The sequence below is a fragment of the Hibiscus syriacus genome, unplaced genomic scaffold, assembly GCF_006381635.1.
Source record: "Hibiscus syriacus cultivar Baekdansim isolate YM2019G1 unplaced genomic scaffold, ASM638163v2 tig00111303_pilon, whole genome shotgun sequence".
In the NCBI taxonomy this organism is placed as follows: Eukaryota; Viridiplantae; Streptophyta; class Magnoliopsida; order Malvales; family Malvaceae; genus Hibiscus; species Hibiscus syriacus.
The window spans coordinates 188,790-306,183 of NW_024063049.1; the positions used below are offsets into that span (position 1 = coordinate 188,790).

Genomic DNA, 117,394 nt, shown 5'->3' on the forward strand with positions numbered 1-117,394 from the left:
GGAAGCACCCACCCCATTCACCCGAATGCGTGGGATGTGAGTAATCTTATGCCAATCCTCACCAATGTCCTTCCGACATCTTTCCGCCAACCGGGGACCACCTCGTATACTTAAGAATTCCAAATTTGTGAGCAAAGAAAGCCAGCTCGGAATCTTGGCATTGCCCCTCCATCCAAAGAAAGAGAGACGCTTCAGATTAGGAGGGGGCTGGAGGTCTTCAAGTGACTTCTCTTCATCATCTGTAGTGTAGCCCCAATCTAAAACCAATGATTCCAAATGTTGCTTCTCTTTCAAATTAGCAGCCCTGAACTCCTCTTTTGCATTTTTCACCAATCCCAAGTTTGTTATCCTTAACTGTCCCCTCAAATTGTTAAGCCCACCCAATTCCCTTAGATCTGCAGCATAACCACCACCACCACGGGAACCACGTTCATCCACCACAAACATGCTTAACCTCTGAAGCGAAGTCAGCTTCCCTATTCCACGTGGCATATGAGTTAAGCTCCGACAATCAAGACATGAAAGATGGGTAAGATTCACCAATTTTTCAATCTTCCCTGGCAATTCTTTAAGTATAACACAATGGTCAAGTTTCAGCACTTGCAAATTTAGCAACTTGCAAATACTCTTCGGGAGGATCTGAAGATTGAAATTCATAGAGAGTTCAAGGTGCCTCAAATGTTTCAACTTATGAATGGAGCGTGGAACTATATCAAGATCTAAATGATCCAATTCTAATACACGCACACCTACAGTTTGAAATTATTAAATTCCAAATCGTCTCACTCCTATTTCTATTTTTCTGGTAAGGAAAGGGCAACAAAGTTCGTAACTTCCTTCCCTTGAACGAAGGAAATATTTGAAAATCAATTGTTATATGACGACATATTTCATCAACCTCACTTGTATTCGAATTTGAGTCTAAAATTCTACTCTCTCTCCCTGCTACTGATTCAGCAAGATCATGCATTAAATCATGCATTTTACATCTCATTCCCCAATAATCATGTTCTTCCATCTCTTGAAAGAAACTTCTTTCCGCTAGGTCTTTAAAATAATCCAACCCAATCTCTTGGAGAGATTGATTCGGATCTGATTGCTTTACAAAACCTTGTGCAATCCAAAGTTGAACAAGTGTTTGTATATTAATTTTATGATCTTTTGGGTACAGTCTGCAATAAGCAAAGCAATGCTTCAAATGGGCTGGAAGATGGTCATAACTCAGCTTGAGTGTAGGCAAAATTTCACCATCTTTTCGAGATATTCTAGCAAGTTCATTATCTTTGAAAGAACGCCACTCTCTTTCAGTTTCTTTAATGAATAACGTACTAGCTATAGTCCTTATGACTAAGGGAACCCCACCGCACCTTTCCAAAATCTGCGTTCCTATTTCCAAAAAGACTGGATTTGTTGAGTCCGCATCTCTTTGCTCAAATGCTATTTTTTTGAACAAAGACCAAGCGTCATCATCAGACAAACCTTCCAAAACATAGGATTGACATTTACTAGTAACCTTTGCTACTCTATGAGAGCGAGTAGTTACTATTATTCTACTTCCTCTAGCCCCACCCATCAGTAACTTCTTTAAGCTAAACCATTGTTCTCCCTCCTCGTTCCAAATATCATCCAAAACAAACAAGTATTTTTTCCCATCAATTTTATCTCGAAGCTGTGTTTGCAATTGATCCGTCTCGAGATTTTGATTGGGTGCTTGATTAGTCGCAGACTTGATAATATTCGCTACTATTGTTTTCACATCAAAAATATCGGAAACACAAACCCACATCTTCAACTCAAAATGATCTTTAACCTTTCATAATTATAGACAAACTGCGCCAACGCAGTCTTCCCCAACCCTCCAATCCCCACGATTCGAACCATAATAACATTCTCTTCACTTTGAAACTCTTTTTCTAGCAAGAGTTCTAGAAGAGCTGCTTTATCACCGTCCCTTCCTATTATTTCTTCTTTATCCACAAAAGAGTGCGTCTGCCGCCTCCTTTTGTCCGTGAAAGGAGTTTCCACGGGAAGATTACGCTCTACCAACTTTAACTCACTGGTCTGACCTTGAATGGAAGCAAATCTGGCCTTAATGGCCTTGATTTTACCACCCATTTTGAGACCATAAGCAAACTGGTTTGAGCTTTGTCTCAACCGTCTTTCGGTTAGGCCTCGGAATTGGGCTTCGACTTAGGAAAATGGATTAGGAGTCGCCACCGATCATTTATTTTAAAGCAAATGGGTTGATCGGACACCTTATTTCTTACCTGATCTGCGTCTTACCAAAGATGTGTCGGATTCGGGAGTCGGTTATAGTCAAGGAAGGGTTAACACCCTTGAACTGCCCTTTTGGTACTACGTAATTTCCAATTGTCTTTGATTAAGAAAATTGTAAGTTAAATTAAAAGATAAAATGACGATCCAAATTATTCACCTCTAAGGTTTGAAAAACGAACCCTTAAATAATCAAGAAAAGTGTTAGAAAAACAAACACGATGAAGATAAATTGAAAATAAAGAAAATGAAATAAAGAAGAGATAAACAAAAAAAAATACTAACAAATATGGACGAAAAGTAAACAACACAGTTGATATGAAGATTATGAAAATAAAATGAATATATAAAAAAATAAAGACAATGGAATAAGATAAATAAATAAATAAAATAGAAAAATGAATCAATGAATAAAGAAAATAAAAATAAAATAAATAAACAAAACGAAGGAAAAAAGGTAAAAAAGGAAATACATTCATATTAGCTTGTAAACTAAAAAATATATAAAGAAAAATATTAAGAAATAACGTAAAAATATATATATATATATAATATAACATATAAATAAAATAAGTAAATAATAAAATAATAATGATACATGTATATACATAACAACAAAAGGAAATAAATAATAATAATATACAGCAGTAATATCAAATATATACTATAATGTAATATTAAATAAAATAAGAAGAAAATTGAAATTCAAATCTAGAAAACAGACTAGAATGTAAAAATAGAAAATCGAATGACAAATTTTGGAGCACTTTGAGGATGAATTGGGATTTCAAGGTGGAAATTAAATCCTTTATAAACGAGGGGACCAAGAGTGAGATTACCCCTTTTTCACACCCATTCCGAAAATCAAAGTATTTTCTCAAGAAAAGAAGCCTCGGGGGCTAGATCTATAAAAATAGATCCCGAATAAATGCCCCTATTCATCGGCAAAAAATCGTTTTCTTTGGTGTTTTTCGAATAGAAAATGTAACGACACACAAGCATGCAAGCGTAAACTCGAAAAAGGTACTATATTTACCTTGTATTTTTCTTCGAAAACTTGCAGGAAAAAAAACTCTGATTTCGCTCTAAGATTGCTCGTAATTTCTGCTTCTATTTCGTATCTCCATTCGTGTGTTACAAATGATATGGATTACATGTATTTATAATGGAAAAAGCAGACTATTTTTAGAATCCTATACAAAATAGACTTCTAACGCTCTTTGGTTGCTATGAAAATTGGATGCAGGAGGAGTCTTCGGGGAGGAGACATGTGGCATTGGAAAATTAGTGTCTACAGCTGCCCCTATTTGTCCTTTTTCGTGGAACGAAAAATAGGGCAAAGATAAAAGACACAAATTTTCGTTCATATTGAATATCCTCTATCGCAGAGTTGAAATTCGATATTTGATTGGTTTGCCAAATTGAACTGAAATATGGAATGACTCCCTCGTCGTGAGGTCGAGTTGAACTAGAAGCTTCTGAGCACGATATCTTTCGTCGTGAAGTTGAAATCAAACTCAAAGCTTTTGGCGAGTGCCCTTTGAATCGTCTTCTGGATCAAGATACTTTGTCGTGAAGGTGAAACTTGTCCTGAAGACTTCGGTGTTGCTGCGTTACAGATGACTCCTTCGTCGTGAAGTTGGGTCAATCTATTTGTGAAGTTGGAATCGAATATGGCCCCTTCGTCCTGAAGTTGAGCCTTGGATTTGGATATCATTCGTCGTGAAGCTGAAATCCAATGTAAGTTGCGTTGTTTCGAGGCCAATATCCTTCGCTGTGAAGTTGAAATTGACTCTGAAACTGAAAAGTGTGTTGACAGACGCTCCTTCTTTGAGTTGGATATCCTTCGTCGTGAAGTTGAAATCCAATCTAGAGATGGATGTTGCTTGTGTGCACGATTCCCTTTGTTGTGAAGTTGAAACCATTGGTGACCCCTTCGTCGTAAAGTTGAGTTTGGAATTGGATACCCTTCGTCGTGAAGTTGAAATCCAAGTAGGTTGTATTGTTCCGAGTCCAATATCATCCGCCGTGAAGTTGAAATTGGTTCTGGAACTGGGAAATTGGTTGTTGACAATCAGCCGTCCCTTCATTGTGAAGTTGAACTTGTGTTGTCTCGAGTCCAATATCCTTCGCTGTGAAGTTGAAATTGGTTCTGAAATTGGGAAATTGTTTGTTGACAACCAGCCGTCCCTGAACTTGTGCTGTCTCGAGTCCAATGCCCTTCGCTGTGAAGTTGAAATTGGCTCTGAAATTGGGAAATTATTTGTTGACAACCAGTCGTCCCTTCGTTGTGAAGTTGAACTTGTGTTGTCTTGAGTCCAATATCCTTCGGTGTGAAGTTGAAATTGGCTCTGAAATTGGGAAGTTGTTTGTTGACAACCAGTGGTCCATTCGTTGTGAAGTTGAACTTGTGTTGTCTTGAGTCCAATATCCTTCGCTGTGAAGTTGAAATTGGCTCTGAAATTAGGAAGTTGTTTGTTGACAACCAGTCGTCCCTTCGTTGTGAAGTTGAACTTGTGTTGTCTCGGGTGGCGCGATATCCTCCGTTGTGGAGTTAAAATCGTGGATGTGTGGGAACGATATCCTCCGTCGTGGAGTTGAAATCGTGGATGACCCCTTCGTCGTGAAGTTGAGCCTTGACTTGAATATCCTTCGTCGTGAAGTTGAAATCCAAGTATTGTGAAGTTTGGCTTCGAGCTAGATATCCTCCGTCGCGAAGTTTAAATCTACTCTCGAGTTGATTGTGTAGCTTTGAGCTCAATATCCTTCGCTACGAAGTTGAAATTGACTCTAGCTAAAACCTGAAAAAGTTATGCATATATGTGATGAGATTGATGCAATGCTCTTAGGTATGCCTAAAATGATGCAACATATGTTATTTTTGGGCTCAAGAGAGAAATCTCGATCTCCGGTTGCTTTTCTAGAATCTTAGTTCTGGAATCTTCAAGTTCTAATCCCTGATCTTGAATTCTTCAAATGTTCAAATCTGATGTGCACATTCTTTTTTTTTATTTGAGAAATGCTTTCGACCATCCTAAGTATGTGCCTGAGCTGAGTATAACGGTTTAGATGATGCTTCAAGAGAAATTGCCTCGAAAGAGACATAATTCGTTTCAAGGGAAACGATCTCAAAGATATCTGTTGTTTCATGAGAAACGGTCTCAAGGGAGACAAAATTTTGTTTTAAGAAAAACTGTCTCAAGAGAGACAAAACTTAGTTCCAAAAGAAATTGTCTCACGGGGAGATGAAATTAGTTCCAAGGAAAACATATTCAAAGATTTTGTTTCAAGGGAAACTGTCTCAAGAGAGACAAAATTCATTTCAAGGGAAATGTTTTCAATGTTTATGTTTCAAAGGTTTTTGTGTTTCAAGAGAAACAATTTCAAAGGTTTTTTTCCAAGGGAAACTATCTCAAGAGAGACAATGGTGAGCACGATTCCCTTTTTCGTGAAGTTGAAACCGTGGGTGGCCCCTTCGCCGTGAAGTTGAGCCAGGAATTGGATATCCTTCGTCGTGAAATTGAAATCCAACTTGAAAATGCGAACTGGATCGGTTCTGAATTAGCTCTCGAACTCGTCTGAAGTTGATTCTAAGATCTGTCGATCTTTCAATATATCAATTATAGCTCCTTGCTACTGAGTTAAACAACCACTATCGATTTTTACAAACTCTTTTGATTCAGGTATCTTTCGCATTGAAGTTGAAACTTGACTCTAAAGCTGCAAAAATTATGTATGATAAAAATGATAAATGTGATGCTCTCAAGTATGTCTAAGATGCATGCAACATGAATTAATGTCATTTATCTCTTGGATAGAACCTCATTTTTGCCTGCTTGTTCCTGCATGTGGAGGAAATGCCTTCAGAGGGTTTGATAATTCGCATTAGGATGTTGAATCCTCAAAGATGCCCCAATATCCAAAAATGCCCCAATATTTGATGTTGAATCTTCAAAGATGCCCCAAATGTTCCTCATTTCTTGCTTCAGCATTGATTCTGAGCACGAGCTTTGTGTCTAAGAGTCACATGTCATTTACCAAGATCCACTCTAGAGAGACTATTTTGTTTGAAAAAAAATGTTTTTCTTTCTCTTTTATTTTCAAAGTTATGAAAATATCAATTAAAAGAGTTTCGAAAAATGTTTAACCAAAAGTTTTGAAAATATTGTCACTTTCATGGTTTTATAATTGAGGCGAATCATAAAACTAGAGTTCATCGGATATCAAAGAATTAATTACAATGTTAATCCTTCAATAAATTATAGCTATTTGACAAGTGTCAAGATCAAAGCTATCTTTGGGAAATGGTTAAGTAAGGAACGGATAACAAAAGTCTCAGATTATCGTGTTTGGTCAAAGGTTTGGCATTTTATGCTCAAAGGATTGATGGGGTAGCTTGCATGTTTCTCTGCTGGAAGTGTTCTCTGACTCCCAACCTTCGTTGTCACACTCGGATTGTGCGATGCCTTATCAAGGAATTTGTGCGATCGCCTCAGTTGCACAATTTTTATATTCGAGCCTCCTTTTCAGGTTTTCAACTCGAACCCTCCTTTGGTTTCAAAACGTTATTCACGATTTACGTCTTGAACCCCCCTTTGTCATTTTTCTCTACCATGCATTAATTACATTATTTTTTTGCAAATTAATCCTGATGGGCGGGATGAAATCTGAAGATAGTCTCTTCTGTTTAGAAATCCATGTATGATTAGAAGAGACTTTTAAGGCACGTAATGTAGGCCAATGCTCATGGTTATGAAAGAAAATGATAAATAGGCTCAAATAAGTGTTTCAGGGTATTGAACCAATGATCAATTCATTCTGATGCCCTCGATCTTGTCTTGCTCAAAATGTCTCTTTCTCCTGATGCTCTATGATCTTCGAGTGAAGTGATTCAGTGATTCAAGAATGATTTTGCGCTATCGATCTCATAGTTTGAAGCTTGATGTGCCATTTGTCTTTAGGGAATCTTTGCATGTGCTTTTTGTCCCTTTTCCTTTTGATTTTTGCTTCTTTCTTTTCTGTTCTTGTTTTTTCTTTTTTGCTTCTTTTCTTTTTTGTTCTTGATTGAATCTTCGCACTTGGTATTTGGTCCACCTTTTGGTATTTCCTTTGGATTGATGTATTCACTCATGTGAACAGATTTTTTCCACATTGCCCCCTAGTGTGGAGGGTGATCCTTGGTTAGGGTTGAATCAGAAGAAAAATACTATAGGCTCAAAAGGAGACACAAGGGATATATTTTTTCTCCTGTTGTGAAGGGATAAAGAAAGAAAGCCGTTCATCATTTCATACATGGAAGTCCTCACAGAAGAGGTATCCCCAAGGGGATAGATTTTCAAGATTAATTCTATTTATATGAAAACAGTGTAATTAATGCATGATAGAATTATTTCGGATGAATTCTTCTTCTTTTTTCCCCCAGATGTCTTAATGTTCAAGCTCCCTACGAGATGCCCCAAGTTATGTCTTAGAAGAATGCTCATGTTCAAATGAACAACTCGATGTTGTGGGCTTTAATGGTGTAAAAATATCAATTTTGAGTCTAAAAAGACAATGGTGTGATCTTATTGACTCAAAGAAAGGTGTGGGTGTATCAAAAAGATAAAGGTAATGTTCAAGAATTTCAAAGGGAGGTAATGTCAAAATTTAGTCTTTTTGGTAATGACCATGAGTTATTTTGGGTAAAGAATCAAGGTATTTTGTTTTGGGGTTTGAGACAGGATAAGAAAGGTCTAACATTGCCATATGTCAAAAATCTATAATTCTTGAAGAATTAAAAGAATCCTTAATTCATTTAATATTCGAAGAACTAAATATTAGAATTTGTTCAATTGCTCCACCTTAGAAAGTAGCATAAATTCAATCCTTTAAAAGATTAAGCAAACGATGAAAGATTAGAGACGTGTTTAAACAAAACAATCCTCTAAGTATAAATGGTATATGTCATGCCCCCTTTTTCGGCCGTTTATACCCCTGAATCCATCAGGTTTTGGATCTTGCGCTTCAGCGCCTTATAGTTCTCAGAGGAATATTTAGGGCTTCTTATGTGGTAATAGCTAACAGCTTCAACATCGTAGTCCTTAGGATATGGGAATTCTTTTCTTAGATCATCCTGGCCGGCTTTGTCCTACAATCAGCTGATCAGGCTCTTTAATGTTACAATCTTACTTCAATGTGGTTAAATCCACTTCATCGAGTCCTTCATGACTTAATTTCATGTTTGTGAAAATGCTTAAAAATGTAGATGAAGATGCAAAAAGGCAAAAATGCAAAATGCAAGAATGCATGAAATGTTCGAGGCATTGATCCAGAAAAGTGTCCATTATTATAAATAATCTTTACTTAGACAAAAATGTTTTATCTTGTAAGAGACATAAAAACGATCAAAGGTACATTCGAACTAAATCCTCTAGACCCCGAACAGCTTCTAGTAGGTTGACAAGTCTTCTGTCTTCATCTGTCACTAGTTGTATGCCTTGTCGGACCATTCCAGCTTCCCTTGCCAGGCCGTGTAGATGACGAGCTACCTTATGTACTTGATCCAGGAAGTCTCGGATGACTGCGTCTCTGGCCTTCAGCCTTTGTTGTGCTTGCTCCCAATGGAAACGCCACTGTAAACCTCCGTCGAAGAGCACTATCTGAAGTCACTCACTTTCTTCTTGAACCCATCTACAATAGCTTCTAACTCAGCTATTATTTTTCCATCTCTCTCATGTTGTTTCTCTAGATCAGCCATCTGGATTCTCAAGCATTGGTTTTGATGCTGACTGTCTGCTAAGCGCCTCTGGACAGTCTTCATCTGTTCCTTCCAAGCTCTCTCATCAGGCCCTTCAAACTTTCTTTTCAGGCTATGAGCTTCGTCTTTCCAGTATTCAGAAGCCACTTTCACCTTGGAGTTATCCTTGACTTTATCTTGATACCCATTTCTCAAGTCTTTGAGCTCAAAACAGACTTTTTTATGTTCTTTTTCAAGTTTGTCTGCTCGATCTTTCTGAGGGTCGACATCTAGCTTCCACTGATAGCGCTCAGCTTCAAGCTCCTTTACCCTCTACTTCAGCTCGTTATTCATAGCTTCAAACTCTGTCTTGGCTATGTCAAGTTCAGAAAAGACGGGCCTGAGATGTTCTTCCAGGGTTCGGATGTCCTCACAGTCTGGCACCGAGATATTGTCATTTTTTCTCAATCTTCGCCACTCCACATAGTCCGGAGTAAGCATGTTTCTGGTAGCTACAACATCCATCCGGAATACTTTCTTCCATGAATCGACTGCTTCCTTGATCATCTTTTTATAGTTGTCACCGTGATACTCAAACTCTGATCTGGCTAGTCCGCATGTTGCTGGGACAAACTGACGTGCCCCATACTGTCTAAGTGCTAACAACGGAGTATACCCAACTGCACCCCAAAGTCCAAGTAAGGTCATAGTGTCAGAGTCCCCACATCGAAAAAGAACGTCACTGAGAAACAACCAGGGGGCTCTCCAGGTAATATCCTGATCTTGGAGATGAGTGAAGACTTTCATCCACTTCTCTTTTGAAGCGCCTTCATGCCATTTCATGGTGATGAACTCTCTCAAAGGTGAATACGTAGTGCTAAATCGGCAGTAGGCAACCCCATTAGTTTTCTAGAAGTGGCTGTGAATCCAGACTTGAAGGAACTGAACACACCCAATGAATCTACCTCCGCCAACTCTTTGGCAATGGTTGAGAGACCGAAAGGTCTCGGCTAAGATGGTCGGTTCTGGGTTGACTCGTTTCGAAAGTTGCTCAAACAGTTCTACCACGGCTGCGTCAATGTACCCCAAAGTCTTCGGGAATATAATCAGGCCATACAGACCCAGTGCAAACAGGTCTATTGCCTTCCACTCATCGGGATGGTCCTTCATTAGTTGCTTGATATGAAGCCAGGCAATTCCTTCCCCACTGCCTTTACATCGAGCTTGGTCTGTTACCCACCTTTCGTCAACCCCAACAACCTTGGCTAGTGCACTCTTGAAAGGCTGACTTTTGATGTGTTTAATATAAGCTCGCTCCAGTCTGATATTTTCACAGTGCAACAGTGTAGTGTACTCTTCAATGGTGGGCACCATGTCCTCCTGATTAAAAGTGAAGCAATTGTATCCCGGGTTCTAGAACTGAACCAAGGCTCTGATCAAGGGCTTATAAGTCTTGATTTGAAGCAATAATGCAATGTCACCGTACCGTTGGCTGAACTTCTGTTTCTGATCATTCTTCCAACTGCCCCAGATGTCCCGAAGCTCTTGCACGTCGTTCTGCTTTAGGCTGATAGAGGTGTAGCTAACCAGCTCTGACACATAGCTTCCTTGAAGACTATCTCCATTTTCCTTCTGAGTCTTCTCGGACCATAGTTGTACCTCGGGGTTTTTAATCTCTTGTATTATAACACCTTTATCCATTAATTCAGATTATTTTGTGTAACAAACACATTTTTAGGGATCAGTGACCTCTTGTTATGATGCAAATGCTTTAAAAACAAACACAAAGGCAAACAATTAGTAAAATTAAAATATAAAAAAAAGAATAAAAAAATAAATGGCAAGAAAAAAACATAAGAGAAACAAACATGGTTAGGAAAGAAATGTCCTAGGTTTTGGAATGTGGTTTTGGGGTATGCTCTATTTCTTCAAATTCTCCCGGTTTATGTTCTAAAAAATGGTACCCAAGTTCTCCTTGTTGGTGCCCCCTTGGGCTTACCAGACCCTTAGTCCTAAACCCATCACAGGCTTGTGTGGACTAAGTTAAACTCGAGAGGACACATTCTCTTATGTCTATGCGGAGACATAAGGTATATGAATCCCGAAGGCTACTTGCTTGGCATATACGGTGAATAAATTCACACGAATGCGTCGCTTTCACCCCCACTTAAAACGGGTTCAGAGCTCGGGTTTAGAGCCTTGAATGAAAAAGTTTGGAAAGCTGAAATCACTAGAAAACGGTCAGTTCAACTATTTACTCGAAAAAATATAATCAAAGGTAAGTAATAAGGATCGAAATGTTATCTTAAAATTTAAACTTACCCTTTTCGTTAAAAAGACAACTGTAAATTACCTTAGCTTGACTCACTTACCTATGTCCCCAGCGGAGTCGCCAAGCTGTCGCAACCGTCTTTCGGTTGGGCCCCGGAATTGGGCTTCGACTTAGGAAAATGTGGATTGGAGTCGCCACCGATCTTTTATTTTAAGATAAATAGGTAGATCGGATACCTTATTTCTTACCTGATCTGCGTCTTACCAAAGATGTGTCGGATTCGGGAGTCGGTTACAGTCAAGGAAGGGTTAGCACCCTTGAACTGCCTTTTCGGTTCTATGTAATTTTCAGTTGTCTTAAATTAAAAAATATATATAAGTTAAAATTAAAAGGTAACAATACGATCCCAATTACTTACCTTAGATTGATTTGAAAATATCCTTAAAAATCGAGAAATGTGTTAAATAAAGCAGGTAAAAAAACAAATAAGATAAAGAAAATAAAATAAAAGGTAAAAAATAAAATAAATAAATAAGATAAGGAAAAATAATAATAAAGTAATAATTATATATAGTAATTGCGACAAGCTTGAGAAGAAAACACGTACCTCTTTCGTCAGCTATTTCCCACTCATCAGGTCCTTCCGCAAGGCTTCAGTCTGGACATCATCCAGCAAGTCTTCCGCATCATACAATGCATCTTTCAGCTCATGAAGCCAAACTTTGACAACATCGCTGCTCACCGATCGCTCTTCTGCGTCAAGCAGCACAGCTTGGATTCTGGCGATGGTGCGTTTAAGATCGTCTAGGTCATCTTTGAAATTCCACCACAGTCCGATTTGAGAGAGAGCATGGGAGCCCAATTTGGTAATGAGCCCTGCGGCGATATCGAAAGCAATTGCTTCTGCCATTGGTGGTTGAAACAGAAACGAAGGCAAAAGTGTTAGGTTGTTTGCAAGAGGAGATGAAATGAAATGCAGGTGTTGATACATGTGGAGTCTGCAGTATTTTATAGAGGTAGATTACACCACCCCAAGCACTTGTAATTTTTTCATGTGCAACGATTCGGACTGTAGCTGAAACGTGGGTTTTTGTATCATCTAATTGCTCCATTTAATACTTATATATATAACTCTTTCCGATGTCAATATATATATGTATATATATAACCCTTCCCCTCGTTATAATTCTCTTCATGAGCGCTCCATTGCTCGTAAACATAAACACATGGAAAGCACCCAAAATTTCTAGCTGAACACATTATTAAAATCAACAACTGATAGGTTGGAGTGTTTGGAAGATTGACCTGTTGGCGGTGTATTGACTCTCGGATTCAGCACCAGACTGGCGAAAGATTTATTTTTAATATTTGTTACAACGAAGTAGGCTTTCAATGGTTCAAGTGAAGTCCTCCTTTAGGCCCTTTGGCCTCAAATGTCAAAAATTAGGCCTTTTTTATTTATTTATTTATTTAAAAGCTCAAAACCATTCCAAGAAGTTTCTTATCATCTGCAATTGAAATGTTCTTTTGTGTTGAAATCAACTCGTATCTTTCAAAATAATATGACAACAAATTCGAGTTCCGATAAAGATGATATCAACACTATTCAATTGGATGAGTCTAAGGGATACGGCTGAACCTTAGCACCACGGTGTCAAATCATACCTAATATTGCTTGGGTTAGTGCAACTCCATTATTTTCCCTCATTGATGGGTGAACAAGAAAGCTTGTGGGAGATGGTACGTTTTTATGTTGCTCTCAACCTTCATTTTTCTTCAAGTATATGTATACAATGCCCGTATTCGACATATAGCCAGACAACGGTATGGGATGCCGGATCATCGAACCAAACTCTTGTAAAGGATTATATTCTTCCCCAATGCAACCAAATATGCTTGTAATTGTCGAATTAAAATCCATTATTGTGAGTACATATGTATAATGTACAATATTATTATAAAATATAATATAAACTTTTCCTCTGAAATGGACTTGAAACAATGTATTATTGACTATCAAATTACAGACAAAGAAAAAGACAATTCCAAAAATACACCATAAAAGAAAACTTCTTGGTGAGTAATTTGATGTTTCTCAAGCTCATTAACAACTTCCCTTTAAGAAGATTTGATGTTCTAAACGCATGAACTTCATGGAGGATTGCGGCTTCTCAAATAAAGCCGGTAAGCACCATCAATTTCGTATGTGCAACAACAACGAACCTGCAAGTTATAAATGTCAATGTAAACATGTTAAAATTTATGTCTTTTAAATAGATATGTGAAAATTCCGTTCCTGGCTTCCTGCCTTGATTTTCTTGGTTCTCCTTTCCAGGTGATCAAGTTCCTGCCTTGATTTTCTTGGTGCTCCTTTCCAGGTGATCAAGTTCCTGCCTTGATTTTCTTGGCGCTCCTTTTCAAGTGATCGAGTTCCTGCCTTGATTTTTTTTATTTGCAATTTTTAACCTCTAACGTTTCATTTTGGATTAAAATAGTTCTATTTTATATAAAAGTTGTTAGTTGACTAACCGTCAAAATATTTTACTAATTAGATGAATCTACATAAATTAAAATATTGATGTGGTACGTCTACACGAGAGTCGAATGAATTGCTAAATGCTTGAGAAATGATCACCCTTAGCACTATGGCACTTAAATTTAAGAGTGTATCGATTTTACTACTGAATTTTTAAATAGTTAATTTTTTTAGTACAATACTTTCTGCCCTCCGCCGACAGTCAATCCATGCTTGTTACCGATTATATTTCATAGCAAGATCGATATCAAAACGTTTACATTTCACTCATCTTTCTTCTCCTAGGATTAGTTTTCCACGAAATCAACTCAAAATCGACGAAAATCTATTTAAAAGTTCAACGTATTAATAATGCGATCTCTTTCAATGACCATCCGATAAAGCTACTTTTGAGGTATGTTGTTCGTCTTCTTGAAAAAATGCTTCTCATCATTCAGATTTTCGAACAAACACCCCAATTCCCGTGAATCTAAGAAAATCTCCAAACATCTAAAAAAATAGATTTTTGTTTAATTTTGTCGATTTTGAGTGAGTTTTATGGAAAACTAATCCCAGGAGAAGAATGAGGAGTGAAATGTAAACGTTTTGATACCAGTTTTACAACAAAAGACAATGGGTGAAGGGTAGTGATTGGCTACCAGTAGTGATTGAAAAGTGTTGTGCCAAAAAAGTAAAATGTTTGAAAGTTTAGTGAAAAAATTGACACGGTCCTAAAGCTCAATGTCTAAAACGATTTTGTTTTAGGCATCACAATAGTTGCACCAAAACGACATCGTTCTAGTGAAACAGATCACGTGAACAACTTTTAGCCACATCATCATCTCGTTAGTGATTTAATGACGGAGTCATAATTGAATGCAAAACTAAAGTTCAATGCTATACTTGAGAAAATTGTAAGTTCAGTGGTATAAATGAGTCAACGGGTAAAGTTCTGTGATATCTGATGTAGTTTACTCTAAAAAAAAAAAGAGACAAAAATGGAGGCAAGATTAAATTAGTTCCATTTGACAATGAATGCTCATATACCCCTGCGGAAGCGTGTTTGAACCCAGAATCTTTAGATATAACAATCATCTTTTTAACTATTGAAGTTGTGTGGTTCATGTTTGTTTTAACGTTTAATAATTAAACAATGGAAAATTTACATCGAAGAATGAATGAAAAATAAAAGAAACAAATAAGAAATAAGAGGATCATTTGGTATTAACAATATATTGTATAGTATGTGTGAATGCTGCTACCTAACGATCCATTATCTCTCCTTTCTATAATAGTCATGGCTCCAATCATTTAAGAAAAATATTAGAGAAGACTTAGAGAAGGATCTTTCTTTATTAAAGTTCTCGATATCAAATTTTTCCACGCTAATTATTATAATGCAAACTTCCAAAACAAATGCAAACATTTTTTGTATAGATATTTTTTAAATCTCTTTACTTTTTACAAGCGATCAAATAAACAAGGACAACTAAAAAGGGTGTTAATTATTCATATTAATACATGACATATTTTGAACTAAAATGGATTGAATTTTAATTTCTTTTATTTTATACACTTTTATATGATAAATACTTTAACAATCTGATAATTATTTTTATAAAAAAGACGCATAAAATAATATAAACATAATTTATTGCATGTTCTATCTTAATATGAATTTTGAGTAAATAAATAAAATCTAACACATTATATAATATGATTTGTGTAGCTGTTCAATACATTTTTATTATGCTCCATTTAATACTTATATATATAACTCCTTCCGATGTCAATATATATATATAACCCCTTCCCCTCATTATAATTTTCTTCATGAGCGCTCCATTGCTCGTAAACATAAACACATGGAAAGCACCCAAAATTGCTGGCTGAACCCATTATTAAAATCAACAACTGATAGGTTGGGGGGTTTGACAGATTGATCTGTTGGTATATTGACTCTTGGACCACTCAGCACTAGACTGGCAAACGATTGTGGGAAATCTCGGATTTTGATTTCATATTTATTATGATTTAGTTCTTTCAACGATACTAAAGTTTATGATTTTATAAACGGGAAACCAAATAAAAATGGTTTAACCTAGAAAATGCAATTTAAGTTTCTTATCATTTACTATGGAATGTTCTTTTGTTTTGAAATCAACCCGTATTCTTTCAAAATAATATGACATACTGAATTCGGATTCGGATAAAGATAAAATCAACACTTCGGATAAAGATCAAATCAACACTATTCCAATACTTGAGTCTAATGGCTATGGCTTAACCTTAGCAACATGGTGTCAAACAAAGATGCACAAACTTTAAAACCAGACATCTAATGGAAAATGTTTTAGACAAGAAGATGACATATGTTTCGAACAAATGTGTATGTCTTCTTTTGGCTCTTCCATTGAACATTTAATAATTAAACAATGGGAAATTTACATCAAAGAATGAATGAAAAATAAAAGAAACTAATAATAAATAAGAAGGGTTAACAATATATTGTATATTATGTGTGAATGATGCTACCTAACGATCCCTAATCTCTCTTTCTTTTATAATAGTCATGGCTCGAATGATTTAAGAAAAATATTAGAGAAGACTTAGGGAAGGGTCTTTCTTTATAAAAGTTGTCAATATCTTTTTTTTAACAATGGGTATTTTTTTTGTATGAATATTTTGTTGAAAGTTAGTGCAACTTGCACCGAAAGTTGCAAGTATTAATGCACCGAAAGGTGCAATTCAATAATCAAGCTTGATTTTGTTGACATTTAGAAAGGGTAAAATACAAACTTTAGTCATTCAAATTTAGGGTATTTACAAACTAGTCCTTAAACTTCAACTATAAATACCCTAGCTCATTTAGCTTCAAAATCATCCCAAAGCATTCTAGCTTTCTTCCAATACTAGAGAGAATAATAGAGAGTTTCTTGAGAGTTGTTTTCTCCTTTTTATCAAGAGAGAATTATCATTGTTTTCTCCTTGGTCGATCGAGAGAAGTTGTAATTCCTATTTTCTCATAGTGAACTTCTTCTACCGTTGCCAGTGGTTTTTACCCTATATTATTTAGGGGGTTTCCACGTAAAATTTGTGTCTTCTTTATTTTCATTTTTATTTTCTCAAATTATCAGTTGCGCTTTTGCTCTATCTAATAGTCGTCTTCCACAACAATTGGTATCAGAGCCAGATTAGAGTGTGTAATATTTGTTTATTGTCTTTGTGGTTGCCACCAAAAGGTGGATCCTCCAACATAAAAAAGTAAGAAGTTATTACCCATTCTTTCAAAGGTTCCAGAGAACTATTCACGATAGTGAAATAGTGGGAGCTATCCGTAAAAGAAGCTATGGCAACGAAATTTGATATTAAAAAATTCAATGGGAGAAATTTCTCATTGTGGAAATTGAAGATGAAGGTCATCCTGAGGAAAGACGGTTGTCTAGCAGCTATCAGTGAAAGGCCGGTAGATTTCACAGATGAAAAAAATAGAACGAGATGGACGGGAATGCTATGGCAAACTTTCATCTAGCATTAGCAGATGAAGTATTGTCAAACATCGAGGAGAAGAAGACGGCTAAGGAGATATGAGATCATCTCACCAAATTGTACGAAGCCACATCGTTGCACAATAAAATTTTCCTTAAGAGGAAATTGTATACTCTCCGGATGTCAGAATCTACTTCAGTGACGGAGCACTTAAACACATTGAACACATTATTTTCTCAGCTTACATCCTTAAGATGTACAATAGGAGAACAAGAACGTGTTGAACTTCTACTTCAAAGTATATCTGATTCGTATGATCAACTCATCATCAACTTGACAAACAGTAATGTCACCAGTCTAGTCTTCGATGATGTTGCAGCTGCTGTTCTACAAGAAGAAAATTGGCACAAGAACAAGGAAGACAGACAAGTAAATCTGCAACAAGCAGAAGCGTTGACAACGATGAGAGGGAGATCAACAGAACGTGACCAAAGCAGCAGTCACAAACATGGTAGATCGAAGTCGAGAAGCAAAAAGAATTTAAAGTGCTACAACTGTGGAAAGAAGGGTCACTTGAAGAATGATTGTTGGAGTCTCAATAAAAACTCCAATCCACAAGGCAATACCGCAAACACTTCAGATGATGGAGATGCTCTATGTTGTGAAGCTTCAACCACCATGGAATGTAGAAAGATATTTACAGATATATGGCTCATTGATTCGGGAGCAACATATCACATGACCTTAAGAAGAGAATGGTTTCATCATTATGAATCTGTCTTAGGAGGATCTGTGTATAGTTGCAATGATCATGCCTTAGAGATCGTTGGCGTTGGAACCATCAAATTGAAGATGTATGATGGAACAATTAAAGTTGTTCGAGATGTGCGGCACGCGAAAGGCCTGAAGAAAAATTTATTATCCTACGGATTGTTGGATAATAATGCAAGCAAGATTGAAACACAGAATAAAATCAAGAAGGTGTTATGTGGAGCGCTTGTGGTGTTGAAAGGCGAAAAGATAACATCAAGCTTGTACATACTGAAGAGGGAGACTTTGCTAGAAGCAAAAGCCTCTGTTGCCTCATGTAGTTCAGATTCTGCAATGCTATGGCGTCAGAAACTTGGACACATGTCAGATCAAGGAATGAAAGTCCTTATGGAGCAAAAGCTACTTCCAGGCTTAATAAAGGTATCACTTCCTTTGTGTGAGCATTACATAACAAGTAAGCAACACCGGTTGAAATTCAACACATCAAATTATAGAGACAAAGGTCTTCTAGAATTGGTTCACTCTGACGTATGGCAAGCACCAGTTATATCCCTAGGCGGAGCAAAATACTTTGTCTCATTTATTGATGACTACTCCAGGAGATGTTGGGTGTACCCTATTAAGAAGAAGTCAGATGTGTTTTCAACTTTCAAAAACTTCAAAGCACGGGTGGAACTAGATTCTGGAAATAAGATCAAGTGTTTTAGAACAGATAATGGAGGAGAATACACAAGTGAAGAATTTGATGACTTTTGCAAGAAAGAAGGCATCAAAAGACAGTTCACAGTGGCAAACACTCCTCAACAAAATGGAGTGGCAGAGCGGATGAACAGAACCTTGTTAGAAAGAACAAGAGCAATATTGAGGGATACAGGCCTAGAAAAATCATTCTAGGCAGAAGTAGTCAATACCGCATGTTATTTGGTGAATCGAGCTCCATCAACTGCAATAGAGCTTAAGACACCAATGGAGATGTGGACTGGTAAACCAACTAATTATTCAAACCTCCATGTATTTGGAAGTATAGTGTACGTGATGTACAACTCCCAAGAAATTTCAAAGCTAGATCCAAAATCCAGGAAATGCAAATTCTTTGGATATATTGATGGAGTAAAGGGGTATCGCTTGTGGGCTCCCACTACCCGTAAAGTGATCATTAGCATGGATGTTATCTTTGTAGAAGATAAACTACAAAGAAAAGAAGACGATGATAGCACTGAAAAGTCAGAGACTACACAAATACATGTGGACAAGGAGATTCTTTTAAAGTAGAACCAGCGCATGATGAACAAGAACCAGAGAGTTCTGAAGCTCCAACAACTCGTCAATCAGATCGTGTGAGAAGACGTCCCAATTGGCACTCAGATTATGTTATAGAATGAAATATTGCATACTGTCTTTTAACAGAGGATGGTGAGCCATCAACATACGAGGAGGCAATAAACAGCTCAGATGTTTCACTGTGGATGATGGCGATGCAAGAAGAAATTGAAGCCCTTCATAAAAATAATACATGGGACCTTGTGCCACTACCACAAGGAAGGAAGCCAATTGGTAACAAATGGATCTTCAAAATCAAGCGAAATGGTGATGATCAAGTGGAGAGATATCATGCAAGACTGGTGGTCAAAAGATATGCTCAAAAAGAAGGTATTGATTTTAATGAAATCTTTTCTCCTGTGGTTTGACTAACAATAGTTCGAGTAGTCTTGGCAATGTGTGCTACATTGAATTTACATATAGAGCAACTAGATGTTAAAACATCTTTTCTTCATGGAAATCTTGAAGAAGAAATTTACATGCTCCAGCCCGAAGGTTTTGAAGAAAAAGAAAAGAAGAACTTAGTTTGCAAGTTGAACAAATCTTTGTACGGTCTAAAGCAGGCGCCGAGGTGTTGGTATAAGATATTTGATTCCTTCATTATGTGCCTTGGATATAACAGACTTAATGCAGACCCTTGTGCGTATTTCAAGAGGTCTGTTGATAACGATTTTGTTATATTGTTGTTATATGTGGATGACATGTTGGTTGCAGGACCCAACAAAGATCATATTGAAGAATTGAAGCTAGAACTGGCTAGGGAATTTGAAATGAAGGACTTTGGATCAGCAAACAAGATTCTAGGGATGCAAATTCACCGAGACAAAAGTAATAGGAAGATTTGGCTTTCACAAAAGAATTACTTAAAGAAGATCTTGTAACGATTTAACATGCAAGATTGTAAGCCAATTTCTACCCCTCTTCCTATTAACTTCAAATTATCCTCTAGTATGAGTCCTATCAGTGAAGAAGAGAGTATGGAGATGTCTCGAGTACCGTATGCATCAGCAGTGGGAAGTTTAATGTTCGCTATGATATGCACAAGACCAGACATTGCACAAGCAGTAGGAGTGGTTAGTCGGTACATGGTGAATCCAGGCAAAGAGCATTGGAATACAGTAAAGAGGATCCTGAAATATATCAAAGAAAAACCTCAAATGTTGCATTATGTTGCGGAGGATCAAACTTACTAATCAATGGTATGTATATTCTGATTATGCATGGGATTTGGATAAAAGCAAATCTACTATAGGATATGTGTTCAAAATTGCTGGTGGAGTTGTAATCTGGGTTTCAAAATTACAGTCAGTTGTGGCTACGTCCACAACAGAGGTAGAATATGTAGCAGCTACATAAGCCAGTAAAGAAGAAATTTGGTTGAAGATGTTATTAGAGGAGCGTGGGCACAATCAAGAGTATGTCTCTCTGTTTTGTGACAGTCAAAGCACCTTTCATTTAGCAAGAAATCCAGCATTTCATTCAAGGACAAAGCACATACGAGTTCAATACCATTTCATTCGTGAAAAGGTGGAAGAAGGGACAGTATATATGCAGAAGATCCATACCAAAGACAACATAACAGATTTTATGACGAAGGCGATCAACGCTGATAAATTTACTTGGTGTCGATCCTCTTGTGGCCTGTCAGAGACGTAAGCAACATGATGGTACAAGGTAGAAAGAATGGTGTGAAGATATGATTGTTCCAATAAAATCTTCAAGTGGGAGATTGTTGAAAGTTTGTGCAACTTGCACCTAAAGTTGTAAGTATTAATGCACCGAAAGGTGCAATTCAATAATCAAGCTTGATTTTGTTGACATTTAGAAATGGCAAAATACAAACTTTTAGTCATTCAAATTTAGGGTATTTACAAATTAGTCCTTAAACTTCAACTATAAATACCCTAGCTCATTTAGCTTCAAAATCATCCCAAAGTATTCTAGCTTTCTTCCAATACTAGAGATAATATTAGAGAGTTTCTTGAGAGTTGTTTTCTCCTTTTTATCAAGAGAGAGTTATCATTGTTTTCTCCTTGGTCGATCGAGAGAAGTTGTAATTCCTATTTTCTCATAGTAAAATTCTTCTACCGTTGCCCGTGGTTTTTACCCTATATTATTTAGGGGTTTTCCACATAAAATTTGTGTCTTCTTTATTTTCATTTTTATTTTCTCAAATTATCAGTTGCAATTTTGCTCTATCCGATAGCCTTCTTCCGCAACATATTTTTTAAATCTCTTTACTTTTAACAAGTGATTAAGTAAACAATGACAACTAAGAAGGGTGTTAATTATTCATATTAATACATGACATATTTTGAACTAAAATGGATTGATTAAGTAAACAAGGACAACTAAGAAGGGTGTTAATTATGTCGGTTTTATTGGATCAACTGAAAATTAAAAGGAGATTTATGTCATTTTTACATGATCAATTGAAAATTAGGGCATGGAGTAGAAGCATGTTAGTCCTGTCCACATCACCTTAGTTACATCATAAGAAAGCCTTGTTAGTTTGGTTGTAAAGAAAATGCGATAATAATGGTGAAATGATTGTTTTTGGATTATTTTGAACTCGGGTAGTAAAGAATTGGGTGTTATTGATTACCTTCTGGAATAAATCTATTTGGTATCAAGTGGAATGGATCAGCTGTTGAAAAAACTAATGCTGACAAAAAGGGACATTCATTATCAGACAACTGTAATTCTGAGATTCTATATATGATATAAAAGCTTAAAATAATTACGTAATTAGAACCTCTTTTCCGAATTTATATTCTTGAAATACTCTTGTAGACACCCAATTTTGTCTGTGCCAGAAATATTATTATTAATTATTATTATTATTATTATTATTATTAATTAGTTGTATTACATATGATTACAGGCCAAATATAACCAGCAGACCAATTACAAAACAATCCGCAATAGCCCAGCAGAATCCAAAACCCGATTGGAGCCCAGTAATATAATCCAACAGACCCAGATCAACAATAGTACAAAACCCAACCCGGAGGTGACTCGAACCCGACCCAGTCCAGGCCTCGCACCTAAACGTTAGGGTTTTTCCTCTTTAATTGCCAGTACCCCAAATACCATCTGTTGGATCTGGACCCAAATCAACGGTCCAGATCCAAAGCCATTTAAGGTTTCTTCAACAGCCAGTAGCCGTTGCCATCGATGTTTTAGTTTCCCAGCCGCGCGTGTGAGCCATCGACGAGCTATTGTCGAGCCATAGAGCCACCATCGATCAACGTCGTCATCACCTACGTCAACAGCCATCAATAATAACCAAAGTCAAAAACCCTACCCTACCACTACATCGAAAAGCAACCAAAATCAAAATAAATCCAACCTAATCCCTAAAATTTCGAGGGATGAACTCACCTACCCCCGAATCATTCAATCTCCATAAATCAAGGAAGCATTCAGTGATTTAGGAAAAAAAGGGAAACCCATTCGAAAAGAGGGGGAAAAGGAAAAAAGAGAGAGAGATTCGAAAAGATAAACCCAAAAAGATAATCAAAATAAAAGAAAAGAAATGAAGGAAAAACGTAAGAAAAATTTATATTTTTCTTTAGATCAACTTCGATCTAGCCACTGTCTTGAAAATCCAACTCTGGATTCGGGCTAAGGAGGAAGAAATGAATCGGGTAGTGAATTCCTCTCTCCTCCGCCGTCGACGGATGACGGTCGACGTCGATCAGTGATGGCCGGCGCTGTGGTAACTCACTGGGTTATGGAAATCTTTGGAACTCTGAAGGGAGCTCTTAAGATTTCTCTCAATTTTCTCTCTTTCAAAGAACCAAGGAAAGGAAACAAATGAAGCTAGGCTAGTTTTAGTTGGGATCTCACCCTTATATATGCGACACCAAACGACGTCGTTTAAGGGGTACCCATGGAGCATTTTGCGCAGGGTTTATTTGCAAATCAGGTCCTCTGTAGTTGTAATTTTATCATTTTGGTCATTAATGGAACTTTTAATTTCTTTTGTTTTGGTCTCATATGTTGTTTTATGTCGTAAATTTGTCCCTATTTAACTTTAAATAGTTTTACGGTTTTATTTAAATAGGGACCATTACACTTTAATTTATTTATACTTAAGAAATATATGTTTTTATTAGTCCATTTTAGTCATTGATTCTGTATGTTATGTATTTTGGCTGATGTTCAAATTTGGTCTTCAGATTTGTGCATCTTTTGTTTTGGTCACTGATTTGGTCATGAATGTATATGTTTAATTATTGTTTGATCCTCTATGTTTCTAGTTTACTTTATTTCAGTCCCTAATGATATTTATGGGTTATTTACATTTCTGGTGCCTGTATTATTTAACATTTGTGATTTGGTCTCTGATTTATTTTGTAATTACTATTTAGCTCTTTTAGTTTCAGTTTTATCTATTTTAGTCCTTTAAATGTTAGTATTTGTTATTTTAGTCCTTTAACCTTCTATTTTTGTTATTTAGACCCTTTAACATTCTGTTTTGGTATTTAGTCCCTTAGGCTTCTGTTTTTACCATTTAGTTCTTTAAATTCTTGTTTGTACTATTTTGGTCCTTTCAGTTCCCGTTTTTGCTATTTTGGTTCTTGTAATTACCAAATACTATTTTTTGTTCGGTTTGTAATATTTAGATGTATTCATTTTATTCCCTTATTTATGTGCACGTTGGTATTTTTTATATATGAAAAAAATGATAAATTTTCATTGTGAGGAAAATATACGAATACGTCTCCCAAATATAAGGGAAAGTGCCTTTTCAAGGATTTGTCTCATAAATGTTTATTTTATATTCGATAATTTTATTTGTTCCATGATTATTTATGTCGAATATTTTTCACTGTTTTTCACTTTTATTTTATTTTATTTTAGCTTTACGAAAATTAAGAAATAATATATGTTGTGAGGGGAATCTATGGGAAAATCTCCTAACTACAAAGGAAGTGTTTTCCTGAAGATTGTTCATACAAAAGGGTATTAATCATCTGAAATTTGACACTTTTTAAATAAAATCAAATGAATAAAAGGATCGTAATTTAAATGTATTTTCGAGTTTGTAATTCCTAATATTTGAACACTGTATAATCGTTTAGGTACCAAAATTTGGGCGTTGTGGGGGTGCTAATCCTTCCCCACTTGAAAACGACCCTCGAATCCATTTAGTCGAATCTTTGGTGAGGCAGACTAGCTTTTTGTCTTAAAAATGATTTTTATTAAAATTGTTTTTTAAAATATGTTTTTAGGTATTCAACCTACCTAATCCAAAGGTTGATAGCGACTCTATCCAATTTAATTCAAAATCTCTAATTTTACCAAAATTAAAATCATAATCGTTTTTAAATAATAAATAATTATTTCACCTAAAAAATGGTTATGACAGCTTGGCGACTCCGTTGGGGATTTCGAGAGTCAGACCATGAACGATTATACGTTGTTTTATATTTGGGAATTACAAACTTAAATTGTATTTAATTTTCGATCCTTTTATTTATTGTGGGTTTCGACATATCATGCCTTATCCTACTTTTAACTAATTGTTTTTTTTTCAGTGGTCTTCAGATTTAGATAGATTTTTGGAACTAGTGAAAGTATTATCTTTTGTTGTGTTTTTAAAGGTTTGTAAGTTTCTCCTCACACACAACACGAGCATTTGCATAACATAAGCTCACTTACGAGCTTTGTCCTTTTTAAGTTGAGGTGAAAGCTTAGCCTACGTGAGATAAATTGCTTCTCCATATGGGTTTTAGCAAGTAATCTTTGGAGTTCATAAAAACCTTATGTCTACCTCAAATAAATTATTTCTCCGTATGGACATAAGGAAATGTATCATCTCGAATTGAACTCGATCCGCACGAGCCTGTAATGGGCCAGGATTGAGGGTTTGGTAGAGCCCAAGGGGGCATCGACTGTCTTAATAGAGACCTTTTGATCCTTAAATAATTGTCGTAGATTGGAGGGAAGTCGATTCAGAGGCTGCACTCAATTACTCACTGTCTGGATTCAGAGTCTTTTATGGAAAGAGGAGAAAGTTATTGGGGTCATGACTGAGATCATGGAGCTAAAGAAAAGGGCCAAATCATATTCGTAGATTGATATCTCTTGTAAAGATGAAAGCTCTTTTGGAGAAATGAAACTCTTTCTAAGAATGGTTACTTTTGGAAATCGATACCTTTTGCATTTACATTCTGCATTGTATTCATTCAAGCATTTTTGCATACATCATTTATAAAAACACATGTAATTAATCTGTGGAGGATTCGATGAAGTGGTCCTAACCACGTGATACCATATGGAAGCAAGAAGCTAAAATTAGTACAGGTGGAGCTTGTTCAGCTGGTTGTAAGACTAAGCCTTCCCGAATGATCTAAGAAAATAATCCTCATATCCCGAGGGCTACGATGTTAATCTCGTGTCCAATTACCACATAGGAAGCTCATGACATTCCTCCGAGAACTATAAGGCACTGAAGCGTAAAATCCAGAACCTGATGGATTCAGGGGCATGGACAATCGAAGAAAGATGGGGGCATTGCATCTACCATTTGCATTGAGAGCATTGTTTTGTTTGAAATCGTTTTTGTTATGTCTTTTATATTTTTTTAATCTTTTAAACTATTCAACTTATGCTACCTTCTAAGGTTGAATAATTGAGTGATTTTTAAATCTTTAGTTCTTTGAATATCAAATGAATTACGGATTCTTTTAATTTTTCAAGAATTATGGATTTTTGACATATGGTAAGATTAGACTTTTCTTATCCTTTCTAAAACAAAAAAAATCTCTTGATTCTTTACCCGAAATAATTCATGGTCACTACTGAATGACCAAATTTTGACATTATTTTTCTTTGAGATTTTGAAACATTGTTTTTATCCTTTTTATGACATAAGAAGTCATACACATACCATTCTTTGAGCCAATAAAATCACACCAACATTTTTTCTACTAATAAAACCTAAAGGCATTGAGTACAATATGTTCACTTGAACATAAACCTTCCTACCAGAATAAACCTCCTAAGGCATTTTCGCATCAATCCAGTACCAATGACGTATAAGGAATTGCTCCCAACGCTAGTTGAAAAGAGCCTTATAACTCCAGTTCAATCCAAACCAAGAGATGCCCCATATCCTAAAGGCCATGTTATTAACGCCATATACAGCTATCGTATTGGGAGCTCAGGGCACATCACTGAGAACTGTGGAACATTGAAGCGTAATGTCTAAGATCTAATCGATTTAGGGGCATTAATGTTCAAAGTGTAATGGGGCATTCTAATCGAGAGTTGGCCGGGGCATCCATCAGGAAGTTTTTGTTGCATTCTCATGCATATCATCTTGTTTGAACTTGTTTTTCTATCTATGCATGAATGTTTGTAAGTCACTTGACATTCAAACATTTTCAATAAAATGCTTCATTCTTAGGAAATGAACAATGAGCAAATTTCAATCTTGAAATTATTTGAATATCAATTTTATTAAAAGCTTTTTAATAATTGAGGTTGTAAATCTTTGACAAATGATAAGATTGAACCTTGCAAAACATGAACCCCTTGATCCTACTCCAGAGATACACCAAAATATATACCATTCTCTTGCACGGACCAAGCTAGTTTTCTCTTCATATGAAGAGTCAATCAAGGGTTTGGCATTCAGTATGTGTCAGGAGCAGACAAAATGAGCAACTGACATATGAGATTACAAAACTAATTGGTTTCTACTTCTGTTGATGACATTTAATGATGATCATGATATTCTCAGATGGAATGGTTGAGTGGGTGAATCTAGTTTAGGTCAGTTGGTTGGGAATTGAACTCTAACGATGAGATTTTCTGACCTTCAACAAACACCTAGACTATAACATGTCCTCCTCAATGAGCTTAAGAAATGGAATCTGTTTACCCAACAAAAAATATATATATAATATATATATACAATAAAGATGAGCTATTCCGCTAAAACAATTGGTTATAGAGAAAACTCGAAAGCCCTGGCTTTATGAATAGGTTACATTCAAACCATGACATTAATCGGGTACTTGGCAATTCGGTGTATGCTCCACTGTGATTGTCAAGTAGAAGACTTTGTGACGACACGAATCCTTTAGCTAGCCTGATAAAGGTGATTATAAGATATATGTACAATAAAGCTTGAGTTGTCCCTCCAAAGTAATTGGTTAAACGTCTCGGCTTTATGGATAGGATTCAGCTAGCCAAACAATGGCAAACTAAATCAAATATACTAAATAAGGAGTTTTGGTGAATATGGACTAAGGGAGTTAAGGAACACCTGTTATAGTCGACTTCACACGAGCACTCATAAATCTCATTTTTAGACTGATACTTCTATACTACCTTGACTAAAGGAGTCTACGGAGCTTGAAAAATGGAAGATTTCATAGAACTAAAACAAAAGTATTCTGAAAGGTCCAACAATTGACTATGCTAGTTGTGTCATTGTGTCTACCTCCAATCAAAATGTCAAACCAAGAAAGAGGGGCATGCCATAATCTTCAAGATGACTGAATCAATGAAACAAATCCTAGAGTTTAGGTAGCCAACTTCTAAACCAACCTTTCGATCTTGATATTTGTCAAAGATTTGCAGTTATCAAAGATTAAAAGAGCAGTTGATTCTTTTGATATTCAATGACTCCTATTTATGATTTAGAAGTATGCAATATTTTTTCAAAACCCTTTTGATATTTTTCAAAATTTTCAAAATCCAAAGGAAGAAAAACATTTTCAAACAAGATAAGTTCTTTGAAAGCATATCTTGGAATTCAACAAATATTTCTCCGAAGCTCAAGATCGAAGTTGGGGAAAAGGGAGCCAATTTTTTGGACAATAATTCAAAATAATTATATCATGCATTAATTATATTTTTTTCATGTAAATAGAATTAATCTTGAATATCTATCCCCCTGGGGATACATCTTTTGAGAGGATTTCTGTGTATGAAATGATGAAAGACTTTCTTTCTTTATCCCTTCACAAAAGGAGAAAATATATCCCTTGTGTCCTTATTTTAGCCTAAATCATGTTTTTTCTGATTCAACCCTAACCAAGGATCATCATCCACCTCGGGGGTCAAGGTAGAGGAAATCTGCTCGCATGAGTGAAGACATCAAATCAGAAGAGATACCGAAAGGTGAACCAAATGCCAAGTGCAAAGATCAAATCAAAGCAGAGAGAAAAACAAAGAACAAAAATAAAAAATAAAATAATGAAAGAGAAAATAAACAAAGAAAAGGGGACAAGAAGCACATGCAAAGATTCCCTAAAGTCAAATGGTGCATCAAGCATAAAACTACGAGATAGATCAAGAACAATCATTCCAGAATCACTCCACTCAAATATCATAGAGCATCAAGAGAAAGACATACGAGCAAATTCAAGTTGAGCAAGACAAAATCGAAGACATCGAAATGAATTGATCCTTGGTTCAATACCCAAAAACACTTGGATGGGCCTATGTATCATTTTCTTTCATAACCGTGAACCATGGCCTATATTATGTGCCTTAAAAGTCCCTTCTAATCATACATGAATTTCTAAACATAAGAGACTATCTTCAGATTTCATCCTGCACATCAGGATTAATCTTTATTTGCAAAAGGTTTTCTAAAATCTTTAATGTATGATAGAGAAAAATAATAAAGGTGGTTCAAGACATAAATTCTAAATAACGTCTTGAAACCAAAGGAAGATTTGAGTAGAAAAACTGAAAAGGCGGCTCGAATATACAAATTCCTTGATAAGGCCTCGCACAATCCGAGTGTGACCATGAGAGCTGGGAGTCGGAGAACTCTTCCAGTAAACGAACATACAAGCTATCCCATTAAATCAGTGAGCATCAAATAAACAAGAAGGCCAAACCATTGACCAAAAACAACAACCTGAAACATTTTACCCTTTCTTTGCTTAACCATTCCCCAGAGATAGCTTTAATATTGACACTTGTCAAATAGCTATAATTTATTGAAGGATTAACAATGTAATTAATTCTTTGATATCCAATGAACTCTAGTTTTATGATTTGTCTAAATTGTAAAACATAGAAAGGGGCAATATTTTCAAAATATTTGATTAAATATTTTTCAAAACTCTTCTAATTGATATTTTCAGACTTTTGAAAATAAAAGAAGAAGAAAAACACTTTTCAAATAAGACAATCTCTCTAGAGTAGATCTTTGTAAATGACATGTGGCTCTCAGACACAAAGCTCATGCTTAGAATCAGCGCTGAAGCAAGCAATGAGGAACAATGGAGGCATCTTCAAATATTCAATAGCAAATGTTTGGGCATCTTTGGGGATTTAACATCCTGATGCAAACTATTAGATCTTCTGAAGGCATTTCCTCCACTAGCAGGAACAAGCAGACTATCAGTATCTTTTGATGTTGTTTCTCTCGAAACAAAATGTTATCTCGCTTAAGACAATTTTCTTTCAAAACAAATTTTGTCTCATTTGAGACATAAAGAATCTTTGAGTTTGTTTCTTAGGAAACAAAATTTTGTCTCTTTTGAGATAACTTCTTTTGAAGTATTATCTCTGAATCGGTTTCTTTTGAAACCAAAATTCTTTGGCCAAGACTGATTGCATATGAGCAGTGTCAACCCTAGATAACCAAAACTTATCACAGTATGAGCAGTGTTATCACCCTTCTGAGATGGCCAAGACTTATCATAGTATGAGCAGTGTCATCCCCTGACCAGATCTCCTCATCACGTAGGAGCCGTGTCAACCCTAGATAACCAAGACTTATCATAGTATGAGCAGTGTTATCACCCTTCCTAGATGGCCAAGACTTATCATAGTATGAGCAGTGTCATCCCCTGACCAGATCTCCTCATCACGTAGGAGCCGTGTCAACCCTAGATAACCAAGACTTATCATAGTATGAGCAGTGTTATCACCCTTCCTAGATAACAAAGACTTATCATAGTATGAGCATTGTTATCACCCTTCCTAGGTGGCCAAGACTTATCATAGTATGAGTAGTGTCATTAACCGACCTGACCTCCTCATCGCGTAGGAGTCGTGCCACCCTCGAGATGCGTTTTCTTGGTTTCAATTGAAGAGATCTCAACCTTCGTTTCGATATCTCCATACCGTTGTTACGGTTGAGAACCTTCCATCCGTCACGACCATTCTCGAATGAAGCCGAACTCCTGCACACAACTCTCACTTGCAAATTGAACGTATCTTATCAGTGAGTCCTCGTTGATGGACCATGATTTGTTGCAAGCTACAGAATCGGCATCCATTGCTATTGGAAGGTAGCTAAAACTAGCTAGGCCTCTTTTAATTTTTTTACTCATAAGAACTAAAGTAGGAATATATATATACCAACAACTGATTACAAGGGTATGGTGAAGAGAACAAAATAATTAGTGGAAGAGGGGGAGTTATGATGATTGAGGCACATGCGATGCTAGAAGAAGCTCCATGATTGAAACTGCACATGGATTGTTGGGAACTTTAGGAAAAATCCAACAGAGAATAAAGCCATGGAAGCACTAATTAATTTTTTTTTTCAGTCGACTAAATGGGTTTCATGGTGGTAATGCATTATCCTTAATTTAATCCCATCACAACCAACAATTTGTTCACTTTTACCTACTATATTATCCTCCATTTGTTTAATAAAACAATGGTCTAATAAAACAATTTTTTTCCAACCTTCATATTTAATCTAGAAAAAACATAACCCCTAAATTGGGGTGTTACAATTCTCCCCTCCTTGAAAGAATTTCGTCCTCGAAATTCATTCATGTCACAGAATTGCAAAAATGAAACTTCCATCACTTCTTTCATATCTTCTAGTAGCTTTTACAGAAGTACGGATCCTCCACTAATCCTTAACCAGTTGAGTATACATTCTTATCAGAACTCTTCCTCATTCCAATAAAAGAATCAGAATGGAAAATATCATTGTGAATTCAATTCAACTTTTGCTACGCGATTATGTTCATAGAACAATAATATATCAAAATTTCATTTCTGGAGTTGGATCGGAATTTCTCAGATGAGTAACTCTCATATGGCCCGTGAGGTATTTTACAAAATTTAGATAGATGTTACTGATATTCCTTTAAGCAAAGGTAGAGCCCTAACGGATAGAAAACTTAGGTTAGCTCGTTACAGAGAGGGTCTCGACCTTGGAGTTTCAGCTCAGAGAGGTACAATTGTAGTCTAGGGGCATATACTGATCAGACATCCTTTTGACATTCGACCGGCCGGTATATCTTCAAAATTTTTTACTCAAACCAAAGCTCTGATACCACTAAATGTAACACCCCAAACCGATGCGGGTAGCCCGATCCGATTCGGGAAGTCACATTAGGGTCACCGGAGCGACCCACCGTAAAAATAGCGGAAATTTTAAAACTTTTTATCAGAACATGTAAACTTATAAAATCATTTATCACTATTTAAAAATAAAACAGATTTCCAAACTCGTATATAAATCAAAATACAATTACATGCCCCCTAATCATAAATACCATACTCTGCAACCACGCCGGAAGAACTCCCTTACTGAAGTCGATAGATGCACTGGTACAATTGTTTTAACCTGAAAAGGTGAGTAATAGAGTGAGCTTTGGAAAGCTCAGTAATACAGAACTACCAGATGATGCTACATGACATGTAGATAAATAGAAAGCCATATAATTTCCTTATTGAATCATATGTATACCAGCTTGTAGAATAATTTGGGGTTCCCTTAGAAGTTCATCGAGTAGAAGCCATGAATCTCAGTTCATAAGAAACCTTTCAAAGTATGACATTTTCAGGAGATCGAATAGGATGTCTAGTGTGTTCCAACAGTATAATAAAATCATAATAGGTACAAATCATAGTCCAGTAAATATCACAATTTCGTAAAAGAGTTTAACTTTTGAAAATCATAGTTTAAACCCTTTTCTGGTACACCATCAGTAGTTGCCAAAATTATTTTCCATATAGCTTACTTTATGCACATAGCAAAAAGAAAGCCGACTTAAGGATAGGCTCTGAAGCTTGTATCCTTAAGCCCAAGTCAATAAGTCCATATAGCTTACCCTAAGCACACAGCAAAGGAAAGCCGACCTAATGAAACATCTTGGGGCCCTCAAGAGTCACATTAGGCCCATTTAGCTTGATCAGAGCTATTCCATCATAATTCAATTCCAAAATTCAATTGCACCGTGACATAAATTCCATAAATCCAAAAACATGGTAATCATATACCATTTCAAAACACAAATTAGATAGCAACCATATACCATAAATTGTCACATTAAATTGGTGCATCCATAAAACAATAACCAATGAATTCGGTGTACCACATATTAAAACCAATAAAACAGTTCAGTAATAAGTAGGGAACACACTAGAGAATCCAAGTATTTTCAGAGGCCATTGTAGTTATCATTTTGGATAACATGAAACTTATGAAATTTGATCGAATTCTAGGAATAAGGTCCTATTGAGGAGAATCGATTACTAACCGATCTAGCCAGACATTTAAGGTTGATACATTAGAATCCCACTATATTTTCGTGTGCATTAGGAAAACGTTCAAGAACCTTTATACATAATAATTCTAAATTCATATTTACTGCGAGTGATTCCATTACCCAAACAATCAGGGGTATTCAGGAATATACTTTGAATTCATAGGATTTCAGCCCAATTGAACCAAATGAGATATTCAGAACTGCGTTACTTGTTTTTTTTTTCAAACATGACCGAAGTGATTTTAGATGAAATATAGAATCGAAGATTCAAGTCATTTACAATCTACGACTATCGATCATATTATCAAACAACTCGAGTTACACAACTCTCAAACTGATGCATGTCAACAATTCAATTCATTATCCTTCCAGTGTATTCACTCTTTAATACCATAATGCAGATCCATAGATCATCCCCATAATCATCACTGAATAAATCTTCCAACGGTCTTTATTTCATTTCCACGTTTCAACAATGTCAGGAAATACTGACGTACTTGATCCATGGCTCATAACCCATAATGACAATTCATAATGTAAGTTCAACAGTATTTCCAAACTCATCAAATCACCTATTTAATCCTTAGTCATTGATGTTACTTAGTTCGTTTGGTAAGCAAGTCTATCCCGATTACTTTAAAGTTTTCCAGAATAATTCAGACGTTTCTGAATTTCAAATACACGTTGTACTTCATTTCAGTTTAATTTATTCATATAATAAAGTCCTTCTGGTATTCGTGGTTGATTTGACTCATGAATACCCACTTATTAGTACTGTATGCGCTCTAGAGTTGAGTTGAGCCAAGTACTTCCAGAATTATCATCGATCCAAATTTGAGAAGATGAACAAACATTCAAGTGGTACTTATATCATTCAGGTAATGATATAACACTAACGTTGGTTGATCACTTAAACTGCATTCCATAACTTTTACTGGTAGCACAACATCCATGTTTATTTGGATTTCTTAATTAATCCAAGACATTTACTTATTCTAGGTCATAAGGGCATTTTAGTCATTTTGGTGCTCAACATTTTTCTATTCATTTCAAAGCTTGAGTATATCCATTCATTCCTGAGCTTGGTGACATTCTTGAGTCATTTCCATTCCAGGGGTAATTTGGTCATTTTATAATTCTAGAATATTTCAATCATTTCCTTCCATCCGGTCTTATTATTTAATTTAATCTTATCATTACTTCGGTCCTTTCGAACAATTCTGTCAGCAGAATACCTCGATAAATTACTCTTCAAGTATTTACTCCTTATTCGAATATTTTCGGGTCAAGTGTCTTCTCAGATTTTACAAACGGAATATTATAAATTTTTCTGTACAAAGACAGGATCTTAACAATTAAATTCGTACTTAATCGAGTTAAGTACAAATCCTCAAAGTACTCTCTCATTCAGGGTCAATTCAGACTATTTTATCTCTCAAGGGCATTTTCGTTATTTCTTAACCATATAATTTCAATAATAGCTCTTAACGAAAATAATTATAATTTAGAGATCCTATGATCAATTGCTTTCCCAAACATTCTCTTATATTGAAATAATTCCTTAATAGAATTCTAATATCTTGCACAAACCCTCTTGGTTTTAAAAACCGGTTATTCGCATTTCCTATACAAAACTAGCATTTCTTATGCACATAAGTAGTTTTATCAGATCAATATGTCTTTTCAGATTTACTAATCAACTTCCAGGGATAATTCTTATCATTTTCCAATATAAGGGTAATTTCGTAAATTTACCATATCGGAGTATTCTCATAATTTTCCATCAGAGTACCTTTAACATTTAACCCTTGATGATATAAAATATAAGTTACAAATCCAAAGCTGATTTCTTTATCACCAATCACAAACTTGTAATTTAATTCTAACAATTATAAATCTCTTATCTTAGTCACTCGATCCGTATTCAGTTGCAGAATTTCTACCACATTTATATCAAGTGTATAAATTATTCAACTCTACAAAAGTGATCAACATTATCTTATTCATGCATTTACCGATATCAACATGTTCCATAAAGCATAAAGAGGTAGTAAAGTATTACCTCGATTTTCGTGCCATCCTGATCGACCATTAATTTCCATTCGAAAGTCCTCGATCCTTAATTCAACTTCCAATAATTCCTCAGATGCATATCAACAGAAATTACATAAAAAAAACATAGCTTAATTCTGAAAAACGGATCGAATCGGGTGATAAATTAGTGAAAAACATCTTACCGGGTTTGAATTTGGCGAAACAGGCCTCAAAAATCGGAACATCAACAAAACCCAAAATACTAGTCTTAAATTCCAGCTCACCAACTTGATTTCTAGCTTCCAGTCTTTTTCTAACGAACACGGATAATTTATCGTACAAATACGACTTCCAATAATTTTCCTTGTCATAAAAAAAATAACTTATTAGAATCTAATTAATAATTTGAAAACCCAATTTGCATAACTAAAAACTTGAAGAGCCAGTAACATTTAATTACCAACATCATGGACTAAATTGATCTTATTTAAACCTTTATGTCATAATCATATCAATATGAAAACTAAGAGACAAGGTTGAGCTTTTAACAACTTGGATGGCTTACCTTGAAATTTTGCCTTCTCACTTTAATAACAACCCCCCAAAATCACGTGCCTTGTTTCATTCCACCATTTCTTTTTCATTCCTTTACTTAATCTTTAAAGCTTCAAGCCATATTTTGCAGATGAACAAGGAAGCCTCGTTGATAGGTAGTTGAACGCCGACGACCACCGTATCAACTGTCGTCACTAATCGTCATCCGAGAACCAATATACATGGTTTGAATCGCATCAAACTCTTCATCACGAATTCGACCTCCGAATACTTTGCTTCTTACATACAATATTCCATGTTCGTCATTTTAGCTCAAGCAACGGAGTATTTTTGGCTCAAAACGTTGGTTGTTTGGGGATTTGAGATGAGCTTCAGAAACAGTAAAGAGAATCGAGATGCGTTTTCTTGGTTTCAATTGAAGAGATCTCAACCTTCGTTTCGATATCTCCATACCGTTGTTACGGTTGAGAACCTTCCATCCGTCACGACCATTCTCGGATGAAGCCGAACTCCTGCACACAACTCTCACTTGCAAATTGAACGTATCTTATCAGTGAGTCCTCGTTGATGGACCATGATTTGTTGCAAGCTACAGAATCGGCATCCATTGCTATTGGAAGGTAGCTAAAACTAGCTAGGCCTCTTTTAATTTTTTTACTCATAAGAACTAAAGTAGGAATATATATACCAACAACTGATTACAAGGGTATGGTGAAGAGAACAAAATAATTAGTGGAAGAGGGGGAGTTATGATGATTGAGGCACATGCGATGCTAGAAGAAGCTCCATGATTGAAACTGCACATGGATTGTTGGGAACTTTAGGAAAAATCCAACAGAGAATAAAGCCATGGAAGCACTAATTAATTTTTTTTTTCAGTCGACTAAATGGGTTTCATGGTGGTAATGCATTATCCTTAATTTAATCCCATCACAACCAACAATTGTTCACTTCTACCTACTATATTATCCTCCATTTGTTTAATAAAACAATGGTCTAATAAAACAATTTTTTTCCAACCTTCATATTTAATCTAGAAAAAACATAACCCTAAATTGGGGTGTTACAATTCTCCCCTCCTTGAAAGAATTTCGTCCTCGAAATTCATTCATGTCACAGAATTGCAAAAATGAAACTTCCATCACTTCTTTCATATCTTCTAGTAGCTTTACAGAAGTACGGATCCTCCACTAATCCTTAACCAGTTGAGTATACATTCTTATCAGAACTCTTCCTCATTCCAATAAAAGAATCAGAATGGAAATATCATTGTGAATTCAATTCAACTTTTGCTACGCGATTATGTTCATAGAACAATAATATATCAAAATTTCATTTCTGGAGTTGGATCGGAATTTCTCAGATGAGTAACTCTCATATGGCCCGTGAGGTATTTTACAAAATTTAGATAGATGTTACTGATATTCCTTTAAGCAAAGGTAGAGCCCTAACGGATAGAAAACTTAGGTTAGCTCGTTACAGAGAGGGTCTCGACCTTGGAGTTTCAGCTCAGAGAGGTACAATTGTAGTCTAGGGGCATATACTGATCAGACATCCTTTTGACATTCGACCGGCCGGTATATCTTCAAAATTTTTTACTCAAACCAAAGCTCTGATACCACTAAATGTAACACCCCAAACCGATGCGGGTAGCCCGATCCGATTCGGGAAGTCACATTAGGGTCACCGGAGCGACCCACCGTAAAAATAGCGGAAATTTTAAAACTTTTTATCAGAACATGTAAACTTATAAAATCATTTATCACTATTTAAAAATAAAACAGATTTCCAAACTCGTATATAAATCAAAATACAATTACATGCCCCCTAATCATAAATACCATACTCTGCAACCACGCCGGAAGAACTCCCTTACTGAAGTCGATAGATGCACTGGTACAATTGTTTTAACCTGAAAAGGTGAGTAATAGAGTGAGCTTTGGAAAGCTCAGTAATACAGAACTACCAGATGATGCTACATGACATGTAGATAAATAGAAAGCCATATAATTTCCTTATTGAATCATATGTATACCAGCTTGTAGAATAATTTGGGGTTCCCTTAGAAGTTCATCGAGTAGAAGCCATGAATCTCAGTTCATAAGAAACCTTTCAAAGTATGACATTTTCAGGAGATCGAATAGGATGTCTAGTGTGTTCCAACAGTATAATAATCATAATAGGTACAAATCATAGTCCAGTAAATATCACAATTTCGTAAAAGAGTTTAACTTTTGAAAATCATAGTTTAAACCCTTTCTGGTACACCATCAGTAGTTGCCAAAATTATTTTCCATATAGCTTACTTTATGCACATAGCAAAAAGAAAGCCGACTTAAGGATAGGCTCTGAAGCTTGTATCCTTAAGCCCAAGTCAATAAGTCCATATAGCTTACCCTAAGCACACAGCAAAGGAAAGCCGACCTAATGAAACATCTTGGGGCCCTCAAGAGTCACATTAGGCCCATTTAGCTTGATCAGAGCTATTCCATCATAATTCAATTCCAAAATTCAATTGCACCGTGACATAAATTCCATAAATCCAAAAACATGGTAATCATATACCATTTCAAAACACAAATTAGATAGCAACCATATACCATAAATTGTCACATTAAATTGGTGCATCCATAAAACAATAACCAATGAATTCGGTGTACCACATATTAAAACCAATAAAACAGTTCAGTAATAAGTAGGGAACACACTAGAGAATCCAAGTATTTTCAGAGGCCATTGTAGTTATCATTTTGGATAACATGAAACTTATGAAATTTGATCGAATTCTAGGAATAAGGTCCTATTGAGGAGAATCGATTACTAACCGATCTAGCCAGACATTTAAGGTTGATACATTAGAATCCCACTATATTTTCGTGTGCATTAGGAAAACGTTCAAGAACCTTTATACATAATAATTCTAAATTCATATTTACTGCGAGTGATTCCATTACCCAAACAATCAGGGGTATTCAGGAATATACTTTGAATTCATAGGATTTCAGCCCAATTGAACCAAATGAGATATTCAGAACTGCGTTACTTGTTTTTTTTTTCAAACATGACCGAAGTGATTTTAGATGAAATATAGAATCGAAGATTCAAGTCATTTACAATCTACGACTATCGATCATATTATCAAACAACTCGAGTTACACAACTCTCAAACTGATGCATGTCAACAATTCAATTCATTATCCTTCCAGTGTATTCACTCTTTAATACCATAATGCAGATCCATAGATCATCCCCATAATCATCACTGAATAAATCTTCCAACGGTCTTTATTTCATTTCCACGTTTCAACAATGTCAGGAAATACTGACGTACTTGATCCATGGCTCATAACCCATAATGACAATTCATAATGTAAGTTCAACAGTATTTCCAAACTCATCAAATCACCTATTTAATCCTTAGTCATTGATGTTACTTAGTTCGTTTGGTAAGCAAGTCTATCCCGATTACTTTAAAGTTTTCCAGAATAATTCAGACGTTTCTGAATTTCAAATACACGTTGTACTTCATTTCAGTTTAATTTATTCATATAATAAAGTCCTTCTGGTATTCGTGGTTGATTTGACTCATGAATACCCACTTATTAGTACTGTATGCGCTCTAGAGTTGAGTTGAGCCAAGTACTTCCAGAATTATCATCGATCCAAATTTGAGAAGATGAACAAACATTCAAGTGGTACTTATATCATTCAGGTAATGATATAACACTAACGTTGGTTGATCACTTAAACTGCATTCCATAACTTTTACTGGTAGCACAACATCCATGTTTATTTGGATTTCTTAATTAATCCAAGACATTTACTTATTCTAGGTCATAAGGGCATTTTAGTCATTTTGGTGCTCAACATTTTTCTATTCATTTCAAAGCTTGAGTATATCCATTCATTCCTGAGCTTGGTGACATTCTTGAGTCATTTCCATTCCAGGGGTAATTTGGTCATTTTATAATTCTAGAATATTTCAATCATTTCCTTCCATCCGGTCTTATTATTTAATTTAATCTTATCATTTACTTCGGTCCTTTCGAACAATTCTGTCAGCAGAATACCTCCGATAAATTACTCTTCAAGTATTTACTCCTTATTCGAATATTTTCGGGTCAAGTGTCTTCTCAGATTTTACAAACGGAATATTATAAATTTTTCTGTACAAAGACAGGATCTTAACAATTAAATTCGTACTTAATCGAGTTAAGTACAAATCCTCAAAGTACTCTCTCATTCAGGGTCAATTCAGACTATTTTATCTCTCAAGGGCATTTTCGTTATTTCTTAACCATATAATTTCAATAATAGCTCTTAACGAAAATAATTATAATTTAGAGATCCTATGATCAATTGCTTTCCCAAACATTCTCTTATATTGAAATAATTCCTTAATAGAATTCTAATATCTTGCACAAACCCTCTTGGTTTTAAAAACCGGTTATTCGCATTTCCTATACAAAACTAGCATTTCTTATGCACATAAGTAGTTTTATCAGATCAATATGTCTTTTCAGATTTACTAATCAACTTCCAGGGATAATTCTTATCATTTTCCAATATAAGGGTAATTTCGTAAATTTACCATATCGGAGTATTCTCATAATTTTCCATCAGAGTACCTTTAACATTTAACCCTTGATGATATAAAATATAAGTTACAAATCCAAAGCTGATTTCTTTATCACCAATCACAAACTTGTAATTTAATTCTAACAATTATAAATCTCTTATCTTAGTCACTCGATCCGTATTCAGTTGCAGAATTTCTACCACATTATATCAAGTGTATAAATTATTCAACTCTACAAAAGTGATCAACATTATCTTATTCATGCATTTACCGATATCAACATGTTCCATAAAGCATAAAGAGGTAGTAAAGTATTACCTCGATTTTCGTGCCATCCTGATCGACCATTAATTTCCATTCGAAAGTCCTCGATCCTTAATTCAACTTCCAATAATTCCTCAGATGCATATCAACAGAAATTACATAAAAAAACATAGCTTAATTCTGAAAAACGGATCGAATCGGGTGATAAATTAGTGAAAAACATCTTACCGGGTTTGAATTTGGCGAAACAGGCCTCAAAAATCGGAACATCAACAAAACCCAAAATACTAGTCTTAAATTCCAGCTCACCAACTTGATTTCTAGCTTCCAGTCTTTTTCTAACGAACACGGATAATTTATCGTACAAATACGACTTCCAATAATTTTCCTTGTCATAAAAAAATAACTTATTAGAATCTAATTAATATTTGAAAACCCAATTTGCATAACTAAAAACTTGAAGAGCCAGTAACATTTAATTACCAACATCATGGACTAAATTGATCTTATTTAAACCTTTATGTCATAATCATATCAATATGAAAACTAAGAGACAAGGTTGAGCTTTTAACAACTTGGATGGCTTACCTTGAAATTTTGCCTTCTCACTTTAATAACAACCCCCCAAAATCACGTGCCTTGTTTCATTCCACCATTTCTTTTTCATTCCTTTACTTAATCTTTAAAGCTTCAAGCCATATTTTGCAGATGAACAAGGAAGCCTCGTTGATAGGTAGTTGAACGCCGACGACCACCGTATCAACTGTCGTCACTAATCGTCATCCGAGAACCAATATACATGGTTTGAATCGCATCAAACTCTTCATCACGAATTCGACCTCCGAATACTTTGCTTCTTACATACAATATTCCATGTTCGTCATTTTAGCTCAAGCAACGGAGTATTTTTGGCTCAAAACGTTGGTTGTTTGGGGATTTGAGATGAGCTTCAGAAACAGTAAAGAGAATCGAGATGCGTTTTCTTGGTTTCAATTGAAGAGATCTCAACCTTCGTTTCGATATCTCCATACCGTTGTTACGGTTGAGAACCTTCCATCCGTCACGACCATTCTCGGATGAAGCCGAACTCCTGCACACAACTCTCACTTGCAAATTGAACGTATCTTATCAGTGAGTCCTCGTTGATGGACCATGATTTGTTGCAAGCTACAGAATCGGCATCCATTGCTATTGGAAGGTAGCTAAAACTAGCTAGGCCTCTTTTAATTTTTTTACTCATAAGAACTAAAGTAGGAATATATATATACCAACAACTGATTACAAGGGTATGGTGAAGAGAACAAAATAATTAGTGGAAGAGGGGGAGTTATGATGATTGAGGCACATGCGATGCTAGAAGAAGCTCCATGATTGAAACTGCACATGGATTGTTGGGAACTTTAGGAAAAATCCAACAGAGAATAAAGCCATGGAAGCACTAATTAATTTTTTTTTTCAGTCGACTAAATGGGTTTCATGGTGGTAATGCATTATCCTTAATTTAATCCCATCACAACCAACAATTTGTTCACTTCTACCTACTATATTATCCTCCATTTGTTTAATAAAACAATGGTCTAATAAAACAATTTTTTTCCAACCTTCATATTTAATCTAGAAAAAACATAACCCCTAAATTGGGGTGTTACATTAGTTGTATTACATATGATTGCAGTCCAAATATAACCACCAACCCAATTACAAAACAAGCCCCAATAGCCCAGCAGAATCCCAAACCCGATTGGAGCCCAGTAATACAATCCAACAGACCCAGATCAACAACAATACCAAACCCGACCCATAGGTGATTCGAATCCGACCCGGTCCAGGCCTTGCACCCAAATGCTAGGGTTTCTTTTCTTCAGCTGACAGTTTCCCAAATGCCATCTGTTAGATCTGGACCCAAATTAACATTCCAGATCTAAAGCCATTTAGGGTTTCTTTAACAGCCAGTAATTGCGCCACTGATGTTTTAGTTTCCCAACCGTACGTGTGAGCCAACGACAAGCTGCTGCCGAGCGATAGAGCCACCATCGATCAACGTCGTCGTCACCTACGTCAACAACCATCAATAATAACCAAAGTCAAAACCCTACCCTACCACTACACCGAAAAGCAACCAAAATCAAAATAAATCCAACCTAATCCCTAAACTTTTAGGGATAAACTCACCTACCCCAAATCATTCAATCACCATAAATCAAGGAAGCATTCGTTGATTTAGGGAAAAAAATGGAAACCCATTCGAAAAGAAGGGGAAAAAGGAAAAAAGAGAGAGAGATTCGAAAAGATAAACCCAAAAAGAAAATCGAAATAAAAGAAAAGAAATAAAGGAAAATGCAAGAAAAATTTATCTTTTTCTTTAGATCTACTTCGATCTAGCCACTGTCTTGAAAATCCGACTCTGGATTCGGGCTGAGGAGGAAGAAACGAATCGGGTAGTGACTTCCTCTCTCTCCTCTGCCGCAGACGGTCGACGCCTATCAGTGGTGGCCTGCGCGGTGGTAGCTCATCGTGTTCTGGAAATCTTTGGAACTCCGGTGGGAGCTCTTAAGATTTCTCTTAATTTTCTCTCTTTCAAAGAACCAAGGAAAGGAAACAAATGAAGCAGGGTCGGTTTTAGCTGGGATCTCACCCTTATATGTGCGACACCAAACGTCGCCGTTTAAGGGGTACCCAGGGAGCATTTTCACTCATGGTTTATTTTCAAATCAGGTCCTCTGTAGTTGTAATTTTATCAGTTTGGTCATTAATGGAACTTTTAATTTCTTTTGTTTCGGTCTCCTATGTTGTTTTATGTCGCAAATTTGTCCCTATTCAACTTTAAATAGTTTTATGGTTTTATTTAAGTAGGGGTCATTACACTTTAATTTATTTATACTTAAGAAATATATGTTTTTATTAGTCTATTTTAGTCATTGATTCTGTATGTTATGTATTTTGGCTGATGTTCGAATTTGGTCTTCAAATTTGTGCATCTTTCGTTTTGGTCACTGATTTGGTCATGAATGTATAGGTTTAATTATTGTTTGATCCTCCATGTTTCTAGTTTACTTTATTTCAGTCCCTAATATTATTTATGGGTTATTTACATTTCTAGTGCCTGTATTATTTAACATTTGTGATTTGGTCTCTGATTTATTTTGTAATTACTATTTTGCTCTTTTAGTTTCTGTTTTATCTATTTTAGTCCTTTAAATGTTTGTATTCGTTATTTTAGTCCTATAACCTTCTGTTTTTGCTATTTAGACCCTTTAACTTTCTGTTTTGGTATTTAGTCCTTTAGGCTTCTATTTTTGCCATTTAGTTCTTTAAATTCCTGTTTGTACTATTTTGGTCCTTTCAGTTTCCGTTTTTGCTATTTTGGTTCTTGTAATTACCAAATACTATTTTTTGTTCGATTTGTAATATTTAGATGTATTCATTTTATTCCCTTATTTATGTGCACATTGGTATTTTTTATATATGAAAAAAATGATAAATTTTCATTGTGAGGGATATAAACGAAGACATCTCCCAAATACAAGGGAAAGTGCCTTTTCGAGGATTTGTCTCATAAAAGTTTTTTTTATATTCAATAATTTTATTTGTTCCACGATTATTTATGTCGAATATTTTTCACTGTTTTCACTTTTATTTTGTTTTATTTTACCTTTGCAAGAATTAAGAAATAATATCTATTGTGAGAGGAATCTATGGGAAAATCTCCTAACTGCAAAGGAAATGTTTTCCTGAAGATTGTTCATACAAAAGGCTATTAATCATATGAAATTTGACACTTTTTAAATAAAATCAAATGAATAAAAGGATCATAATTTAAATGTATTTTCGAGTTTGCAATTCCTAATATTTGAACAGTGTATAATCGTTTAGGTACCAAAATTTGGGTTTTGTGGGGTATTAATCCTTCCCCACTCGTAACCGACTCCCGAATCTATTTAGTCGAATCTTTGGTGACGCAAAACAGCTTTTTGTCTTAAAGACGATTTTTCTTAAAATTGTTTTTTAAAAGATGTTTTTAGGTATTCAACCTACCTAATCCAAAGGTTGATGGCGACTCTATCCAATTTAATTCAAAATCACCAATTTTACCAAAATTAAAATCATAAACGTTTTTAAACAATAAATAATTGTTTCACCTAAAAAATGGTTATGACAACTCCAATGCCCTACTTTAGGTCTTGCACATAATACTGAAGATAGAAAACAAGTAAACATTACAGAAGATATAAAACAAGTAAGCATTATTAACATGTTGGCAACAGAAAAGACGATATATTGTTGTAAAAGTGGATAAATGGAAAGGGTAGGAAGCACCAACCTCCCCAGCCAGCCAAATGCGTGGGATGTGAGCAATCTTATGCCAATCAGCACCAACTGTAATTGAAGGATTACAGATATGCCAATTCCACATAAACGGCATGCATGTTGGGTAATAAGCATACAAGCTATTTATAAAGTTTTATGATTAACGTAGTTCTACATCAAAGAATCAATGGCAAACTCCTTTGTGATGGTAGCCATAACTAGACTGAGCTTTTGCATGACAGTTGGGTCCGTTTAGCTACTGGATGCTTGCATTTGTGATGATTGGTTATTTGGTTGGGATTAGAGCATATTGTTATAATTTTTTTGTATTCCTAGGCTTAGCCCCATTGATGGTAATCCATATATATATATATATTAAATTTTTTATTGAAGTGACCTGACCTTAAATTTTATAATTCATCCTCTATATTTTAAGGCTACTTCTACTTTTTATTCTTCAATAGCCTATTCTTTTGCAGCTTGTAAGGGGATATAATTCCTCTTGACCTTGGGAATTGGAAGTGGGTTTATCTAGCTGGAGAAGCGGCAAAACCTTGCTTATTGAATCCATGTTAACACTTCGAAATAAAATCAATTTTTTCTTGTTGATTGATTTCTTTTTTGCTTTGAAAAGATAAATCTATTTATTACCACAAGTTTGGTGAGCATTTTTAAGTTTAACTAAATATTTCATGTGTTTGAATTTGTGGAAACTTTTTTTTATCTCTGGAGTTTCACTTCACCTTTTGTCCATGCACATTAGATTTTCAGTAGATGCGATAGATGATGTGGGTGTGCAAGCCACCATATACCAAAAGACCATCCAAGTATAATGAACCAAATTTATCTAGTATGAATATAAGCCACCATATGCCAACAGACTATGTATATTCTGTAATTATTAGAGATAATTTTTTCATCAGTTATTTCTAGTTTCTAATACCTGGCATTAGTAATGCTTTCATCCTGACCTCATTACAAATATTTTTATTAGAGGATGGAGCCAACTCTTTCGGGATGGTTAACTTTAGCATGACCCAAGCTGTTAACGGATGTTATATGCATATGCAAACATGATTTGATTTTAAGATGTTTGGTAAAATAGCTGTTGCATTACGCTGAATGCTTTTTGTATTTTTCCTGTCTGGTATATGAAGTACCACCACTGGATGTACCAGAGCTGTTAACAGTTTTGTTCAGGCAGTCTGGACCTTTTCTGGATCAACTTGGCATCAGAAGAAGTAAGTAGTTGTATCTCTCTTATTCTTCTGTTTGGTATGTACTAGGAATCTAGGATGAAGAGCTTATCGTTCATTGAGTTTAAATTTTCCACCACCAATCACCTTTCGGTTTTATCTATTTATTGTGAACGGGACTATATTTACTTGAAGGGTTCTGTTCTCTTCTTTTTGCTTTCTGTTATGATTTCCTTTGTAGGCCATTGTAGTTTGTATTTCAGTTCATGTCCTTTCTATTAGTAATTTTTAAGAAAGCTTCATCTGACCAATTTAACCAGGAGCTTTTCTTCTGGATTAAATTGGGAAAGCATCTTTAATCTAATTTCTGTGGAACAGTCATGAAATTTCGATGCTTGAGATAATCCAAAACGTTGCTTTATCTTCTGGGAGTAGTTAAGCTGAATAATTAAGTCTCCTGTTCACCTTTCTATGACAGTTCATTCTAGGAGCAAGTTGTTTTTACTGTTTTCTTAAATCCGATTTCAGATATATGTGACAAGATAGTTGAAAGCTTGTGTAGCAAGCGGAAAAACCAACTTGTTTTGCGCTCCCTCACTGCAGGAGAACCCCCTTCTGTCGACCCTGATAAGATTAATGATGAACTGAATTTAAAGATAGCCAGTGTTATTCAAAGTACAGGGCATTGCAGCGAGGGTGTTGGCTCCTGGACAGACTTAATGAAGCCTGATGTTACAGATAGGAAAAGGCATGTTGCCATTGTTACAACTGCCAGCCTTCCATGGATGACAGGAACTGCAGTAAACCCACTTTTTCGGGCAGCATACTTGGCAAAATGGGCAAAACAAAAAGTCACATTCTTGGTTCCCTGGCTTTGCTGTTTATCCCAACAATCTCACTTTCGGTTCACCAGAAGAGCATGAGAATTATATACGTTACTGGCTTGAAGAAAGGGTTGATTTCAAGGCTGATTTTAGAATCTCCTTTCCTGGAAAGGTAACCTTTGATGTACTACATTATGTTCCACTTTATCACTCATTACACATATTTTATCAATGACAATCTTTTTTCAAATTGTTTCTTAGTTTTCGAGAGAAAGGCGAAGCATAATACCTGCCGGAGATACTTCTCAGTTTATCCCATCAAAAGATGCTGACATTGCCATTTTGGAAGAACCAGAACACCTGAACTGGTATCATCATGGTAAACGCTGGACTGACAAATTCAACCATGTTGTTGGTATTGTCCACACAAATTACTTGGAATATATTGACTTTCTTGATTTAGTTTGAACCATAAGATCAGGTTCAAGTTCATAATTAGACCCAAAAAAATTAAGTGAATTAAACATCGATACCAAATTCATGTAACTAATTAAATATAAAAGAATTAACAAAAATACCAAATTAAATCCCGAGGTCAAATTCAGATACTATTATATTTATCGAATTTTAATTGATATTTAAGTAAATAAATTCTACTTTATCTATATGGTTGATTTTAATTTTTTTATCTTGTCTCCAATAATCATAAACACGACTCTCTTTCTAAAATAAAAAGATATGAAATATCATACACGATCAATGATAAATTTCTTCCATAAAGTAACATTATGTGTTCACACATTGCAAAACTGTGTCTCTATTCTCCATTCATGTCCATCCCAATGCTAAAGAATAAGAACAAAGCAAATTGCTTGCAATATGAAGAGTGCATAACTATTGGCATCTCTTGCAAACTACACATATGACGGAAGAAAATGGGTAAAAAAAGAAATGAATTAAATGCTAAATAGTCACGAACTCAACCAATCTAAATCACAAATGCTGCCCTAAATATACCAAGAACGAAAAATACTAATTTGTTGGAACAGGGAAATCTTTGAGCTTTAGAAACACAGGTCCTAAAATTTTCTGTCTTCCTCATGGAACAATCGCCGGAATATTTTGCTTGAAAATTTAACTCTACACTTCTATAGGATCAACATCCAGCAGCTTTTATAAAGTTATCGTATGGTGTTGAGGCTGGTAAACTGAATGAGGGGGATGGTTATGCTACTCATTTGCACACGGCATCGGAAGAGTGCCGAGCGGTTGTTTGAATGGATTGGTACTGTCAATTTGCTCAAAGACTGGACTCACCTGCGTTTTAAGTTTGGTTGCGAATGTTAGATTCTTTTTCAAGCCATCTGTGTTCTTAGGGCCTCACAAAGCACGTACTTTTCTTGCGTAGAACATAAGGCATGTTCGCGTTGCATACATGTATGAAAATCAATGCTGACATGGGAAATGGGGTTTACCTGTTTTGTCATGTTATCTGGATGTTGAAAAGATAAGCTAATCAAGCTTCCTTGTCTCCGTCGGGTGCTCATCAAAGAAGACATCTTTGTTGCTTCCCTGTTACGAGTGCCTCGCAATGATGGGCTATTTCCTTGTAAGACAAGTCCGATCCAGATGAGATGGGACTTCTTCCAAACTGATATGTCGTCTCCAGTACCTGCACAGATAAAGAAAATAATTATGCTGTTCTATATCAAGAAAATAATCGATGCCTATCATCAATTCCCCTTATCATTATTCCGAATATATGAGTTATTCTGTTCTAGGTGTTGCTAGTGTATCCGGACAGAGTAAAAACGAATGTCATAGCTAACATACTGATTCTAGGAGTTGATTGACATCCGCAAGTCCTGGAATTTCTCCAGAAAACTCCGAACTATCCTTGGTTTGGCCTTCAAATGGTTCCAAAAAAGCATCATCGTCGTCTTCGTCATCATTGATTAACAAAACCGAAGCTCCCTGCAAAAGAAATCACTTGTGTTCCAAGAATTTTGGTAGATAAAATTCAGAAGGTGATGCGAGGGATATTTACCTCAATAGATTTATTGTCTTCAGCACCAGCTTGATATACTTTATGAGGAGCATCCATAGAAAACTGGCAACCTAGTGGACACACATCGTCGGGCAAGAATTCATTCAGCAGCTGTTCCCGTTTGGTGGACAAATCAGGCTGCCATATAGTCACCAAATATTAGCATAAGGTTATTACAATAGAAAATATTAGTTCTTTGATGATGCATCAGGGTCAAAGATTCTCGAAATTTTGGATAAAAAGCTTTACCTTCCCAAAGTTTTCATGATTTCAGAAGCAAGAGTTTCCCTACTTTGAGAGTCTTTAAAGCCACAGCATCATCTTCTTTAGATCCTTAAACATATGTTGGATAGTCAGGCACAGTGTTAACTGCCTGTAACTTACGATCGTCCAGAAAGCGCAAAAATGGATCATCCTATGGATCATAGAACCATGGCACATCAAAACAAGATATAGTAAACCAGAATAACCAGTCAGATGAAACAATGATATTAGTTACTTCCTTCCATTACACATTACAAATTCTTGAAGCAAAAAAGGATTGATATTTGCAATAGAAAAGATAGAAACTTCAACCTTGTTCCAGAAGGAAAAGCAAGTATGGTTTCATGAATGAGAAGTTTCATACCATTATCTGTAAGTGCAACCATGTCAGAATCGATGATAGGGCGAATATTAAATGCTTTTGATGAGAAAAGGATCAATGAAGTCACCAAGGTGAAAAGAGATCTACGACGTGACGGAAGTACAATTGATTTCTGATTTGATAACAAGATATAGTAAACTCCCATAACTAATACTTGGAGGTAACCTACACAAAGATAACATGTGCTTGCCCGCTTTTTGCACCATTGATCTCTAGTTTGATATGTCTTAAATTTTACATGGTATCAGAGTCAGTACTACCGCAAGTTGTTATCCTCTTGAAAATGATTTTATTATCTGCACATATAAAGTTTATAATACATGTTTGTTCCTACACTTGAGGGGGAGTATCGTAGTGAATTACTTAATTTAAGTATTCTTTTATTATTTAATCCAATTTTTGTTTGTTGAGAGGGGGTCATGAAAGTTAAAGGCAAGTGAAAGCAGACACTGTAAAAATCATTCGATTCCAAAAGACAATTACAACTTTGGGTGCTTACCTCCTTCATCGAGAGAGATGCTTCTCAGTGACAAAGCTAGCTGAAAACTACGAATAAGAGCCTCGTGACTAGAATTCTGCATTACATAAACACAAACATACAAAAATTAAACTCAGAAATTGAATGAATGTCAGTTTGATGCTATGGGTAACCACCAGAAGAAAGTTTTCTTTCCAGTAAGCAGCTTAGACAATCAACTACACAATACATGGATTTAATAAGATCTCCCCATAGGATACAATCAAATAACTTAAAACATTGAAGATCTTAGGTTCATCTATACATATTTCTATAAAACAAAGTTTACAGTCTGTATTTTTTGTTCCTACACGATAAAGAAACCTCTAACTCATGCCAAAAAAGTGCCATGCTGGTAGAGCATCAATTGAGAAATTTACCTTGGCTCGAAAGAAGAGCAACACAAGGCTGTATGTGTGAGCGATTGCTTCATAGTTCTATGATGTATTTTGAGGAGAGATAGACTATGCCCAAATTGATGAAAGCAAGAGACTAATCTGGGTGCTACTAAGCCGTAGGAATTGGCCTCCTGAGGTTTGACAAATAAAAAAACTTCATGAAAAAGATCACAAATTTGACAAGTATCAAACAAATCATGGGGTTTATCGTTTGAAACATTCATTTTACAAGAAGCTTTAGGCATATAGGTAAAGATCAAGTCACTGCTGTCTGAATCAGGTCTTGTACTTCCTTACTATGTTAGTCAAACTCAGATGAGAATGTCTGACACTGGTACGTGTCCGACTCCGACATGTGTATTTTCATTTTTATTCAGAATTTTCCTTTATTTGGAGGATCCTTGGAAGATCATATCCATATTCTTATGTTTGGATTTGTATTAGCCATGAATGAATAGTTGAGAAAATTTAGAGAGGAAATTGTGAAATACTCACAGATTCTGTTTTGAATTGCGCGGAGGATTTTCATCTGTTGCCAAAGATACCTGCGGACTTATTATAGTGTATGCTCTTGTGTAAGATGACGTTAATCTATTCAGAATCCCATTTTGAATGTTTTCTAGTTGCTCCTCACTAGCAACAGTTTCTTTATTCTCTAGACAAGCATTCTCCCTTGAGAAGGATTTCTCTTTCTTTAGCTTCTTGAAAAGGGCAGCTGAAGAAGAAAAGATGGAGACGGTTCTCGAAAGCGTTCTTGGAATACCTGAGCCTTTCTTTGTTCCTCCAGTAACAGAGGATGGTTGAGGGCAAACTGAAGCTGGAACAAGAACAACAGAAAAGATACGGTGGGCTCCGATCCGTATCTCATGGTCAGGGTGGACCATAGCCGGGAGTAATTGATGGAACAAAGCCTCGGGAAGTGCCTATGTGAACGAAGGAACTCCAAATAAAAAGGGTAAACTAAAAAAATGAGGGTATGATTTGGATAGGATGAATCCATAATATGATCATTACCTTGTTTAGATAGGATGGATTTGGAATTGAGGCTATGATCTGAGCTGTGCAATAAATAACACGGATTGTAGTTCTTCCTATAACTGTAATATTTGGGATATTCTCCAACATCACAGCCATAGCATCAAGAATTGGACCTGCATCACCAACCTGTTCACAAGAACAAAAAATATGGGGAAAAAAAACTAAGTAATTAGCTTAGATGATCTAACCCGAGTTTTAATAACACATCTACTCAAGAATGACAAAAGGGTCTCACCGTATGTGATAACTGTACTAGACAATCATCCACTGCTTCTTTGAAGCTCTTGTTCCAATTTATTATTTCAGTTCCCATAGTTGCATCGTCAAGCGAGCAATGTATGCTCCTTCGTAAATGCCTCATAACATCACTAACTGCACTGATTATTGCTACAGAAGCCTCAACTTTTGAATCTCTAGCAAGGGATGTTATAACTTATACGTTGAGGTTGCACGTCAGGTTGTTTGAGGACACTTTTGTGATCAAGATGCTTAACTAGTACGGACAGCAGAAGGTGTGCATTCTGTCCTGCAAACGCGGGGAAACAGATAGTATCACTTTTCTCACCGTCTAAAGGTCATATAATTTTTTAGGAAAAGCAGAAGAACAGAACATTAATCAGAAATAGATAATAGGAGGGGGACAGAAGAAAAAAAGAGCATGAGTACCAGAACTATATGTTAAAATCTGCATTTCCCTTAAGACCGGCAAGGCAAGACCATTTTCAGCGGACCATAACTTTTCCTTATCGAAGTAACGAAACAAAGACTCATGAACGCGTCGTGTTGTTGTAGCTTCCTTTTCTAGTTATCAAATTCTGCCGAAATGTGAGAATGTTCACCCATTAACCAAACCTGCACCAGAAGATAAAAAATTAAACGTGCACTAGAGTAGTTATATATACAATTTGGACAGAGAAAAACGTGAACTGCAAGGAAGAAAAGAATAATTGTGAAAGGGAAAACCGTTGCCTTGGCTCTTATCATCTACAACTAAAATGTTCTTTTGTCTTGAAATCAACCCGTATCTTTCAAAATAATATGACAACAAATTCGGGTTCGGATAAAGAAAGATTGTGGGAGATGGTACGTTTTTATGTTGGATAAAGAAAGATTGTGGGAGATGGTACGTTTTTATGTTGCTCTCAACCTTCAATTTTCTTCAAGTTTATGTATCCCGATGCCCGTATCCGACATATGGCCAGACAACGGTACGGGGTGCCGGATCATCGAACCAAACTCTTGTAAAGGATTATATTCCTCCCCAATGCAATCAGACATGCTTTGTAATTGTTAGATTAAAATCCATAATTTTGGGCACATTGTATATATAATATACAATGTTATCATAAAGTATGACATAAAATTAAGTAACCGATTATTTTACGTGCCATAGGTATTGAAGTGTCATTAAATTAACATAAATTGTATTTATGATTTGATGAAGGACAAAATTATAAATACTTTAAAGACTAACCTAATATTCAGTCTATATAAAAAGATAATGGTCCCCAAGAAATACGGTGTTTTTAGGCCTACACGAACAAGGGTATTTTAATATTTGTTCGTTTAAATTTAACCGAAAAAACAAACGAACACGAACAACTAAACAAATAAAAAATTTTGTTCGTGTTAATTCATTAAGGAATGTAACTTGTTCCTAAACGATCCATTATCTCTCTCTTTTTTATAATAGTCATGGCTCCAATGTTTTAAGAAAAATATTAGAGAAGACTTAGGGAAGGGTCTTTCTTTATAACAACAACAACAACAACAAAACCCAATTCCCATATGTATGGGGTAAGGGGGAGGTAGGGTAGTAGGCTGCCCCCAACGCCGGGTCGAGAATAGCTTCCGTGGAAGACCTCCGGCAGTCAGAAAATTAAAAATATAGATAAAATGCAATGCATGTATAAATAATTACATAAATACATAGCTAAACAGTATTCATATGCAGTCATTAATATCATATGTGCTTCTGTAATGGGGAGTAATCCCTGCAAAATAATCCCTGCGAAAGAATCTCTGCATATAGACAGAAACCTAAGACCCGGCTAAATTTAATAGAGGAAACATGATGAGAATGATACACATGAGACAACGATAGCAAGCCCAGTTCTAATCTTTCATAAATACCAATAACAGAAAAGTATAAAAAGTAAAAGTCATGGAAATTACTACAAATGCATTTAAAAGAAGACAAAGATGATACACCCTATAAATGTGACCCACACTACTCGACTACTCTAGTCTTAAGCCTCCATAATTTCCTATCATAGGTCATGTCTTCGGTAAGGCCTAAATCCATCAAATCAGATCTCAAGCAGTCATCCCACTTCCGCCTTGGTCGTCCTTTCCTTCTGGCACCGTCGACTGCAATCGACTCTACCCTCCTGACCGCATCCGACGGTAGTCGCCTAAGGACGTGCCCAAACCACCGTAGTCTTCCCTCCCTCATTTTTTCGGAAACAGACACCACCCCTAAGGACATCCTAATAGCAGAGTTTGTCGTCATATCCCACAGAGTCCTACCACATGTCCATCGAAGCATTCTCATTTCTGCGGCCTCTATCCTCCTTACGTGATCCTTCTTGGGTGCCCAACATTCTGATCCATACAACAGCGCTGGTCTTATTGTCATTCTATAAAATTTTCCCTTAAGTTTTAGAGGCACCTTCTTGTCACACAAAACTCCAGTAGCGGCCCTCCACTTTAGTCATCCCGCCTTTATACGGTGTGTAACGTCATCATCTACACCCCCATCTTTATGTATCATAGACCCTAAGTACTTGAAACAATCCTTTGAGGGAAGAACGTGTCCTTCTATGCATATTTCTACATCTTCATCATTTTGGTTCCCATTGAAGTTTGAACATAAATACTCTGTCTTTTCAATATTGATTCTTAAACTTTTTTCTTCCAAAGCAGTCTTCCAGGTAGCCAGTCTACTATTCAACTCAGATTTTGTTTCAGCCACTAAGACAATGTCGTCAGCGAAAAGCATACACCAAGGTACACCGTCTGGTGTCGCACAATAGATGTCGTCCATAATCAAGGCGAAGATGTAAGGGCTAAGAGCCGACCCCTGGTGGAGTCCGATTTCCACCGGGAATGCCTCGGTGTCGCCAACTGTAGTCCTGACGTAAGTAGTAGATCTACAGTACATATCACGAATCGCCCGGATATAAGCAGTTGGTATCCGTCTCGTTTCCAAAGTCTTCCAGATCGTATCGCGAGGAACGCTATCATAAGCCTTCTCAAGGTCAATGAACGCCATGTGAAGATCTCTAGACTTTTCCCTATACTTCTCCATAAGCCGTCGAAGTAGATGAATCGCCTCCGTGGTAGACCTGTTTGGCATAAAGCCAAATTGGTTTTCCGAAACCCTAGTGACTTGTCTCAACCTAGCCTCTATCACCCTTTCCCATAGCTTCATGGTATGGCTGAGTAGTTTAATACCTCTGTAGTTACCACAACGTTGGGGATCTCCTTTATTTTTATAGATTGGTATCACCGTAAACTCTCTCCACTCCTCTGGCATCTTGGCAGTCTCTAAAATAATATTAAAGATGTTGGTCAACCACATAACTCCCTCATCTCCTAGGGCTAACCACACAGTGATAGGAATTTGATCAGGACCGACAGCTTTCTCCCTTCCCATCTTTCTAAGAGCCATTTTGACTTCCTCAAACCCAATCCTACTTGTAGGGCAGTCATTGGCCGTAGTATGATGGTCGGCTGACCCAACAACGATATTATCTCTACATGGAGAGGCACCGTCATTAAATAAGCCAAAGAAGTAACTACCTCAAACCCTCTTAATATCATGATCTTTCGTTAAAAGAACACCATTGTTGTCCTTAATATCTCTTTTTTTCCACTGTAATTATTATAATGCAAACATTTTTCGTATAAATATTTTTTTAAATCTCTTTACTTTTCACAAGCGATTAAGTAAACAAGGACAGCTAAGAAGGGTGTTAATTATTCATATTAATACATGACATATTTTAAACTAAAATTGATTGATTAAGTAAACAAGGACAACTAAGAAGGGTGTTAATTATGTCAGTTTTATTGGATCAATCTAAAATTAAAAGAAAATTTATGTCATTTTTACATGATCAATTGAAAAGCAGAGCATGGAGTAGAAGCATGTTGAAAACAAGTAATCCGCAAGACAAGCATTGCAAGCTTCTTAGTCCTGTCCACATCACCTTAGTTACATCATAAGAAATCCTTGTCAGTTTTGCTGCAAAGAGAATGCGATAATAATGGCAAAATGATTAGTGATACTTGTTTTTGGATTATTTTGAACTCGGGTAGTAAAGAATTGGGTGATATTGATTACCTTCCGGAATAAATTTATTTGGTATCAAGTGGAATGGATCAGCTCTTGAAGAAACTCATGCTGACAAAAAGGGACATTCATTATCAGACAACTGCAATTCTGAGATTCTATATACGATATAAAAGCCTAAAGCAATTACGTAATTACTACCTCTTTTTCTGCATATATATTCTTGAAATACTCCAATGCCCTAATATAGGAATTGCACAAAATCCTGAAGATAGAAAACAAGTAAGCATTATTAACATGTTGGCAACAGAAAAGACGATATATTGTTGTAAAAGTGGATAAACGGAAAGGGTAGGAAGCACTCACCCCATTCACCCAAATGCGTGGGATGTGAGCAATCTTATGCCAATCCTCACCAATGTCCTTCCGACATCTTTCCGTCAAATGGGGACTTCGATATATACATAAGAATTTCAAATTTGTGAGCAAAGAAAGCCAGCTCGGAATCTTGGCATTGCCCCTCCATCCAAAGAAAGAGAGACGCTTCAGATTAGGAGGGGGCTGGAGGTCTTCAAGTGACTTCTCTTCATCATCTGTAGTGTAGCCCCAATCTAAAACCAATGATTCCAAATGTTGCTTCTCTTTCAAATTAGCAGCCCTGAACTCCTCTTTTGCATTTTTCACCAATCCCAAATTTGATATCCATAGTATTCCCCTCAAATTGTTAAGCCCACCCAATTCACTTAGATCTGCAGCAGCAGCACGGGAACCACATTTATCCACCACAAACGGTCTTAACGTCTGAAGCGAAGTCAGCTTTCCTATTCCACGTGGCATATGAGTTAAGCTATCACAATTATGACATGAAAGATGGGTAAGATTCACCAATTTTTCAATCTTCTCTGGCAATTCTTTAAGCTCCAGACAACAGTCAAGTTTCAGCACTTGCAAATTTAGTAACTTGCAAATACTCTTTGGAAGGATCTTAAGATCTTCATTCCAAGAGAGATCAAGGTACCTCAGATGTTTCAACTTATGAATGGAGCGATGAACTATATCAAGATTTAAATTATCTAATTCCAACACACGCAAACACCTACAGTTTGAAATTATTAAATTCCAGATCGTCTCAGTCCTATTCCGATTTTTCTGGTTAGGAAAGGGCAACAAAGTTCGTAACTTCCTTCCTTTGAACGAAGGAATTATTGAAAAATCAACCGATGCATGAAGACATATTTCATCGACCTCACTTGTATTGAATTTGAGTCTAAAATTCTACTCTCTTTCCCTGCTACTGATTCAGCAAGATCATGCATTTTACATCTCATTCCCGTTTCTTCATATTCTATGATCTCTTGAAAGAAACTTCTTTCCGCTAAGTCTTTAAAATAATCCAACCCAATCTCTTGGAGAGATTGATTCGGCTCTGATTGCTTTACAAAACCTTGTGCAATCCAAAGTTGAACAAGTGTTTGTACATCAATTTCATGATCTTTTGGGTACAGTCTGCAATAAGCAAAACAATGCTTCAAATGGGCTGGAAGATGATCGTAACTCAGCTTGAGTGTAGGTAAAATTTCACCATCTTTTTGAGATATTCTAGCAAGTTCATTATCTTTGAAAGAACACCACTCTCTTTCAGTTTCTTTAATGGATAACGTACTAGCTATAGTTCTTATGACTAAGGGAACCCCACCGCACCTTTCCAAAATCTGCGTTCCTATTTCCAAAAAGACAGGATTTGTTGAGTCCGCATCTCTTTGCTCAAATGCTATTTGTTTGAACAAAGACCAAGCGTCATCATCAGACAAGCCTTTCAAAACATAGGGTTGACATTTACTAGTAACCTTTGCTACTCTATGAGAGCGAGTAGTTACTATTATTCTGCTTCCTCTAGCCCCACCCATCAGTAACTTCTTTAAGCTGAACCATTGTTCTCCCTCCTCGTTCCAAATATCATCCAAAACAAGCAAGTATTTTTTCCCATCAATTTTATCTCGAAGCTGTTTTTGCAATTGGTCCAGCTCGAGAGTTTGATTGGGTGCTTGATCAGTCGCAGATTTGATAATATTCGCCACTATTGTTTTCACATCAAAAACATCGGAAACACAAACCCACATCCTCAACTCAAAATGATCTTTGACCCTTTCATGATTATAGACAAACTGCGCCAACGCAGTCTTGCCTAAGCCTCCAATCCCCACGATTGGAACCACAATGACATTCTCTTCACTTTGAAACTCTTTTTCTAGCAAGAGTTTTAGAAGAGCTGCTTTATCACCGTCCCTCCCTATTATCTCATCTTTACCCACAAAAGAGTGTGTCTGCTGCCTCCTTTTGGCCATGAAAGGAGTTTCCACAGGAAGGTCACGCTCTACCAACTTTAACTCACTGGTCCGACCTTGAATGGAAGCAAATCTGGCCTTAATGGCCTTGATTTTACCACCCAATTTGCGACCATAAGCAAACTGGTTTGAGCTTGAGAAGAAAACACGTACCTCTTTCGACAGCTTGTTCCCACTCATCAGGTCCTTCCGCATGGCTTCAGTCTGGACATCATCCAGCAAGTCTTCCGCATCAAACAGTGCATCTTTCAGCTCATGAAGCCAAACTTTGACAAGATTGCTGGTCACCGATCGCTCCTCCGCGTCAAGCAGCACAGCTTGGATTCTGGTGACGGTGCGTTTGAGCTCTTCGAGATCATCTTTGAAATCCCACCACAGTCCGATTTGAGAGAGAGCACGGTAGCCCAATTTGGTAATGATCCCCGCCGCAATGTCGAAAGCAATTGCTTCGGCCATTTGGTAGTTGAAACAGAAATGAAGGCAAAAGTGTTAGGTTGTTTGCAAGAGGAGATGAAATGAAATGCAGGTATTGATAATACATTATTATATTATAGATTTTTGGTTGGAGTGCATGACCCACCAGCTAGGGAAGGTGTGGTGTTTCTTTCTCCCACTAGTAAATTGTTACAGCAAAGTAGGCCCTTTGGCCTCGGAAGACGACATAGAAGCTTTCAATGGTGCAAGCCAAGTCGTCCTCGTAGTCTCCATGATTAAAGCAAAGCAGGGCCCTTTGGCCTCAAATGTCAGAAGTTACGCGTTTTTTAAAGGATCATGACCATTCCAATAAATTTCCTATCATTTATCATGAAATGTTGTTTTGTTTTAAAATCAACCCGTATTCTTTCAAAATAATGACATACAAAGATTATGACTCAACCTTAGCACCATGGTGTCAAACAAAGATGCCTCGCTGGTATTTTGATTTTTCTGGTTAGCAAATTGTAATAACGATGATAGTGTATTAATTTATAATTGTCGGAAATAAATTAAATTGATGAAATATGTTAAAATTTAATTAGTTTAGTCAACCAAATTATCTTAATAGTTAAAGAATAATTATTATTCTAGAAGTCTCATATTTGAATACTAGAGATTGTAAAAGTATTTAAATTTTTATTGACAATAGATTGTGAATCTTTAAAGTAAATATTATCTTGTAATTATCTTAAATTAATAAAAATAATTATTTAATTGATTAAAATAATAAGATAGAACTTATAATAATGATCCGATTGATTTAACGGTTCATTTTCACGTGTTAATAATGCAAAAATGAAAGTTAGGCATAGAAGAAACAAAATCTTAAAGAACTTAGGCCAACGCCATCCGACCAGTCTTCATCAGTGCACGAAAACCCAATCACAATCAGCCCACGATATCCACAAACTACGCTGTAGGCTATCACTCTACGATACCGAATCACAACTCGCCACGACATGTTCACACGCGAGATACGCCATCTCATCAAAGAGATCAACTTACGTGGTATCCTACGTGTCACTCTCCCAGTTCCAGAATTATATAGAAACACACACCAGCTTTAACCGTTTAAATTTCTCAGCTCTTTTCTGCAATTTCCCGGAAAGAAGATTTTGTCGTTTGTTAACGGAACCCTAAGCTGAATTTTTCGCGCCATGAATAACGATAGGCAAGCGCCGGCGGTGTCCGTGACGGGAGTGCCGACTCGGACGACGCGGATTTGCAACTGATGAAACATCGTGCGAACTCGTTCAAGAACATCGCGGCGAGTTTCTACAGAGAAATTGAGAACTTAATTAACTCAGCGACCCCACCTTTTTCGGTACCGCCGGTCAGGCAAGCGTCGGAGATCGAATTCATGAAGAAGCTTCATCCTAAGATATCGGAGTTTCGTAAAGTGTATTTGGCGCCGGAGATTAGGAGGAAAGTGATGGAGAAATGGGGTCCGAGGGCGAACTTGGGGATAGACTTGTCAAGGATAAGGAGCACAGTCGCAGCGGAGGTGTATGGGATCAAAGAGGAGGATACGGAAGGAATTATTGATTTTAATAAGGCCAGTGAAGAGAGGAGTATTAGAGATGAAGAATATGACATGTGGAGTATGCGGTTATTGGTGATGAGCTGGTGATGGCTGTTAAGGAAGCAGTTAGAATCTATTAGGCTTAACAAACTTTAGTTGAGAGTCACGCATATTGTGTATATATACATGACAATTGTGTATCCTGTAATCAATTCTTTGTTGCATCAATAAACTACAATGCTTCTTGATTGAGTAATCCAATATGGTATCAATCGCTGGTGTTCCTGGCCTCTATTAACATGCTTCTGTTGCGTAGAGTGTGGTCATGGAATTTCCTCTGCAGAGCTCAAAGACATTCTCCCATAAGAAGGTCAACAAGATGCTCGATGAAATGAACTTCCTGCTTTGGAAACAGTAGGTGTTATTAACAGTTTGTTGTCATCGATTAGAGCGTTTGCTTACTGGTGCAGTTTCAACGCCACCACAAACGGTGGTTGACGACAATGGTGATTTTCGGATTAATAAAGAAAATGAGGAATTTATTGCACAAGATAGTGCAATGGCTTCTTGGCTGCTTTCTACCATAAGTGCTCCGCTTTTACCTCAATTTGTTGGAGCCGAGTCTGCATCGGTAGTTTGGAACACAGTACTGCAGTTCTTTTCTACTCGATCAACGATGACCGTAATGAGCCTCCATTACAAATTACAGTCGCTGAAAAAAGGTGGTGACACTATGAGAGTTTATCTTACGCACGTTAAAGAGGTTTGTGATGCCTTGGAATCGTGTGGGAGCCCAGTACCTTCTGTCGAACGCATTGCCAGCATTCTAAAAGGCCTTCCTTTTGAATATCAGTCCTTTGTGGTTGTTATAACTACAATAAAAGAAACTCTAACCCTTGATAACATATACACTATGTTACTTGATGCTGAAATGCAACTTGCAGGATTTGATGAGCAAAATGAAGTGCTACCCATGAGTGCTCGTGTTGCTCAAGGAGAAGGACACAGTTTCTCCTTTTCTAATGCTCGTACGGATCAATGATTCAATTACTCTACTGGTTCTCGAGCACCCAATGGCAGAGGTAGAGGTAGGCCGTGTTTACAATGCCAATTGTGTGGCAAAATCGAACACCTAGTGGATCATTGTTGGCATAGGTTTGATAAAGAATTTTCCTGTGTCACAATAGATAATCGAGCTTCCTACAAGAATGATTCATATGCCTCCGCTTCTAATGCGTGTGAATGTTGTGGTAAAAGTCGACCAACCTCCTCAAGTCTACCTCAAGCAAACATTGTTGATACTGGTCACAGTTCTGATAGGTGGGTGGTGGACTCTAGGGCAACACACCATGTCACCTCTGAAGCATCGAATATCATGAATTCATCCGAGTTTCATGGCCCAGGTAAACTTGTCGTTGGCAATGGCATGCGTCTTGGTGTTAATATGGTTGGTCAGTCGTCTGTTTCTTCTTCCTCTCGTGTTCTTCTACTCAAAGATTTATTACATGTGCCTCAAATTACTAAAAACTTGCTTTCGGTATCAAAGCTTGCTAGGGACAATGATCTATTTCTAGAGTTTCATGCTAATCGGTGTTGTATTCGTGATGAGAAGACTGGTTGTATTTTAATTCAAGGTGAAAAGAATTGTGGCCTTTACTCCTTTGCAATGAACTCCAAAGATCGTGCTGCTGAGGTGCATACTGCCTCGATGAAAGGTTCCATTGATGAGCTATGGCATAGGCACTACATTGTCATCTACACTTGGTGTCAAGTTTAAGTTTGATATAAATAAGGAATATACTGCTTGCTACATGGGCAAGAGCCACAAAATGTCTTTTGTTGAATCAAAACTGTATTTTCTTCTCCATTTGAGCTTGTGTTCACTAACTTGTGGGGACCCCCCATATTTCCTCTAATGGCTTTCGATACTATGTATCCTTTGTTGATGCATTTACTAGACATACCTGGTTGTACCTCTTGAAAACTAAACATGAGGCTATTCTAGCATTTGACTTGTTTCAAAAACTTGTTAATAGACAGTTCGGTTGCTCAATTAAGTCTATTCAAAGCGATTGGGGGGTGAATTTCGCAGCCTGTCTTCCTTCCTGGCCAAGTGTGGCATTGTTCATAGGATAAGTTGTCCACATACTTCTGAACAAAACGGTGTAGTTGAAAGAAAGCACCGCCATGTGATCGAGCTTGCCCTGGTATTATTGGCTCAAGCTGCTATGCCAATAAAATAATGGTCTTATGCCGTTGTAACTGCTGTCTACTTGATTAACAGGTTACCCACTAAAGTTCTTCAAGGAATGTCACCTTTCGAAAAACTAATGTAAAAGACACCAGATTACAATATTTTGAGAGTCTTTGGCTGCCAATGCTTTCTCCATTTGAGATTATTTCAGAATCACAAGCTTGCGTTTCGTTCTCAAGCATGTGTATTTTTGGGTGTCAGCCCACAACATAAAGGATACCAATGTTTGGCTCTAGATGGTCGTGTATATATCTCTCGTCATGTGGTTTTTAATGAACACGTGTTTCCTTTTTCAGGTACTAACAGCAGTGGGGAGCATGTCTCGAATGTAATCTCTACTCTATCACCTTCTCTGAGCTTAGTTGCTAATCCTAAGCAACCTGTGTTCCAGTCCACATCTGAACCAGCACGTGCTTCAACATCGAATGATGGCAGGAATAATATTGAAACATCAATGCCCTTGGAGTCTTAAAACAATGGTGACTCTTGTACGTATCACCAGCCTGAACCTTTACCAAGGTCGAAAAACAATACTGATAACGCTGAATCTCATACTCCCCAACAGCCTGAACCTTTACCAAGGTCGAAAAACAATATTGATAATGCTGACTCTCATACCCCCAGCAGCCTGAGTCCTTGTCTAGGACTGGAGATGATGCCTCTTATATGGCCCATAATCAGGACAACACCATCCTGCCCGAACTTAATTCAGTTCCTGAAGTTACTACATCTACTTCGAGTGATGTTCCTTTTATCCATAACGAGTTCATCATATGATGACGCGTAGTCGATGAGGTGTCTTTAAACCAAAGGTGTATGCTGCTGAATGCACTGAAGATGTTCCTGGCTCATTTCATGAGGCGTTTCAGGTGGCACATTAGAGGCAGGCAACTCAGGATGAATATGATGCATTGCTAAAAAATGACACCTGGACCATTGTCAGCCTTCCAGAAGGTCGAACCCCAGTTGGATGCAAATGGTTATTTAAAGTGAAACGCAACCCAGATAGTTCTGTATTACGATACAAAGCTCGGTTAGTTGCAAAAGGTTTCTCATAAGTCTCGGGCTATGACTTTAAAGAGACGTTTAACCCTGTTGTTCGGTTTTCAACCTTTAACATAATCCTTGCTATTGTTGTGCTTAATGGCTTGGCACTTAGGCATGTCGACATAAATAATGCCTTTCTCAACGGGGAGCTGCTCGAGGATGTGTACATGTAGCAGCCTCCAGGCTTCGAAAAGATGGATGAACGTGGAATGCCACTTGTGTGTAAACTCCAGAAAACTTTGTATGGGCTTAGACAAGCACCCAGGAACTGATATGAGATAAAAGAGAAGTTACTGCAAATGCAATTTGCTGTCTCTCGAGCTGATCCCTCATTGTTCCATAAGCTCACGCCTCGTGAAGTCATCTACATACTGGTGTATATTGATGTCATAGTCATTACAGGGCAGTCCTTGGATGATGTTGAAAGTGTTGTGTTCTTGCTAAAGGACAGGTTTTCATTAAAAGACTTGGGGGAATTGAGCTACTTCTTGGGAATTGAGGTCAAAAGTTCTAAGGAGGCTGTGATCTTAAACCAAAAGAGGTTTGTGTTGGAACTCTTGGAGAAAACGGGTATGCGAAACACTTCTGGATGCAATACCCCGATGATCATGTCCTCTAAACTCTCGAATGAAGAATGTGCCTTAATTTAAAATGCAATTGAATATCGAAGTATTGTAGGGTCTCTACTTTACGTGTGTCATACTAGGTCAGACATTTTCTTCAGCGTTGGGCAGGTAGCACAGTTCATGAACTCGCCCAGAGAGCCTCACTTTACAGCAGTTAAAAAGAATCCTTCGATACTTGGCTGCCACTTTAGATTATGGTCTTCATTTTTCTGCTTCATCAGCTAGTTTAGATGTGATAGCCTTTGTTGATGTAGATTGGGGTTCCAACATTGATGATCGTCGATCCATATCAGGACATGGAGTATTCCTGGGATCGTGCCTGGTTGCGTGGTCAACGAAGAAACAAAAAATAGTCTCGAGGTCCACTATGGAAGCAGAATACAAGATTGTTGTAGATGTTGCTGCAGACATAACCTGGGTGATTGCATTATTAAAAGATCTTGGTGTTCCACAAAAATGCACACCAATTATCTGGTATGATAACTCCAGTACAGTGGCCTTAAGTGCCAATCATGTATATCATGCTCAATCGAAGCATGTTGAGCTTGACATACACTTTGTACGTGAGAAAGTTGCAGCCGGTCAACTTTGTTTTAACTACGTTCCAGCCATGCACCAAGTAGCTGATGGCTTCACAAAGCCATTATCAAAGGCTGCGTTTTCCGAGCCAAAGTCTGTGTGCAGCAAATCTGAACAACAGGAGGAAAAGAAGCGGGGAGAATATTAGAGATGAAGAATATGACTCGTGGAGTATACGGTTATTGGTGCTGAGCTGGTGATGGCTGTTAAGGAAGCATTTAGAATCTGTTAGGCTTAACAAACTTTAGTTGAGAGTCACGCATACTGTGTATATACATGACAATTGTGTATCCTGTAATCAGTTCTTTGTACATCAATAAACTACAATGCTTCTTGATTGAGTAATCCAATAAGGAGTGAGAGGCTCAACGAGGAAGGTCAATTTGGTGATTGGGAACCAATTCGGGCGTTAAAGACAAGGATAAGGGAATTTGAGAAGAAAATTCTACGGTTGAAATTTTTGCTGGGTTTAAGAATAATGAGTTTATGGAGAAAGTTAAGTCTAGTTTGGTAAGTTCTTTATTTTTTTTGGCGTGGCTTTTTTTAATACATATAATTCATTTGTGAAGTAGTTAGAGGTTAATGATAAGTTTTAGAAGGGAAAAAATTGATGGTTGTAGTTAAGCACACGTGTTCAACTGTATTAGGAAGAAACTATATTACTCTCTTACTGATTAGGCATTGTTCAGAGCCGTAGTATTTACACGAAGTTCAAATGTGGCGATGTTCATGATCTTAAGATGAAGTATATATCTTTTCTTTTGACCAATCAGTTTTGCCTGGGCTAAATCAAATATTTTCTTTAATTTGTATTGGTAGCCTGAAATATACGTTCTTATAATGTATAATTTATTGCTAAACATTCAACTCTAGTTAGATGATGTTTAGTTTTAACATTTTAGCTTGTAAAGCTTCTCTTTGTGTATTCTAGATGTTTATGTCATGATCTTTTATCGTGATTATCACAAATTAAAAATCCTCTTGGTATGCAATTGTTTATAAATTTGTTTATTTAGCAGAAAGCCATTTGCAAGGAGCCTCAGGAGTCAAAGGTTCCCTTCTTACCAATGGACTGTCATTTCCTTTTAGTGATAATTTGCAATTTTTTATGCATTCATGCCATTTATATTTTTCAGCGAAATTTTTCCACATATTGACAAGGATTTGTTGAAGTTTTGCTTTTTTTGTAACGGGCATTTCAATGTGTATACCTTTTTTTCTTTTTTCTTTTTAAGAAATGTGTATACTGTAATTGAAGGATTACAGATATGCCAATTCCACATAAACGGCATGCATGTTAGGTAATAAGCACACAAGCTATTTATAAAGTTTTATGATTAAAGTAGTTCTACGTCAAAGAATCAATGGCATACTCCTTTGTGATGGTAGCCATAACTAGACTGAGCTTTTGCATGACAGTTGGGTCCGTTTAGCTACTGGATGCTTGCATTTGTGATGATTGGTTATTTGGTTGGGATTAGAGCATATTGTTATAATTTTTTTGTATTCCTAGGCTTAGCCCTATTGAAGGTAATCCATGTATATATATTAAATTTTCTATTGAAGTAAGTAGTTGTATCTCTCTTATTCTTCTGTTTGGTATGTACTAGGATGAGGAGTTCATTGAGTTTAAATTTTCCACTACTAATCACCTTTCGGTTTTATCTATTTATTGTGAATGGGACTATATGTACTTGAATGGTTCTGTTCTGTTCTCTTCTTTGTGCTTTCTGTTATGATTTCCTTTGTAGGCCATTGTAGTTTGTATTTCAGTTCATGTCCTTTCTATTAGTAATTTTTAAGAAAGCTTCATCTGACCAATTTAACCAGGAGCTTTTCTTCTGGATTAAATTGGGGCAGCATCTTTAATCTCATTTCTGTGGAACAGTCATGAAATTTCGATGCTTGAAATAATCCAAAACGTTGCTTTCTCTTCTGGGAGTAGTTAAGCTGAATAATTAATAGTCTTCTGTTCACCTTTCTATGACAGTTCATTCTAGGAGCAAGTTGTTTTTACTGTTTTCTTAAATCCGATTTCAGATATGTGTGACAAGATAGTTGAAAGCTTGTGTAGCAAGCGGAGAAACCAACGTGTTCTGCGCTCCCTTACTGCAGGAGAACCCCCTGCTGTCAACCCTGATAAGATTAATGATGAACTGGATTTAAGGATAGCCAGTGTTATTCAAAGTGCAGGGCATTGTAGCGAGGGTGTTGGCTCCTGGACAGGCTTAATGAAGCCTGATGTTACAGATAGGAAAAGGCCTGTTGCCATTGTTACAACTGCCAGCCTTCCATGGATGACAGGAACTGCAGTAAACCCACTTTTTCGGGCAGCATACTTGCAAAATCGGCAAAACAAAATGTCACGCTCTTGGTTCCCTGGCTTTGCAGATCAGATCAAGAACTTGTTTATCCCAACAATCTCACTTTCGGTTCACCAGAAGAGCAGGAGAATTATATACGTAACTGGCATGAAGAAAGGGTTGGTTTCAAGGCTGATTTTAGAATCTCCTTTCCTGGAAAGGTAACCTTTGATGTACTGTTCCACTATATCACTCATTACACAAATTTTATCAATGACAATCTTTTTTCAAATTGTTTCTTAGTTTTCGAGAGAAAGGCGAAGCATAATACCTGCCGGAGATACTTCTCAGTTTATCCCATCAAAAGATGCTGACTTTGCCAGTTTGCAAGAACCAGAACACCTGAACTGGTATCATCATGGTAAACACTGGACTGACAAATTCAACCATGTTGTTGGTATTGTCCACACAAATTACTTGGAATATATTGACTTTCTTGAATTAGTTTGAACCATAAGATCAAGTTCAAGTTCATAATTAGACAACAAAAATTAAGTGAATTAAAACATCGAGACCAAATTCATGTAAATAATTAAATAAAGAAATTAACAAAAATACCAAATTAAATCCTGAGGTCAAATTCAGATACTATTATATTTATCGAATTTTAATTGATATTTAAGTTAATAAATTCAAATAAATTCTACTTTTTTTATTTTGCCTAAATAAATCAAAGTATTTTAGCTAGGTGGAGTTTATTTAGCAAAAACGCAAACTAGAGCTCTAGGGTTTTTTTTTCTTTTGATAATCAAAGTATTCTGTTTTCCAATGAGGTAAATGAAAATTGATACACATGAGTTTTTGATTAAGTTTTTGTGTTTGAATGTGATTTTAGTTCGTATATTCAATTAAGGTTTTCTTTTCATGTTTAATTATATAGTTTTCTTTATCTATATGGTTGATTTTAACTTTTTTTTATCTTGTATCCAATAATCATAAACACGACCCTCTTTCTAAAATAAAAAGACATGAAATATCATACACGATCAACGATAAATTTCTTCTATAAAGTAGCATTGTGTTCACACATTGCAAAACCGTGTCTCTATTCTACATTCATGTCCATCCCAATGCTAAAGAATAAGAACAAAGCAAATTGCTTGCAATATGAAGAGTGCATAACTATTGGCATCTCTTGCAAACTACACATATGAAGGAATAAAATGGGGGAAAAAGAAATGAATTAAATGCTAAATAGTCACAAACTCAACCAATCTAAATCACAAGTTCTGCCCTAAATATACCAAGAACCAAAAATACTAATTTGTTGGAACAGGGAAATCTTTGAGCTTTAGAAACACAGGTCCTAAAATTTTCTGTCTTCCTCTTGGAACAATCGCCGGAATATTTTGCTCGAAAATTTCACTCTATACTTCTATAGGATCAACATCCAGCAGCTTTTAGAAAGTTATCATATGGAGTTGAGGCTGGTAAACTGAATGAGGGGGGATGGTTATGGTACTCAGTTGCACACGGCATTGGAAGAGTGCCGAGCGGTTGTTTGAAAGGATTGGTACTGTCAATTTGCTCAAGGACCGGACTCACCTGCGTTTTAAGTTTGGTTGCGAATGTTAGATTCTTTTTCAAGCCATCTGTGTTCTTAGGGCCCCACAAAGCACGTACTTTTCTTGCGTAGAACCAAGGCATGTTCATGGTGCATATGACATGTATGAAAATCAATGCTGACATGGGAAATGGGATTTACCTGTTTTGTCATGTTATCTGGATGTTGAAAAGATAAGCTAATCAAGCTTTCTTGTCTGAGTCGAGCTCATCAAAGGAGACATATTTTGTTGCTTTCCTGTTACGAGTGCCTCGCAATGACGGGCTATTTCCTTGTAAGACAAGTCCGGTCAGGTGGAGATGGGACTTCTTCCAAACTGATATGCCGTCTCCACTACCTGCGCAGATAAAGAAAATAATTATGCTTGTTCTATCTCAACAAAATAATCGATGCCTATCATCAATTCCCCTTATCATTGTTCCGAATATATGAGTTATTCTGTTCTAGGTGTCGCTAGTGTTTCCGAACAGAGTAAAAACGAATGTCACAGCGAACATACTGATTCTAGGAGTTGATTGACATCCGCAAGTCCTGGAATTTCCACAGCAAACTCCGAACTATCCTTGGTTTGGCCTTCAAATGGTTCCAGAAAAGCATCATTATCATCATCATCGATTAACAAAACCGAAGCTCCCGCAAAAGGAATCACTTGAGTTCCAAGCATTGTGGTAGATAAAATTCAGAAGGTGATGCAAGGGATATTTACCTCAATAGATTTATTGTCTTCAGCCCCAGCTTGATATACTTTATGAGGAGTATCCATAGAAAACTGGGCAACACACATTGTCGGGCAAGAATTCATTCAGCAGCTGTTCCCCTATGGTGGACAATTCAAGCTGCCATATAGTCACCAAATATTAGCATAAGGTAATTACAATAGAAAATACTAGTTCTTTGATGATGCATCAGGGTCAAAGATTCTCGAAATTTGGGATAAAAAGCTTTACCTCCGACAAGTTTCCCAAAGTTTTCACAATTTTAGAAGCAAGAGTTTCCCTACTTTGTTCTGGAGCTATCTGAATTTCCGAGAGTCTTTAAAGCCACAGCATCATCTTCTTTAGATCTATAAACATTTGTTGGATGGTCAGGCTCAGTGTTAACTGCCTGTAACTTACAATCGTCCACCAAGCGCAAAAATGGATCATCCTATGGATAATAGAATCATGGCACATCAAAACAAGACCGAATAGTCAGTCAGATGAAACCATGGCACATCCAAAAATGGATCATCCTATGAATTGATATTTTGCATTAGAAAAGATAGAAACTTCAACCTTATTCCAGAAGGAAAAGCAGTATGGTTTCATAAATGAGAAGTTTCATACCATTATTTCTGTAAGTGCAACCTTGGCAGAATCAATGATAGGGCGAACATTAAATGCTTTTGATGAGAATAGGATCATTGAAGTTGCCAAGGTGAAAAGAGATCTATGACGTGACGGTGGCAGTGGCCCTGCAGCATTACCGGAGGTACAATTGATTTCTGATTTGATAACAAGATATAGTAAACTCCCATTTTTAATACTTGGAGGTAACCTACACAAAGATAACTAATACTTTTTTAACTAGCCACTTTGGTCTGTTAAGAAAGTAAACGATCACATCAATTGAGGATTTTATAAATGAAATTCATCAATATAGCTGAAAACATTAGAACATAAGCACTGAAGAAAATAAACAAGTTAATAGCAAAGCAATAAACTTGCAGATGTCTTATAACAAGACTAAACCAACTTACATTATCAAACTCTGCCGAAATGTGAGAATGTTCACCCATTAACCAAATCTACACGAGAAGATAGAAAATTGAACGTGCACTAGAGTAGTTATATATACAATTTGGACAGAGAAAAAAGTGAACTGCAAGGAAGAAAAGAATAATTGTGAAAGGGAAAATCATTGCCTTGGTTCTTGTGAGAAAGGTGAATTGAAGTGAACCTTGAAGGCATTCATTCTAAGTAAATAAGCAAACCTTCGAATCTAGTTCTTCTGCCTTCATTGCATGTACTGTATATAATATTAGTTTGTTCTGGCTTAATTTCCCAGAACCTATATAATTGTTGGTCGAGTTATATGATTTAAGGTGCACTTTTATCATCTATTTCCAAGAAATCCAACTAAAAGTTGATATATTCATGCATGTCAAAACAAGAGAAGCTTCTTGAATGAGAATACCGATGAAGAAAGTGCTTGCAGCCCAGCTGAACATAGATTCGTCTCCCTTTCACCTTCCCCAATTTCTTGAGCTAACTGACAAACTTTTGGAATAAAGCCTTCTAAGTTTGACATGAAAGTACTATCCTTCTGCTGAATTGGTAGATAAAATTAGTTTGAAGCCTGTTTCCATAAACCTAATAACTAATAAAAGTAAAATAATTCCGCAAGCTGGAAACCCATTTTTCATGACACTTGAAGCATACAAGTAATGCTAAAAGTACCAACCTGATTAATTACAAAGTCAAAATGAGCCTGAAATCCTAGAATTTGCTTTTCATACTGCCTTGTTTGATCCAGCAAAGTCTGTATAATGCTCTGTAAACTAGTAGCAAATAGTGTCCTATAAAAAATGGTTGATAACCAGAAATCGAGTGAGTTCAAGGAAACACTAAAAGTAGGAAGACAATTAAAATTTCTTCCGGCGCGCGTTTGATTCAGATATTGACCCTGAAATTACTATATGGTTGTTGTCGATCTTTTGGTAAAAGGTTTAACATGATTAATATGAACAGACTTTTCCTTTTAACAACTCAAACATTTGATCAAGAAACATGATCACTTGCATCTTTATCAGTACAAATAATAGAAAAACACTCAACACTCTCAAATTTCGAGACCAATCTCAATAATTCAAGGGAAGAATCCATAAAGGTATAACAAGTTTCAGTAATAAGAGTATCATACTGATAAGAGGAGGCTTTTCATTATGAATGAAGAGTATTTTCCTTGTTGAAATAGACTTACAATCACATCTAAGCACAATACTATAAAAATAAATATTAGATAAGAATTTGGAGAATTGAGGTTCCTTGTTTTATTATAAATCGCTTTGGGTAAGGAAATCGAAAACAAGAGAGAATAAAATATCCCATTATAGAACAGTCTTGATATGATTCAAAACAGTGAGATACAAAGCCATAGAGCTTGTAAATGCACACAACAATTTTCACTGATCGAAAATTCTCATTCCTCGACTCCTTGTAGCACCTTTGCTCAAGGGAATCATTGATCTGATCATAACATTTGCCAGAACTAGTTGTAAGGATACTAGCATAATTGACTAGTAATGAAACAGTAAGATTTCAAAGTAATATTAACAAATCAAAAGCATATCCGAGGCTTAGAAATATACTATACCTTTGGGATGCGTAAAGGATTTTTCGAAACATATTCACGTAGTTTTTCAATCTTGCGATCATTTGGTCCATCCTCCTATGACATAAAAACTTCAACTTATATGACTAAATAAGGTGGAAGGATATAATTTAAAGCAAAATACAAACAAATGCTAAAGCTGCAAATCTTCATACATTATAAAGACAGAATGATTAAAATGAGTGAATCACCATCTTATGACTAATGTTTAATATTTTAATCAAAATTAAATTTAAACATTTTGAAGAAAAAATTTCATGAATATTTTAATCAAAATTAAACTATTTAAACAAACAAATGACGTTAATGTAGTCACTGAATTACACCAAATTGAAGTATATAGACTAAATTTCAAATTTGAATATAATAAAAGGGTCAAGACTAAATTTGATCTATTTTGAATTTTTTATTATGTTGAAAATCAATAAAAGAAAAAAAATCTCAGAAAATTGATTTTAAATTTACCTAAAAAATTAATATTAAATGGGTAAACAATATGGATGGTCCTGACTATAAGATGTTTTTTTGTTAAGTCCTCCATCTATAAAAAAATTACAAAAAAAACCCAAGTTAAATTTACACAATTTAATACAAATAAAGCCTGCATAATTTAAGAAACAAATAAAACTTTCCTTCGAATTTAAAGGGACAAATCTATCCTTTTTCCAATTTCATCGTACCTGTTTTCCTCCTACAAAGAAATTAACTGCCAGCGCCATGCCTAAACAAGGACACTTCTTTTGTCCGATGGTGTGCGTTCAACCGTTTTACCACTAGATTGGCTGCTCTTACTGCTATTCCCTCCGGACATTCTCGGAACAGAACGCTGCATGAATCGGATTGGAATTCCGCCCATGTCAAAATCCTCCTTCAAAGATTTGGTTAGAAACCTTACATATGTATTGGAAAGCTAGGTGTTCCCACTCACGAAGGCGACGAAAGTTGGAGGCCTGGCTTTCACTCGAGTGAAGTACTTGATCTTGGTTTGAGCACCATGGTCTTTCCAAGAATGCCGGCTCGTAACCTAAACCAACAGAAACAACGACAGATTGAAATAGACAAACATATCAAATCGAGTACAAAATTATACACTTTCAGGTTTCTAAGATGAGAAAAAAGTAAAAGATATCAACCACAGACCTTGCGCAACCAACGGTTAAGACGTGCAGTGGACAACCTTAAACACCACTTCTCATATGTATCGATGACTTGAGACATGACAGCAGCACACCCTTTTCCGTCTATTGCTGAGATGAACACAACTGGTATCCCAGTTATCTGTTGCCAAGGCCATGATAACATAAAAAGATCATCTAATGGTGATAATCAAATACATAATTCATCTATAGAAGATCCGGGTGTGCAACGAAAAGCACATAACATCTCAACTTTTTCACACATTTTCCATTATTAGTTAATCTATATAAGATCCGGGTGTACGACGAAAATCACACAACATCTCAACGTTTTCACACATTCTTCTATTATTAATTACTAAAATAGGGGTATAACCATCTGAATTTCTTGAGGAACAGCTTCCATGATTTTTTTATATAACACGGAATTTCTTTTCCCCTTTAGAAGATCCATCTTGTTCACAATTACAGCCAGACCACGACCTTCTTCCACAGCTTGTCTTGCTATAACTACTTCAGCATGCGTCAAGCTACGCCAAGCTTTTGCAACCTGAAGATTGTCCCATAGAGATGTCAATGAGATTAAATTTACGCTTATTCCATAATCAAAATTTTAATCTACTATTTGCCCGGGGTAGTTCAGATTTTCTAATTTTTCATATATCTGGAGAGTCCTTGGAGATCATATCCCCCATAATCGTGTGTCAGACATGAGTACATAAGAAAAATAAAGAGTTGGAGCAACATTGACCTAAAGCTTCCAAACATGTGAAGCATCAATTATGCCCATCATATTAGAAAAGGTTGGCCTCGAACCCGATCATTTAAATATACGATACATTATATATAACGAATGAAAAACCTCTTCAGCATCAAGAACCAAAGCAACTACATGAGCTCTCATCAGATTTTTCTCGACTGCATGATACTCAATGAAGCAGGACCTTTATGCCGATCTCCTCTTTGCAACCACCAGCAGTATCAACCTGGATATAAACACATCAAAATCAAAATAAGAAATACTTGAACTAAAAAATCAGTTCATTCAAAGACTTAAACCAAACAGCTACAAATACAGTATCAGACTAGCCAAGAGAATAGCCTTGGTAAATTTCGGATTTAGATTAGTCGTTATGATAATTAAAGGGAAACTGCCTTGTGATAACTTTCACGAGGACAGTTCTTCAGAGAGCCTCCATAATTTAGATAGTAAAAGACAACGAAAATGGACAGTTTAAAGAGACTTGGCATATATTTTTTTTTATGGGAATTGAAGGCCTCGTTAAAAACCTCCTTCATGATTAAAGGAGCTTATAGAGAAGCTCCTTAATCAGCGGAAGGAGGAAAAGAGTGCCTTAAGATTTCATTAACCATAGAAAATACACGATACAACCAGGGAGCCACCCCCAATACAAACAAAACACCAAAAACAACCTCAAACAATCCTACCAGAACCAGCCTAATCCAACGAAGCAACAACAACAGCCTAAAAAACAGACTGGCCAAACTAAAAGCCCAAACGTGGCCCGATAGACGCCCAAACAAAACAAAACAACAATAATAAAAGCCAAGGGTAACAGCTTACTAAAACCAAAGAAGCCAACTTCTAAGTCAAAAGCCACCAAGCTTTCTCATGATAAGAATACAAAACAGCACGCACATAGCCGCCTTTCCACCACATTAACTCGTCTTGTCAGCTAAGACCATCCGAACTTCCAGCTCCAAACAAAAATCATGAAGCAGACCACCTGAAACTTCTACTCCTTCCCCCGCCATAGTCTTCTGAAATCAGATACACTACTGAGCCATTAGACTCCCAACCCAATTCTTTCCCAAATTGCAAGGAATCGATCGCATCCTTCTGTTGGGACTGCCCCAATGCTGGAAAGTCAGAATCATATATGAATCTGTCATCAATAACAGACACCTCTTCCTCCCACTGCACCTTACTCTGATGGCTCTTGCTTCGGTAACCCCTATACTTCCTTTTGGGAGCTGTAAAATTATCTTGACAAATTTGGTCAGATCTATATTTGTTGCCAAAACCCTCCTTAGGTCTCATGTACTGCCTTGCGTTGCCCTTTGGATTTTTGTATGCGCAGTTGTAAGAAAGGCCCTCGTGAATCCCATCCTCCACCACCCTTGACTCAACCCGACCATCCAACATGGGGAAATCATTATAATAATCCTTTGAGCCCTCAAAAACACGTGCAGACTCACTACTTTTCCTGTAGGAATCTTCTTTCTCCCCCTCCGCGTGAACCAACAGATCCACTTTATCCTTTAGGCTCACATATTCCAAATCCCTTGACACTAAGCGACCATCCAGGATGGGAAAATTAATTAAATAATCCTTACTCCCCTCACAACCACGTGCAGACAAACAATTGTCCTTAAAGACATCCACTGCTTCTCTCTCCGCGTGCACCAGCAATGTCTTGTGTTCCCCCACTTCCTCAAGTTGCGAAAGAACCATCCCCTGACCCACAACGGCCCTCCTCGGACCCATCATCAATTCCTCGCCTATGTTCCTGTCCTCCACGCCCTCACCCGACAAGAAGCTGCCTCTAGCACTATTCCCTAAACAACAGAAAAAAATTTCTTCTTTCTCAGAATACCCCTCGGCAGACTGCACCTCCGAAGAGTGCACGAATCTTCCTGCATCTTCAGCACCCACCTCCAGCTCAGGAAACTTAACTGGAGAGGCACCAACGAGCTCCCCCACCTTGGATAACGGGGATGCGAATGCCTCTTCCAGCGAAGACGACTCTACCCACTTAATAAAAATTCTGCACCATCCTACCAAGCTGTCTTTGATAGTTGAGAGCTTACTCTCATCAACAGAACCAAAAATGGGAGCCTCCGTATGACTAACATCCTCCACTACACTCTTGCCCTCGACTGGATATGGACCAGAGAACTTCTTCCTCCAGAAAACATCACGAGGATAATGTCTCGCCATGAAAATTCTAACTTTGTTACCTTGAATCCAAGATCTATCAACACAGTTGATAGCCTTCCTCGCGTCCTCCAGTCTGGTGAAACGAACAAAACCAAATCTACTTCCTCCCCTGCTTCTTTTATTAGGGATGAAAGAATCAACCACCTCGCCATATTTATTGAAAAATAACCAAAGACCTTGGAAATTTAAACTCTCTGGAATGTTGAAAATGATCACTGTGAAACAGTTTTTCCCAACAGGAACTCTCACCTTACTCGCCATCAAAGAGAAATGAAAAGGAACTCTCTGCAATGGTGAGACTTGGCATATATATATATATATGTGTATGTAAAGAGGTATGGCATATAATGTTTAAATAGACAGTTTTGATTATATCAAAGCCCAAGAATCATGTGATGAAACAAAGAGTTAAAACTAGCTAAATATTTATACCAGATAAATCGTTCTCCCTTGATACTGAAATTGTGCTCTCACTGAATCTCTAGTCAAACCAGCTTCAGGACCAACCAAAACGTGATCTTCTTGTAACAATGTATTCAGTAATGTCGACTTCCCAACATTCGGTCGGCCAACAATAGCTAATTGTAGTGGCACCTTAGATTCTTCATCAACCTTACAAGAGTCACAATTCTAGTTGAAATTTTCGTCTTGGCTACTGTTGCCTACGGCAAGTAAAAAACAAATGTGATGATAAACTCAGAAAACAGGGGAGGAAATAATGAGTGTCTTCATAAGAAGTGTACAAAACACCTGGGCTATGATCCACTTTTTCCTAGAAATCCACCATAGTTGACGAAAGAAAGTGAAAATCATGTAGCCACGGCTTAAGTTCCATTTATATTCACACCATAGTATGTTTGGATCTAAAACCTAAGCGAAGGGTGTATTTGATGAACCACTAAAAATTCTTAGACCCGTTTAAATGAAAACTTTTAATGGTTTGATGTTATCAATGTGTATGGTATATTATTTTAAAATTCAATTAAATGGAAAATTTTCATTAATTTTTCAATCTTAAGCCATTAAAAGGTACTTTTTTTATAAGAATTGAAGGCCTCGTTAAAAACCCCTTGCCCTAGGATATCATTCAACTTGAAATAACATAAGATACATCCAGAAAAAACACCCCCATCAAAAACAGAAAACCACAAAACACCCGTAAACAAACATATACAACAAACTAACTTAGCCTAATCCAACCTAGCTAAGGCAACATCCTCTACTTGGCTAACCTGTTTACCACCCTAATAACACCATTACAAACTTTAAGCCAATACAAAGCCCAAAGAAGAGCACAAAACATTTAAACAATAAACCTGTAACTATCAGCCAATCCCCTCCTTAGCTAACTTGTTGGCCTCCATGTTACAACTCCTAGGAATCAATCTAAGAAAGATATCCTTATCAGAAATTGAAGCCCCAATGTCATCCACCAGAGCACTAAAAAATGTAGGGGTAGAGTGCGGCTTTGAAATCCATTCCACTGCATTTTTACAATCAGTCTCAATAATAAGTTTTCCCTTCTTAGCCCAAACAGAGGAATAGAAACCATCAATTCCTTCCTTAATAGCTTTCAATTCTGCCAAAATAGGAGGACCAGGCCCTACAGCAGTAGAGAACGTTGCTAAAGTATAGCATTTTGAATCTTTTAAAATACCTCCAATTCCACCTTGCAACCCATCTCCTCTGACTGCCCCATCAACATTGAATTTAAACACATCCGGTGGAGGAGGAATCCAACAATTAACCTTCTTTGAGAAAGGAGAAATATGAAACTTATCTGCCAGCGAAGGATCCCCAACTAGTAAAACTGTCTGAATACGAACAGTAGGGTATTTAGCTAAATACAACCAGTTTTAGCTAATTATATTAACCTTGTATTCTTTTCTTTTTAGCTATTTTTTACTTCTGTTAATGTGATATACTTTTTCAATTTATATAATATCTCTTAAGCTTTCTTCTTCAATAGAATACCGAACAATTTTCATAATAACAATCCAATAACTAAGTTTTCTATTTAATAAATATCTCCTAAGTTCAACAAAGCCCAAAAATTAATTGCAACACAACAGCTATCTGATCATGAAGGACAGAGAGTTTTAACGATAACAGAAGTGCTTACCATCTAAAACTTTGTTCATGTAACTCTCAAGCATTGGCCGGAGAGATTCATAAAGCATTGTCATTCCCAGCCCTGTCTCAGCAGATATAGCAATTGGTTCACCAAATCCTAATTTCAAGGCTTCTGTAGCAGCTTCAGCAAAAGAGTTTGTATCATTATGAAGCGATTCAGATTTATTCATGGCTACTATAGGATTGACTCCTGGTGCATGCTTGCGTAACCACCTTCCAACCTCCTGATCCAATGGATGTAGCCCAGTTCTAGACTCAATAAAGTACAAAAAAATAAATTTTAATTAGCACATACTGGAGAAAGAAACCCTCAAAATAATGACCTGAAAACTTTTGCACCCAACACCATGATTAAAGATGTTAAAGAAATTGATGTGATGCAATGTAATGTCCTCTCAAAATTTTCAAATAAATTTTTAAAATAATCAAACTGTGCAATCATAAGTAGATATCCATGCATGTATAAGGGATCCATAATAAGACTGACCTGACATCAATAAGAAAATTGCAAACTGAGTTCTAGCAAGCACATTTGCGGTCATGGCAGCTGTTCTATTTAGAATAGATCCGGATGAAGCTTCTGTTTCCAAGCCAGCAGAATCCAATACTTTAAACCGCAGATCCCCCAATTTAGCAAGCCCTTCCCTTATGTCTCTGGTGACATGATCATCAGGTGTGTTGTACACAAGAGCCTCTCTCCTCCTTATCAAGCTAAACAGTATTTGACCAGAAATAAATAAAAATTTCAATTAGATAACATTATAAAATTGTGTGATTCATTGAAAAAGACAGGAGATTGAGAGCGAGAAATTAGCTACAAACCGGTTAAACAATGCAGACTTCCCCACATTGGGATGACCAACAATCATGACAGTGGGAAGCAGATTAATGTCTAATTTGGTGAAATCAATAGGTTTTTTATTGGCAACTGTAGCCCCTTCAGGAGTCTTGGAATGAGATTGAGACACACCATCCTTAGAGACAGTTAACGTGCAAAATCTCACAGTAGCTTGAATCGAATTCCTGAAGTTGTTAAGCAGATGAACACTTCCATAACTCTTGAAAACAGATGAAAACACCATATCAGCAGATGAACACTTCCAAATAACACTTTAAAAGAAAAGAATACATAACAAAATAAAAAAAGTGAAAACAACATTAAACAATAGCTCTGCATAAAAGGTGTTACATGTTTATAGCGAAGCTCGTAGGCCTGCAGATGATCTTTCTTCTCTGGCTAAACAAAGTAGCTGGAGACTCGCATGTTTAGAGCAATATTTTTTGCAGGTGGCACATTCTATATGTTAGAGGGGTGCTGGGATCTTATATGATTTAGTAGTACACTTGGTTTATTCTTAATATGATACAACTACAAAAAAAAACAATACGATTCAAATATATATATGTTCAAAACTTATATAACACAAACTGTTAAGTATAAAAATTTATATAAAATACACAATAGAGTATATCAACTCCATTCGAAAACACGGACAACTGACAGTTCTAGTCTAAGCTCTTATGTAACACAACCCCCCCACCACCACCCCACCACCCCCAAAAAAAAAGCTCAGTAGTACTTACATAAAAGAATGAAATTTTAACATTGAGTATCAGTTTAACAAAATTGAAAGGAAGAAACAACTTTTATCTAAGTTTGAGCTGCTCCATAGCATTAAACTTGATAAGCACGCTCTTTAGTTCGCTAGAGAAAGACTATATTTGAATACCAAATTTCAGAATAATCTTAATCTAACTCAATAAATCAAAACATCTCACTGATTCTTCCATTCTACCATATTTCAATCCTATAGCAAATGTAAGAAATGTGATCCAATTATCAGGCTTTTGTTTTTCATAAAAGAACAACCAATTACATAAATTGAAACAATTCTAGAACTTAAAGAAAGAGAGTTACCTGAGAAACGGGAGCTTTGAAGTCGTTAACAAGAGCTGAAGTACACAGATTATCTCCGGTGCCATGCCGATAGTGTCTCCTTAAATACTCCGTTGTTGCCGCCTTCGCCGTACTCCTAAGTCTAATGCGGTTCCAAATCATTTACTTTTTTTCCTTCTTACCAATTCAGAAAACGCTCGCTTTTCTCCCACACGACGGCGACAACCCCAAAATACTACACCTTGTCCGGCCGGCCTCGACCGGAGCTCCAATCACCGACCAGAATGAATCGCCGAAGAAGCTTTTAGTGATTGTTTAGCCTAATTTATCTCAAGGAAGCAGAACAAGAAGGCAAGCCTGTCAGCCACCGCCATATAAGAGATGTTAGCCACTTAAGTTCGGTTCTTCCCTAGCGGGCATAAACGGTCCGTTTTGGGGTGGTATAAAAATGACGGGTGATTTTCTTTTAGGGATAAAGCAAATATTTAGTCCTTCAGTTTAACTTTTTCCAACTTGATCCTTAAATGTTTTTTATATTAGTGTTGAACTTTATTTTTTTGTGGATTAAAATTTAAAGTTTATCTAATATAGAGATTAATGTAAACGAAAAAATTACTCACTAAACTAAAAAGTATTAAATTTAAAAATTAAATGTAATTTTGTCTCTTATTTTCAAATCAATTTTCTTTGTAATTAATCTAAATCATTTATTGTAGAATTTATGATAATGTCATTATTTCAACTCAATATATTTTATTTGTGTTATCATGGCTCAAACATTAAAATTTAATATCTCGTCTCATTATATCAATTTATAGTTCATGGCAAAAATACACAATCACATAGACAAAACTAAAATAAGGGTGGGAGGTATTGGTCTTTTTTTCTTCTAATAGTAATTACGATTTTATAAGTTTAAATATTAGATAAATTAAATATCATCTCTAAATTTTAAGTTTAGATATTTAATAAATTTTTATAACTTAACATTTTAATAATTTAGTCTCGTCTGATGTTTGATCTTAACATTGTTTGTTCCTTAAGTTATAAAATAATTAAATCCATATAATATAAAACATTATACTTTATAAATTATCTGCTGTAATTCTACTAAATCAAGATAGATCGAGTAAATATCGAAAAAAGTTACATCTGTAACATAAAACCTCACGTTCAAGCTCTAAAAAAGTTTCAAAATAACCAAAACCTAAGAGCATCATTCCCCTAAATTTGACCTTAAATTCTCTGGAATCAAACTATCATTTTACTACAAAAACCCTCTATTATCAGGAAACCCGAAGCAAGTTTACTTCATGCTAATAAATCGAGGGTGACTAATGATAGTTGTCCTCTAAATATTTTGGGATTTGAGATACAGCTAGGTTGGGTGTGGGAGATTCTTACAAGTGAGGGTTGTCAATGGGGATTAGGGTTCATTGGTGTTTCATCCCCAATTTTGCTTCTCGATTTACTCTATTTGCTCTTCAATCTTAGTGAGATTGATTCTTGCTCTTCTAGCAGTGCCTTTAAGTTCTATTACAGATTGATTGCTATTTCGTGCTAGAATTTTGGCTCAATTTTATATTTAGTTTTAAAGTCATGAGTAGGGGTGTAAACGAGCCGAGTCGAGCTCAAGTATTGCTGAGCTCGACTCGACTCGAAAACTCGCGAGCTTAAAATTTTCAAACTCGACTCGAACTCGAAATCCTAAACTGAAGCTCGTGAGCAGCTCGAAAAGGCTCGAAATGAAAAAAAATATTAAACTTAGCTCGATTGAAGCCTTAAACTCGAACATGAACCTTAAATACAAGAAATCTTACTGTATTTTTTTTATTAAAAAATCAATACATAAATATTAATATTATTAATAATTTATTTCTAAAAAAATAAAATCTTAATATATTATATTTTCGAGCTACTCACGAGCTTTTCGAGTCAAATATCGAGTAGCTCGTTTCGGCTCGTTAAAAACTCGAGTCGAGCTCGAGCTCGAGTCGAGTCCATTCGATCCGAGTATTTATCGAGCTTTGATCGAGTCAATCTCGAGTAGCTCGCGATCTGTCTCGTCTCATTTACAGCCCTAGTCATGAGATAATATTCTCCTCTGTGTGGGTATCGCGATAAGATATATTGGGTCTGGAGTTTATTTGCGTCTACTATTTCTGCATACAAGGTGTTTGTGAAAAAGTCTCAGTAAAATAGTCTATTAGCTCAACAAGTTTTGTGGTAGAGTTACGTTGTTAAAAATTGTCATAGAAGGTTTCTATCATAAATTAAAAGATATTTTCATAGTTACTGGTCTCTTTGGAAGCTTTTCATTAGCGATGAGGATTACGGGTAGTCAGAGAGAGTTTGGGAGGGATGGTGGAGCCGATCGATATGCTCATATGTCAAAAGGCTATTCAGTCTTTGTTAACAATATTAGTAAGAGGATTCATCCGTATGCACTGAAGGAATCATTTCAGGTGTATGGAGTGGTGATAGACTTTTTCATTGCGTTCAGAAGTAGGAAAAGACTTGTTGTTGCTTCTACTTTTACTTTTGTGAGGTTTAAGAGTATGACTGAAGCTAATTTAGATGTTCTTAGGGCGGATGGTCGAATTATGGACGGATTCAAAATTAGAGTTTTTCATAACAAAGATGGTGCAGTTAGTAATAAGGTTACAGAGAATGGCAGAATGGTAAACAAGGTATGGAAACCAGCGTTAAGGGATTCTAGATCCTTTAAGGATGTAGTTGACGGTATGCAGGCAGGAGGTAGAAATATTCAAGATAGGATAGTATTTCACCAGACTCATGTAATAAAATAGTCTGATAATGTATTTCATGTCAATATTGTTGATCACAATATCTCGAATGGTTCTTTGAACAATAAAGCAATAGGCAGAAACATCCTCGTTCCTAGAGAGGAGGTACGGTGGAGTGAAAGTTGTTTAGTGGGGAAAATTAAAAGAATGTTCAATGAGGATATTATTCAAACAGCTTTTTGAGCTGAAGGTTTGGAGGTTAAGGTCAGTTTTTGGCACGATCTCTTGGCGGTTTTATAATTTAGTGGAAAAGATGATCGTCAGGTTTGTTGGGGTAGAATGGAGGAATGGATGAGCCTCTGGTTTGATGAGTTGCAATTATTGGAAGGCTATGAGCAAAGGTTAAAAATCAAAGTCTGGTTATTCTTAAAGACGTTCCTCTTCTAGTATGGTCTGATAAGTTTTTCAAGGAACTAGGTAGCTCGTGGGGTACAATGTTATCGATCCATGAAGATACTAGGAGAAGGGTTAGATTCAATGAAGCGAGAATATTGATGGAGGTGCAGTTTGAGTCGACCTTACCAGAGAAGTGTAACATTATTGTTAATGGTAGAATTTTTACCATTAGAATTAATTCGGAAATCCAAGAGGAGAGCAGGGTTTTCATAGATGGTACCACAGTCGGTGGTGGAGCCTGGTTAGCAACTGAAGAACATCAGGGGCTAGTTTCAAGGGCCCAAGAGGATTGTGCCAGTGGTGTTGGTTCTGATGCAGATTTTGTTGCAGACAGTAATACTGAGTTGTTGAGACAGTGAAGCGATAATGGTTTGATGGTTGTTATAATGGAACATGCAGCTTCCAAAATGGTACAAATGGACGATGTGGGTGAAGGATTACACGAAGTGATTGTGTTATCTAATGATGGGCCATTGAATCAGTGTGCAGATGAAAGTTTTGGGCTGATGGAATTGAATAGATGTGCTGACCAAGCTCGGATGTCCCTATCTTTATCAAACAACTCTAGACTAATGGATGTGCCTATTGAAGAAGTTTCTTTGCTGTAAATTTTGGATGAGGATTCTTGGGTTGAAGATCGTGTCTTTAAGGTTGGGAAAGTTCCAACGAATATATTAGGCACGTTAAATTCAGCTATGGCGAAGAAAAATCGTGTGCCAAAAGGGGAGTTAAGACGGTCAGTGGTAAGAATTCATTGCTCGACAAAGTTGTGATAAGAAAGAAAAAGATTGATAGTGGCCGAAGGTTGATGGTAAAATCAAGAAGGCATCCGAAACATAGTGATTTTCTTGGTGGGGGTACTCAAGGATGATGTTTGGGTCTCGGAAACGAAGCAAAGGCGTCATTAGCCGTAGGTGAGGCGTTGGGCGTGCAATTTGCAGTTTCAAGAGAGACGGTGCTAGAGAGATTGGATTCCTTGGAGCCTTCGGGAAAACCCTGAGTTCGTATCTCTTATGTGCTTTATTTTATTTTTTGGGTTTTGTTATTATATGGATTACGGCCTATCTGTATTAACTTGGAATGTGAGAGGTATGGGAAGGAATGAGAAGGTTAGGGATATTAGTCGGGTTATTGAATCGCAAAATCCGAATGTAGTTTTGTTACAAGAATCTAAAGCTAATTCAATTCATGCTTCTGTTGAGAGAAGAATAAAAGGTAGATTTAATAAGGAAATGATATTCTCGCCTGCAGAAGGTGCTTCAGGAGGCTTGATCACGTTGTGGGATAGTAGTGTATTTAGTGCTTTATGTCATTTAATTCTGAGAAGAATTGTAGCATTGAAAGGTATGCTGGTTTGGAATAACATGGAAATAGGCATACTAAATGTCTATGGTCCGAATACGCATGGTGATAGAATGGTTTTTTTTTATCAGTTGAATGAAGTAATTGAGATTGGAAGCTGCCGATTATTGTGGGAGGAGACTTTAACACGGTGAGATCGGATTTGGAAAGAACAGGTGGGCACGATATATCGAATTCTATTTCAATCTTTGAAAATTTTATTTCAAAGTGGGATTTGATTGAGGTTCCAATTTTTGGGAGTGTTTTCATATGGTTTAGGGGAGGATTTAATACGGCAGCTAGTAGATTAGACAGGTTCTTAATCTCAACTGAAATAGCATGTCTTTTTCCGAATTTGATGCAGTGAACCCTTCCTAGAAGTCTATTTGATCATAAACTTGTCGTGTTGAGAGAAAAGAAGCCTAAAAAGGTTTGCATGCCATTCAAATGGTTTAATCATTGAGCGGATGATCCTTTTTTATTTGATAGAATTATAGGAGTTTGTGAAGCCAACAACGGTAAAGGTGTGCAGTTTGTTTTGATGACAACAAAAAAAGTGTCTAAGGAATGGGAGAGTGCAATCCGTGCAAATAAGAATAATTCGGCTGTAGAGATTGGGAAGCAAATTGATATATTAGATAACTTGTGTATTATAAACCCGAACGATAATACAGTTCAACTCGAGATCATGTCATTGAAAGCTAGGCTGTGGGTAGTTTTGAGGAAGGAAGAAAGAGAATGGTTGCAAAAGTCAAGACTAAAGTGGTTCACGGATGGGGATAAAAACACAATTTTTCCATCTAACGATAGCGCAAAGAGGTCGTACGAACCAGATTTCGTCTTTGAAAGTGAATAACTCTACATAAAAAACCAGTTTGGGATTCAAAATGCTTTCGTAACATATTTCAGAGATAGTTTTAATGATGTGAGAACTCTTCCGGTGAAGAGGTTTGATGTTCATCTTAAAAGAATTATTGTAGGCGCTAGAAGATTGATCGAAGGTCCTTTCACGGAAGAAGAGGTGTGGCTCACTATTAAAACGTCAGATGAATCCAGAGCACCAGGACCGGATGATTTCAACCTGTATTTTTTCAAGAGATTCTGGATATTCATAAAAGCAGATGTTATGAAATTTATGGATGAGTTTTATCGGGGAATGTCGATGACTTGTCTTTCAACAAGTCGTTTATTGCTCTCATCCCAAAGAAATCTGAGGTTGTTGCTCCGGATGATTTCAGGCCAATTTCGTTGGTAGGCGGTTTGTATAAGATTGTGGCTCGTGTTTTGGCTAAAATGATGGCTAGTTGTATGGGAGAAGTGATAGGGGAGAACCAATTTTCTTTTATGGCTGGAAAACAGATTACGGATTGTGCCCTGATTGCAAATGAAGTTGTTGATGAGCTGAGGAAAAGCAAGAAATAAGCTGTTTTGTTTAAGGCAGATTTTAGCAAAGCATATGATACAATCGATTGGAAATTTTTTAGTCTAGTATTAAAAAAATGGGATTTGGCAGAAGATAGAGGAGATGGATCAATCTTTGTATTTCAACACCCTCGATTTCGGTCTTAGTAAATAGATGCCCTTCTAAGAGTTTTCAATTAAGAGAGGTCTCAGGCAAGGATGTCCGTTGTCACTGTTTCTGTTTAATGTAGGTAGTGAGGCTCGTAGTGGACTGCTCGATTTCATCTTAAATGATGCAAACTCGAATGTATATCCTATAAATATAAGATTAAACAAAAAATTTTGGTTTAAAAAATTTAAGCCTATTTAAAAAGAATAAATTATTATGGTCACTCAATTTTCTTGTGTTTTTGTTTTGGTCATCTAATGTTAAGAAATTTCTATTTCATCACTAAATTTTTAAATTGTTTCTATTTTGGTGACTCGAATTTTAAGTGCTTAAAGTCTCTTGAATTTCTTTGGTAAATTTATGCAAAAGCCCCTGAAACTTTTCTCTCAAACTCGGATTTTTGCACTCCCTTTGATATATCAGAGTCGAGATATTTTCAAATCTGAACGGTGGAAAAGGATGAATATATATATATATATACATCAATTCAACTTTATCATACAAAGACATAACTTTATTTGGAATTCACTAAAACAATGTTATTGAATATTTTCCAAATAAACAAATTATTTCATATTATTCTTTAATATAGATATATTTACAAAGTCAGTCTAGCCATTTTAATGAGACGCAATCTTTTGCGTATATGTATCTGTATCTAGTTCTATATATAAAACCCTAGGGCATTTTGGATCACTGTCCCCTTTAATTAAATTGACATTGTTGCAGATAGCTTTGGCTGGTCCATGTTCTTGGTTCTGCAGGCTCACTTTTTGCAGCGCAATCGCTTGGCAAGGATGGTTTGTGCTGCAATTGAAATTTATCGCAACTTCAGAAGAGCTTGTCCCATTGATGTTGTTGTACACCACGTTCTTAATCTGAACTGCTGAGCTCTGCAACAAATTTTAAAAAATTAGTTGTTTTTCTCTTTGGGACATATAAGAAACAATTGGTGTGCATGGGATCCTTTGTGCAAACCTGTTCGTGGCATGGATTGCTTTGATCACAGTAGTTTTGGTCTATGATGATTGGGTTCGTCACGTTGTTCATTTCAATGTTTTGGAATGTAATGTTGCTTGCAGTTCCTGACCCTCCCTGGAAATCATTAGACAAAATATTAATCATATATGTCACTCGGATAATCGGATTCTAAATGAATGATTAACCCGATATCTATATTCGAATATGTGTCAGATCGGACATGATTACCTGCCATGTCTTGATCCTAACTCCATTTGTTATCCCTGAAAGTTTAGCTCCGTCAACAGTCACATTGAAGACAAGAGCCATTGAATTCTTGGCTCCTAAGCTTCCAATACTGAGTTTCAATCAGCACAAACAGATTAATGTCATTACATTATACAGGAGAACGAGAGATCGAACGTGTTTAAGTGTTCAATATCCTTTGATTGAATGGAGAAAAATATAAAAATATTGTGGAATATAATTAAGTTCGAGTTAAAAGACCTAATTCCATGACCCGGACCGCATGTTATGTTAGTTGCTGTCACATGTTGGGATCCGCTTACGATGGAGATACAATCATCACCTTCGATTAACAAAACAAAAAGATTGAAGTGTTTTAGACTTAAAATTCGAATATGGAGTTATTGACTCGGATGTTTTGCGTATTCGTGATGTGAATCCCGTCCGTGTTCGGACTTTTCTCCCGGGCCGTTATCGTGAAACCAGAAGCTCGAACATCGGTGCATCCCTCGAAAGAAACGTGAATTTGTTGAGCATCTTGAATGTTCAAGTTTTGAACTACCAAGTTTCTGCTTTTGTAGAAGGTGAGAGCCTGCAACATATAGGTTTTTTCAAATACCATTTATAATTATAACACTAAATCTTTTTGTTTATCGAGTCGGGTTGATTGTCCGGATTTGAACTCGAAACATGACGTAAATAAAGTCTTGAATATGAAGCAAGCTTGGGGTAATAAGCTTACGAGAGTTTTATTAATTTTGCATGAATTCTGCCACCAGATATTCCCATTGCCATTAATCTTCCCTCCGCCACCTTCGACCAACAAATTATCGACACCGTCAAACGTAAGCCAGTGTCTGTTATCTTCCTTATAATCCGATCGATCATCCGACGCCGCTATGTTCCCGGACATCTATAAAACACGAGTCTTACTTGTCAAATACACATGTCGGACATAAAAATAAAATGAAGAGTCGGAACAATATCGAGACTAACCTCTACAGTAAGATTAGACTTGCATGGACCTGAAAACCTAACAGGCTTTAGAGCATAGTTCTTTCCCGCAGGCACTTGAAGAACAACTGCACCTATCAACGAGCAAGCTTTCATCCAAGCTTTCTCGAAAGCCTCGGTATCTCTAACTTTATCACCGGTTGCTCCGAAATCATCAACGTTAACGACAGTACTTCTGTCCAAACTCGATGTGACACGATAACACGAAGGGTACCGTTGGAAGCTCGATGGCATCACCGAGTTGTCAAGCTTCCCATGATCTTCAATGGCGCTGTAATACGAAGGGTAAACTCGTGGATAATAGCCAAAACCAATATCTTCTTCAAAATAATGGTTTAGCCGGTCATCCTTCAATGCATTGTAACGTGAGAATAAAGAGAGAACAGCAAGGAATAATACTAGGAATTGTGTGTTTTGTTGAGCCATTTTTGTGAATAAAAATGCGAAAATAAATGGAGAAAATAGTGATTTATGAAAGCTATAGGAGAGAATGAGTATGGCTTGTGAGCTAGCTGTCATCGATGAGAATTTATATTTATAGAGAAAAAAGTTCAAAAAAAAATATATACGATGTGATATTGCTTTGTCATGATATACGAGGTTTTTATGGAATGATTATTAGAGATAAACGACAATGATTTTTATATATTTTATCTAATTGAAACTTTATGACATATACATAATTGAATTTTTATGTAATTATGTGCAGTAAAATTGTATTTCCTTTTATCTAATTGAGATTCTATGATTTATGTATGACCGTGTTTCTATGTGATTATATACATAAGAACCATATCTCTATTAGACAGGCTTACATATAATTCATATATTGTAACTATTGATCTATTAGAGTTTACCTCTTTGAGAGGGTTTTACTTCATTTTCTCCTTGATCTCAATTTTTTCATCTTAAATAATGCAAACTCGAATATATATCCGATAAATATAAGATTAAACAATGGATTTTGGTTTTAAAAAAAGCTTATTTCAAAAAGGAAAAAGTACTATTTTGGTCACTTGGTTTTCCTTCGTTTCTATTTTGTCACTAGACATTAAACAATTCCAATTTCATCACAAAAGTTTTCGAATTGCTTCTGTTTAGGTTACTCGATTGTTAACTGTCTCACTTCGCTTAAATTTCTTTGGTAAATCTATGCCAAACTCCCCTAAAACTTTCCTCTTAAATCCAAATTTTCGCACTCTCTTTGATTCACTAGCGCCAAAGTATTTTATTTCATATACAAACAATGGGGAGGTTGAGGAGGATGAGAAAAGCAATACATCTTAATTCTATGTTGATCATAATAAAGAGGTTGTAGATTGGGATAAGATAAATTGATGCTTTAGCTTGAGATTTGTCAATTTCAAGCGGACTTCAAGGAAAATCACGTCGGTTTTTTAGGCAAGGTAGGATTAGGTAAAATAATTTTAATTTTATATTAATATGTTTTAATTATAATATTACAAATTTATATGATTCTATTTAGACCTATTTAAATATCAGACTATTTATCACATTTCGAAGATCAGTCTAAATTTTAAGGATTTAAACAAAAATAGGTTTAAATTAACTATGGAGCCATCAAAGTACAAAGTCACTAAAACAACACAAGGACATAACCTTATTCAAACTCACTACAGCAATGTTATTGAATATTTTCCAAATAAACAATAAATTGATTTTTTCATATTATTCTTTAACATTTGATATATTTACAGAGTCAGCCTAGTCATTGTAATGAGACACACTCTTTTGTATATGTATTTGTATCTGTATCTGTATCTGTGTACGTATATGTATATAAAAGCTTTAAGGGCATTTTGGAACAGTGTCCCCTTGACTCAATTTGACATTGCTGCAGATAGCTTTGGCTGGTCCATGTTCTTGGTCCTGCAGGTTCACATTTTGCAACACAATCGCTTGGCAAGGATGGCTTTTGCTGCAATCGAAATTTATCGCAACTTCAGAAGAGCTTGTCCCTTTGATGTTGTTGTACACCACATTCTTAATCTGAACAGCTGAGCTCTGCAACAAACTTCCAAAAATTCGGTTGAGGATTACTTTTTGGGACATATAAACAAACAAATGGTGTGCATGGGCTCCCTTGTTCAAACCTGTTCTTTGCATGGTTTGCTTTGATCACAGTAGTTTTGGTCTATGATGATTGGGTTCTTCACGTTGTTCATTTCAATGTTTTGGAATTTAATGTTACTTGCAGTTCCTGAGCCTCCCTGGAAATCATTAGACAATATATTAATCATATACATCATTCGGATAATCGGATTCTGAGCCGATATTCGTATTCGAATATGTGTCGGATACGAGTTCCGAACATGTTTACCTGCCATGTCTTGATCCTAACTCCATTTGTTGTCCCTGAAAGTTTAGCTCCATCAATAGTCACACCAGACACAAAGGCCTTTGAATTCTTGGATCCTAAGCTTCCAATACTGAGTTTCAATCATCATATTAATGTTAGTACATTATATAGAAGAATGTGAGGTCCAACGTGTTTAAACATTCAATATCCTCTGATTAAATGGAGACAGGTATAAAGAAATTATATATAAGTTAGAGTTAAAAGACCTAATTCCATGGCCCGGACCGCAGGTTATGTCACTAGCTTGCACATTTTGGGATCCGCTTACGATGGAAATACAATCATCGCCTTCGATCAACAAACAAAACACATTTAGCGTTTTAGATTTGAAATTGGAATGTCAATATCTGTTACTTGTAACAAAGGAAGAAATGGTACCGGTTCCTATTATGGAGCTTGTGACTTGGATATTTTGCGTATTCGTGATGTGAATCCCGTCGGTGTTCGGACTTTTTTCCGGTGCCATTATCTTGAAACCGGAAGCTCGAACATTGGTGCATGCTTCGAAAGAAACGTGAATTTGTTGAGCATCTTGAATGTTCAAGTTCCGAACTATCAATTTTTTGCTATTGTAGAAGGTGAGAGCCTGCAACATAGAGTTTTACAAATACCATTTATAATTATAACACCAAAATCTTTTTTATTGACTCGAGATTAATTGTCCGAATTTGAACTCGAAACATGACATAAGCAAAGACTTCGACTTACTGTGGGAGCATCCTTGCATGGCTGCAAAATAATACAACACAAGAAATGTCAATATATATTCGGGATGGAATTATGATCAAATATTAGTAGCAATAATAAGCTTACGAGATTTTTATTAATTTTGCATGAATTCTGCCACCAGATCTTCCCATTGCCGTTAATCTTCCCGCCGCCACCTTCGACCAACAAATTATCAACACTGTCAAACGTAAGCCAGTGTCTGTTATCTTCCTTACAATCCGATCGATCATCTGATGCCGCTATGTTCCCGGAAAACTGTAATTCCAACAGTAAAACACGAGTATTATGTGTCGGACACATGTGTCCTACATATAAAATGAAGAGTCAGGACAAGATCGAGACTAACCTCTACAGTAAGATTAGACTTGCATGGACCCAAAAACCTAACAGGCTTAAGAAAATAGTTCTTTCCCGCAGGCACTCGAAGAACAACTGCACCTCTCGACGAGCAAGCTTTCATCCAAGCTTTCTCGAAAGCCTCGGTATCGCCAGCTTTATCACCGGTTGCTCCGAAATCATCAACGTTAACGACAGTACTTCCGGCCAAACTCATTCGGTATCGTTGGAAGCTCGACAGCATCACCGAGTCGTCAAGCTGGCTGTAATACGAAGAGTAAGCTCGTGGATCATAGCCAAAACCAATATCTTCTTCAAAATAATGATTTAGGTCATCCTTGAAAGCATTGTAACGTGAGAATAAAGAGAGAAAAGCAAGGAATAATAATGGGAATTGTGTGATTTGCAGAGTCATTTTTGTGAATAAAAATGAGAAAATCAATGAAAGCTATAGGAGAGATGAGAATGGCTTATGAGTTAGCTTTCAATTACGAGAATTTATATTTATAGAGAGAGAAAAAAGTTGGGATAAAAAAACCAAATGGATATTGCTTTGTATTTTGGGCAAAACTCGTTGAGGTATGGTCCATGATATACGAGGTTTATACGAAATGGTCTCTTTAGGGTGCCCATACCTTTTTCTTCATATATATTATTAAAATCGGATTCGATTACTCGATATATAATTCATCCGAATGTATTTATTTACTAATAATTGAAAGGAGAGATCATGGTTAAACCCTAAACAAATAAATATCAATGTCACGTAAGATAATTGGATTATCGACCTAAATAATAGGATGATATCAACCATGGGTCTAGTGAAATAAGGTGTTAAAACTTTTAAATAAGATTATTTGTTCAAATTATAACATTTTGAATAGAAAAAACTAGATTTAAAGAGTCACTCCCGTAATAATACTTTGGGTTACCTAATTTAGATTAATCAAGTAATTAACTAATCGGGTTAGATATATGTAGTCATAAAAAGGATAAATTATTACTTTTATTCCGTTTTAGTACCAAAATATTATTTTTGTAATATCCCAAAATCGAGGCTAGTGACTAAAATAGAAAATTTTGAAATTTTGAGGTTTGATTTTGAAAGATTTAAAAATTCAGGGACTAAATTGGAATATTTAGTGGATAATTGTTGGCAATTATTAAAGGAAATAAAGGGGGTCATTTGACCAGAAAGATTTTTTATCTTTCTTTGTTTAGGCTATAAATCACATGAGATTAAGAGGAAAATGAGAGATTTCTCCATAAACTTTCTTCTTCTTCATCCGTGAACTTCAAGAGTAATAGGCGAGTTAATTTCAGTTGAGTAATTCTTAGATTTTTAAGTTGAGTTTTATTCATTGGTTGCTATATAAGCTTAGGGAAAGCTTGTATAAGCTTAAAACTCAAAGAATTGGAAATTATGGAGGATTGAATGTAAGAAGTTCATAAATAAATTATTGAGATAGAAAGAGTTCATAGATTTTGAAGTTGAACTTGACTTGTCAATGGTTAAATTAAAAGATATGAAGTGTTAGAAGTGGATTTAGAACAAGTAGAAATTTTGGTATGATTCTTGAATTCTATGTGGAAGATGAGAATTTGAGGATAAATATGTGTTAAATGTATAGGAATTGGTTTGAGTATGTATCATTGAGTTAAGAGTATCAAATGATCTAAGTAAGGAAGGATTTAAGTTGATTTGGTATGATTTTCGGGCTTAAAATGTGATTTCTGGGCTAGGGGTATCAGTACCCATTCAACAGGTATCGATACCCTCTCAAACGAAAAAAATCACAGAATGTAATGAGGGTATCGATAACCCAGTTAGGTACTGATACCCTCTTGAGAAAAAAACTAACAGAATGTAGTAAGGGTACCGATACCTCAAGGGGTGTATCGATACCCCCTAAAGGAAAAGTGATTATAGTTCAATAAATTAGTTTAAGTTATTAGCATCGAATTATAAGGTTTAGGCTTCTGATAATCGTCTTGGAAATTATATTTATGTAGATATTGAGCCTAAACAAGTTCTGGAACATTTGGCAAGTAAGGACGATCAAGGGAAAGATAATAGATCGAATTGACTAGTGAGGTCAGGTGAGTGCATCTTATTTTATAGAATTATATGGAAATTGGACTTGTGATAAGTCTATTTCCGATAGTTATAATGCATGAAGTATTGATTATAAGTATGTGAATGACATGAAATGTATGTGTTCTTGATTATATGAGTGGATATGTTCTTGTATGTGCTATGTGGCTTATGTGAATAAATGGAAAGGTGAGATAAAATAAGTAGTATTTACTGAAAAGGTAAAAGGAGATTATATGAACAGATACTATTGATAGGGCACATAAGGCTATATGTCTATCTTTTAATGTAATAAAGTGAAATAAGTCCAATGATATTGAAGTATGTGAATATAGTATATGTGATATGAGATTATGTGACAATAAGTTATATGATGTGAATGATATAATAAGAAGCTATGTGATAAGAAGATATGGGTTTATGTGATATAAAAGTATATATGTGAAATGACATGATTGGTGATAAAAACCGTAAGCCTATATGAATATGTGATATGAATGTGATATATGTGATGTATGGGAAACATATGAGAACAATAGATGATAATGATTTACATGTCATATGAACACAAGAGGAGTGTTATAAGCTAAGTGACATATAATTATGAAATCATATGAAAAGTGAAATGTACATGTGAATAAGAATGCCTATGTTATGTGATATGAGAGCTATAGGTATAGTTGGCATGCCAAGAGTCGAGGGTTTACATATGTCTTTCGGGACATATGGACAGGATTACATATATTCTTCGGGACATATGGACAGTTTACCTATGTTCTTCGGGATATATGGACAGATTATTATACGAGCTGTGGTGACAGTATAAGTGTGCACAACCTCATTGTACTCGTATACCTTGGGTTCTCAATAGTGTGCATGGGCTTATAAAGATGTAAAAAGTGTGTACATGTTTGCATGTTAAAATGTTATTATTGTTTACACTAAATCACATATATACATGGGCTAATCAAGAGATAATAACAAATATATGTTGTGATATGATAAATGTTATAGAAAGGACATGATGATGTATGGGTATAGTATTTGATTAAGAAGGTTAAGTATAAAAGTATGTAATTAAATGATAAACTATTAATGATGATTTATGTGTATGTATGTATTTCTTACTAGGTAATCTGATATGATTTATATGATGATGTTTGTATTGTTTGGTTAATTGAATCATATGTTGATTAAAAGAATAGATATAAGAGGATATGATTATAAGATATAAATAATAAGAATATTGATAGTAGAATAAGGTTAGAGATGGAAATAGTGTGTGGTATGTATATGTGTATATTATGTTGTATATAATGATGTATTGTTTTGGTGTGGCATCCTGAAATGACATGTTCATGCATGTGTAAATAGTTAGAGTTCTTTTATAAGTTTAATGCCTCACTAAGTCATAGACTTAGCGTGTGATTGTTTCACACGTAGGCTCTGAGAAGAGGAAAAAGGGATTGAAGATAAGCATGGCAGGTCAGCATCTCATTCTTCCAGTTCAGATCAAAAAAATCTTGAATTAAATGTATTTTATTTTATGAAATGTAGTTGGCATGTAAGATAAAAAGATTGGTGTCGGATACGCTCTGATAAGGTTTGTAAAACCATATGTTTTATATAATAGGAATTATTTTGTCAAAGCAAATGTTTTGAAAAGTAATGTGACACATCAAACTCGGATCCTAGTCAGGTACGAGTTGGGGGTGCTACAATTTTGTTTCAAAATAATACCTAACGTTTAGTTTAAGTTTTATTTTGGTACCCTGTCGTTCAAAACTTAACAACGATATTGTTGTCGTGTCACTATAAGATAATGTCACATCGTCATTAGAAAAAATTATAAAAAAAATATCATGTCAACAATTCTGTTAATTTTTAACGATAGGGTACTAAATAAAATGTGGTATTAAAATAACCTCAGTGACAAAAAATGCCTTATAATATACGATTTTAACCAACTTTTTTTGGATTTGCCAAAATAACCAACTAAATCGCAATGCGATCGACAATTCGCAACGCGATCTCCTGTATCGTAAATTAGTTTCCAGATTCGCAACGCGATTCTGACTATCGCATTGCGATTTCCCAAATTCGCAATGCGATTACGTAAATCGCAATGCGAATCTGACTATCGCAATGCGATTTACATAGCGCCATTCGTATTAACGCATATTTTTTTTTTCAAATTCCAAACACGAATATATTAATATATCGGAACACTGAACCGTCCACAGTATATCCCGTAATCGCAACTCATAACCTAAAACCCTAAATCACAACTCAGTCTCATCTCCATCTCTCACTCTCTAAGGTGACATCCGTCCCCATCTCCGACGAAATCAGTCCCCACGACGATAACAGTCTCCATCTCCGGCGAAATTATTCACGGTCAGAAATGGAAAATCAACCAAATCAACCACCGAGGGTTAGTTTTTTTAATTATTTTTATTTTGAATTTTTTGCATTATTATTAGGTTTTTCATATTGAAATTGATGATAAGTTTACTGGTGTTTTCAATAATAGATTAACCGTTTCACTTAGATTGCTTATTATATTCATTCGATTGCTGTCAATACTGCTAAACTATTTAGTCTTTAACCCTGTGAAGTTAGTATTTGTCTTTGTTAATTCTTTTGGTTGAAGTAATGCAATCCATTCAAGTTTCTTTCAATTTTAGTATTTGAAACCGAGAATGACTATCGCAACGAGTGAATCGCAACGCGAAAATGACTATCGCAATGCGAATTTGACTATCGCAACGAGAGAATCGCAATGCAATTTTCATTTCGCATTGCGATTCTTGCGTTGCGATAGTCAAATTCGCGTTGCGATAGTCATTTTCGTGTTGCAATTTTCATTTTCGTGTTGCGATTTAAAGTTTCAGAAACTATTCTTCTTCTGCAAATTGAAACTTGAATGAATTGCATTACTTCAACCAAAAAACAAATACTAAATTCACAGTGTTGCAAATTTAAGTTTGAAGAATAAACTACTACTCTTTATGTTTATTGTTCATATCTTCACAGTGTAGTTTTTGGTATATCTAAATTGGTATGTTTATTGTTTTTGCAGAACTTTTATTCGGCTCAATTGACCTTAAGAAATAAAGTAAGCCTGGCCAAAACAATTGCGTCGAAGCTTTCACCTGCACAAAGAAAAATATTTGAGGATACTTGCTTCGGGCCATGGCTGAAAGTACAACATCCGGGTGGAGATGCTATGTTGACCCATCTGTTTCTTCAAACCATGACTAGCGATCTACTAGAGACTATACAACGTCGTGATGAAGAGATATGGTTTGATTTTCCACCGGCTTATACGTGTTTTGGGCGGGAGGAGTTTTGCTTAATCACCGGTCTACGCTTCGGACACGATGATGTAGATCGGTACACTAGACATATTACCCGCCTATCATGGTTTTCCCGGTTTTTTCCTGAGCAGTCAACGGAGAAGTCGAATTTACACGTGGAAGACTTGACGAGATTATTGAATAAGAAAGATGGTTTTACTCGGATGGATGACGTCGATGTTGTTCGAGTATGCCTTCTAATACTTTTGCAAGCCGGCTTTTTAGGCAGAGAGGCCCGACAACCTATTCCTAATGATCTAATTAAATTGGTAGAGGACCTAAATGCATGGAACTTGTTTCCGTGGGGTTCGTATCTATGGAGAGCTACATAGAATAAGTTGTCGTCTGCCTTTAATGATCGGAAAAATTTGCGTGGCGATGGTTCCAAATACACTTTGTCAGGCTTTATTTGGGCCTTTAAGGTAATAATTTTTATATAATGTTTCCAAAATTATAATTAATTCTTTAACAATTACTAATGTTTGTTATTATATTTTTTGTAGATTTGGATATTTGAGGCATTTCCCGCCATGCGGACATATGCATTAAAAACTTCTAATGATATTCCTAGGGCTATTTCCTGGAAGAGAAAACGGTCCTTGCAGCAATGGGAAGATTTACTACCGTATACTACAATAAATAATGTAAGTTAACACAAATACTACCATATGTTTATAAACAAGTTATTACTAGTACACGTTTAACTTTGTTTGAGCTTTTATATTGTTAGGAGGCCAACACTCCATTACAGATGCTGACACCCACGGAAGCTGAGCTTGCCACTGATTGGTGGCAAGCTAGTAAGCTTTTTTTTGATGGCACGGATGATGAGCAGCCACCACTTCGAGAGCCATCACCTCACCAAGAGCCATCACCTGATTGACCCGAATATACACCTCCACAACGAGAGTCATCACCTATTCTGTCACATCATCGAGCCTCTTCTCCACCATCACCTCATGATAGGCGACCGGAAAAGATGCCACGACGTTTATCTCTCTGTTCTCCACCTCCACGGGATGAGTTAGGGGAGTTACGTAATGAGGTCAATGCCTTGCGTGAGGAGGTCAGTACTTTACGCGATGACAATGGTGCATGGCGTGTTGAGGTGTCTACTTTACGTGGTGAGGTAGCAGCTCTACGTGAGATTGTAGCATCGTTGCAGAACGAGGTTCATACTCTACACAACGAGGTAAGTTTAATATTTTTCATATTTAACTTGATGATAAATTTACTCGTAATTTCACTTAGATTGCTTAGTAAATTCATTCGGTTGCTGCCAATACTGTTTAACTGTTTATTCTTTAACCCTGTGAAGTTAGTATTTGTTTTTGGTTGTCTTTTGGTTGAAGTAATGCAATCCATTCAAGTTTCAATTTGCAGAAGAAGAATAGTTTACTAACGCAATGCGAAAATGACTATCGCAACGAGAGAATCGCAATGCGAAAATGACTATCGCAATGCGAAAATGACTATCGCAATGCGAAAATGACTATCGCAATGCGAATTTGACTATCGCAACGAAAGAATCGCAATGCGAAATGAAAATCTCATTGCTATTCTCTCGTTGCGATAGTCAAATTCGTATTGCGATAGTCATTTTCGCATTGCGATAGTCATTTTCGCATTGCGATAGTCATTTTCGCATTGCGATAATCATTTTCGCGTTGCGATTTTAAGTTTCAGATTCTATTCTTCTTCTGCAAGTTGAAACTTGAATGAATTGCATTACTTCAACCAAAAGACACATACTAACTTCACAGTGTTGAAAATTTAAGTTTCAAGAATAAACTACTACTCTTTATGTTGTCATTGAACCTGCACTAAACCTATATGTTGTCCTTTTAAATGTTTATATAAGTGCTTACTTCTGGAATGTTATCTGATGCATTTTGTGAACAATGATATAATAATGACTTGGGTGAATACCGTGCAAGTTTGAAATATATTTGTCTTTGTTCTCACTGTTTGATATCATGTCTGTTTATTTATTGATTTATGTATTAATTTATTTTTAGCGGCCCGCTAAGGTGGATGCTCTACGTTGGGTTTTTCTTGCAAGACGGAGTTCACGCATCAGACGGAGTGCACGTTCCATTACGTCTCCGTTCACCCCAATAGTGAAAAAAATCCGTAAGAAAAAGCCTGACTCACCTGTCATCGTTCAAGAGGCCTCCCCTATCGTTCAAGAGGCCCCTATCATCCCTCAAGAGTCCCCTCCCACCGTTCAAGAGGCCACTGTCATCGTTGAAGAAGTCCTTCCCAACATTCTAGAGCCCGATTCACACGGCGTAATATATCAAATTATTGAGAAGCCCCCTCACGTGCCGGACATGATGGATGACTGTTGGCTTTCGTATAAGTTAACGGCCAGTACCATTCCGGCAGATGAAGTGGAGAGGAAACAACTACCGGAAACAATTCTGGATAATACCCTTTGGGCTAAGACCGCAGTTGATTTTTATCTACATGAGCGGAGCCAAGGGTGTTACACTGACATATACAAACTCAACGATGATATGCATTTGTTGATTGAACGGTCTTGGTGGGGTGTATTATTAGGGGTTGAAGACAACGGCTATTTCGATGGGGGGTAAGTCTTATATTTCTTATATTTCAGTTTGATTAATTTTTTTTAAAATTTATGTAATTCACTAATATATGTCTTTTTTTGTAAAACAACATATTGATGCATGGGTGACACGTCTTCTAATTATAAGGAAATTGAAGAAAAATATTAAAAAAACGCGATATACAATTATGCTGACGTCTTTTCACGTATTTCACTTGAAGAATCAACGACAGGAATCATATGTGTTGGCTAATGGACAAGCTAAACTTTATCCTGCATGGTGAGAGGTCGATAAGGTTAGTATATTTGTTTAAATATTTTAAGGGTGTTCATAAATAAGTGCGCAATTTGAATTATTACATTTCGATGCAGGTGTTTATCCCTTGGACCGTACTCATTGGCTTCTCGTCGAGCTTCAGCTCCTATCCCTAAAGATAATAGTATATGACAGCATGATAAATTACATATCATTGTCTGATTTGAGAGATATGATTAAGGGATGGAGCTCTCATTTGGCTAAATTCTTGGATGCAATTGATTATTGGACTAAGTCTGGAAACAAGAAGCCAAAGAAGTTCAATGTTACAGTTATCAGAGACGAGACCGCGCCACAACAAACGAAGGAAGCCAGAGGGGATTGTGCTCCTCTCGTATGCATGTGCTTGGAGCGTTTGACGACAGGAAGTATACATTTTCTACCTCCCACCGATAGAGATAGAGGTGCAGTAGGCTTGTGGTTTCGGCATTTTATGGCTAGAGCGATATATGTGAGACGCTGCCTACCTGCATCCGCGTTATGAAAGTGTCCATAAACAATTTGTAAGTCAAATGCAAGTGTTGTTAAACATATTTACTCTTTTTGGTTTGAAAATGTTTGGTTAAGTAGCTAGAATTCAATAATTTGTTGTTTGTAGGTTTTAGATGTGTAGAAAGTGTTGTTGATTCAATGTTTTGTTTCTGCAGGTTAATCCTGAAGTGAGCTGCGTGAAATGGATGTGGGTGCAAAGTTGATTTCATTATTATTTTTTGATTGTTTAATTGATTTGTAAAAGATGATTTGTAAATGTTGATTTGTTTAATTGATGTGTACATAATATTTGTGCTTGTTTAATTGATTGAAATGTAATAGTTGATTTGTTGATTTCAATCTGTATTATGTTGAATGCAAAACAGACTATCGCAACGCGGAAATGACTATCACAATGAGAGAATCGCAATGCGAAATGAAAATCTCAACGAGTGAATCGCAATGCGAAATGAAAATCGCAACGCGAAACTAATTTCGCGTTGCGATTTTCATTTTTGCATTGCGATTCACTCGTTGCGATTTTCAGTTTGCATTGCGATTTTCATTTCGCATTGCGATTCTCTCGTTGCGATAGTCATTTCCGCGTTGCGATAGTCAATTCCGTATTGCGATAGTCATTTCCGTGTTGCGATAGTCATATTCGCGTTGCGATAGTCAAATGAATGTCTAATAAGTGATAACAACTGAATATATCATAGCAATGTTCAAACTCAAGTTACTAATACATGCCTAACTGAAAATGTTAAAAGTTCATACATAATATACACATAATACAATGTTTGCATTTAAAAATCACCTAAGTTAACAGTCCCAAAAGGTGAAGCCGGTTGTGATTGGGATTTTGTTGAGGATCCATATTTTGGTAGAGGAAAAGATGATTGTGATGGCACTGGTGATCCATATGTCAACCTTGTATGACCACTTTCCTTGTATCGACTACATGTCGATCTCTTCTTCTCTTCACCCTTAGACAGTATACGATTGTGACTTTTTGGTCGCCCAGGTAGCCTTCTGTCCATGGCTGGTGGCAAAACTGTTTGTAAGTTATCTGGTATGTCCCACTCAGAAGGATGTGAAATAGGGTAGACAATCTCGCCATAAGTCTGTCGATATACTTCTGTAGTGTAGCAATCTATAGCGTATGCGCTTGAATCATCTTGGTTTAGATGAAGAGAAACTTTTATAACATGGCCACATGGATAACCAGATGTTTGCCATTTCATACAACTACACGTCTTTGCATTTAGATCGACAAGCCCATTTAAGTTATTATCTAGTACTTCAAACAAAGTGTTTGAACATGGTTCAACTCTCCATGACGTTGACTTCACAACACGTTTCGTTATCTTTTTTTCTGTCCATGGTGTAACACGATGTTCCAATGTTCCTGTAAATTTAAATAAATAATACTTAGTAAAATATATGATAAGTTACAAATTTAAAGAAATAATACCTGCATGGTTTATTTTCTTGTAGTACCACTGTTGAATAGAGGCTCGAAAAACTCCATTAACATAGTAATGGGTAATTTCCGGGAATGACGACTTAGAGCGTTGATTGATTCTGCACTATTAGACGTCATGAAACCATATCTTGCTCCAAGTTGATGTACTCTTGACCATCTTTCAAACCCGACATCTTCTAGTGTTTGAGCACACTGAGGCAAAACACGTCTTAAACAGTTTATATGCTTATTAAAATCTACTTCCCGATAAGCTTTTACAGCATTCCAATATGTCCATTTGTGATTTTTTATACCAACAGACCTTGATTTTAGATTTCTATACAAATGAACACTACAAAGTCCATGAAAAGCATCTGGGAAACACCTTCTAACAGCGTTATCAATTGAGTTTGCCCTATCGGATATGATTTTCATATTGCTAATAGGACCTATGCAATCCCTAAGATGCCCCATAAACCATATCCATGAATCAGAGGTTTCAGATTTGCCAACCCCATAAGCTATTGGCAGTATCCCATTGTTAGCATCCATGGCTACTGCTAATAAGTTTACTCCAAGGTATCGACCTTTTAAATATGCTCCGTCAACTATAATAACTGGGCGCATGCAATTAATAAACGAACGAATCTACAAAATCATATACACAAGAAATATAATCATTTAAATGTGAAATGAATGTAACTAACAAAAATGAGTCAACAAAATTATATTGATTTACTAACCGCAGCACCAATGGCGATAAACAGCAACTCAAAGCGTCCATCTCTATCTGTTTTGATATGAGTTACCTACCCAGGATTTTTCAGCTTTAAATTGTGACAATAAGCCGGCAGTTGGGCAAACGATGCTTCTGGCGACCCCCTCAACAATTCCAAGGCATAACATTTGGCTCTCCAAGCTTGAGAATATGAGATACTAATCTTGAACCAAGCATTCATGTCAGTCATAATTTCATGTCCCCGATATATCCTACCATTCAAAAACATTAACTCAGCCAGAAAACCACCCAACACCTTTTTGTTTGCCTGTCTATGGTGAGGAAAAACTTGGGTTCTTGAACATGTATGTTTATCAATAAAAGTCCTAACTTGAAACATTTAGCAATCTTTTATCCTCTTTGCAATCATACGCCACATACACTTTTTGTCAATCATACACCTTGTTTCGAAACGATCTTTGCTTGATTTGTTAACTTTTAGTTGATAGCCATCTTCCACACATTTCGTATACAAAGCTATCTTCAAGTCTTCCTTTGTATCAAAACAATCATCTTTCTTGATACGAATAATTTTTGTGTAACAATCAACTGCTATCTTTACCAACTCTTCTTCCGGTATCTGAAGTAATTCTGGCATATTCCAGTTATACTCCCGTGGCATTTTCTTCGGGGACTTTTCTTTGGGGATTTCTTCTTCTTCTTTTTCTTCTTCAGTGTTATATGAATTACAGAATGGATGTTCAACATGTTCATTTATAGTCGTAACTTCCTCCTCATTATCATCAACAACATCTTCCTCGGCAACGGCTGTTTCATCATCAAAATTCGGGTATTGACCAATATCAAAATCATTACACGCAGGGTCTGTTTCTTCTTCTGAAAAATCATCAAAATCCGAGTATTGACCAAGATCAAAGTCCGGGTATTGACCAAGATCAAATTTCGAATACTGACTAGTACTCACAATTTTTTTTGTTGGCTCATCATCGTCTAACTGGTCAATACGAAAATCAGAATTTGGTGCTGAAAGTTGATTGGGATTTGGATTAGGGAAAGGTTGTGGGTTTTGAGATTGTGTTTGGCATTGGAAATGTGGTGAAACAATATTTGTTTGGTGATGAAATTGTGGTGGAACCATTAAATTTTGAGCACCATAAACTGGGGTTGAAAAACTTAGTTGATTACTACCCACTACTGACCCAACTTCACTACTTCTAGGTTCAACAACATACAATGTAACATCATCACTTGAAACACTAATATAAGCAATGAATCGTTCAACATCTTCATTGTCGGTTAACAAATAAACTTTACCATTTCTCTGATAAGATAGCCTAAATCCACTTAGGGGCTCTAAATTCAATTTATTTGCAACACGTAACATTAGAGTTTCATAAGTTAACTTTTTTAATGATAGTTTTAGTTGAAGATTCATGGGTAAAGGCATATATTGTAAAACACCATGAACATTCTCCCATGACCCTCCAAAAAACAAATCTATCCAAACATGATCAACATTAGATGATTTCATTATTGTAAATTAATTTACTAAACAAACGAGCTGCGAAACTAAAACCTGTTGCCGGATGGGGAAGGATGTCGTTGGATATAGGAACGGATGTCGCCGGAGAGAGTGATAGATGGAGATGGAATGAGTTGCGATTTAGGGATTTAGGTTATGAGTTGATGCTGCTGCGTAGTTATATACCCAAAATATTTATGTTGCGAAATTAAAACCTATTGCGAATTCAGAAATCGAGTTGCGAATTTGAAATTCAGTACTGCGATAGTCAAAATATCGTTGCGATTTACAGATTCGTATTGCGATTTACGTAATCGCATTGCGATTTTCGTATTCACATTGCGATTTACGTAATCGCATTGCGATTTACGTAATCGCATTGCGATTTACGTAATCGCATTGCGATTTACGTATTCGCATTGCGATTTACGTAATCGCATTGCGATTTACGTATTCGCATTGCGAATTAGGAAAATCGCAACGCGAATTTGGGAAATCGCAATGCGATAGTCAGAATCGCGTTGCGAATCTAGAAACTGATTTGCGATACCGGAGATCGCGTTGCGAATTGTCGATCGCATTGCGATTTAGTTGGTCATTTTGGCAAATCCAAAAAAAGTTGGTTAAAATCATATATTATAAGGCATTTTTGGTCACTGAGGTTATTTTCTCTTATTTATATGTATTTAAAATTAAATTTAAATAAAAGATATTTTGAATCATTTAATTTATATGGATGGTAACAAGAGTTAGGAGAGCCTTGACACCCTAATATTTTGGGGAAATTTGAATTACACCCCTCATTTTTTTAGAAACTTCAATTAGCCCCTCAAATTTATGAGAAATTCTCACAAAGTCTTTTCATAAAATCTATCAAAATTTATGAAAATTTTAATTAGAGTCTCAATTTTTTAAGAAATGTTTTCATCAAATCCCTCAAAAATTTTAAAATTATTGATTAGATCTCCATAATATGACATTAAGATCTGTCGAGCAAGTCGAACAATTACGAGTCTAGTTATAAAAATAAATGATACTCTTGTATGATCAATTATTTATTTTTATGGAAAGTATCCCACGACAATAAGAATTAGACATTGTTATATTAATAATAACAAATTGACAATAATAATGTCCTTGCCATTCGTGGAATGTTAGGATAAATTCCAATTTTGAACATAAAATTTCAACGTATGATTCATGTTAGAGAGTTGGGCACATAATCTAACACATTTGTGGTTATTAAGTTAACCACTCAAATGCCAAAGCCACCAAGTGCCCATGCCTTGGACCGTCCTTAAACCTAGAACAAGTAACTGGTCAACTTGTATGTCTATTTTATATTAGCTAATTAATTGCTTGTACAAATAGCAAAACCGAACGTGTCTCTTCGGGATTGGTCGATATTCGCCACGTAATACTCAAAACGTGCATCTTTGGCACACTTCAAATTAAGGCCTTTTTTTTCTTCACATGGAGTTGAGGTCATATTTTTGGTGTAATAAGAAATATGAGGTTTGGAATATTTGTGGAAATCAACATACATCCTTATCTAATATTGTATTTTAATAAAATATTAATTTTAATACTCGAATTATTATTCTATATATTATATAGTATCTGATATTAACACTATTAGTAAGTATCAAATCAACTAATAAAATTTTGGCACGGAATTATATTGCATTCGATAATTTGATCATCCCTTTGCATAACTAGTACCAGACATTTAAAAATTCGAAAGAAATTTTAATAGGGTAAAGAGCAAATGGTTATTGATTATATGACGTTGATTGGTAGAGTTTCCGTCTATTAAAAATTATAAAATAGTTCCCTAACTATAGAACGTTGTATTGTTGAGTCCCCTAGCCATTAAAAGTTATAAAATAGTCACCCGACTATTTATATGTATCTTTGGATATGATAAAATCATATTTTATGATGTCTATTAGTACTGTCATTGTTTTCAAGCACCGACTCAGCAACATAATGTTTCAAGCACGGGCTTGAAGGTATAATGTAAACAGTCCACAAAATACAGCTCAAACGGTTCTGGGATCAAATTTTATCATATCCCAGTCAACGAGTTAACGTCCAGCTCAAACGACCACCAATTTTATAATGTAAAAGGATGAGTTTGGAACATATGAATAGTCGAGTGATCATTTTGTAATCTTTAATGGTCGGAGGACTCAACAAAACAACGTCCTATAGTTAGGGGACCATTATATAATTTTTAATGGTTGGGGAACTCAACAAAACAACTTCCTATAGTCGGGAGACTATTTATGTACTTTACCCATTTTAATATCAGTATACTCAATATCGAACAATATATATTAATTTCAAAATTTTAGTTACAATATAATTTATTGTTTCTATTTTATACTTTTTATACCAAATTTTGTATCGATCATACAAGTATATATCTATTTATAACCATTAATATCAATCTTTTATGCCATGATTATAAAGTAGATGGTAGGTTTTTCTGTTATAAATTACATTCGGGAAGCAAATTTGGTGACAACACATGCTTCTTGCAACCTTAAATTTATAACAATAGTTATACTTTTTCTCTTACATCAGAAGGGGGAAAAAGAAACAAAAAGACATTGATGGATTGTTTTGTCAAATGGTTTTAGGCTAAATTAAGGTAGCATGATGAACTATAAGTTGATTTATTAGGGTAAGATGGTAGGTCCTTAAGAGTTCGAATCTTAATTAGGAATGGTTATAAGTTGGATCGAATTGAATTTTTTGTTCACCCATATCCGATTCGAGTATAACATCTTTTCACATGTTATTTAATTTTATTCAAATTTAGGGGAGTTTAACCCGACTTGAAACACAATTCGACTTTTAAAATAAAAACTTGCACCTGACTATTTACAAATATATATTTAAAAAAATCTATTTTTTCTGACAAAATAGGGAGCTAATTGAAAATTTTACTCATTAGATATATAAAGGTTATTATATTATTATTCTCGGGTCGAGACATGTCGAGTTTTTTTATTTTAAATCTAAACTTGATCCGACCTTATCATTCAAAAAATGTGATCGGATAGGACTTAAATCCAAATTAAAAAAAAATTGACTCTATAAAATCATGTTCAGATCAAATACTCATCCTTAATCCTAACATCAAGAATAAAAAAAATTTGGTTAAAAAATTACATCTATATAGTACTCGGTTCAAATTAATTGATCAATAAATTAAATACGGATAAATATGTTAAGTAAACAAAGTAGTATGGTACAAAATAATCAATTGGAATATCTAAACGCCATTTTGTCCATACCATAAAGTTCTTGGCAACTTGGATAAGACTTTAACAAAGTCCAAGAGATTGATTTTTAATTTGATGGGCAATTTAACAAGAATACCTAATTTTGTATGACACAGGCTTGGTTTTTATTCGTTGGGAGTAGGGATGGTAATGGATTAGGTAGACATATTTTAGTATCTAAATTTGAGATGAGTTTAGAGTAACACATTCCGATATGTACCATTAATGATGTTGACTAATATGCATTACTAATATAAAAATATGGTAAAATTTATAAATGATCATTAAATTTATTAAAATAATTTAATTTATCTTTGGAATTTTAAAAGTTATAAAATAGACATTAAACTTCGGATTTTATTTAAAAATAGGTAGCGATCGTGAAATATTGTTAACTGTTAAGGGGGTGACATAACATGCTAAATTAATAGGAAATGTCTCACTTGGTCCCTCAACCATAACTAAAATTTCATTCTAATATTTTTTTCAATATTTTGAAGTAATAATTTCAAAAAGAAATTTGAAAATTTAGATTTTTTAAAAAATATATATGAAAATTTTAATTTTTAAAATTAAAAATTATAATTTTTTAAATTTTATTCATTCATCAAACTATTTTATAACTAATTATTTATTAATAGTGATTGTATTTGTAAAATTAAAAATTTATGATTTTTGAGATCGAAAAATTGAATTATCGAACAATGTAATTATTTTTTATTAAATGATATGCTTCAAACATCTGAATTGTGTTTAATAAGTTTAAACACAATTTTAAAAAATACATCCAGAAAATTATAGTATCACATTAATAAGAAAAATACATCCAAACTTAAATAAAAATAATCGAGACAATCTTTAACTTCTAAAATTGTATCGAATAATTTATATGGTATAAATTCAATATTTATAATATGAAACTAAAAAATAATATTTAATTTATTTATATACATTTTGTTTTCAATTTAAGAAACATAATAAAAAATATTTTAATTAAATTTAATAGTAAAATGAAATTTTAATTACAATTAAAGGGTTAGATGAGATAGTTTCTATTAATTTAGAATATCACTCACCTTTTTAATGATAGATAATGGTATTGTGCCCATTTTATAATAAAGTTTAAACTTTGATGTCTATTATATAACTTTTGAAAGTTTGGCGTCTAAAGTGATCATTTCTATATAGTTTAATGTCCATTTTATCTTATAATTTTTTCCTAAATTTGATTTGACATTTACTTCACAAAATTAATTGGCGTTAATTTGAGTTTAAAAGTATTTTTATATGAAAATTTAATCTCAGTCCGATATCATCACCATAAAATAAACTTTGGGTCAATCTGAATTAAATATATTTTTATTCGGTCTATCAATTCATAAAAAATCTAACTCAATCGAATTAGATCGAGCTAAGATTCATTGAATACGTAATCTTTTTGTCATTTAGTTGAGGTTTTGGAAAGCAATTAATTATAATTTATTTAATTTTTAAAAGTTATATTGATATGAATTTTTATAGCAACTATAATACTAGTATTAGTATAATTATGATAATTTATTTTATAATTATCGTTAAGACTGAATTCAATTTTTTTATTAATTATTAAATTAGAGGTTGTTATTTGACCTGAACTTAATGAATTTTGATTAAACTCTATAAAATTGAATTCTTTTGTTGTTAAAAAATTGAATTTTGAATTCGAACATATAGTTTTAAAAGGATAAGATTGAATTACGTTTGATTAAGATGAAAAATTCTAGACCCGACATGATTACTACCAAGCCCCCTTAGTTTCACCTATAATTAGGTGCAATGGTAAAATATATTGCACTTGCAATGATAATAATCTAAATTTAAACCTTAAAAATAATATTATTGAAGGTGACAGTCACAAACTTTAGACATATATCATTGAACGGACATATATGATACTAAAAATAAAATAAATTAATTAATTCCTTCCAATTTAAACAATAACAACTAGGTGAGTAAATCCGTAATTTTCACATTGTGGAGGAGTAGAGGGACTAAAACCAAAATTAGACCTCTTCTCAAATCTCTCAATTTTATCATTTCTGGTTGCGGTCAAGCATTTTCACGAAACTCCCAACTCTTCCGAATAACGAATTTCAACTTTCAAGGCCGTCATCTTAGTAATTTTCACTCTAAATTCAATGAATTGGAAGATTCTCAAAGCTGTTCGAGGAAATTTCTATCAGATTTGCTCGTAATCAAGCTTGTTTAGTTAAACGGAACCAACGCAATGGGGTTTAAAAAGCTGTTCCACGAAATGCCTATCAACTGTTCGATGAAATTCCTCTTGGTTCATTTGCTGGGAATCTTTCTGTTAATAAAATCCATACCTATGGGCAAAGGCCTCGCCCTCCCTATACGATCATTGATCAACATTCAACCAAAATGCTTATTTATTGGTTTTCTAGAGAATAATATGGTTGTAATTGTTGGTTTTCAACTTTAATTGGACACTCTTTTCGCCCTTCCACTATCGGTAGCTTATTACCGTAAGCCCTTCCGCTATCGGTAGCTTACTAATGTAAGCCCTTCCACCATGGGTAGCTTATTATTGTAGGCTATGGGTATGAAAGATTGAAAGGGATTTTTAACGAGGCCCTTCCAACATGACACATAGCGATGATACAAGAATCATCAAAATGAGATTTAAAAGGCTTTCCCCTTCTAACATTGAACGTGTTGATGCGTATCAAACTCAAGATCTTAATTCTAACTCGAACAACTCATATTTAGTGGTAAAGTGATTATATTTAATATATTCATAATTAAACTTAAACAACTACACTAATGGCCACTAATCAAAGGCACCAAACCAGATAAAAAGATGCAATAATTTTCAACTGCACAAACACCAACAATAAGTGGTTCCACCTTCATCACCATTTAACAAAATCCTCAAATATCCCAACACATTTTGAGCAGTGAGCACTCAAAGATGAATACATACACCCCCACACACATACATACACAATATTGATTGATTTGATGCAACTCTTGATTGCATATGCCCTAAGATAAAAGGTACCCTACAATTGAAAAGGTGAAGGTACACTCACTTAAATAAGCAATAAAGTAATGTACATATACGTATACGTATGTATTCGTATGTGGTTGATAATTGGATTTATGTAGAGAGAAGAATTAAGGGTCTCAAAAGAAGGAACGTTTTGCAGGTGGTCGACCAACAGCTCTCATTAAGTTGGCAATTTCAAGAACCTTGGCAACTTTTGTTCCCCTCTTGGCCTCTGCTGATGCTCTTCTCTCTTCCGCTTTTCTGTGTGCTTTTGCAACGTCGTTTTGCATCTTCTCTAAGGCTTTTACTCTCTTCTCCTCAAGCTTCCTCTACATATACACCAATTCAATTGATTTAACTCGACTTGACATATACATAAGTTTGAATCGAATTCAAATGATTTAACTTGACTTTACATCGAACATGTGCCTGATCCAAAATTTTTGGTACTTAATCCATGACAAAAAAGAACTATAATAATAATCGAATTCGATTCAATCCAACCTATAGCATCCTTATGATAGTAATGGAAGCTCATAATTTAGCTAAGCTGTTGATGTATTTAACTAAAAAAAGATCGAACTTGACCTATAATTGCTACAATTATAGTGTAGCAATTTTTTTAAGCCCATCATCATCATCATCATATTCCACTAAAAACAAAGCACTTAAATTTGATTAAGTATTTGACCCAAACTCAAGAACAGAAGATGATTATTACTTGAAGATAATTTAGTTATTGAACTGTCATGAAAGTTTCCTAGAGTCAATTGAATCATCAATTAATAATCAATCATGAACATTGAATTAGTCTTTGATAACCACTACTTTTATGCATGAGAAAATGATGAACAAACCCAAGAAAAACTGGGGAAAGAAATAAGTTATCGCTATCCAAACATACCTCAACTTTCTTCATCCAAGAAGTAGCCTTTTGGACTTGTTCACTTTCCCACCCATTAATTATAGCATCTTCTCTCTTAAACCTATTATAAATCTTAGCAACTTTAGCGTTTTGCCAAGCGGATATTTTGGACTCCACCTCCTCTTTCTTCACTCTCAGCACCGAAACCTCCCCGACGCTACTACTCCCCGCCAGAACCGCAGCCGGATGCGGCGGCTCTCCTAACCCGACCCGTCTTTGCTGATCAGAACTTTGATCGGAATAAGTATTATCCGGCACTATAGCTAAAGGATTAGTTTCCTCTTGGAGTTCATGATCCTCCCCAATCCTCGTCAACTGATTATGATTATTCAAAGTGTGTATAGAATCCGAATCATTGTTTTCAATGGACGAACCAGCAAGAACAAGAGCATTAAACTCCCTACTAATGGTGGTAAAGTTCTCGCTCGATGCGATCTCGCTCGACGAAGACGCGCGGCTCCCGGTGTCCCAACGGCGACGGTTCACGGCCGGAGGGTGAGGTGGGGTCAAAGCATGGATGTCCCTGATATGTTCATCATCATGATCGTCGTTTTGATCGTTGTAATGGTCGTTTTCACCATTGTTGATAGCACTTTGAAGGGTTAGCATGGTTGGGTTGATTAGCTAGGAAGGAGGAGAAGAATTAAGAGAGATTTTGACATAATCTTTAATAGCTATTAAAGTGAACCACTAAATTATTGGGGATTCCATAAGAAAATACATATTGTGATGGCCCTCTAAGTGACAGTATATTGTAAAAAGAAAGCTTTGGATTTTCCTTTACTTATTTTGGTATTTAATTTATTGATTAATTAATTAAAATTAAATTTTACAAAATATTATCACAGAAAATAAATCTTTAAATTCAATTTTTTATGCATTCGAATCCTTGATCTTTACTAGAATAAATATATATATGGATAGTAAAAGAAATGCATATACATACTTAAAATAAAATAAAATTCAATTTACATCTTAAATGTTTTTGTTTGACTTGTATTTAAAAAGATTGTACATTTAACGAAAATATTGATGTTACCGTTAATAAAATCAATGTAAATTATATATTAATATCACCGTCCAGTTAAAACCTTCTTTATAATTTAAATTTACTTACAAAGTAAAGCATTATAGAGAGGGATGGGAAGACTTGAACCTGAGAATTAGGGAGGTAAACGCACGCCCTAATCACTGAGCTAACCTCAATGAGTGTGTGTGTTTTTTAGGGGTGAATTTTTGTGTTATATATTACACAATAACATATATTCTTTAAATCATACTTATAATTCAATGATTATATATGTGACCTTAAACTGCGTCTTTTAAATTTAATTAATAATTATTATAAAAAATTAATTAATAGTTTTATTTTTTTATTAAAAATAAAATATACAAATAATTTATTTTGAAAAATGTCTTACATGAAGTGATAAGTAGATCTTTTTTTAATTTTATTTTTTTTATTAAAAATGTAATGATATATTTAATTTAAATTATCAAATGTAATTAAAAATATTAAACATTAAAATTACTAATTTCTAATAAATTATTTTTCGAACGAATTATCTAAATTTAGGGTTAATTAGTGTCGGCAAAAGGATTTGAAGAGGAGTCCACCAACAGTGGGTAAAGGCGTGTGGACGTGCTAAAAATACACACGCGTCACACGTAATAATCATCATACTGTTGTGATTTACACGTGTCGTTTATCTGTTGGATTAGGGTCCCATTAGGTAAGCTACGTTAATTCCCGCCATGCAATCACTGACGTAATATTATGAAATGGGCAGCCACGTGTACGGTTCAGTCATTTTCTTATTTTTTTTAAAAACAAAAGTATACTTTTTTAGGTTTTCAAGATGCCCACGTCTCACGTGATAAAACTAAGCTTATCTTATCCCAATAATGAAAATTTAAAACATTATTATCAAAATTAAAAATTATTTTATTCTACAAATTGACTTAAGTAATAAAAGAAATATTGTCATTTTTTTAGATTTCAGGTTCGAATGTTAAAAATAATAAAAATATTTATGTTTAAATAATTAAGAGTTATCTTTAAATAGATATTAATTTATATTTACATCATATTAATAAAAAAAGACTACTCTATCCTATTTTCAAATAAATATTTTAAAGACTTAAAATATTATTTGTTTTTTAAATTATATATATTTTATCAAATTATTTCTTAAAAATATTTTTTGAAATCTTTAGCCCTCTAGTTAGGAGCCAAGTGTACACACATTTTTTTTTTGGATAAATTGATAAATATAATTTAATATATTAAGGGAATGAGAAAAAAATATTTACTCATTTTATTTAAAAAGTGTATTAAATTTTTTAATTTTTTTTAATTTATGGATCTGTCATTACCTTTAATGTTTAATTTTATTACCATCTCACCCTAAAAAACATTTTGTAAATAAATCAGTAAAAGTTACAATTTTATCATTTTCGACACATGATATATACCATGTTATAAACTGGGATACACAAGACTTATTACATCAGAGATTTACTTGATCATCAACTGATAAATTTTATCCAATTAATGATTATTTTATCTTAAAATAAAATATTAAATATTAAAATATTTAAAAAAATCAAAATAATTATTTGATCAAACATAAGAAGTAGTATTTAAAAAAAAATATTATTAACAATCAGTGAAATATTTTTTAGTTATAATAATGAAAATAAATTATTCAAATTTAAAATAATATTTTTATTAAAGTCAATCCAATTATAGTGAAAATTAGAACCTTAATATAATTAATTTTATTTTTGCTTTTTAAATTTGGTGGGTCGAATGTGTGCGATGACTAATTTGGAGTTTTCATTTTGTTTAATGGAAGTGTTCAATTTTATATGAAGATGGAATGTGACAAGTCTCCACTATTATTAGAGTCAAAAGTGTTTTAACATTAAAGATTGGTCCAATGTATCATACATGGAAATTTTGGTTTATTCTAAGGATAGATGAAGGGAATAAATAGGTATTCATGTAACACCCCAATTTAGGGGCTAAATTTAAGAAAATATAAATTGGTGGATTTAATTTGGTATTTTGAAAGAAATAAGGGATTAAATTGTAAGATTTCAAAGTTGACAGACCGTTTTAAGAAGTGCAGGAAGTTCAGTGGCTAAACTCTTGGTTTAGCCATTTTTAATTATGAGATGTTATAAACCCCCCATACTCCCGTATGTTTCTGGAAAATTTTCCAGTTTTCCTCTCCCGTTCTCCCTACTTCCAACTCCGATCTACTCGCCGTCCGACCTCCAAACGACAAGCCGAAACAACCATCGTGTTCGTTGTCAACCGAGGAACAAAACCCCTCAAACCTTTCGTCGTGAATCATCGTCGTTCGTCGTGAATTTCAGTCGGAAGTATCGTCGGTAATAACTCAGTTTTAGTTGGTTTTTCATCGATTCACGACGATCCGGTCATCCGTTTACGACACCTCCCGCACCATCGTGTTCCTTGTGCCGTTCCGAGTCCACCGGTGTTCTCCTTTTTCTCCGGCGACGGCGGCGCGTTGGGAGGTGAATCGGTCAAACTTTCCGATTTGTTGAAATCAAGCTCTCCGCCGTTCAAAATTGTGAACCGAGCTTTGTAAGTATCTCGAAATCGCTCAAAATAATTTTTAGAAATTTTTCCGGGATTTTATCACTGTTCACGCGCCCCCACGCGCCGCCACTGCGCGTGGGGAAGGGAAAAGTGACCGGTTTGACCGGTTTTGGAACTGTTTTGACCGGTTTGACCGGTCACAACCCGACCCGACCCGTTAACCCGACCCGACCCGTTGACCCGACCCGTTGACCGTTGACCCGTTGACCGTTGACCGGAGTTGACCACTGTTGACCAAAACTTTGACCGGCTTTGATCGGGCATTAAACGACCTTTGACTTCGACCGAGTATACCTATCCTGACATTTTTCGACGTTCCAAATCCGATTCCGCTATCCGTTTTTCGAAATTCGAACCCGAAGGCCTCAAAATTGTCAGTCAAACCCGTTGACTTTGATTTTGACCGAAAATTCCAAATTTCCAAAAAGTCATATTTTATGCTTTCGACGTCCTGAATCCGAATCCGAAGTCCGTTTTTCCAAATTCGAACCCGGTAAGCCGTCTTTCACTAATTTATCACCCGATTCGATCCGTTTATCGTAATTAAGCTCCGTTTCTGATATAATTTATGTTGATATGTATCTGAGGAATTATTGGAAGTTGAATTGAAGATCAAAGGCGTTCGAATGGAATTTTTATGGTCGATCAGTATTGCACGAAAATCAAGGTAATACTTTACTACCTCTTTATGCTTTATGGAACATGTTGATATTGGTAAATGCATGAATAAGATAATGTTGGTCACTTTTGTGGAGTTGAATAATTTATTCACTCGATATGAATGTGGTAGAAATTCTGTAACTGAATACGGATCGAATGCCTAATATATGATATTGAAAGATTGTTAGAATTAAATTACAATTTTGTGAATAGTGATAAAGAAATCAGACATGGATTTGTAAATTATTTTTATATCATCAAAGGATTAAATGTTAAAGGTACTTGGATGAGAAATTATGAGAATACTTCGGTATGGTAAAAATAGGAAATTACCCTTATATTGGAAAATGATAAGAATTGTCCCTGAAGTGGACTAATAAATCTGAAAAGACATAATGATACGATAAATATATTGATGTGCATAAGAAATGATAGTTATACTTAGAAATTATGGATAACCGGTTTTTAACCCCAAGAGGGTTTATACAAGATACTAGAAGTGTGTTAAGGGAATTATTTCAAGATCAGAGAGTGTTCAAGAAAGCAATTAATCATAGGATCTCTAAATTATATTATTTTCGTTAAGAGCTAATATCGAACTTATCTGGTTAAGAAATTACGGAAATGCCCTTAAGAGGTAGAATAGTCTGAGATGACTCTGAATGAGAAAATACTTAGAGGATTCGTACTTAACTCAATTAAGTACGGATTTAATTGTTAAGATCCCGACTTCGTGCAGGAAAATTTATGATATTCCGTTTGTAAAGTCTGAGAAGACACTTGACCTGAAAATATTCAAATAATGAGTAAATACTTGAAGAGTAATTTATCGGGGGTATTCTGCTATCAGAATTGTTCGAACGGACTGGAATAGATAATAAATTGGAATTAAATAATAAGACCGGATTGAGGAAAAAGGTTGAAATACCGTGAATCTGTAAAATGACCAAAATACCCCTGTAATAGAAATGACCCAAGAATATCCCAAGCTCAGAAATGATTGAATATCCTCGAGCTCTGAAATGAATGGAATAAAACTGAACATCAAAATTACCAAAATACCCTTATGGCCTAAATTAAGTAAATGTCTTGGATTAATTAAGGAATCCAAGTAAGATAAGTATTGGACTACCTTTAAAGGTAATGGAAAACAATTCAAGTGAATAGATCAACCCTAAAGCTATGTCAATACCTGAATGACATAAATATTACTGGAACATGTGTTCATCTTCTCAAGTTTGGCTCGATGATAAATTTTGGAAGTATTCAACTCAGCTCTAGATTGTATTCAGTACTAAGAATTGAACGTTTGTTCGACAATCAACCACGAAGACCAAATTGAATGGAATGGAAGTACAACATGTATCTGAAATTCAGGAACGTTTGAATTACTCTGGAAAATCCTGAAGTAACTGGAATAGAGATGACTGCTAAATGAAATAGGTAACTTCAATGACTGAGGATTTAGTAAGTGACTTGGATAAGTCTGGAAACTCTGATGAGTTTACGTAGTGTACAATTACAATGAGTTTGAACAAATTAATCAAGTACGTCAGCATTTCATGATATTGTAGAAGTGTGGAAATGAAATAAAGACATTGGAATATCTATTCAACGATGATTCCGAAAATGGTCTATGGATAAGAATTGTGGTATTAAAGAGTAAATACCCTGGAAGAACAA

At 35.6% G+C, this 117,394-nt stretch overlaps 8 protein-coding genes, 1 long non-coding RNA gene and 2 pseudogenes across 12 annotated transcripts in view; 2 read left to right on the top strand and 9 right to left on the bottom strand.

Moving 5' to 3' along the window:
* LOC120158048 (disease resistance protein RGA2-like) overlaps positions 1-2,115 on the bottom strand; it is a 2,228-nt gene extending 113 nt beyond the window's left edge. The window contains exons 1-3 of the mRNA XM_039168988.1: positions 1,879-2,115; positions 754-1,810; positions 13-557 (exon numbers count right to left, since the gene is read on the bottom strand). Of these exons, the coding sequence (XP_039024919.1) occupies positions 13-557; positions 754-1,810; positions 1,879-2,115 (1,839 nt within the window). The remainder of the gene's footprint in view (positions 1-12; positions 558-753; positions 1,811-1,878) is intronic.
* A 24,283-nt stretch (positions 2,116-26,398) lies between these two features.
* On the top strand, positions 26,399-67,221 carry LOC120158049 (annotated as a pseudogene).
* On the bottom strand, positions 47,381-49,370 carry LOC120158101. Its single transcript, XM_039169034.1, has 6 exons — positions 49,291-49,370; positions 48,912-49,077; positions 48,663-48,800; positions 48,449-48,589; positions 48,091-48,287; positions 47,381-47,932 (listed from the first exon to the last, which is right to left on the bottom strand). Exons 3-5 carry the CDS (start codon positions 48,717-48,719, stop codon positions 48,162-48,164), a joined length of 324 nt encoding a protein of 107 aa, XP_039024965.1. The 5' UTR covers positions 48,720-48,800; positions 48,912-49,077; positions 49,291-49,370; the 3' UTR covers positions 47,381-47,932; positions 48,091-48,161.
* On the bottom strand, positions 49,822-52,091 carry LOC120158097 (protein SEMI-ROLLED LEAF 2-like). Its single transcript, XM_039169028.1, has 6 exons — positions 51,928-52,091; positions 51,497-51,787; positions 51,238-51,387; positions 50,719-51,146; positions 50,206-50,354; positions 49,822-49,883 (listed from the first exon to the last, which is right to left on the bottom strand). Exons 2-5 carry the CDS (start codon positions 51,620-51,622, stop codon positions 50,333-50,335), a joined length of 726 nt encoding a protein of 241 aa, XP_039024959.1. The 5' UTR covers positions 51,623-51,787; positions 51,928-52,091; the 3' UTR covers positions 49,822-49,883; positions 50,206-50,332.
* Positions 56,935-58,409, bottom strand: LOC120158100 (putative disease resistance RPP13-like protein 1). Its single transcript, XM_039169033.1, has 2 exons — positions 58,031-58,409; positions 56,935-57,402 (listed from the first exon to the last, which is right to left on the bottom strand). The coding sequence occupies exons 1-2, from the start codon at positions 58,357-58,359 to the stop codon at positions 57,375-57,377; spliced, it is 357 nt and encodes a 118-aa protein (XP_039024964.1). The 5' UTR covers positions 58,360-58,409; the 3' UTR covers positions 56,935-57,374.
* On the top strand, positions 59,476-65,609 carry LOC120158098 (digalactosyldiacylglycerol synthase 1, chloroplastic-like). Of its 2 annotated transcripts, XM_039169030.1 has the most exons (3): positions 59,477-59,949; positions 64,763-64,918; positions 65,428-65,609. In XM_039169030.1, coding segments are annotated over exons 1-3 (495 nt in total). In that variant the 5' UTR covers positions 59,477-59,611; the 3' UTR covers positions 65,429-65,609. The 2 variants fall into 2 exon arrangements, with proteins under 2 accessions (XP_039024960.1, XP_039024961.1); XM_039169029.1 differs by lacking the exon at positions 65,428-65,609 and having other exon boundaries at positions 59,476-59,949; positions 64,763-65,032.
* Positions 67,222-67,772: 551 nt separating the features above from the next.
* LOC120158103 lies at positions 67,773-71,766 on the bottom strand. 2 transcript variants are annotated; one of them, XR_005519197.1, is made up of 10 exons: positions 71,690-71,766; positions 70,778-70,892; positions 70,511-70,639; positions 70,074-70,121; positions 69,661-69,788; positions 69,283-69,481; positions 69,042-69,171; positions 68,835-68,908; positions 68,477-68,672; positions 67,773-68,316 (listed from the first exon to the last, which is right to left on the bottom strand). It is a non-coding gene; the product is annotated as an uncharacterized LOC120158103 (long non-coding RNA). The 2 variants fall into 2 exon arrangements; XR_005519198.1 differs by having other exon boundaries at positions 70,511-70,642.
* Positions 71,767-72,262: 496 nt separating this feature from the next.
* Positions 72,263-80,254, bottom strand: LOC120158102 (annotated as a pseudogene).
* A 6,300-nt stretch (positions 80,255-86,554) lies between these two features.
* LOC120158039 (polygalacturonase-like) lies at positions 86,555-92,055 on the bottom strand. Of its 2 annotated transcripts, XM_039168980.1 has the most exons (9): positions 91,625-92,055; positions 91,363-91,533; positions 91,258-91,278; positions 90,928-91,135; positions 90,756-90,837; positions 90,511-90,619; positions 90,284-90,400; positions 89,960-90,194; positions 86,555-86,613 (listed from the first exon to the last, which is right to left on the bottom strand). In XM_039168980.1, exons 1-8 carry the CDS (start codon positions 92,027-92,029, stop codon positions 89,979-89,981), a joined length of 1,329 nt encoding a protein of 442 aa, XP_039024911.1. In that variant the 5' UTR covers positions 92,030-92,055; the 3' UTR covers positions 86,555-86,613; positions 89,960-89,978. The 2 variants fall into 2 exon arrangements, with proteins under 2 accessions (XP_039024911.1, XP_039024910.1); XM_039168979.1 differs by lacking the exon at positions 86,555-86,613 and having other exon boundaries at positions 89,805-90,194.
* LOC120158050 (polygalacturonase-like) lies at positions 86,570-88,645 on the bottom strand. Its single transcript, XM_039168989.1, has 7 exons — positions 88,152-88,645; positions 87,880-88,068; positions 87,545-87,747; positions 87,417-87,503; positions 87,159-87,267; positions 86,928-87,044; positions 86,570-86,842 (listed from the first exon to the last, which is right to left on the bottom strand). Exons 1-7 carry the CDS (start codon positions 88,593-88,595, stop codon positions 86,570-86,572), a joined length of 1,422 nt encoding a protein of 473 aa, XP_039024920.1. The 5' UTR covers positions 88,596-88,645.
* Positions 92,056-110,323: 18,268 nt separating the features above from the next.
* On the bottom strand, positions 110,324-112,116 carry LOC120158092 (remorin 4.2-like). Its single transcript, XM_039169024.1, has 2 exons — positions 111,400-112,116; positions 110,324-110,824 (listed from the first exon to the last, which is right to left on the bottom strand). Exons 1-2 carry the CDS (start codon positions 112,027-112,029, stop codon positions 110,633-110,635), a joined length of 822 nt encoding a protein of 273 aa, XP_039024955.1. The 5' UTR covers positions 112,030-112,116; the 3' UTR covers positions 110,324-110,632.
* Between the last annotated feature and the right edge of the window lie 5,278 nt (positions 112,117-117,394).

What these genes read in the sequence shown, in the direction of transcription:
- LOC120158101 (XM_039169034.1), bottom strand. Translation starts at nt 48,719, where the DNA reads ATGGATGCTCCTCATAAAGTATATCAAGCTGGTGCTGAAGACAATAAA. An exon ending in AAGACAATAAATCTATTGAG is followed by an intron (nt 48,590 to 48,662) that starts GTAAATATCCCT and finishes TTTCTTTTGCAG; the next exon opens with GGAGCTTCGGTTTTGTTAAT. An exon ending in TCAATCAACTCCTAGAATCA is followed by an intron (nt 48,288 to 48,448) that starts GTATGTTAGCTA and finishes TTATCTGTGCAG; the next exon opens with GTACTGGAGACGACATATCA.
- LOC120158098 (XM_039169029.1), top strand. Translation starts at nt 59,612, where the DNA reads ATGAAACATCGTGCGAACTCGTTCAAGAACATCGCGGCGAGTTTCTAC. An exon ending in AATAAGGCCAGTGAAGAGAG is followed by an intron (nt 59,950 to 64,762) that starts GAGTATTAGAGA and finishes TAATCCAATAAG; the next exon opens with GAGTGAGAGGCTCAACGAGG.
- LOC120158039 (XM_039168980.1), bottom strand. Translation starts at nt 92,029, where the DNA reads ATGACTCTGCAAATCACACAATTCCCATTATTATTCCTTGCTTTTCTC. An exon ending in AGTCTAATCTTACTGTAGAG is followed by an intron (nt 91,534 to 91,624) that starts GTTAGTCTCGAT and finishes TTGGAATTACAG; the next exon opens with TTTTCCGGGAACATAGCGGC. An exon ending in GCAAAATTAATAAAAATCTC is followed by an intron (nt 91,279 to 91,362) that starts GTAAGCTTATTA and finishes ATTATTTTGCAG; the next exon opens with CCATGCAAGGATGCTCCCAC.
- LOC120158097 (XM_039169028.1), bottom strand. Translation starts at nt 51,622, where the DNA reads ATGAGGCATTTACGAAGGAGCATACATTGCTCGCTTGACGATGCAACT. An exon ending in ATCCATCCTATCTAAACAAG is followed by an intron (nt 51,147 to 51,237) that starts GTAATGATCATA and finishes TCGTTCACATAG; the next exon opens with GCACTTCCCGAGGCTTTGTT. An exon ending in CGCAATTCAAAACAGAATCT is followed by an intron (nt 50,355 to 50,718) that starts GTGAGTATTTCA and finishes GTCAAACCTCAG; the next exon opens with GAGGCCAATTCCTACGGCTT.
- LOC120158050 (XM_039168989.1), bottom strand. Translation starts at nt 88,595, where the DNA reads ATGGCTCAACAAAACACACAATTCCTAGTATTATTCCTTGCTGTTCTC. An exon ending in TCGTAAGCTTATTACCCCAA is followed by an intron (nt 87,748 to 87,879) that starts GCTTGCTTCATA and finishes TATATGTTGCAG; the next exon opens with GCTCTCACCTTCTACAAAAG. An exon ending in GGTCCGGGTCATGGAATTAG is followed by an intron (nt 87,268 to 87,416) that starts GTCTTTTAACTC and finishes ATTGAAACTCAG; the next exon opens with TATTGGAAGCTTAGGAGCCA.
- LOC120158100 (XM_039169033.1), bottom strand. Translation starts at nt 58,359, where the DNA reads ATGGCCGAAGCAATTGCTTTCGACATTGCGGCGGGGATCATTACCAAA. An exon ending in GTTTTCTTCTCAAGCTCAAA is followed by an intron (nt 57,403 to 58,030) that starts CCAGTTTGCTTA and finishes GTAGCAAAGGTT; the next exon opens with ACTAGTAAATGTCAACCCTA.
- LOC120158092 (XM_039169024.1), bottom strand. Translation starts at nt 112,029, where the DNA reads ATGCTAACCCTTCAAAGTGCTATCAACAATGGTGAAAACGACCATTAC. An exon ending in CTTGGATGAAGAAAGTTGAG is followed by an intron (nt 110,825 to 111,399) that starts GTATGTTTGGAT and finishes GTGTATATGTAG; the next exon opens with AGGAAGCTTGAGGAGAAGAG.